Source organism: Dendropsophus ebraccatus, chromosome 3 (assembly GCF_027789765.1).
Source record: "Dendropsophus ebraccatus isolate aDenEbr1 chromosome 3, aDenEbr1.pat, whole genome shotgun sequence".
NCBI lineage: Eukaryota > Metazoa > Chordata > Amphibia > Anura > Hylidae > Dendropsophus > Dendropsophus ebraccatus.
This window is the reverse complement of record NC_091456.1, coordinates 168,970,519-169,114,697: the sequence shown is the minus strand read 5'-3', so window position 1 is coordinate 169,114,697 and position 144,179 is coordinate 168,970,519. Positions and strand designations below refer to the sequence as shown.

The following is a 144,179-nucleotide window of genomic DNA, read 5'->3' as shown; positions in this document are numbered from 1 at the left end:
GTAAAAACAATTTTTATTTTAAATCAACTGATGTTAGAAAGTTATACAGATTTGCAAAATGCTTCTGTTTAAAAATTCAGTCTTCCAGTACGTATCTTCTGAAGTATGTCCTGTGGTGAGCCTTTCCAGTCTGACACAGAGCTCTCTGTCCATGTCAGGAACTGTCCAGAGTAGTAGAGGTTTTCTATGGGGACTTGCTACTGCTCTGGACAGTTCCTTACATGGACAGAGGTGGCAGCAGAGAGCACTATGTCAGACTGGAAAGAATACACCATTTCCTGCAGGACATACAGCAGCTGATAAGTACTGGAAGACTTGAAGATAAGTACTGAACGATTTTTTGTAATAGAAGTAAATTACAAATCTATATAACTTTCTGATACCAGTTGATTTTAAAATTGTCATTAAAAAAAAAAAGCACAAAGAAAAAAAAATTGTGGAATTGCTGCCCTCCCAAAAGAAAAACAGAAAACAAAAGTAAACCAATAAGTAATATCATATGAGCCCAAATAAAAAATAAAAACAATAAATTTGAACAAAGAATGAGCCCTCATACAACTTTTTTAATTGATGGAAAAATATAAAAATAACAATAATGGTTCTTAGTATTAGAATGGGCTGATAAAATGCAAAGAAAAAAAATGGCGGTCCTTTGGGGATCAATAAAAATTGAAATATTCCTATTGTGCTTTGTATTACCAAGTAAAGTAAATAATGAACTGGATGGTCTCCATTCTGGTTGTCATGGCTACACCCGGGCTTCATATAGAAGTGCACAATATACTGTAATGTATATGATGCAGATATATAAAAAGGAACATCATTACAATAGAGTCACAGTATATACATATAAAAGGACGAAAATAGAAGCGAAAAATTACTCCAAACAGAAATAAAAATTTTAATATTTGTAGAAATATGACTTTCCATTATCTGAACCGAGATGCGGAGCGTTACACAGATGACGTCTATTTCTTCCAGAAGATGCTGTGTGTTTTCTTGCAGGATGTTGGATCTATGATCCATGTTTGAGCCAAAATCAACTTTAAAGGGATTGTATCATAAGAAAAAGCCTTATTGTTTACAGTTTTTGGCTATGTTCACACTATGTAAAAATACGGCCGTTGTTGTCATTGGTTCTGGGTCACGAAACGGCCGGTCTCTTTACGTAGTGTGAACATTGCCTTTAGGTGATTTAAAAATTTTTTCCATTTTACTATTTAAAGGGAATCTGTACTAGGTTTATGGTGCCTTAAATGAGGGCAGCATAAACTAGTGACAGAAATGCCGACCAGATTGGTGTACTACTTCCATCATTCTGTTCAGCTGTTCTCTTAATATGCTGGAGAATAGGATTCTTACCGCACCCATCCCCCTGCCCTCCAGCTGCAGATTTACAGATGACTGACTATACACAGCATGGATAGATAACTGCCAATCAGCAGCTGGTGGGCTAAGTTTTCTGCTTCTCATGAATATCGAGGACTACTGAGCTCATGCACATAATGGAGAGGACTACTAATTGTCCATGTTATTCAGGAGGATATCTCTGAATCCGCTGCAGAGAACAATGTAAGTGATACATCATTCTGTTCAGCTTCTCTGTCACTAGTTTATGCTACCCTGAGATAGGACAACATAAACCTGCTGACAGAGTCTCTCTGAACCTTTAAAAAAAATCCTGAAATCTTGCAGTTTTCATTCTGACCATTAGGGGCCCTGTTACTAGGGGTGATTTTTGGTTAGTCTGGGCTGTCAGAAATGGCTGCACTAATGAGCCAGCAATTATTTACTTATATCAGGGATGAGGAACCTTCGGCCCTCCAACCGTTGCAAAACCACAACTGCCATCATGCCTGGACAGCCTTTTGGCTGTCCAGGCATCATGGAAGTTGTAGTTTTACAACAGCTGGAGGGTCCAAGGTTCCTCATCCTTGACTTAAATAGACAAACCAGAAGATGACTGGATGCTCTGTTCTAATAGTGAGGCCACCTGTATGCAGCCAATCACTGCCTCTACTGGAGGAATGTGGTATTGTGGTACTCGGCCAGTGGTGATGATGTTATTTGTTGTGACGCCAGCACTGTAGCAGTGCACAGGTGTGATGTTGATACCTGTTTTTGTATGGCCAGTTTGTTGTCCCGGTAACCTCCAAGCTTGTTTCGGGTCCCTTGGGCACTTGTCACGGCAACCAGGAGTGGTAGTTGACCCACCTGGGATGTCGATACCACCACCCACAGAGAAGGGGAAAAATAACCCCAGGTAGATGGTGGTGTGTGTATGGGTGCAGGTGCAAACAGAGACTAGAGACTAGTTTCGTACAAAAATAGAAAAGTTTACTGTGTATTGTGGTAGATAGACATCACACTTAATAGCAGTAGTGCAAATCTTGAAACAAACTTGGGTGCTGACTTAGTGCTTTTAGAAGTTAGTGCTTGAAGGAAGTAAGCGCTTTGGTAGAAGTAGTAGTGCTTTGTAGAGGTAAAGAGAAGAGGAGTTGCCACAGGAGCCCTTGCCAAGTGTAGATCCTGTGCTCTGCCGGAACTGTAGGGTAGATATAAGTAGATAAATCATACTCATACTCACTTTTAGACAATGTCTGACTGTCTTCTGTCCCCTAGTATTGTAGAACCCATCCTAGGTAGGTAGCACGACCCACAGTCGTCGGTTATCTGGGTGTAGCAGGTACCCGAGTCTTCCAAGGCAACCTTCGCTGTGAAGTAGGATACATAGACCCTTAACTTATGGTAGCTTTGTCCTACTGGAGTCAGGTCCTCTTGGTTCAGGGGTCTGCCCTGCTTGGTTTACAGAGGTTCTTGGCATGGGCTAGGGTGATCCTAAGTGGTTGCTCTCCCCCTACAGTGGCTTAGAACTGCATAGTATAAATAGTGCTTGCTTGTATAGAGTTGCATCTTTCTTTGGTCCCTGCCAGGGATCCAGGCCACAGCCTGGCTTAACTTCTGCAGGAACTTTGTTCTGTTGTTTGTTCTCTCACTAGAAACTAAGTGAAGACTAACCTCATTTCCTCCTCCAGTTTAACTCCTACTACAGGGAGTATTCTGTACCTTCCTGTGAGTGTTGGGGTTGAGAGTGTGTAAGAGAGAGGAAGAAGAGGATAGGATAGCTGGAAGAAGTACCTATGAGTGTTCAGCATAAAAACACATGACATAATACACTTAACCCTTTACCTTTACCTGTGCATAGGAAACACATATAAACAGTGGAGACATCTAGTGGGGAAACTAAAGTACTACATCCACTACTTTACCCTGAGTGAAAACTTTAGGACAGGTGCACAAGAGAAAAACACCAGTGGTGGGACACCACAGTATTACAAGGACCCATGCAACGCACAGCTGCATCATAGTGGGAAAAAGTTTCTTGCATCTATCCTGATAATTTTTCCATCAGAGACTCCCCAGTGTAACAAGGGATCTATGTTTGTGCAGATGTGCAGGAATCCAAAACACATAAACAGATTGGGTATCCCCCAAACACCCAGCAGGTTGTCTCCCCCGCACATGGGCCGCTCGTGTCTGTGGTGAGCAGCAGGGATGCAGAACACTTTGTTATTTCAGTGACAGATGCTGTCAGACATCCACCGAACAACAACATGCACATTCTGTTCTTCAGATCTTAGTTGCTTATTTCCCGAAGGAAATTTGTTCTCAGGTCTCCCTTACTATAAGCAGGTACTGTCTCATTGTTACACATGAATGCTATACGAGCAACTTCTTAGGCCTCAAGTACACTAGTGTCATATGGGCAGACAGAAAATCTGGACCCCCCCCCCCCCCCCTCCATATTTTCCAGGACAACTTTATTCTATTATACAAAGATGGAAACACCCATCATCACCCCATTATGTACTTTCAATATTCTCAATTGATCCTAAATGACTTTAAAGGGGTGCTCCATTTTGAACAATTTTAAACAACCTCCCCCGATGTAATGTGATTCCTAACACTTTTGTAAATCATTTCAATCACTTAAAATTATTGGCCACTAGATGTCTCTCTTCCCTGCAATTTGCTGTCTACTGCCTGTTGTTAGGGGAAATTTGTCTCTAGGAACAGCCTCAGAAAGACTGACTACATGCTTTGGGGGCCACCTTTCTCATGATCGGTGGTGTCCCAACAGTCAGACCCCTACTGATAAGCTAGTTGTTCCCTATGTTTTGAATAGGGGATAACCCCTTTTAAGGGATTGGCCTAGGATCTGTATTAATTTAGGGTCTGGGGCTTGTATTATATTAGAAGGTTTGGTGTAAGGCATTTGACTTTCTGACTATTTATTCAGGGACTCCAGCTCTGCAATAGTTTGGGGAGTCTTATCTGAGGTTTGTACTTCTTTATGGGATATAGTAACGTGATTAAAATATAGTTTAGGGGTATCTATGGGGGGAGGGGCATAAGTTTAACTTAGAAAGCCCATCCTTTCTGATGTTTTTTCCAAAAAGTTGGAAAGTGTGACTAGCTGGTTGTCTCTCGGACACACAGGTCTCAGTCATAACAAATATTTCAGAACATGGTTTCAGCATTACAAGTGTTTTGGCTTCTTCGCCGGTTACTTCAGAATTTCCATAAGCCAGCGTTACTGAGCACAATTCAGTCCCTCAGCCGTGAGATGTCTCAGCCCATAGGATGTATGAAGAGCTGACAGTGTCAGGGCGGCCTGTACAGGTTTAATATAAGGGGCTTTAGCCCAGCTCCGAGCACATGCAGTGACATCATCTGCCAGTAGCCTGACTGATGAAATATCACGAAAAACAGGTATAAAACAGACACCGCTATGGAAAGATTTGTAAAATAAGTGGCCACTGTCAGATCAGTCTCTTACTCCAGACAGTGTCTGTGCAATACATTAAAAAAATTAAAAAATTATATTAAATGTATTGAAAATTGTTAGATATTGCCATTACATACTTCATATGGTGCCCCCTGATGTTAGATACTAGTTATGGTGCCACCTGGTGTTAGATATTAGTAATGGTGCCCTCTGATGTTATATACTAGTTATGGTGCCCCCTGGTGTTAGATATTAGTTATGGTTCCTTCTGGTGTTAGATACTAGTAATGGTGCCCTCTGATGTTAGCTGCTAGTTATGGTGCCCCCTAGTGTTAGATACTAGTTATGGTGTCCCCTGGTGTTAAATACTTGTTATGGTGCCCCCTGGTGTTGAATACTAGTAATGGTGCCCTCTGGTGTTAAAAGACAACTCCGGCATTGATAAAAAAAAAATGAACTGAAGCTCCAGTTGGTGTCTTCATTTTTTTTTACTTCCTGGTTTGGGCTTTCCATGATGCACTTTGTCTCCTGTGATGTCTAACTGACTCTAAAACTGTTAGATGGCTTACATCTTGCTCAGCCAATCAGAGCTGAGCAACCTGCGTCATCTGACAAAGGGAGGCTGGCCTAACAGGGCTTAGACCAATTTCCCTCTTGATGACATCATTGTCACAAAATGGCTGCCACAGAAAAGCCTGGGGTCAACAGTCATCAGGTAAGAATAAGTTTACTTCACTTCCTGGTGGAAGGTTGAGGGAGGGAAAAATAGGGAAAGAGGGCAGATAGGTGATTGAAGCATATTACAGTTCTATTACATTAAGTTCTATAACTTTGTAATGTGTTTCAATTACTGCGGAAAAGATTTTTGTTATGCTGTCCCTGGTGTAACATACTTTTTACAGTGCCCTCTGTTAAAAAGGGTTGCATACTTGTTATACTTGTCAACCGTTACATACAGATGAAGCATACACCATCTTGAGGGTGGGAGTGTTATACCTTGTTAGAACAGTGACCAGAGTGACTCTCTTACCTGTCAGTGGCTGGATACTGAGCATGTGTGACCAGGACAGAGCTACTGGGCATGTGTGACCAGAACTATGCTACTGGGTGCATGTGACCAGTGTCGGACTGGGGTACCTTGGGCCCACTAGGGAATTTTATTCTAGGGGCTTACCCTACATATACTAGATATAACCAGCACCAGACCTTTCACATTACTATAGCGACTTTGCACAGAGCTGTATATGAGAACGGCGATGCTGGCTCACTGCTAGTAACTTGTCAGTCACTCTATGTAAACAGCATAGAGTGCCACTTAAGTTTCTTGAACGCCCATGAAAGCCCAGATTACTATATAGAGGCAATGAATGACCAGGTGACAGGCGTGTGCAGCAGTGCTGGGGGATTATATGTCATCCTGGAGCTGCTAAACAGGGAGGCCCAGCTCCTGATCAGAGGCCCACCTGTGGGCAAGTCCAAGCCTGCATGTGACCAGTGCGATGCCCTGGCCCCTGGGGGCCACTTCCGCAGTGCTGGTGTTATGAGCAGGCAATGATCGGGGCAGCTGCAGGGTGTATACTTGTCACGGTATAGGCCTGAGGGCAGCACAGCTGCAGGGCCGGTCTGAGGAATCTGCGGGTGATGATGGGCATGCGATTCTTCGCTGCACTTAGTCGGGGCACCAGTTAGTGGACACCAATGCCAGGGTTCAGTAACAGCGGTTTTATTATAGATGAGGTAACTAGTAGCAACAGTTCTGTCCGGATGCAACCGGGTATATAGCAGGCTTTGACAAATAAAGCAGGAGTGGTGCTGCATAGGCTGTGCGAATACGTGCCGGATGATGGGAGTAGGAGTATGAGAGAAATAGCGTTGCTGGGTGGATTAGCTTGTGAATAATACTTGCTGTGAATCCTTGCAGCGATGAGGAGAGATAACGGAATGACACCCAGATGAGAGAGAAGACTCCGGACACTTGAGCAGGCAGATACAGCCGAAGACTTGAATACAGCAGCAGACTCAGTCACTCTTCTGTGGGAGAGGATAGAACCACACAACCTCCTTGCTTGGAAGCAGGGGGAAGACTAACTTGTTAGGAGGAAGTGGGAGGTCACATGGTTGCTCCTGGCCAGAGCTAGTCGGCCATTGGAGGAACCATGGTTACAGGTCACGTGATCAACAGCCTTGCATACCACTGTACACTGTAATAATACACAGGAATACATGAGAATACACATGAGAATGCACATTACCAGAGAATACTAGGGGAAAACCAGCAGCAGTTGCAGTGCAAACACTTACCAGAACAGGCATGGACACAGAAATAAAAATGGGCATAATAGGAGTAGTAGTCTGCATGTTCTGGGACACTGCATACCTCCCTAGCAAATTTGAGCCGACCTCGGCGAATCTAGAAGGCAGCAAACATGAATAGACTGGACAATCAAACAGCAGGAATGAATGATGAGAGTGAGTGTGATGAGGTGTGTGTTTCCCACGCCCAAGGCACAGGTGAGAAGAGAGAGAATGAGAAACCCTAGTGGCAGGACTTCACCTAGGGGTGCCTAACGTACTCTGGCGACCAGGTAGCTAGTGCGTGAACCATCTGACGTGTAAGCCAGGACAACTTAACTGCTGGCGGGTGACCCTCAATATTCCAGCCAGTTAGACAGTAGGTTTTCTGTTAAATGTGTTACCCTACTGGAGGAGAACGTGAAGACCTGTGTACTACCTTGGCGTGTCTGAGTAGTGTCTTGGATACCTGGAAGAGAAAAGAACAAAATAATAAAACCAAACATACATGGGGAGCTCCCTTTCATACCACTCAATCACACACACAAGCACTCCACAGGCCAAACACCCGAAAAGATATCCAAGGTGCGATATGTATGGACAAGTGTGAAGGTTAGGTATGACTATGTGTGATAACTACTGTGTTGGGACAAGACAGAGGCGAACAAATACTGGAAACAAAAAGGAAGGGAAACACAAAAGACAACAAATACTGCGAGGTCTTGAGGAGAACTGGCTCACATGAATCTGAATGAAAATCTGAGAAAAATCTGAATGAAAATCTGAGAAAAATCTGAATACGAACTGGTTCAACTAAATCTTTCCAGCTATAGATATGATAATAATACACAATACTGAGACTGGATGAGAAAATACACTCCTACATAAACTGGACTTTCTCTGAGGTATATATATATACTGACTTCTCTTACTCAGAGGAGGAGCTATCTGACTTTGACACTGGAAAAATATACTGTTTTACAAAAGAGGCGCTCTACTCTGAGGCAATCTATGTAACCTTGTGCTTACTCAGAGGAGGAAATACAAAGACTCTGATAACACTGAAATGCAATAGTACAATAAGTGCAATAATGAAATAAGTGCAATAATACCCTGTGTGGAACACACAATCACAGGAAAGTGCATTAGGAAGGAATGGGTTAAGTGTCTCTGTTAGGTAGAGTCTCTTTTAGGCAATTGGAACATCGTCCATGTAAAAGGCTCTGGGACAGGCACTAGAGAACCTTTTGTTATTGTAAGTGTCCATCAGCTCATGGCTGGTTAGTACAGGGAACTTGGTCAGGAGGACCAGGCACGAACCTTAAACGTTGCAGGAACTAAATGGTGAAACAGCACACAAAAAAAACACAGTCATAGAACTCAGCCTTTGAAGAGAACACCTAATAGAGGTGTCCTGGAAGACCCCAAGTGGCACCCCTCTTCTTCTCCCAGGGGTAATACCAGGAGGAAGCCGGAGCAGGAGCCTCATCTGCTGCGGTGGTGACCACGAGGCTAGGGGTCACAGTGGTCACAGGAGAGACAGTAGGGGCCACATGGTAGGTAGTGGTGGTGGTCGCAGCTTTAGCCACGGCAGTGGTAGGGGGAGTCACCGTAGTAGCCATGGTGAGGGGGGCTTTAGCCACCGGAGGTAGCAAGGTTAGGGCCTGCTTGATCTCATCCGCCAACTTCTTGATAACCGGGTCGTCCCCAAACACCCACTGAGGCAGGGATGGTGTCTCGGGCCCGGGGAGCCTCCAGGGACTGGCGTAGCAGGTGGCCTTAGAGTTATCCCCCTGGCTAGAGGCAGGAAGAGGGGCGCCCGGAACCCCGGTACTCACGGATCCATCGTTTTCTGGCGAGGTCGATCCTCCTGTGGAGAAGGCAACCTCGGGAGTGCTGGAGCAACGAGATCCCGGTGAGACGCTGGCGATGGAGACAGGCTCTTCCTCCGGACCGTTGGAGACTGGTGTAGAGCCCCAACTGATATCGCTGTCGGAGGGTAGCGGCATTAGCAGGCACGCAGGATTGAGCAGAGGCAGACTCTCAGGCAGTGTAGGCATCACAAGCGCTGGGGCTGCAGGCAGGTGCTCTTCATAGGCCGCCATCTTGCGTTCCACTGGCCGGAACTTGTAGCAGGAAGGGGAGGAGCGCCAGGCTGGAGGATCAGGCCCCAAAGTCTGCCCAGCAACAATGACGTCAGTGGAAGCGGCCGGCCAATCAGGAGAGACACAGTCATTATCAATGGCGCCAAGCAATTCCCGCTTCTCGGCCGCATGGCAGTTAACCCCCTCGTCACTGGGGGATGGCGCAGGTAGAAATAACAGCAAGAAGCGGCCATTTTGTGTACAGTCCCAGCCGTGCAGCGACTCAGTTATCAGAACTCCCATGGCAATTTTAGCACAGTCTCTGGAGACGATATTAAACTGTTGATCTGGTACACCGCGTGGCGGGTAGATCCTGTTCGTGACGCCAAAAATGCGATGCCCTGGCCCCTGGGGGCCACTTCCGCAGTGCTGGTGTTATGAGCAGGCAATGATCGGGGCAGCTGCAGGGTGTATACTTGTCACGGTATAGGCCTGAGGGCAGCACAGCTGCAGGGCCGGTCTGAGGAATCTGCGGGTGATGATGGACATGCGATTCTTCGCTGCACTTAGTCGGGGCACCAGTTAGTGGACACCAATGCCAGGGTTCAGTAACAGCGGTTTTATTATAGATGAGGTAACTAGTAGCAACAGTTCTGTCCGGATGCAACCGGGTATATAGCAGGCTTTGACAAATAAAGCAGGAGTGGTGCTGCATAGGCTGTGCGAATACGTGCCGGATGATGGGAGTAGGAGTATGAGAGAAATAGCGTTGCTGGGTGGATTAGCTTGTGAATAATACTTGCTGTGAATCCTTGCAGCGATGAGGAGAGATAACGGAATGACACCCAGATGAGAGAGAAGACTCCGGACACTTGAGCAGGCAGATACAGCCGAAGACTTGAATACAGCAGCAGACTCAGTCACTCTTCTGTGGGAGAGGATAGAACCACACAACCTCCTTGCTTGGAAGCAGGGGGAAGACTAACTTGTTAGGAGGAAGTGGGAGGTCACATGGTTGCTCCTGGCCAGAGCTAGTCGGCCATTGGAGGAACCATGGTTACAGGTCACGTGATCAACAGCCTTGCATACCACTGTACACTGTAATAATACACAGGAATACATGAGAATACACATGAGAATGCACATTACCAGAGAATACTAGGGGAAAACCAGCAGCAGTTGCAGTGCAAACACTTACCAGAACAGGCATGGACACAGAAATAAAAATGGGCATAATAGGAGTAGTAGTCTGCATGTTCTGGGACACTGCACCAGGACTAAGCGACTGATGGACTGTGACCAGGACTGAGCTACTGAGCATTTGTGACCAAGAATAAACTATTAAACATGTGTGACCAGGACTGAGCTTCTGAGCATGTGTGACCAGGACTGAGCTACTGAGCATGTGTGACCAGGACTGAGCTACTGAGCAAGTGTGACTAAAACTGAGCTATTGAGCATATGTGGCCAGGACTGAGCTACTGAGCATGTGTGACCAGAACTGAGCTACCGAGCGTATGTGACCAGGACTGAGCTACTGAGCATGTGTGACCAGGACTGAGCTACCGAGCGTATGTGACCAGGACTGAGCTACTGAGCATGTGTGACCAGGACTGAGCTACTGAGAATGTGTGACCAGAACTGAGCTACTGAGCATGTGTGACCAGGACTGAGCTACTGAGCATGTGTGACCAGGACTGAGCTACTGAGAATGTGTGACCAGAACTGAGCTACTGAGCATGTGTGACCAGGACTGAGCTACTGAGCATGTGTGACCAGGACTGAGCTACTGAGCATGTGTGACCAGGACTGAGCTACCTAGCGTATGCGAACAAATTAAACTACTGAACCTGTGTAACCAGGATTGAGCTGCTGAGCATGTGTGACCTCTGGCACTGGACATTGGATTAGGTGGACATTTCAAAAGGGAATCAAAAGAACAACAGGGGGCACCAAATTAATAGCTTAACCTCTGTAAACGTCCAGAACAATACATGGAACATTGTGTAATCTAGTAATGCACAACATTATTGTTTTTGTGGCTGAGCCTGGTACAAGGAACAAAAGGAGGACAAGATTCCCCTCTATGAATAATACATAGACTATTCCCAGGCCTGAATCTCCTAGCCGCCTCTTCCCCTATCAGTGCTTTATTAACAAGCTGAATTTACGGTATATTTATATCTAGGTATTTTTGTTAGAGTTTCTTCTCCTTTTTACTGAGGCTGTGGCTCCAAGCCTCTAATGACTTCCATATGCCTATTTTAAGCAGATGATTTCAAAGCAGCAAAGTCCTTGACGGATTGGCTCAACGAAAGCTCGAATATACTATAGTCACAGATGTCGTCTCACATTTCACAAGACACCCACTGTTTGATTCTGGGCGTATGGCCAAGGTGACCTACCTAATACCTCACTAAAAAGATCCTAAAATAAGTTGAACTTTGCTGCCACGCTAAAGCATAATCACTTTTATTCCTCTTCTATGGCTCCTCAGTGGAAAACTTGTCCAAAAATTAAAATGACAAATCTGAAAGAGGGAAACACATTCAGATGAAATGTGGCTTATTACCAATATCATCACGTAGCCGGTGGCGGCGCATTTTGAAGATTTGTACCGTAGGCGTGAGATGGGGATTTATTCGCTCGGTAGGAGCCATTCCATGCTGTCTTCAATGAGAGGCGGCTCTGTGATGCCTTGTGTATAACATGTAAACTAGCTGTCACTTATACTGTCAGATAAGTGGGACTTCTGCAAAGGCAACAAGCTTTCCAATGTTCCTGAATGGCTTTTTGTAGTAAAGTATGTATGAGGACATGCAAGCGCTGGGCAGGGTCCTCTCTCCCTCTGTAAGTCCTTGCAGGCAGTGTCCTCTCTCCCTATGTAAGCCTTTGCAGGCAGTGTCCTCTCTCCCTATGTAAGCCTTTGCGGGCAGGGTCCTCTCTCCCTATGTAAGCCTTTGCAGGCAGTGTCCTCTCTCCCTATGTAAGCCTTTGCGGGCAGGGTCCTCTCTCCCTATGTAAGCCTTTGCGGGCAGGGTCCTCTCTCCCTATGTAAGCCCTCGCAGCCAGGGTCCTCTCTCCCTATGTAACCCCTCACAGGTAGGGTTCTCTCTTGCGGGCTGGGTTCGCTCTCTCTATGTAAACACTTGCAGGCAGGGTTCTCTCTCCAGATAAAAGCCTTTGCGGGCAGGGTCTTTTCTCCCTATATAATCCATCGCAGGCAGGGTCCTCTCTCCCTATGTAAGCCCTCGAGGGCACGGTCCTCTCTCCCTATGTAAGCCCTCGTGGGCAGGGTCCTCTCTCCCTATATAAGCCCTCATGGACAGGATCCTCTCTCTATGTAAGCCCTCGTGGGCAGGGTCCTCTCTCCCTATATAAGCCCTCATGGACAGGATCCTCTCTCTATGTAAGCCCTCGTGGGCAGGGTCCTCTCTCCCTATATAAGCCCTCATGGACAGGATCCTCTCTCTATGTAAGCCCTCGTGGGCAGGGTCCTCTCTCCCTATGTAAGCCCTCATGGACAGAATCCTCTCTCTAAATAGGTGCTCATGGGCAGGGTCCTCTCTTCATATGTAAGCCCTCATGGGCAGGGTCCTCTCTCTAAGTAAGCCCTCGTGGGCAGGGTCCTCTCTCCCTATGTAAGCCCTCATGGACAGGATTCTCTCTAAATAGGTGCTCATAGGCAGGGTCCTCTCTCCCTACATGAGCCCTTGTGAGCAGGGTCTTTTCCCCCTATAAAAGCCCACGGGGGCAGGGTCCTCTCTCCCTATGTAAGCTCTCGTGGGCAGGGTCTTCTCTCCCTATATAAGCCCTCGCAGGCAGGGTCCTGTCTCTCCCTACATGAGCCCCTTGTGGGCAGGGTCCTTTTCCCCTATAAAAGCCCTCAGGGGCAGGGTCCTCTCTCCTTATGTAAGACCTCGGGGGCAGGGTCCTCTTTTCTTATGTAAGCCCTCGTGGGCAGGGTCTTCTCTCCCTATATAAGCCCTCGCAGGCAGGGACTTTTCCCCCTAAATAAGCCTTCGCAGGCAGGGTCCTTTAACCCTATGTAAATCCTCGCAGGCAGGGTCCTTTAACCCTATGTAAATCCTCGCAGGCAGGGTCCTCTCTTCCTATATAAGCCCTCGCAGGCAGGGACTTTCCCCCCTATGTAAGCCCTCGCAGGCAGGGACTTTTCCCCCTATGTAAGCCCTCGCAGGCAGGGACTTTTCCCCCTATGTAAGCCCTCGCAGGCAAGGTCCTTTAACCCTATGTAAATCCTCGTGGGCAAGGTCCTCCCTCTATGCACCAGTCTGTCACATACTTTATTCATGTTTCATATTACCATCTGTATGTTAACCCCTTATAATATGTATAGCGCTCTGAAATCAAGGGAACTTTAAAAATAAAAATACTGGATAACTAGGCTTATTTCCATTTATGAGAGAATATAATGATCAACAAGGCTCTTCTTGTGCTTCCCGAATTGATTTTATTCCTCCACAAATCAATACAAACTAATCCTGTATACGAATGTACATACATAAATACGTGGTTCACTTTCTTAAACATCAGACTGAGCATTAAATTGTGGGTTGTAGAGGGTCATGCTTCTTTCCAGAACCAGCTGCACCTGGTATTTTAACCTATTTATAGGTGGGTCTGGTGGGTCAATGGAGGGCATTATTAATGTTTAGATGCACAAGTGGGGCCCTTTTAATGTGTGAGGAACGATAAGAAAAGTGCTATGTGCAGGACGCAGTTTACGGCACTTAGGGTGGGAAAAAGATCAGAATGGTGCTGGAAATGCTCATTATTGTTTCAAACCTCCATTTGATAGCAAATCACTTTAACGAAAATGACTCCTTACCCCAGAAAAACATCTCCAAAATCTTGGCCACTAGGTGTCTCCCTTTCCTGTAATCTGCAGTCCAATGCCTGATGTTAGGGAAAGTCTGTCTCTATTAAACGAGACCTGTCACCCCCCGTGCTGGGGTCACAGGCTTCCTACCCCCAGCTAGATCCCCTTATACTGACCTCATCTGGACGAGTCCCGCTCCCGGAGCCGATCCTGGGACAGAGATATCCTGGTCAGAAGCCGGCGCGCGCTGTGGAGATAGATCCAGCGTCCATAGAGAATGAATGGAGCCGTGCGCGCGCTGCAGAGATGAGTCCGGCTCCATTCATTCTCTATGGACGCCACACCTATCTCCACAACGCGCGCGCTGGCTTCTGACCTGGATATCTCCGTCCCGGGACCAGCTCCGGGAGCGGGACTCGGCCAGATGAGGCAAGTATAAGGGGATCTAGCTGGGAGTCGGGAGCCTGTCACCCCGGCACGGGGGGTGACAGGTCCTCTTTAAGGGCTTCAGCAAGACAGAACACAGAAACTATACCGTATATAAGAAGAGCTAACTAGTGCCCAAAGGCCTCTCAGCCCAATGGGAAGGTACCATTAATATAAATTGCACATGGTAGCTGCCAACCTGTTATACCTGTCATATTTGGAGCCAGACAGCTCAAGATACCCATGCAGGTTAGCATTTTAAATTACTACAAGGCAAATGGAGCCGATATCACCCAATGTATTATGGTGCGTTTACACGTAACGATTATCGTACGAATTTGCGCAATAACGATCGAATTCGAACGATAATCGTACGTGTAAACGCAGCGAACAATCATACGACAAACGATATATCGCGCATTTTGATCTTTCAACATGTTATCAAATCGTCGTTCGCAAAAAAATCGCAAATCGTTCCGTGTGAACAGTCGTTCGCCGATTTAACCAATGTGTGAGATAGGCTTAAGCGTTCGCAAAACGATCGCACAACGAATTTTCCGTACGATATATTGTACCGTCTAAACGCTGCTCGTTATGAAAAAAAAATCGTTACTCCGACATCGTTAATCGTACGATCGGGCCAATTATCGTTACGTGTAAACGCACCATTAGGGCTAGCGATTAGCTTATTCATTCCAGCTAGCTGAAAATGTATCTGCCATTGGCTGCACATCTCCTCATCTAATATTTTTTCTTTCATCGAATATGATGCAATCAGCGACAGAGGCTCCAACCAGAGCATCTAGCATAGACGTAAACTTTCTAACCCATAAGCTAGAGAAGAATCCACATATATGTATTCACAGTCAGATCTCCAAAAAGAGAGATGGGGAAAAGATTTACAATAAATGAACAGATTTACACTCTTAGAACCCTTAGATTTAGCAAGGGATGACTTGGTAAGACCACCACGTGCTCGATAACATTGTAAACTTCATCTATATCCACGACGGATAATATCTCATCTCAAGCAATATTTACAGTCCAATTTTATAGACCTTTCTGCCGCCAGATATAACGCTGCTACCAAACACAATAAACATGAAGACATCAAATAAAAAACCTGGACCAAAAAAAATTTAGATGTGAATTTCGATGGTTGTTCCTATGAACATGAGTCACCTACAAATTGCACAAATGTCGGCTTACAAAGAAATGTAGGGAAGGAAACAAGTTGCATCACAAGAGATTCTGCAAATCCATCAACAATCATGGACGAGAATGCAGAATTCTTTTTAACTCTTGAGTAAACCCTGGCCAAAAATATGTGGACCCCTTACACCTATATGAGCTTGATAGACATTGTATTCCCCAACATGGTAATTAAAGGGGCTTTCTGTGCATAACAGGTTGATGGCCTATCCAGGGGGCCTATGCCATCAGCTGGACTCTGTCCTGTTGAGTATTGCAGAACCTTCTTGATGAACCTCCCCGATGAGTCAAGAGCCACTAACAAGTGAAAATTCTCACCCCTTTGGACCACAACGTCTTTGGGTTAGGGACTCGGATGCCAAACCAAAGATTATTGTAATCACTGGAGTTGTGGATCCGCTGTACCACCACTAGTGATGGCGTAAGCCGTACCAGGGAACAGAGTCTATGTGGCCACTGGTCTTCACTATTGCCCACCGCAAGGCGGGAACACAGCAGGACTCACAACTGGAACCACAGGCAGCAGGACTGTTGGCTGGAATCACAGGGGGCAGGAAACACTGAGAGCTGGGACCACACACTATGAGAAACATGCAGAGGCTCCAACAGGGAATGTCAGGACAGGTGCTCATCTACAGGGGAGGTGATTAGGCGATTGGTGCAACAACCAATTAGGGATGTACTGTCCCTTTAAATGTAGAGCAGCCCTAGGAGGCGGGGACGCACGCCGGTGATTTGGAGCCAGAGGAGCGGCAGCAGTGGTGGTCATGGCCAATACAACGATTAGCAAATCTTCATGAGATGCCAGTGTGATCTGTGCCTTTGGTTGAGTGGGTTGTTGCCCATCTCTTTCATTGCCTGTAACTCCCCCCCCCCCCCCCAGCTGTCCATGCCTTATACAGGTCACCTTACTGGTGAAATTTCTCAATAATAACAACAGTGTCATGAAGTTAGCAATTATCAATTTCATAACTATGTGGTTTCATGTCTTCTGTGTATGGAGACGCTCATATGATTACATGACACATAATATAGACTCATTACATAAAAAGTGAAGAAGTGCTAAGGGCTGAAATATCTCCTAGCTTGTCCCCCCATCTGTGTCCATGCATGGGGCTCAGCTATTAGCTGATAGACAGTAAAGCAAAGATGTTTGCACCACCCCTTTCCCCCTCCTCCCCACCCTCTTCATCATTAGGAATGCTCCAGGCAGATTTTCTACTATTCATCACCTGTGTCAGCACGGCACATAGGCTGGATCGTTAAGGCACCTGTGCAATGTTTAGACAAGAGAAAATGTTCTAGGGGCATTCCTAATGATGAAGAGGGTGGGGAGGAAGGAGGAAGGGGCGGTGCAAAGTTAGGGCACAGATATTCTAGGCCACTTTAAAAGTTGTTTTTTAGGACAATAACTGCATCACCTGCCGAACAGACTCCAGGACAGATCTTGGATTAAAAGCAGCTATCCGAAGGTACAAGTGGTTTTGGGGGGACAGATTGTGGGTACAAAATTAAAACTGCTAACTGATGCATAGTGTGAACAAGGAGCAACGCACATCTATGCCATACTGGCGTCTTCCTCAGGTTCTAAAGTCATTAGGGCAAACACATCTCTTATAAACAGTAATCGGGGATTGGGACTATGTTACGCAGTAATGACTTTAGAGCCTGAGGAAGACGCTAGTACGGCATAGAAACAAGTTGGTCCTTGTTCAAACTATGCATCAGTTTGCAGTTTCAATTCCTGCTCCATGGTGAAACAAGTGGTCCTTCTTGGGTGTTTGAATTTTGCTCTATGTTATGGAAGCACAGACAGATATATGAAAGGTACCAGGTGTCTCCTTGCCCTAACAGCAACTAACAGTGTCAGCAGTTTGGAATGTAAATTACAGCTGACAGATTCCATTTAAAAGGGTATTCCCATTTTAACTAATATAGTTATACTTGCAGGACTCATCATGTTAAATATTTCTGTGAATACATTTATTTACCAAACATGTCTCCTTCTCTTGATATTCTGCTTTTTCCGCCCATTATTGATGTCTAGGTTACTGACCACCACTCTGCTCTAAAAGCAGTGGTCTTGCTGGTATATATAGCTATAAATATTACAGTATATATACACATTATGAACAATAACCAAATCAGAGAAATCACTGGCACTACAGGTCCCAGCCTATATACGGACGGCACTCCCTTCTTCTTGGGTGTAGGAGGTGCTCAGCTGTGCAGCAGTCACATTGATCAGTACATGAGGAAGATCGTCTTCACTCACCATAAAATTCACCTTTATTAGAATACAAAAATGCTTTACAGGAAATGAGAGGACGGTCTCTCCCCACCTACGAACGCTTCATGCCTGTCTGGCGCTTTCTCAAGGTATCATCTGCCATGATGCCTTGAGAAAGCGCCAGGCAGATGCGAAACATTCGTAGGTGGGGAAAGAGCATCCTATCGTTTCCTGTAAAGCATGTTTGTATTCTAGAAAAGGTGAATTTTATGGTGAGTGCCGCTGAAGACAATCTTCCTTATGTACAATAATGCATCTACATTATATCGATATATACACCAGCCAGACCACTGCTTTTAGAGCAGGGTGGTGATCAGTAACCTAGACAGTGATCTGTAAACAATAGGAGGGAAAGAGCAGCATATCAGGAGAAGGAGACAAGTTTACTAAATACATTTTCAAAAATTAAAAAATCAAAAATTCTAAAAATCAAGTAAACTCTGTTAGCAGGTTTATGTTGTCCTATCTAATTGTAGCATAAACTAGTGACAGAGAAGCTGAACAGAGAGATGTATCCCTTTGTTCTGTTCATCTGATCCAGAAATATCCTCCTGAATAACATGGACAATAAGTAGTCCTCTCCATTATGTGCATGTGCTCAGTAGTCCTGGATATTCATGAGAAGCCAAAAACTCCGCCCACCAGCTGCTGATTGGCAGATATCTATCCATGCTGTGCATAGGCAGTCAACTGTCAATCAGCAACTGGAGGGCGGGGGGACGGGTGTGGCAAGAATCCTATTCTCCTGCATATTAGGAGAGCAACATAACAGAATGATGTAAGTAATACACCGATCTGGTCAGCATTTCTGTCACTAGTTTATGCTGCCCTCAATTAAGGCAGCATAAACCGAGTGACAGATTCCCTTTAACAAGTACTACTATATTAATTGAGATGAGAATATCCCTTTAAGATAAGATTTCCTATACAATCTAAGAACCGTGACTGGAAGTGGAGCTTTGGTTTCTAGAGTAACTATCATATAAATGAGTACATTGAATATCAAAATTTGATGATCTCCGGCCTCAGATGACCAGCGAGTTGCCGCTGCAGCAGCTGTTGTTGTGCTTGCGCTGTTGCTGTTGGATTGAGGTATTGCTGATCTATGGAGAAATCCAGGATGCCCCTGCTGTTTCCTCTCAGAAAGTGAATGTTATTAACTTTTCCTCATCATGTTCCAACACTTTGTTCCTTAGAGAGAAAAAAAAGAAGAAAAAAAAAGCCTCGCCAATCACCACACATAATAGAGGGGGTCTGTAGAATAAACAAACGCCGCGCGGCGCTGATCACTTGTACGGGGAAGATTGCTGATTGAGGAATAATTATCTCACGGAGAATTGTGTGATGCCGAAGCTCAGAAGGAATACTGATGTAGAACGTGGCGAGACCGCTATGATGTCAGCGCCGCTGCCGCCCACCTCACACTACTGTGCTCGCCATGTTCTGCGAATTTGATCATAAAAAAACATTATTCTAGAAAGATTTGCGGGATGACATCTTATAATATTATCTAATTATGAAGACTGTTTCCTGTATAAGTGAGGCTGGGATCCTGTAATAACTCTGTAGACTCAGAGCTCAATGCCTTGTAGTCAGTAGTAGATGCAGCCAGAGGACCCTGCTGCTATGGTAAGCTATCTTCAGTAGGTGGTGCTGTAGAGTTGTTGGTTTTTTTTTTCTAGAAATAAGCTGCTTTGCATACTATTTTTCCCATGGGGCATTGCACGGCTTTGAAGACTCCATACTCCAGTTTGGTGGCAAATTTTGAATATTTTTTCCAAATCTGGAACAAATCTGACAAGTTTACCAACTTAAACTCAATACAAATCTTGGAAGATTTGTCCATGTGTAGATAAGACCTTTAAGGTGCCTATACACCTTAGACTGAAGTTGTCCAAAGCTGTGCATGATGTCAGTGAAGAGAAGGATCGGGCGTGTTGGATTTAAAGGGGTACTCTGGCAAAAAAAAAATCTTTCAAATCATCATCTAGAGTTATAAAGATTTGTAATTTACTTGTATTTAAAAATCTCACACTTTCCAGTACTTAGCAGCTGCTATATGTCATGCAGGAAGTGGTGTATTCTTTCCAGTCTGACACAGTGCTCTCTGCTGCCACCTCTGTCCATGTCAGGAACTGTCCAGAGCAGTAGCAAAGCTACACCATGTGGTCAGCCCAGTCTATGAAAAAGAGATTGTGTGCCCTAATAAAAGGGTTGCTCACAAAAAAAAATCTTTTAAATCAACTGGTGCCAGAAAGTGCCAGAGATTTGTAATTTACTTCTATTAAAAAATTCCAAGTCTTCCAGTGTTTATCAGCTGCTGTATGTCCTGCAGAAAGTAACATTTTTTCTAGTCTGGACAGCAGGAGAAGTTTTGTATGGGGATTTCCTGCTGCTCTGGACAGTTCCTGACACGGACAGAGGGGGGCAGCAGAGAGCATTGCGTCAGACTGGAAAGAATACACCACTTTCTGCAGGACCTACAGCAGCTGATAAGTACTTGAAAACTGTAGATTTTTTTTTTTAAGTAGAAGTAAATGACAAATCTCTGGCACTTTCTAGTACCAGTTGAATTGAAAGATTTTTTTTTTTTTGTGTGAACTACCCCTTTAAGGTGTATGGATGTCCTAGAGGGGGTCGGCCGCACAGAATCCCCCTCTAAGCAGAGCACAGACAGTGTTGACAAGTAGCTGCTCCTTCTTTATATCAATGGTTGCATCATCTTCCGCACAATCAGCTGTTTGGCGGCAGCTTCTGTAACCGGTTTTGTTCAAAGGGGATTTTGGCTGAAACAATCCCTTTAAATAAATTGTAAGCTGTGAACCCACTTGAAGTGATTTGTGCATTGTGTACGAGGAGGCATACATTCGGTGACTTTCTGTTTGTTGCATCGAGCCAAATTGCAGCAAGTACATAGAGTACATGGCAGGCTGAGCCTTCACACTCACTGCTTCGGGGGTGAGATGGAAAACATTTGTCAGGCGGCGACACGTACAATGCTCGGCTGTGTATAGCAGAGCGAGGAGAAAGCTCCCAAAAATAACATCACCATAATGACAAGTCCTGGAGTCGTCCTCTTCTGGCCAAGCAGCCGTAGTAAAATCTAATTGGAAAGCTGGATGACAACCAATGACATGCCATTATCGTGCTCAATGGGGTTCTCACATAGCTTTCTGAATGGCCAGATTGCCTAATAATGCCGTAATACATTGTAATGGAGCTGGAAGCTTCTCAGCCCCAATGCGAAATCTTTAACAGGCCCCCTACCATGTGCCATACAAAACCATCCACAGGGCATCTTCCTATACAATACCCATGCACAGGGCATGTGCCATACAATACCCATCCACTGGGCATGTTCCTATACAATACCCATCCACAGGGCATGTTCCTATACAATACCCATCCACAGGGCATGTGCCATACAATACCCATCCACTGGGCATGTGCCATACAATACCCATCCACAGGGCATGTTCCTATACAATACCCATCCACAGGGCATGTGCCATACAATACCCATCCACTGGGCATGTGCCATACAATACCCATCCAAAAGGGCATGTGCCATACAATACCCATCCACAGGGCATGTGCCATACAAACCCATCCACAGGGCATGTTCCTATACAATACCCATCCACAGGGCATGTGTCATACAATACCCATCCACAGGGCATGTTCCTATACAATACCCATCCACAGGGCATGTGTCATACAATACCCATCCACAGGGCATGTTCCTATACAATACCCATCCACAGGGCATGTGTCATACAATACCCATCCACAGGGCATGTGCCATACAATACCCATCCACTGGACATGTTCCTATACAATACCCATCCACAGGGCATGTACCATACAATACCCATCCACAGGGCATGTGCCATACAAGCCCATCCACAGGGCATGTTCCTATACAATACCCATCCACAGGGCATGTGCCATACAATACTCATGCACAGGGCATGTGCCATACAATACCCATCCAAAGGGCATGCCATAACTGTCCCCTAGATGAGGGCCTCAGCTCGGGGACCCATACCTATCTTCAGATTGGGGGCTCCCCAGCCCCCTCCGGCCTGTCCGCAACCTCCAAAAACAGGTCAAGAAACAATCGAACTCCCATTAAAGGAGTTATGTAGCCAGGAAGAAGCCAAAAGGGGTCAGGAAGCCTTTAATCTGAAGGTAGGTATGGGTGCGGTGAGGCGCACTTGGGGGTTGTTGGTCTTCCTGTTGGGCCAGCTGGTACGGTGGTGTGGTAACTGAGTGGGTCTAGGGTCACTTGGGCACTTGTCACGGTAGCCTGGAGTGGTGTAGGACCAACCCCGGTGCGCAAGGAAGAATCCAATGCTTGAAGGAATAGAACAGTTTATTGGCAGAAAATGTGGTGAAAACCAGGGGTCCTTGACAACAGTACAGTTCAGTGCAATACAGTTATACCACTTTTGGAAATTACTAGGTGCTTCGCAGTTGAGATACAACACCAGTTGCTTGTTAGAAGAGGTTTTCAGAGAGAGTGAAGAGAAGAGAGGGTGCCTGAAGGGCCTTGTCCAATTTAGTAGTGAACTCTACCTGGAAGAGTGAACACTCATACTCACGTATAGACTTTTTTCTGACCTCCTTCTGCCTTACAGTAGCAGGCCACCCATCCTGCAGGGTAGTACAAGCCACAGGCCACTTTTCTGGGCTTAGCCGACTTCCGAGACTTCCCATCGTCTGGTGTTGCACAGTGAAATACGTAGACCTTTTTCCGGTAGCTTTGTTTCACTGGGGTCAGTACCTGTAACTCTTAGGTATCTGCCCTGTCTTGAGAAGTTCCTGGCATGGACAAGGTGATCCCTCTGTGGCTGCTCTTCTCCTGTGTAGTTCTAGCACTGCATAGTAGCTGTTGCTTTCATAATAATTTAATACATTTCTAAATTTATTTCAATAATTTCATAAAGACTGTAGTTCCTCTGCGCTCTCCTCACCCATCCACTGACTAGTAACCACTTCCTCCTCCCTCCTCCCACTTTAGATCCTCCGGGGAGCTCGTAGGAGAAAGCAGCGGTCTGCTGCCGCCACTCCTATTACACAGATCATTGCTATCTTTGCCTTTCGTCTTTCAACATGTTGCCTTTTATTACACAAAGATATTATCGGCTGTAATGGCCGATAATCAGCCAAATATGGCCTATAATTGCTTTGTGTAATAGGGTCTTTAGCCCCACTTTACGGGAGCGAGGGAAGGCAGGGAACGAGCACTGATCTTATTGATTGGCACTTGTTTACTAGAAAGATCACTGGTTTGCTTGTGCAGACCATTAAGTGACCATAGAAATTGTTGTTTTCCTGATAATCTGCCTGTGTAAAAGAGATTTTAAGCTCTTTACTTTTCTGACATAACCCTCATTGTTTGCCTATCCATAGTGCCCTAATGGTAATAATGCCCCTATTGGTAGGTAGGTCCCCTAAGTAAATAAGTAGGTGCCCCTCAGTAGGTAAATAGTTGCCCCCTGTGTGCTTAGGTGCCCACCAGGAGGAAGATGGTGGCCCCAGTGTAAACATATGTCCCCCCAGTAGGTATATATTTGTCCCCAGTGTAGATAGGAGCCCCTCTAAGGGGGGCCCTATCTACATTGGGTAGATAATCCCAGAGTACCCACTCTTATCCACTGTGTAGGTAATCCCAGAGTAGATAGGTGCCCCCAAGATATCCCACTGCTAGCAATCACCTATAGTTTTGCCACTAACCCCCAGGATACGTAGGCAATGGTGCCCTAGGTGGCTGCCTACCATGGCCCTGGTAGCGTTATTGCAAATCAATGCTCAGACCAGAATAATGGCCTTAGTGGAGTCCTAGAAGTTGTCCCCTATCAATCACAGTTACCCACCTTTGTTAAAAACAGGAATATCCCTTTAAAAATCATCTTAAAGGGGAATTCCAGTAGAAAAAAATGTTTTCAAATCATCTGGTACCAGAGAGTTATACAGGTTTGTAATTTACTTCTATTTCTGACACTGTGCTCTCTGCTGCCATCTCTGTCCATGTCGGGAACTGTCCAGAGCAGAAGAGGTTTTTCAAATCCTATAGGAATTTGCTGCTGCTCTGGGCAGTTCCTCAGGTGGGCAGAGGTGGCAGCAGAGAGCACCATGTCAGACTGGAAAGCATACACCACTTTCTGCAGGACACACAGCAGCTGAAAAGTACTGGAAGACTGGAGATTTTTACAGAAGTAATTTACAAATTTGATTTGAAAACATTTTTTTTCTCGTGTGTACCCCTATAACACAAGCCCTGTCTAGCATGCAAAGTGAGGCGCCCCCTTCAGCACTGGTTGTGTAGCAGCTAAGCTGTAGTTGTATGTCTGACACCTGACTGTCTATGACCAAACTGCTGCATTACTATCAGTCATGTGACGATGAGGACGATGATGGGAGCTGTTCAACCATTTAACCTCAGGGCAGAAGAGGATAATTTGTTGAGTCGGAGTTTTGTTTTTTAGCAGGAAAACCACAAGTAGTCATTTTCTTCCTGTAAATCTGTAACACTTGTAGGGTTTTGTCAGCAGACGTCTCTGGCAGATGCGGCCGGTGTTAATAATACAATGTGGTCATTGCTGGTAACAGTGCGGATCCAGGGACGTCTCTCACTCTCATTAACAGCCAATTCATCATTGCAGATTTACTAAGTTTAAAAATTAAATAATTTGTAACTTATAATAATGGCGCCTCCTGGGGTCATGGTAATGAATAAACAAGACGTCTCCGGCCAGGTGAACGCATTGTTCCAGGCAGATGTTACCGAGACAAAGAATGCTGCCCGTTGTTACTCATTCAACTCCTCAACTTTTTAACTTTTTTTTAGCTAAAGGGGCTCTCTCCAAAAAAACAGCTGAACCCCCATAAATGTAATGTAATCTGGAGAGGAACCTCACATCAAGTGTTTAACTCCCCTATATCATTCCTGGAGGAGGAACAAAGTATAACATGATAACCATTAAAGGGGAAGTCCGGCAGATTATTAAAATCAGGGGGCAGAGGGGAAATTGATTACAAGTTCGAACTTACTTCTCCCTGCGCCCACGGTGAGTGGCAGGATCGGTCTTAAAACCCCTGCCGGGCACTGGGATCTCCGGCACTGACACGTCACAACCCAGCTGATGGACTGGACCCTCAGCCAGTCAGTGACTGGGGCGGGACGCCACTCTAGTCAGTGATTGGCAGAGAGGGCTGTCCATCAGCTGGGACAGGCCTTTTCCCCCTGAGTTGTGACATCATCACAACTCTGGGTGTGGTGTACACTCCTGGTGTGGAGGTACGGCCGGTCACTTGCCAGATGGTTATGTGTGATGCTCGTTCTATGGTGGTTGGCCGAGATATAGCCTTGCCCAGGGATGGTATTTTGTTGTGACGCCAGTGCCTATTGGGCACACAGGTATGGTGGCACACCTGCTTTTATTTTAATGGGCTGGCTATACCTTGTTTCCCTGTGGACAGTGACCTGCCGGTTTGTTGCAGGGTCCCTTGGGTACTTATCACGGTGGTCCGCAGTGGAGTAGTGTCCCACCCGGACTATTGGTACTGCCACCCACAAAAAGCAGAGATGACCCAAGGAGTGTGTGTGTACTGTGTCGGTGCTTGACGAGGAATCACAGAGTCTCTTTAGCATAAATATATTCTTGTTTACTCTGAAGATACTTGAGGTAGGCAGCAGATAATACAGCTTTGCCTTGATACAATACTTTAACTTAATACTTTAGGATCCAGATCTGCCCTGAGAGTAGAAGGAGTGATACAGTCGTGCCGACTGAGTTGCGTGATGAGAAGTAGAAGAGAAGATCAGAAGAGTAGAGAGGAGGATGTCGAGAGAGTCCCAACCCAAGTAGTACTGTGCTCTGCCGGAATTTCAGAGGTAGAAATAGAAGAATACTTGAGCTTGTGTTTTGACTCTTTGGTCTTTGCACCACCTATTGCCCACCAGTGTCGAGCCACTGATCCAAGGGGGTGACACAAGCCCCAGACCTTGTTACCTGCGATGAGCAGAATGCTGAGGGTTATGGGATAAATAGCAGCTTTGAAAAGGGAGAGGAGGCAGTTTGCAATCTGAAAGTCAAGAGGTCACATTACCTGATTACCCATATTAATGAAATTATGGGGGCAGCAGAGTTTAAACGAAACAGATGACACTGCAGGAATAGTGGTGGTGAGTGGTACAATTAATAGACAATTGTGGGAGTGCTTCTTTAAAATGATAGGGCTCTTTAGGATCCCTAGCGGGGTGGGATGTATCATGGGATTAATGGCTAGTTTGAATCAGAGAAGATGCAGTGAAAGCCAAGATAGTGGCTGATTAGAGGTCACATGATCCAGATACAGTGATGAAATGTATGGATGCAGCAGAGCTGGGGTGAAACAAATGACACTGTGATGGTGAATGTGCAATGTATGGGCAAAAAATATTTACAAACTAGTCAGAACTAGTCTGAAACATTAGAAAAAACTATAATATACTTACTGGTAAAAGTCTGCTCTTGTGCTTGGCACAAGGCATCTAGAGACAATAATAATAATAATAGTAATAGTAGTAATAATAATAATAATAATATATGTGCAGTGTTGTAGAGTGATTGTCATAACTCAAATCAATCCCTGTGCCCTCTGTGGCTGACAGTAAATTCCAGACTCACTTATCAGAATGTTTTGGAGGAAACCCATACAAATACAGGGAGACCACTGAGGCAGCATACTGTATCATCATGTACACAGGCCTAGTGTATACAGTCTGTATATATAGGAATGCCTAGGTAGCAGTTTCATCTGGGCCCCAGTGCATGAGGGGGCCCAATGTTCACTCTGCCATGTAAGAAGACAGCAGTATTATCAGTGACACATGCTAAATGGGGGCCCTGGTACATATTCGACGTGGGGGCTCAGCAGCCTTAAATTATAGCTCTGACAGTATACACAAGCCTTACATGAAACAGCAGGAAGCGGGGGCGGGGAACCAGCGGGGAGCTGTGCCAGTGAGTATATGTAAATATCAACTCGCCCACGAGTAGTGGTAATGCCAACTTTATTCCTAGCGCCAGGCTAAACAGAGGCTGATGATACATTGTAACAAGGGGGCTGCGGGGTGGTGGGTGCCTCCCAACTTTGGTCGGTCCATGGACTGTGTCTTTTTTACTGATGGAGCAAAGTCTAGCCACTACTTATGTGTGTTCTTTACCTATTCCCTGGATTAAACTTTAACCCATTCAAGAAAGGCCACAACACCTACAAGTCACTAATACATGGAAGGGTTGCTAAGCTGTAATAGGAATTGGAATGTCCCATGTGAAACAAAAAGTTAAAAAAATAAAATAAATAATAATAATAATAATAATAATAAAAGTGGAATAAAAAGTGATCAAAAAGTCGTATTTTGAAAAGAGCAAGGTTGGCAAAAATGACAGATTATGAAGCTAAAAAATCCCCACACAGCTCTGTAGGTGCAGAAATTAAAAAGTTATAGGGGTCAGAACATGGAGATGCACAGATTTTATTTTTATTTCATTTTTTGTTTTGAAGGCTGTCAGAGCCAGAGTCCTACCCAAGATGCTGACAGTGTGCTGTAGCTGGCAGTCCCCTAGTGAGCATGTGTCAGGTCTCCTACTGTAATGAAGCGTCAAAGAGGAGTAGTGGCTCAGTGTTTGTGCTGCACTCTGGCACGCCTCACCAATCCTTCCTCCTCCCTTTTCATAAAAAAATCACTGCCACTTAATGGTATACTATACCCTCTATCTCAAAATATGTTCACTGCCGAAGGGTAAGTAAAACGTAACGTTTAATAAATATTAGTTAAAATTATTATTACCCGAATGATGCAATTCATGAACACAAACCAACACTGAAAAATCAAAAATTGCAAAAATAAATGTATACAGTTGTGGCCTTACTGTCCAACTGTGATATGTGACATGGTGCCGGTACGGTGACCGGACTTACTTCACCACGACCCTGTATATACAGGAAGAAAAATAGGAACACTATGGATGGCGGTCCCTATTCCTAATGATGACACAGTAACCAGTGGCTCGGGGCTGGCAAGCAGGGGGCGTGTAGGGCATCTAGGTAGGCATGCCTCGTCAGCCCTAGATCTCGTATTCTGCTATAGCCTGCCCTAGGCGGAGTTAACGCCCCCCGAACCCTCTGCCCCTAGATAATGAGGCTAACTGTCTCACTGAGGTTCCCTAAACTATCTAATTTAGCTAGTGACAGGTATGACTCCTAGATGAAAAGTTATGATCCAGTCATAAGTCAAAGATATTTACAATTAGCGGTTCAGGGAAGAAAAAGAGCGCTGCACCTCACACCTATGGCTGATACTAGTGCACCTAGGCTAAATAAAAAACACATCAGAATTTTGTGTATGAATTGATCAAGCCATACTGCCCCATGTACCATCGTGCAAGTATCTGATACACATGGGTCCCTACACTAAGTCCACACCGTGCCAGTCAGTGGCTACCAACCCCGCAGGCGTGCACAGCCAGGGAACGGGGGCCATGGGACGGCCCTGCGACCCCCATGCCACAGGACCAGACCCAAAAACACCACACCAGAACCTGGCCAGCACCACCGGTGGAGAAGGTCGCACAAGTCTGGATGAGGTATTGCGCTCACCATAGCTGCTGCAGACAGAATGGGAAAAGACAGGAGGGATTAAAACCACCCATGACCGCAATTAGCAGGAGACACCTGAGTGCACATGGTTTTAATCCCTCCTGTCTTTTCCCATTCTGTCTGCAGCAGCTATGGTGAGAGCAATACCTCATCCAGACTTTTGCTGTTTGGGGGCGACCTTCTCCGCCGGCGGTGCTGGCCGGGTTCTGATGTGGTGGTTTTGGGTCTGGTCCTGTGGCATGGGGGTCGCAGGGCCGTCCCATGGCCCCCGTTCCCTGACTGTGCACGCCTGCGGGGTTGGTGGCCACTGACTGGCACGGTGTGGACTTAGTGTAGGGACCCATGTGTATCAGATACCTGCACGATGGTACATGGGGCAGTATGGCTTGATCAATTCATACACAAAATTCTGATGTGTTTTTTATTTAGCCTAGGGGCACTAGTATCAGCCATAGGTGTGAGGTGCAGCACTCTTTTTCTTCCCTGAACCGCTATTTACAATTAGCTAACTCAGATACGATGGTCTGGTCCCTCTTGTTCAAGCACTTCATGTCACACTAACTCATGGATAACACAGATGAAAAATGCCATAGCACATATAGTCTGATACATAATGACTCTCAAGATAAATGCAGGCAAAATCATATACTGTCAACCGGACACCATTTGTTAGAGATTGATAATAGAGTTATACTCATCATTGGCCCCTGCTTGCCAGCCCCGAGCCACTGGTTACTGTGTCATCATTAGGAATAGGGATCGCCATTCATAGTGTTCCTACTTTTCTTTCTGTATATACAGGGTCGTGGTGAGGTAAGTCCGGTCACCGTACCGGCACCATGTCACATATCACAGTTGGACAGTGAGGTCACAACTGTATACATTTATTTTTGCAATTTTTGATTTTTCGGTGTTGGTTTGTGTTCATGAATTGCATCATTCGGCTCCTCCCTTTTCATGAATAATCTCTGCTGCCCTGCCTTCTGCTGTCAGCCAGATATAAATTGCCAGAGGATTTATATGCAATCAGATATAGTTGAATCTCAAAGCCTAACTGTGTGGAGCTGTGGTCTAGGGGTAAATCACCTGTCTAGAGACCAGTTTTCTGGGTTTTATTCCCCTGATGGAAATGAAATATAGTAATTTTTTTTTTCATTACTGTTTCATTTTTAAAAGTTCAGAGAATTCCCAATCAGGTCCATATTAGTTTTAAAATTAATTTTTTTATAGAACTATATTTAATATCCATCAGGGGAATCGAACCTAGTGGAAAAAACAGTTGCTGGTTTCCATACAGGTGATTTACCCCTTGACCTAGACTACAGCTCTAACACAGTTAGTCTTGGAGAATCAACCATATCTAATTGCATATCAGTCCTCTATTGGCAGATACTGACTGACAGCTGAGTTAGCAGGAGGCGGGACAGCATTGATTATTCATGAAGAAGAGGGAGGAAGAAGGAGGGGTAAGGTGTGCCAGAGTGCCGCACAAACCCTGAGCCAAAAATCCTCTTTGTCTCTTCCTTACTGTAGGAGACCCAAGATTGTGGGTAATCCACTCCACGAACAAGTTACCAAAAGGCACCATGATCACTAGGGGACTGCAAGCTACAGCACACTGTCAGCATCTTGGGTAGGGAATCTATCAGCCCGAATGCTGACAGATTCCCTTTAACAGTAAAACAACACAAATAGTAGCCAAGTTTGGTATCGTTGGATTTGTCCTGATATCTAGAATATATGTAGCCTATCAGTTTTACCATTTGGTGAACTCAAAAAATATGGGTTTAAAAATGGGAGGTGTTAGAAGAATCTAAATTTGGAAGGCCAGGAAGGAATTAAAGTGAATGTACCGTCAGGTACATCTCTTTAAGTTTTTTACACAAATGGATCGGCGCCAGAACGGGGATGCAGGTGCTGCAGTCCACTTTTTGAACCGCTTACTGATTCCCGCGCACGGCGCCGGTCTATTCCCAAGCAACGGCCTGGCATGAAGTACTGGGGGATGGCCCGCCGGCCAACAGTGTGATGAAACCCCCTCCCCTCTTTGACGTGGCTCCATTGATTCTAATGGAGCGACATCACAGAGGGGAGATCGTCACAATGGGGGCCAGTGGGCCATCCCCAGTACTTCATGCCAGGCCATTGCTCGGGAATAGACCGGTGCCGTGCACGGGAACTGAGCACAGGTTCAAAAAAGGGACCACGCCACCGGCATCCATTCATGTAAAAAACTTAAATCGATGTACCTAATGGTACATTAGCTTTAACAATCCGTATAAACATATATATTAATTAGGGATGGTCCGAACCGAGTTCGATTCGGGTTCGTACGAACCCGAACTCTCGGTAATGATTCCCGCTGTCTGCCCGCTCCGTGCAGCGGGCGGATCCAGCGGGCGGACTGCCTGGAAAACTGGGATACAGCCATAGCCATAGGCTGTATCCCAGTTTTCCAGGCGGTCCTTCCGCTGTATCCACCCGCTCCACGGAGTCTGATGCCGAGCGTTCGGGTTCATACGAACCCAAACCTCGGAGAGTTCGGACCATCCCTAATATTAATCTCTCAAATCCTACTCAGTGAATCTGTGATCCATCAAATCTATGATCAAAATGTTTCATGTGATGTCACGGGACTCCAATGAGATCAAGTGTCACCAAAGCAGCCGTTCAATCATGTGGGACCCCTGAGAAGAAGGATTAAGAATCGGATGCAGTGACTATCACTGCGTCTGCTTCGCGGGTCATTGATATTCATTCTCTACAGGATGTCTCTTACTTTATTTTTAAGGGAAACAGATGATTTATTTTGGCAACATGTTTTATGCTGATGATGAGGGACGACTGGCTGGAATTTCTACATTCTGCATATTTAAGTATATACAGTATTGGGCTGCGTTCACACTACGTATATTTCAGTCAGTATATGTATAGTATATGTAAGTTTCAGGACCTCCAGGTCACATGACTCAGGTCCTTCACCATTCTTCCTCTGTAAAAGACAAATGGCTGAAAGCTGAATTGCCGCCCCCTTTCAGTTGCTGCAGAGGGGCTTCACTCTATCTCATGGACGGAGCAGCCCTAGGTTCATTTACATATGCCCAGGCACTACAGATAGGAACATAGATTCAAGAAGATATACAGTACTTGCCATTTCCTTTAAGAGGTTTTCTGGCATCAGATAAATTGTATTTAAACGAAACTATAACCCCAAGACATATAACTTACTAATATACAGTGTTATCACTAATAACGCTGGCTTTTACTTAGTTTACTTGCGACAGGAAGTTATGTAGTTCTTTGATTTTCAATGTGGTGTTGTCTCCAGCTCCTGGACTCCTCCCTACCCCTGGAGACAACACATCATCCTCTACTGTCTCAGAGGGTCTTGTCTCCGCGCTCTAGCCCAACTCCGGAGCGATGTCATCATCTATGAATTCAGTGAACACAAAAGCTTTTGAAATAGTCTGCAGTGAAATAAGATGTTCTGCAGCAGCTTTGGGTATCAAGAGTGCTGTGTAGGGGGTAGGACTATGTTGAACAATTGAGGGCAAGCAATGCATTGTGAACCAGTGAGTGAAAAGCTTAGCTGAGATCTTCTCCCAACTCTATATAGTGAATGGTGATTGTCTAAATACCCAGATCCTGACCAATCAAAACTTTATCAGTTGTCACCTAGTTTTCCTAGTCACGTCTATAACAATGACAACTTAACGACACAATAACAACTTAGCAGACAGGATTTTTTTAAAGGTATAATTATACGGTATTTACTGGAGCTAACAGAGCAGTAAAGTGAAGTAGCCGTAATTCTGAGCGGTTAATGATGTGCTGGAAAGCCTGAACCCCGTCTGACAACGTTGTGTATGGACTCCTGCCGCTCGCGCCATTGGCTGACTTTTACTTCATTATGTTTAGTGATTATGTCGGTAAATTAATGGCTGACTCCTAATTACACTTTACACGTCTCTTCTCTACGCTGCACATGGGCGGTCACGCTACATGCCGGGTCGTTGCAGAAAATTAACTCCTTACAATATGTTTGTAAAGTTGGGTAACAACCAATATGACTGTCATGGTGGCTTAGCCAATGATTATCACCCAGGGTCTCCAGATATCTCAAAGACCAAATTGCAAGAGTCTGTCTAGTTAAAGGAGGTGTCCTCTAGTATTGCAGGGGTCCTTCTCTTAGACACCTCTAGATCAGTTACCAGAGGAGCCCAGAGGCTGTATACTAACCCTACTGCAGTATTATTAGTGCACAATGAGCTCGTCCCATTCATCTTCTCAGTATAAGGATTGGGCTTCACATTAAAGGGGATCTGTCAGGTGCAATTCATGTTCCAAACTACTAACATTGTTAGATAGCTGTTAGGACAAGGAGACATGTTATGTTTCACATATCTGTCTGTGCTCCCAGAATTTAGAAAAATGCTTTTATTCTATAGAATGAAGAGTCAAAGAGGCTTTCCCGTGCTCCTTAAAGAGGTCGTCCAGGAAAAATTGGTAGTGACTGTCCTGACTGGAGAATCATTCTGCAGCAGAGCGGAGAATGCAGCTAAAAATCACTTGGTATGACACCTGAACTAACTAGTTTTACCTGGAAAAAGGAAAAAAAACACCCATAGTGGGACACTACATATTCCCCCACTTAAAAAGAAACCGTCCACGGTGTAACACTAAGCGAAAAATAGAGAGAGAACGTGACACAGAAAAGGTTAGCAATTTCAAGTTAATAAGGCAATATATCAACTTCAAGTTAATAAGACAATATAAGAGCATATAAAACTTTCAAAGTGCAAAAGGGGAATGCTTAAATCGTCTGTAGTGCAATTTATTTTAGCAAACACAAGGCAATGGTGAAAGCATCCATGGCATAATGAAACACAAACTAAAACAACTGGATGCATCAGTCCCTTTGTACCCTTGATGAATCAGTTTTTTGGTGGCAACAAGTGTGAGGCGTCTCCTTCATTACAAGAAAGAGGGGTACAGAAAGGGGAAAGTTCATGGCTAAGCTGGGTATGGGACAAAAGAACTGGGGTCACAGCACACAAGAAAAAAGATGACCAACAGGGCCCACTTCCATCATAGCTCAGCAGATCATCCTTTTTTTAATCAGCAGCAGTGCTTCTTGGTGGAGCAGGGTGCAGCTTCCCAGCCCATACTTCTGACAGGTCACACAGGTGACCACCTTGGCAGCAGTGGTGGCCACCGGGGCAGATGGGGCTGTGACCGCCAAGTTGTAAGTGACCTGGGGCTAAATCTGGGAAATCATAGAGGCATCCGCAGCTTTCACAAGAGCCCTTGAGCACCGGAGTCCTAGTGCAGCTGCAGCAAAAGGCACCTGCCATCTGGGACTGTTCTGCCACTTTCTGGGCATGGTGGGTCTCCCAAGGCCGTAGCCCACAGGCCTCTCTCGCTCCTCACCGTGGCTACTCAACAGAACTGCCTATGTAAATGAAAAGTATCCATTTATTTTAATTTAGTTATATTACAAAGTAATGTAAGTTTTATTAAAGCAATGTAATACCAAAAATGTTTTTAAAAATAAATTTTTCCCTTTAAGAAGTTATATTTACTTATAAAATTCAAGGACAGATTAAAAAGAGGGTAAAATGTTAATAGTACAAAGTACAATCAGCGATAATTCTTAATATATTACGAATTAAAAACTAGCAGACGCTCCTCTGAGAATATCCAACCGATAATAAGAACTTCTAGACACGGCTGTGATTTTTTTCCTGGTTCTTTGAGGGTCTCTCTATTTGTTTACTGTATTTAGGTCTTGGTTCTCCTTTACGTTTTATAAGGTCCTGAAATAAACCATCCTAAACTAGGTCAGGCACGGATTACATGAACAATGGGCTACACAGAATAAAATTACCATACAGAAGACGCGGTGACACTTATTTTAGCACTTTTCCTGCCTATGAGACCTGATGCATAAAGAAAGTGATATTCAGCCCCAGGCGTCTCAGCTATACTAAGAGATGGGCGCTCAACTATATATATGGCTGAGAAAAAAATATTTGCTCCCCTTTCCATTTTATCCTCTTGTCCTCAGTTGGTATCTGATATTGCAATTTAGCTCTATCGAAGTGAATGGAGCTAAGTTGTAATACCGCACACAACCTGAGGACAGGGGTGGCACTGTTTGTAGAAGAAAACAGCTATGTTTTCCTAATTCTGGATAATCCCTTTAATATAAGAGAAAGACTAACTCATCAAATAGATAGAAAACAGTTCCCTAGTAATTACCCACATCAGATATACAGTATAAGGCTATGTTCACATGCTGTAAGAGACCAGCTGTTCCGTGACCCGGCCGGGTCAAGGAACGGCCGGTCTCTGCAAAGATATACCCGGCTGGTACTGCAGTGTTCTGATGCGGGCGCATCAGCGCGCGCCTGCATTAGAACTCTCATAGCCCACAATGAAGCAAGCGGCCGGAGCGGCTGCAGAAAACTGACATGTCAGTTCTTTGTGGCGCCGCATGGGATCCTGTCCGGAGCGTATACTATGTGTATACGCTCCGGCCGGGATCCCATAGAAGAATAGGCAGTGTTCCACACAGTACAAAGTACAGCCGTTGTTACCGATGGCAAAAACGGCCATACTTCTACATGATGTCAACATAGCCTAAAGGCGCAATAAGCTTCACATCTGACTCAACGTGATTAGAGACGTGAGACCGCTCCTCATGAGCTTCTTAGTTGCTGAAGGTTTTTGGTCTGCTGCTCTGGCGCTGTGACCATTTGTACCACATACACCTTCAATCGCTTCACATTCCCCCAAATACATGAGTGTTCGGCTCGGCTGAATGCTCATGGAAAGGAGGGAGGGGGCAAGGGGTAGGCTAGGCTATCTACCTCTTTGGGCGACTCTATCAACCATTGGAGATGGCTATCTACCTACTGGATGGAACCTGCCTACACTGGGGCAACTATCATGTGTTTTCAATGGAAAGTAGGGAGGGGACATGGGGTAGGCATGGCTATCTGCCTACTGCAGGGGGGGGGGCGGGGGGCACCTGTCTAAACTGGAGACAGCTATCTACCTCCTGGGGTGACTCTATCAACCCTAGAGATGGCTATCTACCTACTATCTGCCTTTCAAGGGCACCTGTCTACCTACAGAGGAGTACCTACATAGGGGGGCATGATGGGTATGGAAGAGGTTGTATTGGGAAAATGAGGAGCCTAAGATGTTTGTCAGGTGCACAGAGGAGTCATGGTTAAGAGAAGTCATCATAGCGAGAGGGAAAAACATGACTGCACCGCTGCACTATTTGTCTTGTTGGGGTGGTGGGGGGCTGAAGCTTATCTCTCTGAGAACATAAGGATCAGGCAGTTAAAGGGAACCATTCACCCCGTGGCCCCCGGCAGAAACTGACATACAGTGACATAAAGGTCAATATACTTACCACATCGCTCCCGGTCCCGTCCCGGATCCCGTTGTTGACACGGAGAAATCGCCGATTCTTCTTCTCCCGCCCATTATGGTAATGAGCTGAGATGAGTCCAACGTATGTCAGTTTCTGCCGGGGGCCACGGGGTGAATGGTTCCCTTTAAAATCCAATATACCTGATCCTTTTCTCCTTCAACATTAAATGTCTGGGAAGAGACAGTCTAAGGCTAGCCAAGATTATCCTCCATCTTCTTTGATGTGCAACATCCTAAATGACGCCTATTCTCCCGCCAGTCAGTGGTTTTTATTGTTCTGATCTCTGCATATGCCGCCATCTTTCTCACCATCTTTCTTTTTTGTCTCCTGAATAAACTGAAGACCGCTGACAGGAAGGAAGAGACGTCAGGAAAGAGGAATTTGCAGAGCGATTCAGCATTTCTGCACACAACTTCCCGATAGTCCTGGACCCTAACTGGAGGCCATTGGATCTTTTTTTTCTTTGATAGCCCTTGACAGCTTTACAGTAAAAGGATTTTTCGGGATTGGTTCTCAATGTTTGATCAGGGGCCTCCAACCTCCCAGAAGCCCACCAATCTGCAGAATGAACAGACAGTGCTCCAACAAGCACCAAGACCAATCATAGTTATCACAGAAACAATGGCACCTGTGCCTGGTATTGCCTTCTATCCTATTCATGTGCATGGAACTGGGCTTCAGTACCAGGCACAGCCACATTTGTTTGTATGGCACTATGTCTACATCAATATTTACTGCTATAAATCAAACATTTTTAAATATATTTGTACGATTTGTATATTTTTGATCTTGCAATTAAGGGGATAACCAGGATCAGAAAAACATGTATTCTTTAAGAAACAACATCACTCCAGTCCTGTGGATTTGCAGGTCATTTCCACTGTGAATTGTGACCAGTTGTAATACCACACACGACCTGAGGACATAGGTGGCGCTGTTTTTGAAAGAAAGCTCATTTTTTTTAAATTAATTCTAGATAATCCCTTTTCTCAGGTAGCTTATCAAAGCTGTGGCCCTCAAAAAACAGCAGAATGAAACGGGGGATTTATGGCACTATATCTGCGTACTCAATTAAATGACCTTAAGTCTGTAAGACAGAACTGAAAGGACTTCAAGGACCCATCCGCCTGAACATTGTTCTCTGTCTTTCAATTTTCAGGGATTGATTGACATTGAAGAGAGCCAGGCAATGCTCCATGGGAGAAAGTATGCAAATGAGCTCTCATTAAGCCAGAAGAACACTGTCTTACACTAGTCAAACTGGAGTCAACATTAAAGGAGTTGTCTGGGGAGCACTGTGTGCGGGGGTGGTTTTGGGTGGACATCATGTGCGGGTAGGGGTATTGCCCACATGTTATCTTAGCGACATTCACCTGCCCCCTCTGTTCCCTGGACAAACCCTTTTAATAGACTGTTCTCACTTTGAAGGAGACCTAATTTGCATATTTTTCCCCTATGAAGCATAGTCTGAAAATAAGTTTCCATACCAGCTTCCAGCTCTGTCCCACAAGGGCTGAGAACCCCTAAAACAACTGTCTACAGATGGAGGTCTCTTTCTTTAGGTTTAGTTTTCTGGAGGAGAACATATCAGCATAATATTCCTTCCCATGGAGCATTGCCTGAGGATGAGCCTCCATACTCCGCTGGGTCTCTTCAATCAGTATCATGGCCCCCCTGAGCAATGTCTTCTCATTAAATTAAACATTATAAAAATTTCATCTGTTTAGTCTAATATTTTCAAACACATTAATAAGATGTTAAAAGTGAATGTGTCGCCAAGATTTAATTTTTTAGTAATTAGAGCCGAATATTGTAACGTTTCTGTTAATACTTTCTGATTGTAATTGTTTTTATTTCATTTTTAATATATTATCATAGAAGTCGTCATCTTGCCTGAACTATATATGTGGTGTTCCACGACAGGTGGTTTTGTATCTCTCCTGTGCACCTCTCAAAAAGTGGTGATGAAGGGTATTTTACAGTTTCACCACTAGATGTCAGTATTTTTGATATGTCTATGTATTCCTATATTGCACAGCTGAGGAAGGTCATGGGTTAATGTTTTATGTGAACCATGTGTTGCTGTGGACCAATGGGGGCACTCTCTACTTCTAACCTATTATCTTTCTTACACACAGACTCCTCCTACAGGGGCCTAAAGAGAACTTCCCTGTGAGTGGTGGGGATGAGTTACGTGGTGGAGGAAGTGCAGCCTCAGTTCTTACCAGATTCTCAGAGAGGGAAGAAGCAAAACCTACTGTTCCTGCTGTAGTTAATCCAGGGCCTGGCTGCTGCCAGGACCCCTGGCAGGGACAAAGGGCACTCTAGTCTAAGACACCAAATTGTACTGATGCAGCTTGAGGCCAACAGTTGTTCCAGTATTTCTACTTTATCTACTATGCAGTGCTAAGCACTTTTGGAGAAAAGTCCAGGAGCACCCCAACCCACGCCGAGAACACGTCTAAAAAGTGCAGGGCAGTATCCTGAAACACAAGAGTAACTAGCCTGGATAGGACAAAGCTACTGAAAGAGTTCTACGTATCCTATCTCGCAACGCAGGTAACTGAGAAGGCCCAGAAGCTTAGCTACACCCAGATAGCCACGACTGGGGCTTGTGTCACCTATGAGGACAGGTAGCTAGACACTGTAGGGCAAGAGGTGGTCAAACATAGTCTAAACACAGGTACAAGTAAAGTATCTCACTATACAGTATATTTCTTCAAGTTCCGGCAGAGTACATTGCTACACTGGGTTGGGGCTCCCTCGACAAACTCTTCTCTACTCGACTCTCCAAGCACCTCTACAACTACCTCTCTTCTATTCTACTTCTTTAAGCACCTCCTCAAGCACAAACAAGTTCAAGCACTAAAATCTGTATCAAAGATTTATCTTTTCTACAAAAGTATTTTACTATTGAAGAATTCTGCAGTAAAGCTGTTCTATTTTTACAACACTGGGGCTCTTACTTTGTACGCACTAGCACCAATACACACACTAACCACACACCTTGAGTTATTTTTTCCCTTTCTGTGGGAGCTGTACCGATTGTCTGGGTGGGTCAGCTGCCACTCAGGACTACCGTGACAAGAGCCCAAGGAACCCCCTACAACCCAGCAGGTCACCAACCATTGTAGAACACAGCCAGCCACATCAACAAAGCAGGTATCAACACCACACCTGTATGCTGGACAACCACTGGTGTCACAACACTAAACCCTTTGGCTGAGCTGACACGACCACTAGTCATAACATCACCCGTGTAACGCCTGGAGTAGTGGATCCACTGGACCGACAGCAGCGATGGCACTAACCTCACCAGGGGGCGGAGTCTAAGGGGCCGCTGGTTTTCACCAGAGCCCGCCGCAAGGCGGGATGGACTTGCTGCGGCAGGCGACCCCCAGGTCGCTACCCCTGGCTTGGTTGCTGGTGTCGGCAGGCGAGGCGTGGCAGGAGATGGCACAGGCAATGGTCTGCAGGTGAGAGCGCACGTGACAGGCTGAACACGGGAACAGATGGAGTGACAGGGGAACAGGAACCAGGAACAGGGACTTGGGACCAGGTAACGGATAGGACTCAGGAACAGGGACTTGGGACCAGGTAGCGGAATAGGACACAGGAACAACAGGGGGCTGGGCCAACGCTATGGGAAGCATGTAGAGGCTCCAACACTAAGGACAGGGCATGCTGGGATTTATAGGGGAGTGATTGGTGCCACTAACCAATTAGGAGCGCACTGCCCCTTTAAATCTGAGACAGCCGGCGCGCGCGCGCCCTAGGAGGCGGGGTCGCGCGCGCCGGCCGGCACAGACCGCGACATGCACGGAGGAGAGGTGAGGCGCCCCAGGGGCCGAAGCAGCAGCAGCGCCGGGTCCCTACACAAGGACCCCGGCGGCTGCACGGGACAGGAGGCCACCCGGGACGCGGGAAGCCGCCGCGGCCGTGACAGTACCCCCCCCTTTGGCCTCCCCCTCTTTCTTGCCTGCAAATGGCACAGGAAGCCACAAAGTCTTTGACATCTTGGGATAGACTGGGCCACCAGTAGTGGCGAGCGATCCGTTGGCCGGTCTTACGGACTCCAGGGTGCCCGGCCTCCAACGAGGAATGTCCCCACTTCAAAATACCTCTTCGAAGCGCAGGGTGAACATGAGTCTTTCCGGGGGGTACTCTCCGAAGAGTGGAGGTGACGACTGGTACTAGGCGATCAGGCGGTAAAACGTGGCAAGGGAATGTGGGTCTGTGGACGAGGTCCTTCTGTAAGTTCTCCCGGTGGTGAGAGGACATGACCTCAGTCTTGGGTACGGAGAGAAGGTACACCTCGGCAGAGAAGGCATCCGCCGAGTCTTGGTCTTCTGCCAGTAGGCCGGATAGAGGCTTGTCAGGGACAGAAAACGACATAGTACACTTGGTCTGAGGTGACTTGAGACACTGGTTGGAACAGTCCTGACCCCAACTGAGAATCTCCCCGGTTCTCCAGTCCAGCTGAGGGGCATGTTCTTGCAGCCACGGGAGTCCCAGGAGGACCGCGGGGGAAGAATGGGGCAGGACGTAGAAGGATATCTCTTCTTGATGTAAAGGACCCACCTGGAGGACTAAAGGTGCGGTCTGGTAGTACACACGGTCGGTAAGAATTTCGCCCGTGACCGAGGAGATAGTCAGGGGCCTGGCTAGTCGGGTCACGGGTAGCCGCCATCTTTGGACCAATGTTGCCGCAATAAAACTGCCTGCTGACCCAGAATCGAGGAGGGCAGTAGTCTGATGATTTTGTCCTGAGGGAGTCCGGATGGAAACTGGCATAGACAGACTTGGAAAGGTGGCATTCACACCTAGGGACACCTGTCCCACCGGACCTAGGTGCGAGCATTTTCCGGATGTTTGGGGACGTAGGGGACATCCCAGCCGGAAGTGATCGGAACCACCGCAATAGAGACAGAGATTCCGCTCCAGGCGCCGGATTCTTTCATCAGGCGTCAGGTGAGCCCGTTCCACCTGCATAGGAATCTCAGGAGAGGGCTGGGACATCGAAAGGTCAGGATTCTGGAAAACCGGCGCCAGCTGGGGATGGCGACGGGAACGGCTTAGTAAATGTTCATGCCGAACCTCCTCCTCCCTCTCCGAAAAACGAGTATCAACTCGGGTGGCCAGTAGAATGAGTTCGTTCAGGGAGGTAGGCAGGTCTCGGGCAGCGAGCACGTCTCTCACTCGACTAGACAGACCCTTCTTGAAGGTGGCCAATAGGGCGGCCTCGTTCCAGTCCAATTCAGCTGCCAGGGTGCGGAACTGGATGGCATAGTCACCAACAGAGGAGCTGCCTTGAGAGAGGTTGAGGAGAGCAGTCTCGGCTGAAGAAGCACGGGCAGGTTCCTCAAAGACGGAGCGAAACTCGAATAGGAAGGCCCGGAGATTGGCAGCAACAGGATCATCACGGTCCCACAGTGGCGTGGCCCAGGCCAGGGCTCTACCTTCCAATAGGCTGATGATGAAAGCCACTTTAGAGCGCTCGGTGGAAAACTGACTACTCAAAAGTTCAATGTGCATGGTGCACTGAGTCAAGAATCCTCTGCACAACTTAGAGTCCCCAGAGTACTTGCTTGGGAGAGCCAGTCGGAGTGAAGAAGAAGCGTCAGGAGGTGGTGTGCGCTGGGCAGTAGTCTGCTGCTGTAAGGCGGTAGTGAGTTGCTGGATCTGCTGCGACTGTTTCTGGATTTGTTGCGCCTGCTGAGTGACCACTCTGGCGACGTCACGGAGATCAGGCACCTCGCCGGGATCCATGGTTGGAGCCTACTGTAACGCCTGGAGTAGTGGATCCACTGGACCGACAGCAGCGATGGCACTAACCTCACCAGGGGGCGGAGTCTAAGGGGCCGCTGGTTTTCACCAGAGCCCGCCGCAAGGCGGGATGGACTTGCTGCGGCAGGCGACCCCCAGGTCGCTACCCCTGGCTTGGTTGCTGGTGTCGGCAGGCGAGGCGTGGCAGGAGATGGCACAGGCAATGGTCTGCAGGTGAGAGCGCACGTGACAGGCTGAACACGGGAACAGATGGAGTGACAGGGGAACAGGAACCAGGAACAGGGACTTGGGACCAGGTAACGGATAGGACTCAGGAACAGGGACTTGGGACCAGGTAGCGGAATAGGACACAGGAACAACAGGGGGCTGGGCCAACGCTATGGGAAGCATGTAGAGGCTCCAACACTAAGGACAGGGCATGCTGGGATTTATAGGGGAGTGAATGGTGCCACTAACCAATTAGGAGCGCACTGCCCCTTTAAATCTGAGACAGCCGACGCGCGCGCGCCCTAGGAGGCGGGGACGCGCGCGCCGGCCGGCACAGACCGCGACATGCACGGAGGAGAGGTGAGGCGCCCCAGGGGCCGAAGCAGCAGCAGCGCCGGGTCCCTACACAAGGACCCCGGCGGCTGCACGGGACAGGAGGCGGTCGCGGCGGCCACCCGGGACGCGGGAAGCCGCCGCGGCCGTGACAACCCGGTGGATCACCACATATATACTTTACAGCAAGGCTCATGGACATAGGCACAGTGAACTAGAACTTATTCTTTGTATGGGACACATTTGTGAGCATGCTCTGTGACCTGTGCAGAGGTCGTTGAGGGAAGGGTGGCTGAGCTGCTATAATCATCTTTATCTCAAGGTGTCACCTGTCACTGTAAGGCCATGTTCACATGGCGTAAGACACTGGCCATTCTGTGCCGTGACTGCAGTACCGGCCAGGATGACCTTTATTGCTGCTGAATTGGGATGCGAGCGCATCAGTGTGCGCCCGCATCCCAGTTAATCGCAGCACACAATGGAGCGTGCGGCCGGAGCCCATTGTGTGCATCAACATGTTTTCTGTGGCCGCTATTCAGTGAATAGCGTTTGCAGAAAACAGACATGTCAGTTTTTTGCGGAGCCGCTAAGGATCCCGGCTGGAGTGTTTACTATATGTATACACTCCGGCCGGGATTCCGTAGAGGGCAGCACAATGCGTAAGTTCTGTAGTGATCACTGCCGTTGTTGCAAATCGGCAACAACGGCCGTGATTATTACATAACTTACATAGGGTAAACATAGCCTAATGCTGTACAGATCATTTTCTAGCAGCTTCCTCCTGATCATCACAGACAGAACAGGAAGGCGTATGCCAGCCATATCCCCCACTCACCTGGTGGGTGGAGATGGCAAGGCAGGAAGGAGGCGTCGCCTGTAGGCTTAAATCATTATACAAATCTACACCTGCTCCCAAACAGATATAGGTTTGTTGAGCAATGCCTGCACCAGTGGCGGGAACAACTGGATTTACTAAGAGGCATGCACCACTTAGTAAATCCAGACGGGAAAAAGGGGACGGGGCTTTAGTTAAGACTGGCGTACTCGCCCCCCGAAGTTTAATTTTATGTAGAGAAAAGCCCGGAACTCACCAATAAGTTTTGTTCATTTATTCAGTGCAAATGCATCAATGTTACAATATGTTATTGGGTTTTGGTGAGTGCCGGGCTATTCTCTACTCAGCTTGGTTTTAGGCCTAGTCGTGATATTGAGAACTACAAGATTTCAGGATTATTTTATAATATAGATAGTAAAATTAAAAATAAATTTAAAAAATCATCAAAAATCTTATGTTTAATATGTTTTAATGTGAACCCATCATGGCCAGAGGGCCGCTGCCTGGGGGTCCAGCTGCACCATTTACTTTATTGTTCAATTTTAATTGCACCTTATAAATCATTCTGACAGTGATAAACAAGCTATACCGAGTTGTATATCAGCAATGTATGATGTACAGGGATCCACCCATAGAACCATCTTGCTCTTCCACATATTTATTCATACATATTTACATACAAGGAGTTTCCCTAACTTTTGTAAAGCATAGATAGGCAAGCATTAGCATAGAATTCCATTATGATGTTCCTGTACTATTCAGTATTTCCATTATAAGGATCATTTACATCTAAGCTTAGTGATATGAATGTCATTGGGGCGTAGCTAGGATTCACGGGGCCCCATAGCAAAAAGTTTTAAGGGCCCCCCTCCCCTACGCACAACACAAAGCACTGCGCATATAAATGCTCTGTGATGTGGCCAAAATATAAAATCTCTTGTGACCAGAGGCAGAATTCCGCCTGCAGCCACAAGAGTGACTGGCAGAGCAGAGAGCCAATGGCTACTTGCTATAGCAGTCCACTATTTTTACCTATAAGGGCCTATTAGGAGCCCTTATGTTTAAATACATAGGTGCAGGAGCAGACTACCTTCTGCTCAACCCCTTATGTACCGCAGTGTGAAAGTGACCCAATGTTCAGAAGACAATGATATATCTGCTTTACTGCTCATCAGGGGCGTAACTAGACATGGCTGGGCCCCATAGCAAACTTTTGATTGGGCCCCCCCCCCCCCCCGACTGACCACTAAACGGTTAAGTGAAGTCATAACTACATAACTGCTAGCTCTGGTCAGGAGTGCTTGCAGTTAAAGGGACATTTGCAAAACCCAGGAGACCAGCAGGGCCACCCTGTGCTGCAAATGATGACGGCTCAGGGGGCCCAGTGTATTGCAGGAGCAGGCCATGGGGCCCCCTGATGCGGCGGGCCCCATAGCAGCCGCTATGGCTGCTATAGTGGTAGTTACGCCCCTGCTGCTCGTGCCCTGATAACCCCTGACCTCTGCAAGAAGCTCTGCAAATTTTCCTACTTGATGGCACAGCTGGAGAACAGAGGTCAGAGGTTATCAGAGGAGATCTCTTTGTCTTCTCTTTGTTAACCCTTTTTTTGTGTTGCAGCATGTAAGTAAACACTGGGTCACTTACACACTGCAGTACATAAGGGGTTAAGCAGAAGGAAACACGCTCTTACCTTCTCCCCCGGGCCCCCCTCCTGCATGGGCCCCATAGCAACTGCCTACCCCTGCCACTGAATGTCATGTATAACTGGGGTCCTTTGTCTATTTTTTAGTAAATTAGACTTAGTAGATCAGACAGGTTTCAATTTCTTTTTTTTTTTTTTAAAGTGATGTCAGAAATTACATAGAAAAAATTATAAGAGGGCCCTTCCGGCGCTTTTTGCTGCACAGCCAGGAGAGGTGACAGGAATGGTAGTGCACCATCCCCTCCTCCTGAGCTGCCCAATTGCACCTGAACCACCAGCCCCGTCCAGCGGGGTGAAAGCTCCTTAGCTACCATCCCTTTATAGCAGTCCCTGCCGCCTTTCTCCGGCTGCAGTAATTGATCAGTCACCCCCTAAATGGGTGTTTCTGAAAAGTCTTTTTTGGGATGGGCCTAAAGGAGTTGTTTAGGATCAGAAAAGCATCCACTGCTGTCCACAGGCTACAGGCAGAATTGCAGTTCATTCACTTCAGTGGAGCGGAACTGAAATACCAGGGGACAGGGACCGAAGCATTACACAGTGTCCATTCATATCAATGGGTCCTCCAGAGTGTGAACATTCTTTGTAGCCACTGATGGGCCAAGAGGAAAGAGAGGGTCCTGAAGAGAGGGTCCCTCCTCTATTAACTCAGAATTCTCTTATACAGTTTATAGAAATATCCTTTGCCAACTGGACAACACCTTTAAATAAATACAGTCACTGAATTATCTTCGATTATTAATTTGTTAAAAGGTTTGGTTTGTCCACTTACGGGACCCAAAGAGTATGTCACTGTGTCAGGGAAGTGCAGATCCCCTTTAAGACTTTAGCTAATACAGAGGCATTCAGAGCTGTGAACAGTGGCGTGGCTATAGGGGTCGCAGCGGTCGCCATGGCGACCGGGCCCCTACGCTAGGGGGGCCTGCACGGCCCCCCTTGCCACTTGTCTCTGAGCATCCCGAGAAGCTGTGGCCGCGCAGCTTCTCGGAATGCACTGATAGCTTCGATGTTCCGCCCGCACAGTGAGCGGGCGGAACATTAAAGCAATCAGCGTCCTCCTCCTGTATTCCCTCCCATAGGCTGCCGGCACTTCATACCAGCAGCCTATGGGACGCCGGGACGTGACCTCTCCGGCAGGCGTGATCATGTGACGTCATCACGCCTGCCGGAAGTCCCGTCCCTGCGGCTCGCAAGATGGAGCCCGAAGAGGAGGAGAGCTGCTTCCTGCAGCCACAGCGCGGATGAGGTGAGTATGATGTTTGTTTTTTAGGGGCACCTCTGGGGGCATTTTTAGTATACGGGGGGCACCTCTGGGGGCATTATTAGTATATGGGGGCACCTCTGGGGGCATTATTAGTATATAGGGGCACCTATGGGGGCCTTATTAGTATATGGGGGCACCTCTGGGGGCATTATTAGTATATGGGGGCACCTCTGGGGGCATTATTAGTATATGGGGGCACCTCTGGGGGCATTATTAGTTCATGGGGGCACCTCTGGGGGCATTATTAGTTCATGGGGGCACCTCTGGGGGTATTATTAGTATATGGGGGCACCTCTGGGGGAATTATTGGTTCATGGGGGCACCTCTGGGGGCATTATTAGTGTATGGGGGCACCTCTGGGGGCATTATTAGTTCATGGGGGCACCTCTGGGGGCATTATTAGTTCATGGGGGCCACCTCTGGGGGCATTATTAGTATATGGGGGCACCTCTAGGGGCATTATAAGTATATGGGGGCCCCTCTGGGGGCATTATTAGTTCATGGGGGCACCTCTGGGGGCATTATTAGCTCATGGGGGCACCTCTGGGGGCATTATTAGTATATGGGGCACCTCTGGGGGCATTATTAGTATATGGGGGCACCTCTGGGGGCATTATTAGTTCATGGAGGGCACCCCTGTCGGCATTATTAGTATATGGGGGCACCTCTGGTGGCATTACTAGCTCATGGGGGCATCTCTGGGGGCATTATTAGTATATGAGGGCACCTCTGGGGGCATTATTAGGTTATGGGGGCACCTCTGGGGGCATTATTAGTATATGGGGGCACCTCTGGGGGCATTATTAGTATATGGGGGCACCTCTGGGGGCATTATTAGTTCATGGGGGCACAGCAGGGGGCATTATTAGTATATGGGGGCACCTCTGGGGGCATTATTAGTTCATGGTGGCACCTCTGGGGGCATTATTAGCTCATGGGGGCATCTCTGGGGGCATTATTAGCTCATGGGGGCACCTCTGGGGGCATTATTAGCTCATGGGGGCACAGCAGGGAATCCTACATACAGGGGGCACCCCACACAGCGCAGTTACTTTGGGAGCCTACAGGAGGGAGAAAGGAAAGGAAGTTGCTAGAAATGTGCGGAGCCTAAATTGTTTGTCTCGCAGGTTCTGAAAAGATGAAACGTATCTGGAAGAAATCATCATGGAGGTCTGGACTGGATGGAGAGGAAAAGGAAAAGTGACGCCTCAGATCAAAGAAGACGTCACCTGTGAGTCCCTGTATGACACTTTTCTTATTTTGTAGAACATCATTTAGTAGGGGTGCCCCGAGGTGACAGCTACTACATCATCTGTACTCAGAGATATCACTATGTTATCTGTGGTGTTACATAGGACTGCAGGTGACATCTACTACATGATCTGTACTCAGAGATATCACTGTGTTATCTGTGGTGTTACATAGGACTGCAGGTGACATCTATATTATCTGTACTTAGAGATATCACTGTGTTATCTGTGCTGTTACATAGGACTGCAGGTGACATCTACATTATCTGTACTCAGAGATATCACTGTGTCATCTGTGCTGTTACATAGGACTGCAGGTGACTACTACATTATCTGTACTCAGAGGGATATCACTGTGTTATCTGTGGTGTTACATAGGACTGCAGGGGACATCTACTACATGATCTGTACTCAGAGATATCACTGTGTTATCTGTGCTGTTACATAGAACTGCAGGTGAAATCTACTACATGATCTGTACTCAGAGATATCACTGTGATATCTGTGGTGTTACATAGGACTGCAAGTGACTACTACATTATCTGTACTCAGAGGCATATCACTGTTATCTGTGGTGTTACATAGGACTGCAGGTGATATCAGGTGACTTCTCCAGGTTGCAGAAGTTCAAACTTCATCGTGCCCTGCTGACAGTTTATTATGGGAGTTGTAGTTTTGCAGCATGTGGCTCTTCAGGTTGCAGCACTACAACCCCCATCGTTTCCAACTGGCAGTTCATGATGAGAGTTGTAGTTTTTCAGCTGGAGAGTCAAAGATTGGAATACAATGATTAGACAATGACACAGTAGAGCCCATTAATTATAGGGGGCAGTAGTGCAGTACATGAGGTGGAGGCAGTGGCAGTGCATTAGAACATGGTGGCACATTAGAGTAATTGGATATAACTTTAGATATGACTTTGCCTAATCGGGTAAGATGGGGGGCCCCAAGCTAACATTTTGCACCAGGGCCCATCAGCCTTTAGCTACGCCCCTGGCTGTGAACCTCCATTTATAACATCCATAAACCCCAATTACACTGAAAAGTTCAGTCTGACACTGTAAGATTTCCTGGGTTTCAGATTTCCAATATTTATCCTGTGCAAATTAAGTTCTCAGTAGTAGTAGTAGTAGTAATAGGAGTGGTAGTACTAGTAGTACAGTATAAAACATGATGGACCAGGCAGGAGATATGTTACTGTGTAGGGCTAGTAGTAGTGGTGGAAGTGTGGTGTCCCACCACTGGTGCTGTCTATGTCTCCTTAGTAAGTCATTCCCTCTGGTTCGCAAGAGTGGGAGAAGTAGCATTGTGTTTTCCCCACTAGGTGTCACTACTGTTTTGTCTAACCTGTTGCACAGCTGAGGTTACCAAGGGTAAATCGCTTTGTACCATGTGTTGCAATGCTGACAAATCGGAGGTGCTTGTTCTCTCTTGTCCTATCCCCTTTCTTCTCTCACTCACACACACAGCCCCACCACTCAGAGGAGAGTTTAGTTTCAGCCCCTGTAGGAGGACTTAGTTCCTGGTGGAAGGGAGTTAGTAGTTGGAGTTCCAAGCGGATATATGTGTGAGACACTACTTTCTTATGAGGTTTTCCTACTAGATCCTAAGATCCATATGCAGTGCTATGCTCTACCTAGAGAAGAGAAGCCACCTAGGAATAACCCTTGCCCATGCCAGGAACCTCTCCAAAAAGTGTAGGGCAGTCTCCTGAAGCAAGAGGAACTGACCCCAGTAGAACAAAGCTACCGTGCAAGGTCTACGTTTACTACTGCGCAGCGCAGTATGACTGAGAATCTTCCGAAGTCTGCTACAGCCGGATAACCGACGACTGGGGCTCTTATTACCTACCTAGGACGGGTACCTAAACTAGGGGGTATAAGGTGGTTCAGAGCCACTATTGGCATCCATGAGAACAAGTGTCTTCATATTTCCTCTACCTACACACCTGTTTGGGCAAAGCACATTCATTACTTTGGGCAGGGCTCCACTGGCAACTCCTCTCCTCTTTTCTCTATTACAAAGCACCTTCTAAAAGAACTGGTTTCCTCAGAGTCAGCACCAACATTGTGTGTCAAGATTTGCACTACTGTTATTACTGCTCAACTTAAATCACACTGCAGTAAGGTATTATATTTTTTACTAAACGCACAGAATTCTGGTCTATTCTGTCAGCACCTGCAACTACACACCACCGTATACTTGGGTTATTTCCCCTTTGAGTGAGTGGCGGTACCAACTACCACTGTGGGTCTGCCCAAGTGACCCTAAACACTCCCGGAGGTTACCAACCATTGGGGGCAGCCAGCCGGACGAAGCAGGGCAGGCATCACAGTAGTATTAGTAATAGTTGTAGTAGTAGTACAACCAGGGCCGTTTTCAGGCTTTCCGCTGCCTGAAGCAAACCTGTAGTAGTAGTAGTAGTAGTAGTAGTAGTAGTAGTAGAAGAGTATGAACGGATAGTAGTAGCAGTGGAGTATGTAGGAATAATAGTAGTAGTAGTAGAGTATGAACGGATAGTAGTAGTGGTAGTAGAGTATATAGGAATAATAGTAGTAGGGTAGGAAGGGATAGTGGTAGTAGTAGAGTATGTAGAAATAATAATAGTAGTACTAGTACGAGTATGAAGTAGTAGTAGTAGTAGTAGTAGTAGTAGTAGTAGAAGAGTATGTAGGAATAATAGTAGTAGAGTATGAATGGATAGTAGTAGAGGTAGTGCAGCAGTAGTTGAAGGGCAACCTGCTTGGCCTTATAATAAAGCCCATTGGGACGCTGTCCATGTGATTCTTCTTTCAATATTGGCCACCATTTTCAGCAACTCATCCTATAAGTCACAGTCTCATACTTCAGTGACAATCTCCTAGTGAGGATCTCCTAGTATTCTCCCATTCTACCTGCAGAGGAATGGAGAGAGGTAAGAGCTTGTTTACACTTGTGTTGCTTGGCGTCCACTTTTTCCGCCGATGGTGCCTGCGGGGTTCGGGGGGGCCCTTTTGGGTCTGGTCCTGTGACAATGGGGTTGCAGGGCCATTCCGTGGCCCCCCTTCTCTGCTTGCGCACGTTTTGCGTGGATTGTGGTCGCTGACCGGCACAGTGATGTTTTTTGGTTAGGGACTCATGTGTATCAGAAGACCTGCACGTGGTACATGAGGCAATATGGTTTGGCCAAATTATATACTAACTTCTGATGTTGGTTTTTAATGTAGCTGAATAAGCTTTCGTGTCAGCCATGGGGGCGATGTGCAGCCATTTCTGTCTTTTTGGCTCGTTCATATTTCAGTGACGTTGACACTTTGGGGAAAGAGTAAATCTGATCTGTGCGACGACATCTTTTCGCTCTTCTCTAGTCGTCATCCTTCTCATAAACCAGTGATCCTAAGAAATGACCCTATGAACTCTTATGCCGAGTCACGACATTCACACTTATCGACATTTTTAGGAACAGCTGTTTCCTTTCCCGTTAAATCTCCTTGCTTTATATTTCACAATGTTACTAATGGACGATAGTGCTGACAAGGCAAGACAAGAGAAACATGGTGGGGGAAAAAAATTGTGATACATAGTGAGACATGTGAATGCAGAAACAGCACCTCCTTGAACCCTATCCCTGCATGGGGGCTCATACTATGGGATGTGTGCACTTTCTATAGGCTGCAGCCTATTAATAGTTAAAAGTGGAGGAGTAGCCGGGCTGAGCAGCAGTAACATCATAGCACATTCCTGGGCTTAGTGGGCTGCCAGCATCTGATTAGAAGCATACAGTATCCAAGGGGCTGTGAGTGGCTGAGCTGGTCTAAGCAGGAGGAGGAGGAGGAGGAGGACTGAGTGAGTGTGAGCTGGGCACAGAAGAGGCTGCAAGGCTTCTGACAGCCACCGACCTCAGCAAAGGACAAGGCTTCCAGAGCTCCCAGTGGCCGCATTTACTGGTGAGTACATTACTACACGTCTATTAATAGGCGCCGGGCTGCAAACATGGCTGGAGGACATCAACGCACACAGTGGGATCTCCAGGATTCTAGATATATACATGTATATAAATGGCGCTATATAAGCAATGCACATTACTATTGACAAGGATGAGGATGAAGGGTTAAACGTAGCATTGATCTCCAGCTATCCTCCTATTCCAATGATAAATTCCAAATTGCGTCTAAATATTCGCCCCCCCCCCCTTAGGGTCCGCACAAAGCACCTTCTTTTCCTTCTCCGTGCTAATCCAGCCGTCCCCAGGCATTCCTCAATAGTTCAAGGTCTAGGAGGTAAAATCAGAAGGATTATGTTCTGCCGAATGGCGTGTGAACGCCAGACTTGAGCGTATCATTCATTTACGCAGAGCATTGCAGGCACAGATCTGCACCGTCACTACATCAGCTGGGCTAGGCAAGGCTGCCTTTGTTTCAGCTCTGCAAAAAAAAAAATTTGTTGCAATTATTTTTTTTTTCCCCCGAAGCACAGATGTTGTAGCAGAGGGTAGTTTGGCAATGCAGCGGAGATGTGTTTGTCATTTGATAGTATTACTAAGTTAGCTGAAGGACCAGCTCGGCTCTGCTACATGTGTGCGTCTGTTGTAGGGTAAATATGCGTAATCTTCATTTGCATTTGTTACGGTTATAGCCATATAAATTATAACGGGCTCAGTGCAGTGTAGTGTGACAATGGCTATACGCTGTCCTCTCCCCGGCGGTGGCCATGATGAGCAGAATATTAATTCTAGACAGGTTCACCATATTTCTTAGCCGTAGGGGTAGGGGAGGATTGGAGGGAGGCATTTTAAGGAATTGCTTTATGAGCGTTCTCCGATCTTTATGTGAAGTGACCAATAGAGCCGGGCAGCTGCCAGTCTGATGATACCAGAAGATGGCACCTATAGTCTATCACAGTGGTGGCAAACCTGCTGTCACTGCCGTCCTCCAGCTGTTACTAAACTACAATTCCCATCATGCCCGGACAGCCAAAGCAAAGCTTTGGCTGTCCGGGCATGATGGGAATTGTAGTTTCGCAACAGCTGGAGGATGGCAGATTTTACTCGCTGCTCCATTCAAAACAAAAGGGAGACTTACCTTGGATTCTTATACTATGGCCATTCTTTGTTGCCCATAGCAACCAATCACAGCTCAGCTTTCATTTTACCTTATATATCTGAAAGCTAACCTGACTGGTTGCTATGGGCAACGGAAGGCCCCTTGATAAATCTCCCCAAATTCTGAAGACCATAACCAATCACAGCTCAGATTTCATTTTACCTTATACATCTCTGAAAGCTAAGCTGTGACTGGTTGCTATGGGCAACGGAAGGCCCCTTGATAAATCTCCCCAAATTCTGAAGATCATAGGGGGGTCCCAGTGATCTTACACATTCCCTATCCTGGAATACCCCTTTAATGGTGTTTTTTAATTTAAGACTGTATACATAGGATAGGCCATCAGTGTTTGGTTGGTGGGGGGAGTCTGACCTCCGGGACCCCTACCGATCAGCACAATAAAGCATCCTCTTCACTATTTACACAGGTTGTATGGGGATCTGTGCCTCACAGCTGAGATCAGAGGTCGGACCCCCACCAGTCAAATATTTATTCATGACCAAAGATTAAGTCCCTTTAAGGCGAAATACTTCATACAACCTCTGAGATATATGGAGTTGTAATATGGCAACCATGTTAGTGTATAGGTGTCCGACTGACTCTGTATACCTTTGTTTTTTATTGGATTTATATGGTATATAGGTGGTGTAGTCCATGGTATGCCGTATTATGGAGCAATGTTTTTAGAGGAGAACATATGTATATTGTAATGTAATATGGAGGCACCACCAGTGGTCCACAAAGTGCCTATAGCTTTATAGCAGGGATGGGGAACCTTTGGCCCTCCAGCTGTTGCAAAACTACAATTTCCAGTATGCCTGGACAGTCTTTGGCTGGGAGTTGTAGTTTTAAAGCAGCTGGAGGGTAAGAGGTTCCCCCATCCCTGTTTTATGCTGTTTGCCCCCCATCCAAGCTCCATGTCTTTTAAGGCCTTGTGCCAATGCTGGATATCTGCAGTCAAGGAGTCTACAACATCTGTATTCTCTGGACCAATGTCTGCTTCGTCTATGTTATCTCTTATGGTCATACAAGGACTGCACTATTATATATTATATATCCCTTGTCGGCCAATTACAGGCACCATATACCTCTGGCTACATGGCGGGAATGGTGTCCTCATAGTCATCCCATGCAAGAAGGCTCACAATTAGATCTGACTAATCCATTCTCACTTATGGCTACATCTGTAAAAAATAGGTGATTTTTCTAGTGTTTTATATGATGATCAGGTGATTACTACCAACTCGTTATGAACGTATGCAATGGTCGCAGAAAAGGACAGGAGAGGAGCCAGTTATGTGCCACCATGACCTTCATGACTGAATGCATTAAGGGGTTATCCAGCGCTACAAAAACATGGCCACTTTCCGCCTACTGTTGTCTCCAGATTGGATGGGGTTTTGAAACTCGGTTCCATTGAAGTAAATGGAGCTTAATTGCAAACTGCACCTGAACTGGAGGCAACAGTAGAGGGTGGCCATGTTTTTGTAGCGCTGGATAACCCCTTTAATAAATAGGATAAACTTTATAAAAGCTAAACCATGATGAATATGGCTGACTGTATCATAAAGGGGTTATCCAGCGCTACAAAAACATGGCCACTTTTCCCTCTACTGTTGTCTCCAGTTCAGGTGCAGTTTGCAATTAAGCTCCATTTACTTCAGTGCAACTGAGTTTCAAAACCCCGCCCAAACTGGAGACAACAGTAGGGGGAAAGTGGCCATGTTTTTGTAGCGCTGGATAACTCCTTTAAGGTCAATGCCTTGTAAAACTCTCCGTTAGAAGAAAGAGACAGCTCCCTAGTGCCACCTATTGGTAGTAACTTCTCTGTCAAGTCATTGCGGTACTCCTTAAAGGGGTTATCTGGTGTTAGAATTTGTTTAATATATTACTGCCCTGTTGGAAAACATACTGAACCTGTTATGCTTACCTCTCCGCGCTCCCCCCGGTGTCTTGTTGCAGCTTCTCTGGTGTCTCCGCTTACTGTAGCGTCCACCACTTCTGAGACAAACTCATCTTGGGAGTGACAGCCCACTCTGCCAATCATTGACTGAGACAAGACAGCACCACGGCCAATGATTGGCTGAGCAGGTTGGTACTCCAGGTTTCCAGGTTGCCAGTGGTGACTGCAGTCAGCGAAAGACACTGAAGACGCCACAACAAGACACCAGGGGAGCGTGGAGAGGTAAGCATAACAGGTTTATTATGTTTTCCAACAGGGCAGCATTACTGTATATAAAAATAAATTTCTGGCACTGCATAACCCCTTTAAGGAGCCTTGAAATGTAACTACAGATGAGCACAACTCGATTTCGATTGTTTGACATTTGATTACCAGTGGCTGAAGAAATCGGATGCAGCCCTTGGGAGTCTTGGAAAACTTCCCAGGACTCCCTAGGGCTGCACCCAACTTCTTCAGCCACTCGTATTCAAATGCTGGATGATTGGACTCGAGTTTCGCTCATCTCTAGTCACGTTTCAAGGCTTCTTAAAGGGGTTATGCAGAGTCAGAATTTTTTTTGTATAATGCTGAACTGTTAGAAATACAGATGAGCGAACCTGGAGCATGCTCGAGTCCATCCGAACCCGAACTTTCGGCATTTGATAAGCGGTGGCTGCTGAAGTTGGATAAATCCCTAAGGCTATGTGAAAAACATGGATATAGTCATTGGCTGTATCCATGTTTTCCAGACAACCTTAGAGCTTTATCCAAGTTCAGTAGCCCCCGCTGATCAAATGCCGATCGTTCGGATGGACTCGAACCCGAACCTGGTTCGCTCATCTCTAGTTAGAAAACATAATAAACCCTGTATGCTTAGTGGAGGATGCTACAGTAAGTAGGAGACACCAGAGACACTGCAACAAGACCTCAGGGCAGCACGGGGAAGCACTCATTTTTAAACGTGACTAGGAATTATCAGCCAAACGAGAATCTCCTCAAAAGAGAAGAGACCCCCAACAATCACACATGTGCATGTCTGGGAAACTGCATTGCAATATTGCACTTAAAGGGATATTCCAAGTTAGAATAAGTGTCAAATTGTGGGTGGAGCAAACACTAGGTCTCTAGAATAGGGTCCGTCCATTCAATGTCTATAGAGCTGCCTAAGGTAGCTAAGTATTGTGCTCACCTACCACTGACAGCTCCATAGATGAGTGGACGAGCAACCGGATACTCCATTCATAACAAACACTTGGGGTAACTTGAAATTCTATGTCTTCTGGGATGACACACATGACATGAAAATGTAATGTTGTATGTCCAATAGTTGTGCAATAGTTATATACAACCAAAACAAGAAATCGGCCAGCACTAACCCTTATTAAGTCCACTTGATGTCGGGCCCCGTGTGGAGAGAAAAAAGATGGGGTGCCAAACCACTATTAAAAAAGAGACAGTCTTTGCATCTAAATATTCATCAAGAAATGAAAGGAGGTGGCACTCACCATCTTGCTGTAATCCAAACTTTTATTAGGACATTTCAGATGCAGACATCAACGGTGTGCAGACGCCAGCAGGTAGGTGGTAACAGTCTGTTTCGCGGGTTACCGCTTCTACGGACCGGAGGCGGTCCGTAGAAGCGGTAACCCGCGAAACAGACTGTTACCACCTACCTGCTGGCGTCTGCACACCGTTGATGTCTGCATCTGAAATGTCCTAATAAAAGTTTGGATTACAGCAAGATGGTGAGTGCCACCTCCTTTCATTTCTTGATGAATATTTAGTTGTGCAATAGTTGTTACCAGTTTCTCCCCCCCTCCCCCAATTTACTGCATACAGCTTGGCATTGCAGTCGCAAATTATGTCGTAACCAAATACTTGAGATACTGACTTTACGGAAGGAAATTCTAGATGACATGAAGAATACCCTACATGCATGAGCCAAGATGGTGACCTACCAGCACTTGGCCAGTAGGATCTAAGATGCCCATGTAGGAGATTTCTATATGATTCCTTGGATTCTGAAGGACCTGCCTCACCAGTGGGGTGGAGTGGGGTATTACTACACACAGTGGTAGACTCCCTTTCCATTGCGCTGTCTGCCTTGCCTCCATAGTTAGGATTAGAGATGAGCGAACAGGGTTCGGATTCGAGACGATCCGAACCCGAACGTTCGGTATTTGATTAGCGGTGGCTGCTGAACTTGGATAAAGCTCTAAGGTTGTCTGGAAAACATGGATACAGCCAATGACTATATCCATGTTTTCCACATAGCCTTAGGGCTTTATCCAAGTTCAGCAGCCACCGCTAATCAAATGACGAAAGTTCGGGTTCGGATCGACTCGAGCATGCTCTAGGTTCGCTCATCTCTAGTTAGGATGGATTGGATAAGGTTCCCGTACAAGTTACTCCTTCATTCATTACCTCCTGAATGACATAGTTCAGGATCTGGCCGGGCCAAGAGTCTCAGCAATAGGAGCTCTCTTCTCCAGCCGCCTGCAAACAGCAGGAAGCCATGCCCACCCGGATAATGGAGAACAGAGGAAGCCACAGAAATAGGAACCTCATTGATTCCTGGTGGCAATCACTTAGGAAGAGAGACGTTTACCATGTAACACATAAGCCAAGGAGGCGATGGAGACCGTGCGGACGTATCCTGTAAACCAGCTCCGACACAATGGCTTTATGGGTTTATATCTGTGACACTGCACCACTATATAGGGAACGGCAAACATAGCGATTGTGCTCCTTATCTGAATTACTTCCCTTATGGTCGGCATTGTTCCAGTGTTGGTGCATCTGGCATGGTCACACAGGGCATGGAGCTGTTCTTGCTCTAGGGGGCATCACAGTTGGTCTGGTATCTTGTGTCCACCATAATTTTACAGCATGAACCATCATTACATATATATATGGCCCTGTGCAGGTAATCTATAGTTTGAAAAAGTTATACAGATTTGTAATTTACTTCTATTTAAAAATCTCAAGTCTTATCAGCTGCTGTATGTCCTGCAGGAAGTGGTGTATTCTTTTTGGTCTAACACAGTTCTCTCTGCTGCCACCTCTGTCCATGTTAGGAACTGTCCAGAGCAGGAAAAGGTTTTCGGTAGGAATTTGCTACTGCTCTGTGCAGTTCCTGTCTGGGACAGAGGTGGCAGCAGAGAGCACTGTGTCAGACTAAAAAGAATACGCCACTTCCTGCAGGACATACAGCAGCATTTAAAAGGATTTGTAATACTAGACTTTTCCCCCCCAAAACACTGCCACCCTCATTAGTGGCCATAGCTGGTACTGCAGTCTGGCTCCATTCACTTGAATACTAAGACCCTCCCCCTATGATCATCAGAATGAATGAGTCGGAAGCCCACTTGCAGACTGCACACAGACTATAAACATCTGAGTTTCCTATCATTATTAGTATTGACTGTATAGCAGCATTATTTAGATATTATATAGCACTATATGTGTTGTTGTTATTGTATGTATGTACTGTATGTTGTATTATGTGAGCTCTGAACAGTGATATTTACGCAGGCATGTTAGCACTGCTATTTGGTTTGCGTGGTATGGCGGTGGTGACACTATATGGATGTTTTACTTATTTACCATACTGTATGTAATAGTTTTCTGTACACTGTAAAGCACCGCACAGGCCACCATCCACAGTAATGTTGAAAATGGCTCACTTTAACCCCTTTTTTCCTCTATTGATTTATGTGCAGATGGAACATAAATCTACAGACTAGACAAGATTTTCAGTTATGTTTCTTTAAATTAAAAAGAGTGCCCCTCTCATTAGTGGTTATATCTGGTATTGCAGTCTAGCTCCATTCTCTTAAAGGGGAACTCCAGAGAAAATGTTTTTCTTTCAAATAAACAGGTTTCAGAAAGTTATATAGATTTGTAATTTACTTTTATTTTAAAATTCTCCAGTCTTCCAGTACTTATCATCTGTTGTATGTCCTGCAGGAAGTGGTGTATTCTTTCCAGTCTGAAACAGCTGCCACCTCTGTCCACGTCAGGAAATGTCCAGAGCAGCAGCAACTCCCCATAGTAAACCTCCCCTGCTCTAGACAATTCCTGACATGGACAGAGGTGGCAGCAGAGAGAACTGTGTCAGACTGGAAAAAATACACCACTTCCTGCAGGACAAAAAGCAGCTGATAAGTACTGGAATACTTGAGATTTTTAACTAGAAGTAAATTACAAAAATATATGACTTTCTTACACCAGTTGATTTGAAAGAAATAAATTTTTACAAGTGAACAAAGCTTCTCCCCTTTTACAGTCCCAAACCATCCCTTTACAGGTCACAATTTATATATATATATCTGTAACGTTATAGAGAGTGGGCTGACATGGAACGCTAGGACCTAATTGCAGGAAATTTCCTGTCTGCTGCAAGTGCTGACCTCTGACTGTCACATGGGAAAGAGGAGGGGGTCTGTGTCCTCCCAGCATTCCTCTACACGCACATCACTGCTAGTAGTCATATTGTGGTCATTCAACCATGTCAGGGGTATACTGTACTGTATTATATACTGTACTATACTGTACTGTAGCTATAGCGGGTGTGCAGAACTAACAGTGGAATCTGGGTCCTGGTACAAGAGGGCACCCAAAGGCCTGTCACAGATTTTGCATTATGGTCCAGGAGGTTTAAAGGGAATCTGTCAGCTGCAATTTACATTCCAAACTGCTGACACTGCTAGATGCTGTTAGGACAAGGAGACACATGGTACCTTTCATATATCCATCTGTGCCTCCAGGACATAGAATAATGCTCCTATTCTCCAGTGCAAAGAGTCAAAGAGGCGTTACCAAGCTACTGAAATTTTGAGAGCTTTAACGCCTCCTTGCTACCCCTCCCATCCATCCCTGATGGACTGATAGCTGAGCCCTGCTTCCAAGTCTTATGCTAAGTTTACACGAGGCGATTATTGTGCCGATCGCACGATTAACGATTTCGAAGTAACGTTTTTTTTTTTATAATGATCAGCGTTTAGATGGTACGATATATCGTACGGAAAAATCGTTTTGCGTTCACGCGCCCGCAGCCCGGCCCCCCGCTCAACCGCAGCCCCCTGCGCCACCCCCGCCGCTCCGATCACCACCCCCACCGCTCCGATCGCCACCCCCGCCGCTCTGATCGCCATCCCCGCCGCAACACCGCTCCGATCGTCACCCCCTGCCGCCACCGCTCTGATCGCCACCCCCGCTCCGATCGCCCCCCCCCCCACTGCCGCTCCAATCAGATTATCTGACAGATTATCTGCCAAAGATTTGAAGCCAAAGCCAGGAATGGATTTGAAAAGTGGATAAACCTCAGGCTTTCCTTTATGACCTAAACTCTGTTTATAGTCTGTTTTAGGCTTTGGCTTCAAATCTTTGGCAGATAATCTGTCAGATAATCTTTCTGTAAATGGACCCTTACACCTGAGTACAATCTATGCACAGCACAAGAGCGAGATCTGGAAGCAGGGTTTAACAGGATCATGGATGGGATGGGGGAGAGAGGAGGCGTTACAGACCACCAGAGAACAAAAACATTTTTCTACAGTATGGAAGCACAGACAGATATCTGAAAAGTACCATGTGTCTCCTTGACCTTACAGTGATCTAACAGTGTATGCTGTTTGAAATGTGAATTGCAGCTGATAGACTGACCTTAAAGGGTTTTTGTGATGGAAAAAAATATATATTTCAGATCAACTGGTGTCAGAAAGTTATACAGATTAGTAAATTGCTTCTATTTAAAAATCTCCAGTCTTCCAGTACTTATCAGCTGCTGTATGTCCAGCAGGAAGTCCTGTACTCTTTCTAGTCTGACACAGTGCTCTCTGCTGCCACCTCTGTCCATGTCTGTCCACTGGATATATAATGTCTTCATGTAACAGTCACTCCATTCTCAGTATTGTGATATCGCCATATGACTGACCCTCCATCTTCTGTGATTGGATGCTTCTCTTTCCTTGATGGAGCGGAATAGAGGATACCTTAGGAGGGAGTCCTGTGAGGGAGTCCTTAACATTCTCCTCCCTTGTCAGTGGAGGAATAAAGACCTTGTATAGTTCAATAAGTCATGTGTAGTTGGTTACCAGTCTCAGTTATACAGGTGCCCATGTATCTTAGATGGCACATACTTTTTCACATCTGCTCCGCACATAGTCCCTCTCAGCTCTGCTATTCCCAATGGGAGGAGGGTACTAAGTCACTGCCAAACATTTCTGGCAGGTTTATATCTCCCAGAAGAGCAAAGGATAGGGTTAATTTAAACCCAACAAGACTGATGTTTTTTCTACCCAATATGTTCCACAAGTCGATGGGTGCTTATACACATTCCATTAACCGGTGTTCCTTTGGATACTGTCACAATCTGTAAGTTGTATAGATATTATATGCTGTGTGTTAACTCTATGGGGTGTATCGCCATATGTCTCTAATTTTATACACAGGTATACAGAGGGTTAGCCATGCTCTGTTGGATGATGTTCTATAGAGATGAACTAAATGAATTTAACCACAAAGTTTCACTGTGGCGGCCACTACAGGTGAAATGCAGTATTACATGTTGGCCATCATGTCCACCAGAGTGGGAGAAGATGAAACAAACCTCTCCCTCTAACAAGATTCGGCTTTATGGGACATCCCCTTTAAGAAATTTGGAGGGTACCTAACTACTAACTGTGTGTAACATTCGTTCTTTTCTGTAAGATGTTTTGGACGATATTTCTTATCTCTCGGGATTCCAGAGATCCTGAACACGCCTGTGCCTGGAAATTAGAAGGAATCATTTCTCAGCTATGCAAAACATTTGCAAAATCACCCTCGCATTAGGACATAATAAAAGCGGGCGGCTGCCAGGCGGTGAGCGATAAACAAATCCTATTTGGCTGTGGATAGTAACCTGGTGCATCGGGCATCATACCCCCCCAGCCCCCTATCCCTAGGATGACTCGGAGGTGGGGGAGGAACGGCTTTGTTTGGCCAAACCATTTGTTACCACTGGAGCCAAATAAACATTCGTTCCAAAGCCCCTGTGGGCGTCTGCAGTACAGTTAATGTGTCAGTGATGGAAATGGGCACGAGACTGCGGCAATTAGACAATTACCGAGACAGCGAAACCCTTGTCACATCCGCTTGTTTTCATCCAAGTTCCTTTAATTACAGATAAAATAGGATTCGGAGATCTCGCAGCGATGTATCCGTCATCCTCCGCAGTGTTATTTGCATTATTAGGAAATCTGCACGTTCATTGCTTGTTAAAGGGCCGGCTCACCAACATTAACCTATGGACGGGATAACGGGGGGCTCCCCTGCCCGGGATCCCCTTCTATTAGTCAGAACAAAGAGGAATTACCACCACTTTCTCATACTCTGCACATCCATGAGCTGAGGGTTTGTTACAATCTCATGTGAGCTGACTAGTTTGAATTCTAGACTGATAGATTGTAACAAATTATAAGGTTAGATGTGAGAATTGTGTTGCGTGTTTAGCTCACAGAGCATTGTCTAGACTGGATACAATTGTATCACTTCTCAGCTGAGAGCAGGACTAGCTATGAACAATGTATCAGTCTGGAGTCCAGGCTGTAGAGCTCACAGAGCATTGTCTAGACTGGATACAATTGTATCACGTCTCAGCTGAGAGCAGGACTAGCTATATACAATGTATCAGTCTGGAGTCCAGGATGTAGAGCTCACAGAGCATTGTCTAGACTGGATACAACTTTATCACTTCTCAGCTGAGAGCAGGACTAGCTATGTACAATGTATCAAAAGTATGTGATCCATCTGGGTTTTCAGCCTGTAGATAAGCAAGTGGTCCCATTCACTAACAAGAAGCAGAAATCTTGAAAGCTATATAAATTTTTATTGTAAATTACTTAAAGGGATGTTCTCTTTATAAAGTGACGGCATATGGCTTGGATATGTTTTCACGTCATGAGGGTCTGACATCTGGACTCCCACCAATCCTGAGAATGAAGGGGGTGTAGCACTAGTGTAGCAGTGTCCCCTTGACTGTTGAAGGTGATGCAGTGATACCCCAGTGCTACATCCTCCTCATTCTCAGGATAGAGAAGGTCCCAGATGTCAAATCTCCCACCAGTCATAAAGTGATGGCATTTAAAGATAGGTATAACTATTAAAACTGGAACTCTGTTTATATACAGTACTAGAGATCTTCACAGCTGAGCTCTTCTCTCCCTTTAGCTCTATATCAGGTCAACTGGTGTCAGAAAGTTATATAGATTTGTAAATTAAATCTATCTAAAAAATCTTCAGTCTTCTAGTACTTATTAGCTGCTTTATGTCCTGCAGGAAGTGGTTTATTCTTTCCAGTCTGACACAGAGCTCTCTGCTGCCACCTCTGTCCATGTCAGGAACTGTCCAAAGCAGGAGAGGTTTTCTATGGGGATTTGCTACTGCTCTGGACAGTTCCTGACATGGACAGAGGTGGCAGCAGAGAGCACTGTGTCAGTGGAAATAATACGCCACATCCTGCAGGGCATACAGCAGATGATGAGTACTGGAATACTTGAGATTTTTAAACAGAAGCAAATCACAAATCTACTGTATATAACTCTCTGACAGCAGTCGATCTGAGGGAAAATAAAATTGCTGGGGTACCCCTTTAAGTAGGACTCAGTTTATGGGTTCTGCATGACCCTACAGTATGGGAGCGCACAATAAATAAAGTAACAGACATCTTGTGTATATTATAAGCAAGACACTGTACAAGTAAGAAAGTTCACACACATTCAGGAAGGAATCCAGGATCTGAGGTTCCTTCCGCACTTGGCACCAATTTCTTACTCATTTGCTGCTACAGCGACTTGAAGAAGTTCTCCACCTTAGTTTATTTTTAGGTTTTTATTTTTGTTTGACTACTGCTCGGCCTTCGTGCCTTTTATTTGTCCTCATCTGGGGCCCATGTGACCTTTTCTGATTGTAAACATTTGAAAATATTTTCTAGAGACACTTCAGGGGGTGGAGCTTTATATGGGTGGGGTTTATCAAAATAACAATTCTGAAACTTTTTACAGCCTTTGTTTGATTTCTGAATATTCCTGAGGACCCTAAGGAAAAGAGAATATAGAGAGCGGACTGCGTCCATCAACTATTTTTATAAAGCCTGGATAACACTTTAAATCAAACCCAAAAGTACAGATCAAAGGATTCCGAACCTGCACTAGACCCCATAATCCCCCCCCCCCCCCCAGACTGGACCCCATAACCCCAGACCAGATCTCATAGTTCAAGCCCCATAATTCAGACCCCATACTAGATACAGTACCATAATTCATACTCCAAATTGCTTAATTCAGATCTCAGACCAGACCCCATTCAGACTCCAGATCAGATCTAATAATCCAGACTCCAGACCAAATGTCTTTATTCAGGTTTTAGAATAGACATCATAATCCACACTCCAGACCAAATCTCTTAAATCAGCCCCAAGACTAGACCCCATAATTCAGACCCTAGACTAGACCCCATAATACAGACTCTGGACTAGACTCATAATTCAGACTCATAATACCAGACCCCATAATTCAGATCCCAGACCAAATCTCATCATTTAGACCTCAGATCAGACCACATCTCTTATTTCAGACTCCAGACTAGACCCCATAATTTAGACACTAGACCCCATAATTTCCGGCCCCAGACCAGATCTCATAGTTCAGGCCCATAATTCAGACTCTATACTAGACCCCCATAATTCAGACTCCAGATCAGATCTCATAATCCCGTCTCCATAGTAATTTTCTTTATTCAGATTTTAGACTAGACATCACAATCCAGACTCCAGACAAAATCTCTTAATTCAGCCACAAAACTAGACCCCATAATTCAGACCCTATACCAGAACCCATAATTCAGACTAAACTCCATAATTCAGAACCCAGACCAAATCTCATAATTCAGACCTCAGACCAGACCTCATAATCTAGACTCCAGACCAAATCTCTTAATTCAGACCCTAGACTAGACCCCATAATTCAGACACTGGACCCTATAATTCAGGCTCCAGACCAGATCTCGTAGTTAAGGCCCCATAATTCACACCCTATACTAGACCCTCATAATTCAGACTTTAAATCAGATCTTATAACTTAGACCTCAGACAAGACCCCATAAACTAGATTCTAGACCAGGCTCCCTAACTCAGACCCCAGACCTGAACCCATATTTCAGACACCAGACTCCCTAAATTTGGGGCCCAGACCAGACAATATAAGGCAACATACCTGCTCATTGTTACTGTGGCCAGCAGCGGGCTATTGTCATAGCAGATCCTGTTAATATACTGATCCTAATACTGTACTGATCCTGATAATATACTGATTGTGACACAATACTGATCCTCATGACATACTGATCAGGATAATATAGCGCTGCTGATAATATACTCCTATTACTATACTGCTGGTTACACATTGCTCCATATAATAGTGGAATTGTATGTACATGCCCCCTGTAATGACTCTGGAATTGCTGGGTGTGATACTGTACAGAGACGGGACAGTTCTCCATACAATGATCCATTTAAGCAGAAACATAACATTGTAATAATCCAGTCTGACCACTTGTTATATAATAATGAATGACGTGAATAAACGCCACTATTCCCTATGTCGGTGCAGGTCAGGCTGGGCATAGTGATGCATTTATGCGGCTCTGCACATTCCCCTTGCCCGGCTCATGGACAGAGGGTCAGTGTATGCCCGAGCGCAGAAGAAATAACACCACATTGTATTTCACTATAACGCATAGTAGTAGCTGAAAAATGTTCTCCCCAAAGAAGACGGATAAGGGTCATTACCATCCGCTGCTTATGACCCATTATAGAAAATGATTCATGAGCAGGCTGGTAATGGGGCTTACAGATGGAGCAGAGCTGAGCTTGTCATTGCTGCCATGTTGTTTGTGTGCTGGGAGGGATTGCCAGCCGTCCTATGTATAGGAGAAGCCAAATTCTTATTATGGCGAGATGTTTTCATTGTCAGTACTTTGCTTTCCTATGTTACATGATGTCTTCTTCTCCAATAACACCCAAAGCTCCAGTCACAGTCTCCGGGGATTTTTTGTACTTAGTAAATGTGTTCCTATGACTGGGGATTTGCTTGTTATTCTAGACTGACATAAGGCTGCTCGGTGTTTAACTGAACTTAGTTCTAATGAACCAAAGTTAGATCAGTATAGAGTTCTAATGAACAAATCTAGATCACTATCAGGGGCGTAACTAGGATTCATGGGGCCCCATAGCAAAAAAACTGTATGCCCCCCCCCCCCTCTCCTTCCAGACACACACTCACCTGGCATGGCGCAGTTCCCCGGCGTGCCACTCATGCACCATGGAGCTGGGAGAATAAAGGAATGCGGCTGGAGGTGCACAGCTGCCTCTGGCCACAAAAGAAACCCTCTCTGCCACGCAACGTGTTGTGAGCCGCCATGAAGGCAGAGCACGCTCCGGAGTTGTGACACTGGGGAGCTGGCTCTCCATCGTGTACTGTGCCACCATCTCCTCCTTGTGTACTGTGTCATCATCTTCTCTGTTAAAGAACTACAACTCCTATTATGTGATGTAGACCTGCATATTACCACACACACCATGCTGGGAGATGTAGTCCTGTATATTACCACACACCATGCTGGGAGATGTAGTCCTGTAAATTACCACACACCATTCTGGGAGATGTAGTCCTGTATACTATCACACACCATGCTGGGAGATATAGTCCTGTGTATTACCACACACCATGCTGGGAGATATAGTCCTGACTCCTGTATATTACCACACACCATGCTGGGAGATATAGTCCTGTATATTACCACACACCATGCTGGGAGATGTAGTACTGTATATTACCACACACCATTCTGGGAGATGTAGTCCTGTATATTATCACACACCATGCTGGGAGATGAAGTCCTGTATATTACCACACACCATGCTGGGAGATGTAGTCCTGTATATTACCACACACCATGCTGGGAGATGTAGACCTGTATATTACCACACACCATGCTGGGAGATGTAGTCCTGTAAATTACCACACACCATTCTGGGAGATGTAGTCCTGTATATTACCACACACCATGCTGGGAGATGTAGTCCTGTATATTACCACACACCATGCTGGGAGATGTAGTCCTGTATATTATCACACACCATGCTGGGAGATATAGTCCTGTATATTACCACACACCATGCTGGGAGATATAGTCCTGTATATTACCACACACCATGCTGGGAGATATAGTCCTGTATATTACCACACACCATGCTGGGAGATGTAGTACTGTATATTACCACACACCATGCTGGGAGATGTAGACCTGTATATTACCACACACCATGCTGGGAGATGTAGACCTGTATATTACCACACACCATGCTGGGAGATGTAGTCCTGTATATTACCACACACAAAGCTGGGAGATATAGTCCAGTATATTACCACATACCATGCTGGGAGATGAAGTCCTGTATATTACCACACATCATGCTGGGAGATATAGTCCTGTATATTACCACACACCATGCTGGGAGATATAGTCCTGTATATTACCACACACCATGCTGGGAGATGAAGTCCTGTATATTACCACACACCATGCTGGGAGATATAGTCCTGTATATTACCACATACCATGCTGGGAGATGTAGACCTGCATATTACCACACACCATGCTGGGAGATGTAGACCTGTATATTACCACATACCATGCTGGGAGATATAGGCCTGTATATTACCACATACCATGCTGGGAGATGTAGACCTCTATATTACCACACATATTACCACACACCTAAATCACTATAGGGTTCAAATGAACTGAACCTAGGCCACTATAGGGTTCTACTGAACCCAACCTAGATCTCTATAGGGTTCTACTAAGCCAAACCTACAAAACTATAAGGTTCTACTAAATTGAACCTTGATCTCAGGCTACCTGAGCTGTATTTAGATCACTGTGGGGTTTTATCATAATGAACTCTGATCACCATATGGTTCCAGTGAACAGAATCTTAATCACCATACACTTCTGAGTGACCTAAGATCAGCATAGAGTTCTACTGTGCTGGACTTAGACTGCTGTGAGTTTTACTGAACTAAACTTAGAACACCACAGGTTCTACTGAGCCACACTTTAACCACTATAGAACCCTACTATACTGAACTTCTATCTACATGATTCACCTGAACTGGACATTAATCGCCATTGGGTAATACAGAGGGTGATTATCGGCCAAAAAGGGCCAGGGATCAGGTGACAAATGAGAAAATCCTCATTCTTCAGCTGATCGATTCGTTTGGCCTTGCTAAATGGATCCTTCTTCGCTTGGTGTGTGGTTGATGAATGATGAAAGCAAAGGGCCGCACCAATGACTCATTGACCCCTATATGATGGTTTACTAGGTAATAGGCTCTGTAAATAGGGTGGATGGGTGCTACTTTTCATATTTTTTTCCACTGGAGCATTACATGACCTCTAAGGCACTATACTCCAGTTTAAAAACCATAGTCCCCCAGTGCTCTAGGCGGACCGCGAAGTAAACGATGAAGGTCATGGGAATGCTGCAGAGAAGGAAGGTAAGAGACATACCTTCATCCTCTGCACCTCCTGCGCAATAGGGGGCTATGAACAGGTTTGATTAATCTAGCCTGCTGATAGTTCCCCTTTAAGGGTTAGAAAAAAATCACAGCTACATTCCTGCATAAACAGCACCAACCCTGTCTTCAGTTTGTGCGTAGTATTATAATTAATCTCAATAGAACTGAACTGCAAAAGCACACCCAAGCTAAGGACAGGGGTGGTGATGTTTCTGGAAGAAAGCAGCCATGTTTTTCTAACCCCTTTAAGGCACCTATACTGTGAAAGCTCTGCTACATGTATAGGCCTCGACTTTTAGTTGCGGTAACTTTGGGGGACTACAGTGATCACCATTGTGAGTGACCTTGTGATAGCCGAGGAAAAGTCAACTCTAATGGAGATGTTTGAGGCTTGATCGTGGCCATTGATTCACTTATGAAGTTAATACATGACATTTCTGCTGGACTTTTGCTGACAGCAGGAAGATCGGGGACATGGTAGGCTGACCGTGACACAACACCGCAGTTTCCTGGCTATAGGATGCATTTTAACACAGGACAGTCAGCACAATGTCAGGGGGGTGGGGGTGTTATAGATCTTGGCATGTTTGGAGAAGGAAGTCACAATGTGCTGGAGCTTCTATCACTGATAATGTGGAGAAATGACAGATATTATATGGAAATGTGGGAAGTGCTGAGCCGAGATGTTATCCGCTAACATGGAGGTAGGGCTGGAAACTGTAGCAGTCAGCACTGCCGCCTCGCAGATCCGGGACGGGAACCTGACAGATGTATGAAAGATAATATCACATGTCATCTGACCCCCCAGTGCCATGCTTGTTTTGCTGGGCATGGTAATCACTATTAGGAACACTATTAAGATCTATGGATCCCATTGGATCTACCTAATGTACTGTACACAGCTAGCTCTAACTTTCTCCTTTATGTTTAACTTTTTGAGCAGTAAGATTGATCTGAGCCCTTTGCCATGAGGTAGCGGCCGTCAATCACGGCTAAACTCCCCCCTGACATGGAGGTTACTGAACAAGCTTGACCCATAATGTCCTTTTGATCACAGTACCATGAATGTATGTGGCATGAGAGACATTAAAGGGTTATCCAGTGCTACAAAAACATGGCCACTTTTGCCCCACTCTTGTCTCCAGATTGGGTGGGGTTCGAAACTCAGTTTCATTGAAGTAAATGAAACTTAAAGGGAACCTGTTACCCCCCGTTCCGGGGCAGAGCCCGGCCGACCCCCCGGTGGAGACCCTTATACTTACCCCGTGCACGAAGTCCCGCTCCTGGACCCGCTCCCGTTGCCAAGATATTGCTGACGCAAGCCCAGCGTGCGCTTATCAGAGATGAGTCCGACGCTCATAGAGAATGACGGCTCCATTCATTCTCTATGAGCGTCACACTCACCTCTGATGAGCGTGCGCTGGGCTTCTGACGGTGATGTCTCGGCAATGGGAGCGGGTCCAGGAGCGGGACTTTATGCACAGCGCAAGTATAAAGGTCTCCACCGCGGGGTCGGCCGGGCTCTGCCCCGGCACGGGGGGTGACAAGAGTGGGGCAAAAGTGGCCATGTTTTTGTAGCGCTGGATAACCCCTTTAAGGGGGTTATTAGGATAATAACCTGTAAGACCTGTAAGACCTCACCCTTAGTTTGTGTGAGGTCTTACTGCTCAGTTCCATTGAAGTGAATGAAGCCGAGTTGTAATACACACTACCCACACACAACAGGGGTGGCACAGTTTTTCAAGAAAGTAACTGTGCTTTTTCTAATCCTGCATAATCCCTTTAAGAGAAACTATCAGCAGTTTGGACTAATCTAAGCTGCTGATATCTCCCTTTTGTGCCTGGGACTCTGAGGATGAAGGTATGCATCTTACCTTCATCCTCTGTTTCCATGTATTTAGTAGTTATATGCACAGGCTAATATGGCGCTTTAGAGCACTGGGGGTGGGACTACTGCCCCCAGGGCACCAATCCACCCCAACCAGCCTGCCTCTCCTAATGAACATTATCGGAGTAGGCCGGCTGGGGATGGGCCACATCGGTGCTCTGGGGGCAGTAGTCCCACCCCAGTGCTCCAAAGCTCCCAATTGGCATATGCATATAACTACTAAATACATGGAAACAATACAGAGGATGAAGGTAACAGACAAAAATTCATCCCAGGCACAAAAGGGCGATATCAGCAGGTTAGATTAGCCTTACCTGCTGACAGTTTCTCTAAAGGGTGTATCAGGGTAAGAAAAACATAACTTAAAAAAAAAACAAAAAAAAAACAGTGCCACTTCTGTCTTTACAGTGTGTGTGTTATTACAACTCGGCTCCATTTAGTTAATTGAAACTGAGCTGCAATACCACACCCAACCTGAAGACAAGAGTGGTGATGTTTCTATATGCAGCTATACTTTTGTAATACTGCATCACCCCTTTAAGGTTTTGACATAACAGTGGGAAACTTAGGGGCACATTTATCATTCTCTTTTCGCCATTATTTTGGCTAATTTAGTAGTTTTGTGCACAGCCTAAAATTTTAAGCTACCTTTATCAAGGCATTTGCGCTATTTTTGACCAGTTTACCCCGGCTAGCCCATCTGTAGTTTTTTAGCCAAATTTTGTTAGCCAGAAATTGCGCAAACACACAAAAAATGAGCTAGATTCATCAATGAGCAAAGTCTGTGAGTTTTTGTGCAGCACAGAGAATTATGCAGATGCTAAAGGTGACCTTTAACAATGCCAATGTGTGTGACATAGAAAGATTAGGAAAATTAGATTGTAAGCATCTCTGTGGCAGATCTGTAAGTATATAGAGCTAAAGGGAGTGCAATGCAAAAGTCATACCCAAACCCAAAGGCACCGGTATTATAAATGGCACATTGTATTGCAGGTGGGGCCCCTGATATATATTTACGGGGCTGGCTCCAGGTTTTTGCGGGCCCTTGGGCGGTAGAGCCTCAGCAGGCCTCTCATTCATCCATCCACTATGCACAATCCTTTATGACACCACTAACATACACAAACACACATTACTGACACACACATACTGACTGACTGACACACACATTACTGACTGACACACATCACTCACTTACACACATATTACTGACTGGCACACTGACTGACACACAACACTTACAGCTCAGTGTTTTTCCTCTTCCTCTCCAGGCTGATCTCCACACTGTAGTATTGAGGACCTGTGGGTCATGTGATCAGGTCCTTTTCTCTGCAGGACAGTCACATCTATCTATCTCCTATTCACACACTATTCCTGGTAGTCTATGGAGGGGGCAAATGGAAACACATGACATTATTGGATTTTTTGGTTAAACTGATAAACTTGGTTAAAATTTATATCGAAAAGATTTGACGGTAACTGATGCAATGTATCACCGAGGACCGCAGCATCTGTTCGGGAGAGAATGGTGTGAATGGTAATCTGAGGGGAAATGGCTGTTCCTGCTGTCAGGTCAGGTTCTGCTCGCTGCAGTCACAGCTGCTCTATTGGATAGAAGCAAAGAAATGCTGAGAACATTGACAATTCACTGAGCGGAGGATGAACGGCTCACACCAGGGACAGACATAGAATTATTGCATATAGTTACAAATGCATAGGGTTCCATATACAGTATACATGCAGTCCATATAGTATATAGCAGGGATAGGGAACCTTGTCTCTCCAGCTGTTGCAAAACTACAACTCCCATCATGCCTGGACAGCCAAAGCTAAAGCTTTGGCTGTCCAGGCATGATGGGAGTTGTAGTTTTGCAACAGCTGGAGAGACAAGGTTCCCTACCCCTGGTGTATAGGTACAAAAGACATTCAGGGAATGTTGGGTGACAAAGCTTATATGCATTTAGAACATGCAATAGGATCCCACACTAATAATACCGCCATGTTGTGCCCCAATGCTGTTCCCAGCTTTGAATATCTCGTGTTTTATACTAGTACCATCCAGTGCATGACACCCATGGCCGCCGCCATCACTGCCCTGAGGCTTCGCAGTCATTTTCCATTCACAAAGGAAACACGTCTTCCTCCAACGCTGAGCTCTCTTCCTTTCTCGTACAAACACGAGAGGAAACGGTCGCAGGAAATGGGTGTCCAGGATGGAGCTGACATGGACGTTGGCCTGACCCCTGTAAATTTATCAAGGCCTGTTATCAGGGCTGGCGTCAGCACAAGGCTTACCTGGGCAAGTGCCGGGGCCCACAGCATCTCTAGGGGCCCAGAGAGTGAGAGGGGCCTAGTTTTCTGATGTTCAGCCTGCTCACTGTAGTGCAAGGTGAGAACTGAACATCAGAAAACACAGGAGACGGAGCAGGATCTGCACAGAGAGAGAAAAGGGATAAGGACCTGATCACATGACCTAAAGGTCCTCAACCTTACAGTGTGGAGAGCACTGGACAGAAAGGAAGAGGGAGAAGACTGAGCTGTAACTGCTGTGTGTCAGTGTCTGAGTGTGTAAGTGTCAGTTAGTCAGTGTCAATGTCAATAATGTATGTTTGTACATGTTAGTGGTGTCTCACGTTATTGTGCATAGTGTGTAAATGAGTGGCCCGCTAAGGCTCTGTTGCCCAAGGGCCTGCAAAAACCAGGAGCCAGCCCTGCCTGTTATAGAGTAACACGCCATTTGGACTTACAATAAATTCCCATTGACGTTAGCTGAGTGCAAAGTATTTTCTAGATGTAGCAAGGTTCAGTTTGTCAGATTAGTACATTTGGTCATTATACAATGGAGTAGATTTATAGGCTTGTCAAAGGGACAAGTTTAGGAGGGAAAAAATGTCCAGTAGGTGGCACCAGAGAGCAAGCACCCTCCCCTTTACTTTACATATATGTTTTTCCCTGTAGAGCTTGCCTGGCCTATAAGACTTCATTGCCTTTTTGTTCTTTACTCACCTCTGCCTGTTTCCCCATCCCTTGATAGGTGTCTGTAGAGAGATAGGAGCCTGTGTATATGTGACTTTTTGCTTCTCACATCAATAGTTTTTTTTTTGTTTTTTTTTTCATTTCTAAATGGAAGAAACTTTACTAAATTTTAGTTGTTGATTGTACGGGTCTCGCCATCCTCAGGCAGTGTCAAGTGTCAGATGATAAGAATTTTTACCATAAACCTGATCTTTAGTTCTTACTGGAGCCAAACATTCATCTTTAAAGGGGTAGTTTACTAAAATAAATTTTTTAAATTAACTGGTGCCAGAAAGTGCCAGAGACTTGTAATTTACTATTAAAAAATCTCCAGTCTTCCAGGACTTATCAGCTGCTATATGGCCTGCAGGAAGTGGTGTATTCTCTCCAGTCTGACACAGAGCTCTCTGCTGCCCCCTCTGTCCATGTCAGGAACCTCTCTGGATCTTCAGAGTGAAAAGAATACACCACTTCCTGCAGGACATACAGCAGCTGATTAGTACTGGAAGACTTGAATTTTTTTAAATAGTGAATTACGTAAATTACAAATCTCTGGCACTTTCTGGCACTAGTTGATTTGAAAGAAAGTTGTTGTTTTTTATTTAACTACCGCTTTAAGGGGGAGTTTAATTTATAGCCCTATGCAGTAAGCTCTTGTGCACCCCCTAGTGGTGTCCACAGGAAGCTAGAATTGTATAATTTGACTTTCTATGAATACGTAGGATTGGGAGCTCTGTATTACAAAACTGAGCTCTTTAAAGGTATAGCAAGAAATGTATCCATGCACAAAAAAAAAAACTGCATAAAAAGTGGTAAAAAAAGTTGGAAATTCACTTTTAGTCTTTATGGATTTTGGCAGCAAAATACTTTATAAAAAGCTGTAATGAAAACTTGCCTCACAGCCAACATAAAGCATGATGTAAGCAAAAATCATACATGCAAAAAAACTGAAGATGAGAGGTTTCAGGATTTACAGCCAATGGAAACTTCTTAATAGTTTTCCTTAAACTAATGTAAACTAAAAATAATTCAGGGTTTTGTCCTTTTAACACTAATTACTTGTTCGCCGTCTTTTCGAGATTCGGCTTTTTTCTCTATAGAAATTTCTAAAACAAGCAGTGTGGCAAAAAGCTAATTGTACCGTTCTGCCGAATGCAGCTGCCTTTAAGACTCGCGGAAAAGCTGTCATGCTGGGACACCATTAGGGTGATCCTACATACTGTAGGTATTGGTGTTACTGGTAGCCATAATAGTGTGGCGATTGGCAGGAATGGTAAGATTTTGCACTGGGGCTCACAGGGCGTTGCTCACTCCAGACATCTGGGGTGCAAGCCCCTGGATGGATTTAGACCTGCAGTCTGTGAGCCGCCAGGATGTGAACCCAACGGGATCGATAATCTGACATTATTGCCTCTGCCAGGGTATCCTGTCCTTATACTGCAACAATATCCCATGGTCACTGTATAGAACTGCAGCTTTTAGATTTGTAACCCTAGCAATTAGGCCACAACTATTTGGAAACCCTAGCAACTAGGCTGTAGCTATTAGACAGGAAACCCTTTTAACCAGGCTGTGGCTGTAGCTATTAGACATGTAACCCTAGCAACCAGGCTGTAGCTGTAGCTATTAGAAAGGTAACCTTAGCAACCAGGCTGGAGCTATTAGGCAGGTAACCCTAGCAACCAGGCCATACCTATTCAATAGCCCTAGAGACCAGGCTGTATCGATTAGACATGTAATCATAGAAACAAGGCTGTAGCTATTAGACAGGTAACTCTAGCAACCAGGCTGTAGCTATAGCTATTAGACAGGTAACCCTAGCAACCAGGCTGAAGCTATAGCTATTAGACAGATACCCCTAGCAACCAGGTGTAGCTATAGCTATTAGACAGGTACCCCTACCAACCAGGCCAGAACTATTAGGTAACCCTAGCTACCAGGCTACAGCTATAGCTATGACACAAGTAACCCAAGCAACAAGGCTGTTACTATTAGACAGGTGTCCCTAGCAACCAGTACACCTCAGCTAAGGTGTCAGTAAACCACTGGCCCAGATTTGTAAAACAGAAATTGGTGTAAAGTGTCCATAGCAACCAATCACAGCTCAGCTATCAGCTAGTTGCTATTGTCAGTTTACACCAATTTCTATCTTACACACTTTGATAAATCTGGGTGTGGCTATTTCTGTAACTGGGGGGCACAGGACCAATTTCCCCCGCCTCCTATCCCTATTTGACCCCACCATTATCAATGATGGCTGTTCTCCTGGGACCCCCACTGCATACCGTGCACATAGGCCATGAATATTTTTGCATGGACTATCCCTTTAAGTAGTGGGGGGTTAATACCATCACAGCCACTTCCTGGCCCCCCTGAGTCATCCTCGTCTTCACTTTCTGCTTATTTACGCTGACAAACTTTTCCTGAAGGTTGATTGGAGTTTCGGATCCAATTTGCCGGGGAACTTGTGGCGCTTCACAGAAGGAGCTTATTTTGTATTGCTGGAGGGTACAGAACGTTTCAGAGCAGAAGATGTTACGTAAGGCTGACAGCTGTTCTGAAGTCTCCGTCTCTGGGGTTTATCTTCCTGTAATTCACTTTGGGCTGAGAATTGTTTACAGCCCCGATGCTGAGCGCTGGGTAATATGGTTTTCTTGTCATGCATGCTGTCAGATTAAACCTTTAACTCCAGGAATTTTCTAGTTTATTTCCTGAAATTGAAGCATAGCGGCGAGAAAATAAAGGTATTTGTCATCTCCTCATTTTTCATGGCACGAGTCTCGCAAAGCTGCCGTGTGCCGGTCACGAATAGCCTACAAAATTGCATTAAAATCTGAACTGTTTGGTGAGTTTTTTTCTGCTAGGGTTTAGAATAGTCTCATAGGGAAGAACAGAACCAACCCTTTTCATTGATCAAGGCTGTTTGGAGTCTCTTTGACTCTCTTTGGAGTCAAATTTTACATCTATGCATTAATTTCTTTTGGTTCCCTGATGAACCCATTAAGCAGGGGAAACACGTCGGAACCTGTAAATTCTGGAACCCAGTAATATCAGCGTGGCACCACCATCATACAACATCAAGAACTTTACACTTACGGTAGTCCTGGTATCACATCCCATCCCGTGTTTTTTTTTTTTAATTCTTCACTACAATCTAGGGTGGTTGGGGCCATGCTATTAAAGGGGTACTCCAGAGCTAATTGTTTTCTTTCAAATCAACTGGTGTCAGAAAGTTAAACAGTTTTGTAATTTACTTCTATTTAGAAATCTCAAATCGTCCAGTACTTATCAGCTGCTGTATGTCCTGCAGGAAGTGGTGTATTCTTTCCAGTCAGACACAGTGCTCTCTACTTTCACCTCTGTCCATGTCAGGAACTGTCCAGAGCAGGAGAAATTTTCTATGGGGAATTGCTACTGCTTTAGACAGTTCCTGACATTGACAGAGGTGGCAGCAGAGAGCACTGCGTAAGACTTGAAACAGTACCCCACTTCCTGCAGGGCATATAGCAGTTGATAGGTACTGGAAAACTTGACATATCTAAATACAATTGTAAATTACAAATTTATAAAACTTTTTTGACACCAGTTCATTTGAAAGAAAAAACATTTTGGCGGAGTACCCCTTTAATTTCATGTAAGTAGACATTCTCTCCTGTCCCTAAGATATTAGGATGCCCCACAAAGAACGAAGAAAAACCAGACATTCCATAAAGGAACATAAATTTGTCTCATTACCAGGACACTGTCATCGTAAAGCCGAGAGTTTGGTCTGTGTCAGGCTGAGAGTAGACTCAAAACAATTTTATTAGATGATGTCACTCCCCATAACACAGTATATTGTTATATTGGCTGTCATAAATCTGTATGTAAGTATACAGGGGTTATATTAAGACATCACCACTATGTGCTGCTTTGTCTGTCTGCTGGTTACATAGAAAGATATTAGACTGACGACTGTGTTGATTGTTTTTACTATACAAAAGGTGGGAAAACCTATTGCTCCACTGCATCTAATAGAAAAAATAAAGCAACTTTATATATACTCCTCATAACCCATCATTTACTGTTCTGTGCATAAAGCTGTAATGCAGTCTCCATGGTAACAGACTACAGGTGTAGTCTGAAGCTGTATTCCTGTGTTACTCTTGTCCATCCTTTTCCATAGGTGATAACTTATTAGGGACCCCCATCGATTATGAAAACCAGGGTCAAATGTTCTCCAAGTGAATTGTATACTTTCATGGGCTATGAAGCTTATGAACAATTATCAGAGTACGGAAGCCCCATTGTTAATGAATGGAGCGGTGGCCAAACATGCACACTGCTACTCCATCCACATGGGGGGGGGGGGCTTGGGGGGCAGTTGATTTCTGATCTTTCTGAGCTGGGGGATCCCTCACGATCATATAATTATGTGGTATACCTTAATCTTGAATTTAATAATAATAATAATTTAATAATAATAATAATAATAATAATAATTTAATTTTAGGGTCCATTTACACAGAAAGATTATCTGCTATAGATTTGAAGCCAAAGCCAGAAACAGACTATAAACAGAGAACAGGTCATAAGGGAAAGACTGAGATTTCTCCTCTTTTTAAATCCATTCCTGGCTTTGGCTTCAAATCTTTGGCAGATAATCTGTCAGATAATCTTTCTGTGTAAATGGACCCTTAGGACAACCCATTTAAGAAAAGAGGACAACCCCGAAAGGCATTAAAGGGGTTATTAAGGATTAGACAAAACACAGATACATTCTTGCAAATACAGTGCTCCCTTCAGGTTGTTTGTGGTATTACAATTAAGCTCCTTTCTTAAATGAAATGAGCTACAAAACCCACACAGGACAGGAGTGGTGCTGTTTCTGGAAGAAAGCGGCCATGTTTTTATAAGCCTGGATAACCCCTTTAAGATTGGTGTTTAGACTGGGTCAATGGATGTCAGTTATAAAACTGTTTTTTATTTTTGTCTTTTAGGTGTAAATATGGCCTTCCTTTAAACGTTGAATTTGGGGAGCTCCTCTGTAATCGTCCATTGTAGTTTTTATGATCCTGACATTGTGAGGCAGGCCTCCAAACATGTCTACCGATGTAGAATCCTGCACCAGCACTTCAACCGATGTGGCCCCTGCCGCTAAACCAACGACAAAGAAGGAAAAGAAAAAAGGTAACTAAAAGAAGTGCATGCAGTATTCCACTGTCCACCCTTAAGGCTGGGTTCACACTACATATATTTCAGGCAGTATTTGGTCCTCATGTAAGGTCCTCATAGCAACCAAAACCAGGAGTGGATTGAAAACACAGAAAGGCTATGTCCACACAATGTTGAAATTTCGTGGATGGCCGCCATATAACGGTAAATAACTTCCATTATTTCAATACAACAGCCGTTGTTTTAAAATAACAGCAAATATTTGCCATTAAATGGCGGCCATCCACTCAATTTCACCATTGTGTGAACAGATCTTTTCTGTGTTTTCAATCCACTCCTTGTTTTGGTTGCTATACAGCCTCAAACATACAGCCTCAAATATACGTAGTGTGAGGCCTAATTATACTGGGTTCACACTACGTATATGTCAGTCAGTATTGTGGTCCTCATATTGCAACCAAAACCAGGAGTGGATTAAAAACACAGAAAGGATCTGTTCACACAATGTTGAAATTGAGTGGATGGCCGCCATTTAATGGCAAATATTTTCTGTTATTTTAAAACAACGGCTGTTATATTGAAATAATGGCCGTTATTTACTGTTATATGGCGGCCATCCACTCAATTTCAACATTGTGTGGACAGATCCTTTCTGTGTTTTTAATCCACTCCTAGTTTTGGTTGCAATATAAGAACAACAATACTGACTGAAATATACGTAGTGTGAACATATCACTCCGTGCCTGATACATATAGTACCACTAGAGCTCAATCACTTGGTATTGATTGCTATACTTAAAGGGGAACTTCGGAGAATTAATCATTTATTTATTTATTCATTCATTCAAATAAACAGGTTTCAGAAACTTTTACAGGTTTATTTAAAACTTTCAGGCCTTCCAGTACTTATCAGTTGCTATATACCCTGCAGTAAGCGGTGTATTTTTTCCAGTCTGACACAGTGCTCTCTGCTGCCACCTCTGTCCATGTCAGGAACTGAAGTAACAAATCACCATACAAAACCTCTCCTGCTCTGGACAGTTCCTGTCATGGAGAGCAGTGTGTCAGACTGAAAATGAAAGGGGTACTCCGTGCTGGGGGGCTTTTTTGCCTATGGCCGGGGAGGAGGTGGATGAGGGCAATGATGTCCCCTTACCTCCCCGATTCCAGTGCCATGCCCCGGATTGCGCCACTCCAGTCCACGCTGCTCGGCCGCTTTCTGGTCTCTGCAGAGGCTTGAGAAGTGACGTTTCAAGTCCGCCTCCACCACTGATGTCTCAAGCCTGCGTCAGAGACCAGGAAGCCGCCGAGCAGCGCGGACTGGAGCGGCGCGATCCGAGACACGGCACTGGAACCTGGGAGGTAAGGGGACGTCATTGCCCTCATCCACCTCCTCTCTGGCCATAGGTAAAAAAAAGCCCCCCAGCCCGGAGTACCCCTTTAACCACTTCCTGCAGGACATACAGCAGCTGATATGTACTGGAACACTGGAGATTTTTAAATAAAAGTAATTTACAGATCTGTATAACTTCCTGACACCATTTTTATTCTCCGAAGTTCCCCTTTAAGAGCTTCCTCCCCCCCCCCCAGAATCCATCCCTATTTCTATGTTGTTAATTCATATGCAAAGTTTAAAAACCTTTTTTTTATAGACTACAAGGGAAAGCTGTATGTCCTAAGCCCCTACACATTGCCATATTGTATGTATGGCTCATCCTATCAGGGCTACTAAAGTAAAATTGAAGGACACATAGTTATTTCCGCTTGTGAATGTGATGCAGCTATGGAAGCTGATGTTTTGACAGGTGAAGATCCTAACAACCTTCAAGCTTCTTCATCATGTAAAAGAGCAAACGTAGCGGAGAGCGTAGACGGTTAATCCAAGCCATGTGTCCTCAAGCCCACAAACATCTGGCTTTCATGTAAAGTGCTGAATGAAGGACCCACTGTGACCACTGAAACATGATAGCAATGCTGTTCTGGGCAGATTTACAGCCCCGGAGCCCTTACTGTAGGTTTATTACACAATGCTGCATCAACAGAATATAGTGTTACCTTCCCATGCATGGCCGCCAGAGGCTCCAACCCTAAAGATTGCAGAGTTCCCAATTAGAGATGCAGTTATTGGAGAAGCTGATAATTGTAGTCATGGGAAATCCCTGGCCAGACATGCTGGGGGTACTAGTTCTTCAGGCAGATGTTGATTGTGTCCTCTGATGTTCCCGCAGGTCCAGAGAAAACAGATGAATTTCTTTTGGCCAGATTTAAAGGGGATGGGGTACGATATAAAGCCAAATTAATAGGAATCGATGATGTGCCGGAGGCGCGAGGAGATAAAATGAGTCAGGACTCCATGATGAAGCTGAAGGTGAGGGTCCTATCCTCTTCCAGTTAAGAAGTGATACAATTGTATCAAGTCTAGACAATGCTCTGTGAGCTCTACAGCCTGGACTCCAGACTGATACATTGTACATAGCTAGTCCTGCTCTCAGCTAAGAAGTTATACAATTGTATCAAGTCTAGACAATGCTCTGTGAGCTCTACAGCCTGGTCTCCTGACTGATACATTGTACATAGCTAGTCCTGCTCTCAGCTGAGAAATGATATGATTGTATTCAGTTTAGACAATGCTCTGTGAGCTCTACAGCCTTGTCTCCGACTGATACAGTGCCGGACTGGCCCACCAGAGTACCAGGGAATCCTCCGGTGGGCCCCAAGCTTTATAACCTGCACAAACACTGACTGTTGTTTCTTACTGGTTTGTCATTGGTGGGCCCCCAGGATCATTTCCTCTGGTGGGCCCCAGATACCCCAGTCCGACACTGGACTGATACATTGTACATAGCTAGTCCTGCTCTTAGCTGAGAAGTGATACAATTGTATCCTGTCTAGACAATGCTCTGTGAGCTCTACAGCCTGGACTCCAGACTGATACATTGTACATAGCTAGTCCTGCTCTCAGCTGAGAAGTGATACAATTGTATCCAGTGTAGACAATGCTCTGTGAGCTCTACAGCCTGGACCCCAGACTGATACATTGTACATAGCTAGTCCTGCTCTCAGCTGAGAAGTAATACAATTGTATCCAGTCTAGACAATGCTCTGTGAGCTCTACAGCCTGGACTCCAGACTGATACATTGTACATAGCTAGTCCTGCTCTCAGCTGAGAAGTGATACAATTGTATCCAGTCTAGACAATGCTCTGTGAGCTCTACAGCCTGGACTCCAGACTGATACATTGTACATAGCTAGTCCTGCTCTCAGCTGAGAAGTGACACAATGATATCCAGTCTAGACAATGCTCTGTGTGCTATACAGCGCCCATTCCTGCACTCAGAAGTAATGATATATTATATTACATCTTTTGCAGGGTATGGCGGTTGCAGCTCGTTCTCAGGGACAACACAAACAGCGAATCTGGGTGAACATTTCCCTCTCTGGTATAAAAATAATCGACGAAAAAACCGGTGTAAGTTTATGTCTGTAGGTATATTCATACATAAAATGCAAATGAGTGACTTTTTTTTTTCTATTGTGCTTGTCTATATTTGTGACTTGCAGAAAAATAAGCAAAAATTTTATTAGGAATCAATCCAGAAATCCAGGCAATTCTAAAGGGTTAACTTACTTTTACTCCCTGCACTGTAGATGTTTACTCAGTGTACTCAATAACAGACATGAACTTTTCTACTGTCTGCGTATTAGTTTAAATGTACTATAGTCTATTATACAAAATATTTTATCAGTTATTAGTGCAAAAATCCTGAAGATTTTAAAGGGTTCACTTACTTTTACCCTGCACTGTGGGTGTTTACTTACTGTGTTACTTTATACTGTCTTGTCTAGAATTGTTACTTGATAAGATAATATTTTATTAGCAATTAATGAAGCAATCCATAAAACTCCAAAGGGTTCACTTACTTTCACTTGCACCTGTATGTTGTGCTTATCTCAGAGACTATTGGATATAATCATGCCCATGTATATATATATATATATATATATATATATATATATATATATATATATCTATCCATGAAACACAGATGTAACTTGTGGGTGTCTTAAGGACATTCATAGCCGCACAGATTCCTTTGAGGCGACATCCAAAATATTCCACCCTGTGTATTTTTTCACAGATATTTGAAGGGGGGGGGGGGGGGGGGAATGAAGTGAGAATTAAACACAAAATATTCTAACACTTGCGCAACCACAACCTTAGTCATCTGGAACACGACGTTCCGGTAAATGTGGCTTTCACTGAGGTTTTACGGCCCCCAGCTGTTAAAATATTACATAGAGCAATGGTGTGAGGTGGGAGTCTCAAGACATTGGAGATTTCACTTCAGTAACAGCCATATTCAGTAACAGCCATATATTCTTCCCGGGTCACAGAAATAACATCACTTCCCTCAGTATCGCTGGGGTCATAATACCCCCCACCCCCCCTGCCCTTCATGTCTTGCCTGTCCTGTAATTGGGAATTCCAAGGGAGGGGGTACAGGATGAGGAGGAGGAGATGTCTTTACTTTTTATAGTGCATTTGAGTGAGCAAATAAAATCATCCTAATGCTCTAGGCAGATCTATGTGTCGCCATGGTTACAGACTACAAATAGATCTTGTGTAGTCTGATACCAGAACCAAATTCAGACAGAACAGACAGTAGGGCTATTAGGGCTGTAAACAGGAAGCAGAGTCAGGGGCCCGCAGAAGAGTCATATAGGGGCCACCATAGGCTGTCAGTTCTCTTGTTTAAAATGAGGAATAATAAAGAAAATATTGTTCTAGACACACACACACACACACACACTATATATATTAATGTTTCATATATACTTACATAATTATATAGACCAACAAAGATACCAATATATACCTATATTGTCACATATATACCCACATATGGGTATTTACCTATATTATATATACACCCTATAGACTCATATATACACCTGTCTATACCACACTCTATATCCAAATCTATGCTCACATACTAAGACCTACAGTGATCCTCATATATAACTATATACTCACATATATACCACATACATTCTTAAATACTCACACATATACTTTACATATATTCCTATATATATATATCACCTATATACCTATATACTCATTTATCAACAGAGATATCCATACAGTATATACTATACTCTATATCCACAAATATACTATATACTTGCATTTATACCATCCTACTGTATATATCCACATATATACGGTACATTTATTTTCACATATATACCACTCTCTATATCCACATGTATACCTATAGAGTACACTAAAATAAATACCCACATGTATACCACTCTGTATACCCACATATATACTACTCTGTATACCCAAATATATACCCACATGTATACCATTATGTATTGCAAAATATGCTGGCATATTTTCAATACTTACATACATACCCTCAAATTAACCATACTATACCTGCATACCGACATAAATACACACATACAGTATATATCATCCTTTATACCTCCATGTATAGTATCCATAAATAGACATACAATATATAGCCACCTAAATATACCTACGTATCCACATACATACATGAAGTTCTTGTCTACTGTTCTTTGCAAGTTCCCTGGGTCCACCATCTATAAGATGAAGCAGAACCCTTCCCTGACTGCAGGGGGCAGCACTGACAGTGATTCAGCAGTTCTACATGTTCCTGATGATATACGTCATACACTGATGGACCATCTGACGATCATGGCGGAGCTGGGGGCACCTCTTTCTGTGCCCCCCACCTACTCATGTCTTGGAGGAAGAACCTATTGACCCTATCAGATCCCAGATGCAACTGCTACCTCTCTACCCCCTATATAGGATGACTGCTGATAGCATGGCACCCCACCAGGGGAACAGACATCATGGCGGTGCTATCTGTTACTGTAGCTGCCGCCATGGTTCACATGTTCGCACCGTATCAATCACTGCCGAATGAATGATCAGGACGTCTTCTCTTTAATCTCTTTCTAGGTAATCGAGCATGAACATCCTGTTAATAAGATTTCTTTCATTGCCCGGGATGTGACTGACAACCGGGCGTTCGGCTACGTCTGCGGAGCTGAAGGACAACATCAATTCTTTGCCATAAAGACATCGCAGCAGGTACGGTGTGACAGGATTATTAAGAGCCGGCGCTAGGAGGTCACCTTGGGGGAAGTTAACAAAGTTGGAAAAACTGAAGTTTTTGCTATTATGGATGAGCCCTTTAAGTGTGGGTGCAGGTGTGAAGGAAGGAATCACATGGGCAAATCACATTGCATGCCAAACTCTCCATGTCCATTTCTTCTCCATTCTCAGGCTGAACCTCTAGTTGTGGACCTGAAGGATCTATTCCAAGTCATCTATAACACAAAGAAGAAGGAGGATGAAGACAAGAAGAAGGTATACCCCTGCTCTCCCCCTACCAGGACTGTATATGATGCATAGCCTACGTGACTTCACCTATCTATGGGGCACACTACAGCCCCATTTATACAGATGGACAATTGCTGGCCACTGTTCCCTCTAAACCTCTATAGGTAGTAAGAGGGATGATAGGGACATGGGCACAGTGCCCATACAGCAGCCAGACATGCAGGGCCGTTAGGGCACTTATAGGGCTGATGTATGTATTCCTGGTGGTCTAGGGCAATAAAGGGGTTGATTCCACAATACATAGTTACATAGTTAATACGGTTGAAAAAAGACACATGTCCATCAAGTTCAACCAAGGAGGGGATGGATACAGGGAAGGGGGAGGGGTGATAGGTTCTATACATATGCATTTATATTATTTTGGTCTAAGAACCTGTCTAGCCCTGTTTTGAAGCCCTCTACTGTTGTTGCTGTGACCAGATCCTGTGGTAGTCTGTTCCACAGATTCAATATTGCTGGTGGTCCAGGGCAATAAAGAGGTTAATGCCAAGAGCAGTCTAATGTCTAGAGCAGTTGTAGGGTTAATGTCAGTATTCATGGTGGTCTTTGGCAATAAATAGATTAATGACACAAAACCTGGTGGTCTAGGGCAGTGATGGAATTAATGTCAAGTGTCTTGAAAATTTCGGAACGTGGATGTGGGTGATAGATTTAGGTAGACTAGACCAGCAAAATGGTTATTTTCACAATTCCTGGTAGCCTAGAGCAGCGAACAGGTTCATGTTATGATCCCTGGTGAGCTAGAGCAGTGAAAGGGTTACTTCTACAATTTCTGGTGGGCTAGATGAGTGAAAGGGTGAATTTTGTATGATCCCGGGTGATCTAGAGTGGGGGTGGGGTTGAATTTAGGGTCCCTGGTGGCCTTGGAGAGTGAAATTGTTCATTTTAGGGTTCTTAATTGGCTACAGCAGTAAAAATGGTTAATACTACATTCTCTGGTGGTGAGTGGTGAAAGGGTTACCTTTAGGGTCCATGGTGGGCTAGGGCAGTTCAAGTCTTACTTTTAGGGTCCCTGGTTGAAAGCAGTGAAGGGGTTAATCATTCATACCTGGGGTTCAGTATTTTCTCCCCCCTGTAGGTACTAACATTGTCCTGGATGTAGCTGCAGGCTGAACACTGATCGTCCTGCTTCCTGCTCTCACTCATCTCTACGCACCCAGCATAGAGATAGGTGAAGCGAGGGGATAGGGAGGATGAAGCAGCTATAATACAAATAAAGCAGAAACAGCGCCACATGTGTCTACAGGTAGTGTTTAGTATTGCAGCTCATCCTCATTTTCCAACTGCTTTCACTTTTATGAAACCTAGCTGCAATACCACATACAAACTGAGGACAAGAGTGACGCTGTTTCTGGAAGAAAGCAGACTTTTCTAATCCTGGATAAGACCTTTAAACAACTTGTTACCTAGGATGTTTGGGGCTCTCCTGTAGTTCCCAGACTTTACAAATAACTGCTTTGTATAGAAGACATCCTGTGCTATTATATAAATGGTCTTGTTTTTATTTGATCGTATAATTATATATATAATTATATGGTTTGTAATGCATCTCCTGATTAGACTGTGTGCTACATGCTCCTTTTTTATTAAAGAATATCTCCCTCTAATGGTCACAGTTGGAACAGCACCCACTCATTTCTATTATTTTTCTCTTATATATTGTCATGTTGTATTGCAATCATAGTAACAGTAATAACATGGTCAGTGTGAGAACGTTCATAATGGAATTTGTGCCGATGGGGGTGGGGGAGTATGGTGATTGAAGGGAGATACCAACTTTAAAGGAGGGAAGGGTGATTTTGTGAAGTATCTGAATGATAAAAAAATTTTATTACATTATGTTATATCCTTTTTTTTTTTTTTATAGAATGAAGAAGGTAACCAGCCAGTTGAGGTAAGGTTCCCAATATAAAGCTTTTTTGAACTCAAAAGTCTTTAACTTCTATTAGTCAAAAAAACAACTCTGTGACAATAGGAAAGGCTAGCTCTACTAGCAGTTTATCAGGTCAATTATGTCAAGGTCAGTATGCTGAACTGTGACCTGTTATTGTATGTTAAAGAAAAGGGAGAAAGTAGGAGGAGCCTTATATGAACATAGCCATGTACTTTCTCCCTGCTGTTATCACCTGCAGAAGAGAAAGGAGATAAGTGATGAGAAATGTAAACGATAGCGGTCAAATTAGATGGATCTTCAATATTAATCAATTTCAAACAATGTCTATGGCTGTAGAGAGAACTTGCCTGGTGATCCCAGCAGCCTCTGCACTGATTTAAGCAGGTTATCTTTCTGCAGTGTCAGAAGCAGTTGTGATAACAGATGTAGTAACAGAAAAAAGATGGAGAAATGAGGTTGACATAGTAGGGGGAGTCTTGAACTAACATAGCCATGTACTTCCTCCCTGCTGATGTTCTCTGCAAGAGCAAAGGAAGAAAGAAATAGATGGTAAGAAATTGAGAAATATTACCTTATTATAAGCATTGGTCCTGTAGAGAAAACTTGCTAGCTAATAGAGCTCTGTGATTCCAGCAGCCTCTGCACCGATTCAAGCAGATTATCTCTCTACAGTGCCAGAAGTTGATGTCACGTGCAGGAACAAAAAAAAAAAAAAATAGATAGATGGTTGGAAATATAATGAAGACATCTTAAATAGATGTCTCCTTAATTTATTATGCAATTACAAGCAGCATATGTGTCTATAGAGGGAACTTGCTAGCTAATAAAGCACTTTGATTACAGCAGTCTCTGCACTGATTCAAGCAGGGTATCTATATGTATTGTCAGAGGCAACTGTAGCCACAGATGTAGTAACAGAGGAAAAGGGAGGAATAAAGAGGTAGAGAAAGTAGGAAGAGCCTTAACATAAACCATTAGATAGATAGATAGATAGATAGATAGATAGATAGATAGATAGATAGATAGATATGTGGCTAGAAATTTCATGCATATATTTAAATAGATGTATCTTTAGTATATTCCCTAAATAAAAGCTATGTCAGTGTCTATAAAAGGAACTTTCCAGTTAATAAAGCACTGTGATTACAGCAGCCTCTGCACTAATTCAGGCAGGTTAGGAGCAAGTGTGACCATAGATGTAGCAACAAATGAAAAGGGAAAGGTAGACTTTTAACGGTCATGTTGCCATATCATAGACAAATGTTGCAGCTAGCTACAGTATCTGTGTTTTTTGCTCTATAGAATGGAAGTGACGCTTTGGTCAGCCTTAACAATGACATCGACCAAATCAAATTAGTAAGTACACCCCGGTAATGGTTTCCTCCGTCTTATGTCGTACAGTAAATGCGTAGTAAAACCTTGCTGTCTGTTGATATATACATGCGTTTACAGCAGCTTGCTTTATGATTGTGGATGATCTGATATGTGAGAAGGACCAAAATAGGCAACGATGTGGATAGAGCATATCCCCTCCGTAGCTGAATACAGGTCTCTATTACAGTGCCTGTACTCTGTCTATGGGGGCTGAAGAGACTGCCAGGGTTATGGCTGCCCTGCTCTAATATAAGAGCCCCTCCTCTCATAATCAGACTGTGTTATATGAAGATGCTGCTGTAAGTACATGACTGGTGTGTCTAATACATATCAACACGTCCGTCTCCCCCGTCTCTTCACTAAATCTCAATCTCTCCTTCCCTTGTCAGACCAAAAACAAAGCTTGTTAAGGCTGAATATGTGTCGGTAAGTGTGATAGTACACAGTGCAATAGTGACATGATTGGGAAAAATACACCTTTTCTTTTTACATAATTGACCTTTTTATTTATTTTTTTTACTTGACTGCACCTAAAATGCAACCAGACAACCATTTTGTATTTTTTTTTTTTTAAAGGAGAGGTTTCTTTCTCTAATATTGGCCATTGAAAATGAACCTCAGACAATCAGCTCTCCCAAACCATATACAGTATTTCGCTGCAGCAGCCACTAGAGGAGAAATATAGTATTACATTCATGCCATAAAATATGGTGACAGACCGCCCCACATCCTTCACGGTGCAGTTACTACTCTTACTCTCACACTCTATACCAGGGATGTCAAACTCAGGCCCTCCAGCTGTTGCGGATCTACAAGTCCCATCATGCCTGGACAGCCAAAGCTTGAGCTTTGGCTGTCCAGGTGTGATGGGAATTGTAGTTTTAAAACAGCTGGAGGGCCTGAGTTTGACACATCTGCTCTATACTCTTAGGGGATATATGGCTTGTATTGATGAAGTGTACACTTTCAATTCAATGAGGCCACTATGAAACACTATCATTTACTACTTAATGCCATGCTATAATTTTATAGATTTGAAGGGGCACTCTGGTAAAAAAATTTTCAAAAAAACAACTGGTGCCATTAAGTTATACAGATTTGTAAATTACTTCTATTAAAAAACACTCTAATCTTCCAGTACTTATCAGTTGCTGTATGTCTTGCAGGAAGTGGTGTATTCTTTTGAATCCGAAACAATGCTCTCTGCTGCCACCTCTGTCCATGTAAGGAACTGTCCAGAGCAGAAGCAAATCCCCATAGAAAACCTCTCCTGCTCTGGCCAGGTTCTACTTGTCTGGTTCTACTTGTGTGGTCAATGGCGCCTATATATAAATCCTCCTCTATATTATGTCACTATTGCACTAAGCACTGTTGTGTGTCATTGGTCTGATCACAGTTATAACTTTATTTCCCATCTTTTAGTTACGATTTAATTCCTTTTTTTTAGGACGGTATTTTTATGTTTTGTTTATATATTTGGCGCTTTACATCACAGACTTCATATAGAGTCTCTTATGGGTACCTGTGATTAGGTTTACTCACTGTCACACCTAAGTTTGCGTAACTATAGATATGACCACACCAGGTCAGTTCCATGTACTGTATAAGCCCTATTGAATCGGAATAAGGAAATGACCCTGCCATATTTATACTTACCTGAGCTCCTGGCGGCAGGGGTGACTGCAGGGTGATCAGTGAGGAAACCTAATCCCAGGTGCCCTTTAAGAAGAGTAGGTTTAGCTTTAAGGAAACCCTAAGCCTTAACACAAGGGATGGACCCATTTCATAAGCCGGTATTATTGAGAACGCTTGGCATTTGATTGCCCGCAGCTGCAGACGTTGGATGCCACCCTAGGACTTCCAGGAAAACATGGATATGACCTATAGCTGTGTTCATGTTTTCCAGGACTCCCTAGGATGGCATCCAAATTCTGCAGCCGTGGGGAATCAAGTGATGATTGTTCAGGATCAGACAACATTGCTGAACATGATAAACTACTTTAATGGTCATGAAACATGTCATTGTGGGGTTAATGTGCACCTAAAAGACCAAAATTGTCTATAAAAAGTGACACCTATAAGACAAGTTCTTTCAATTTCATGTAGCTGTAGGGGGGAGTCGATAGGCTTGGTTCTCATGAATACCAAACATGGCCGCCCCCATGTGTGCCGGCTGGGGGTGTCCAGCTTCATACTGTAGTACTTAGCCATCAGAAACCTCACTTTGCAGTTTGACGACTTCTGAAACTCATTAATCTTCACCGATATTGGTAGATTTTTTGTGGTTCACATCCCTTTTGTTTTATTTACTCAGTGCATGCTTATATGTGTCCACCGATGGTTCTCGACTATAACTGTTCCTATACAACTCACTATCCTTCTACAGGACAGCAGGGTTCTGTATTAAATGACACCGGTTCCGACACTTGACTACAAATTTTACCAAATTTTGGCAACATCCAATGAAACTCTTACATGTTCAAGTACTATATATGTCTACAGAGGGAACTATTCTTAAAGGAGTTGGTCAGGATGAGGCCAGGTGCACATTATGATTGTGCCCCCCATGGCATATATATGGCAAGCTACCAATAGGAGACCAATCAAACAGTCAGCGGCTCCATGAACCTCAACATAAGCAGCTAGTAACTATGCTCAGCTCATGTACTGTATATTGATCAGTCCAAAGTTGAAAAACACATATATGTTTAGCATAGTCATGGGCCTTCTTTGTTGCATCCATTGAAGTCAATAGGACCCCTACCTGTCTATCCACATATACGTCGGCATCCTATTTTTCTGACATATAGGTGCCAGGAGGGGTATGATGTAAATATGCTCTCTAAAAAATTCAACACCAGTGCCACACCCCTCCAGAGGTGGTGTCTGGTATTGCAGCTCAGCTCCGTTGAAGTGAATAGAGTTAAGCGGCAGTACTATGCAAAACCTATAGGCAGATGTGGTGCTGTTTTAGACAAGAGCACTCCTGCCATAGGCTTAAAAGTCCTTTCGACAAGATGTACTGAGGCCCATGAGGTCATTGAGTAGATGACTTTTACGTGATATGATGTCTACAGCTACAGTACCTAATGCCCTGCAGCAGATATCACGCAGTATGTCCATGAATGGCGGCTGTTTTTTTGGTGGAGGGTTAGTGTCCACTGGGCAACCTAACGTACCTCTTTGAGATGCTCAGCCAAAACTTCAGTGATCTTCTATGGGTGGTCTTCTAAAAAAAATGAGGCCGATTTCCATAGGACATACGAAACGTCAAGCCCAGTATAGTCACTTATTATACAATCTGTCTGCTCTATTCTGGTAAACCATTTAATATCTTGATTTTTTTAAGGGTGTTGACCAGATGAATTTATTTGGTGATATGTCCACACCGCCAGATCTCAACAGTCCAACAGTAAGTACCTAACGCCAACAGCTGAACCACAAGATTATGCTTTGAATTATTTTGTGTCCTTTCAGTCTGCCACCTAGTGGTCAAGAAATCTGTGAAAAACCAAATGGCCTAAAATATGTATGGAAGGGATGGGGAACCTTTGGCCCTCCGGCTGTTTCAAAACTACAATTCCCATCAAGCTAAAGCTTTGGCTGTCCAGGCATGATGGGAATTATAGTTTTGAATCAGCTGGAGGGCCAAAGGTTCTCCACCCCTGGTGTAAGGTGGACAGCCAGTGTTTTGGCCCTAAATGTCCAGGTACGATTGGAATTGTAGGCACTTTGGGCTGTATAAAATGGCCCCTACTTTAGTTACCTATTGATCATTCCTATGGAAGTAAGATGGTGATGTAAACTGTGACTATTAGAGATGAGCGCAACTGGAGCATGCTCAAATCTGATGGCCTATGGCCTATGGTTGTATCCATGTTTTCCCAGATTCCCTAGGGCTTCATTCAACTTCTTCAGCCACCAGCATTCAAATGCCAAACTATGGGACTCCCATGCTCTAGTTGTGCTCATCTCTAGTGACTCTATCGTGTAAAACTTCGTCATGTCTGGTTAGAGAACAATGAGGCTTCTTCTTACTCCAAAATGTTGACAGATTATATTTGGACTCATCTCGGCTGGTACATAGTCACTCTGTAACCAGGAGCCGTATTGATTAACCCCCAAGCCCCGGGATTTATGGAAAAGTCAGATGTTTGTTTATGAGCAATAACTAACAAAGTTCACTTATTGCATAAGAGAGTGAGAAGTGTGGTCAGTTTCCTAGGGCTTAAAGTGGTTTTTAGAGTTTTTATATCAATAAAGGTTAATCACCAAGTAAAAGTTTTACTTTGTTATACATTCATTTTCCGATTACTCAACAGATTCGGGGAAAGAGTTGTTTGCTGTTAGTGAATGAGATCACAGAGGCAATAAACCTGTGCTAGTCCTGCTATTGTATACAATTGTATCCAGTCTAGACAATGCTCTGTGAGCTCTACAGCCTGGACTCCAGACTGATACATTGTACATAGCTAGTCCTGCTCTCAGCTGAGAAGTGATACAGTTGTATCTAGTCTAGACAATGCTCTGTGAGCACTACAGCCTGGACCCCAGACTGATACATTGTACATAGCTAGTTCTGCTCTCAGCTGAGCTATAGATACAATTGTATCCAGTCTAGACAATGCTCTGTGAGCTCTACAGCCTGGACTCCAGACTGATACATTGTACATAGCTAGTCCTGCTCTCAGCTGAGCTATAGATACAATTGTATCCAGTCTAGACAATGCTCTGTGAGCTCTACAGCCTGGACCCCAGACTGATACATTGTACATAGCTAGTCCTGCTCTCAGCTGAGAAGTGATACAATTGTATCCAGTCTAGACAATGCTCTGTGAGCTCTACAGCCTGGACTCCAGACTGATACATTGTACATAACTAGTCCTGCCCTCAGCTGAGAAGTGATACAATTGTATCCAGTCTAGACAATGCTCTGTGAGCTCTACAGCCTGGACTCCAGACTGATACATTGTACATAGCTAGTCCTGCTCTTAGCTGAGAAGTGATACAGTTGTATCCAGTCTAGACAATGCTCTGTGAGCTCTACAGCCTGGACTCCAGGCTGATCCATGGGAAAAACAAGGACCTGACTCTTCAGCTTGGATCGAATGTGGTTAAATAAACAGCCAGAAGGAGAGGAACCTCTTTTAGGAAATATTTTGGACCATGGGTGACATGCACAAATGACCCGGTCACAGCTGCGACCCCTGTGACCCCTATAGCTGGGCCACTGCCAGTATATCTATCCCTACAGAATACCTTTTCCCGTATACCTGTGTTTATGAGATGTGGTACTCGCATCCTTTTCGCCTTCATGTTGTGATTTCTATGATTTGCATGGTTGATTTTCTAACGTCTCATTTCATTTCTCTCCACACCGCCAGGAAAGTAATGATATCCTGTTAGTGGATTTACACACTGAAATCGACACCAATCAGAACTGTGTAAAAGGAAATCCTTTCACCTCCAATGGCATCCTCCACACCTCCTCCTCCTCTTCCTCTTCTCTTCCTCATCCCAAAGCGCAATCACCTTTCTCGTCTGAAAACCCATTTACTACCAATCTCAGCTTCTTCCCTGCACCTAATCCAGATCCATTCTGCGACGACCCATTCACCTCTAAAGATCAATCAGTCTCTGTCTCTTCTTCAGTTGATTCTTCCAAATCTATCAATCATAAGGCGGAAAATTTAAAAAGTGTCATGAACGGCCCCGGCAGTAACGGCACCCTCGCTGATGACATTGAGTTTGGACAGCAGTTTGACCAAATTTCGGGCCAATCGGGTAAGCAAGAAACCAAGTCAGACCAGTGGCCCTTTAAAGCTAGCCAGTCAGGGCCCATGACAAGGACTCACAATGGTGTGGTAGGACACAGTCAATGTAGTTCTGTGAGCAGACCGCAGCCTGGTCCGTTCACCGAACCCTCATCCCACGGAGGGGATGTGCAAAATGGATTACGAAGGAACTCGGAGGGAAATTCCAATCACAAGAAGGACAATAGCAGTCCCCATCCTGCGGATCCTATAACTATTAGCCCCCCGCCGCAAAGTGCCAAGCCGGGACGAGGAAGGAGAAGCGTCAAGGTGACTATGGTTTACATTGACTATTTTCAACCAGGAAAATGAGAGCTTACTCAAACATCATAGTATAGAGATAAATGTTGAGTGAGCTCTAAAATGCTCAAGTGCTTGTTACTCGAACTAAGTAAGTGCTTGATTCGAGTAACAAATCCCATTGAAATCAATGGGAGACTCGAGCATTTAACCAGGAGCCTTGTGCTCACCAGAGAGAAGGGTGTCTGGTTCACCTTCAAGGGATGGATGTGTAAACGCAATGTCCAAAAATTAGAATGAAAAAAATGCAGTAGGTTACTGCAAGACACATTAGAACTCCAGAGGTATGTCGTCAATTGGCGGCATACTGTTAAAGTTCCAATGTGTCCACAAGATGCTCGGTTGAGTATAGTGCTCGATTGATCAATAACGCATGCTCGCTTAACACTAATAGAGATGTAAAAGAGCTCTACAAAAAGCTCTACAGTGTTCTAATATATCTTTTGCGTTAAACTTCCACTAATCTCCATCGGTGAATGAGACCAATCCTTTTTTTCAAGAGTAAACAACGGCTGAAATGCCGTTTTTAAGGATAAATTTGTATGCCGACTACCCTGAATAAATTTGCATGTACAAAATGTCTGTGAAGTTCTGAGCTCATATTGGCAGCATCTAAGAAAAGCCAACCATTTGTCCTTGATACCTTGTTGAGAAGGTCATCGATTTAGACTTGATTTTTTGTTACGTATATTTACCTTACATCTCATGCACACTGGTCCTCTACTTTGAGAAGACCAGCCCGCTAGAAGACCCCTGCCGTTTTGGGTGGTCATGGTTGTTCTAAAGAGGCATTCAAAGGCCTATCCAATAAAACAGGTTTCTGAGACTAAACCATTAATAAAGTGAAAGCAAATTGATTAGGAACAAATCAAATTTATCCTGAATCCCACTACCACTAAATGGGGATCACACAATGTATTTGAAGGCAGGAGTACCTGCTTCTGTACACTGACTCAGAGGTAAGCTGTGACACTGTAATCATCACTCTCTGCACTCACCAAATTCACTGAGCTGGTGGCTTTGCACCTTGTCCAGTCAAAGTCACATCTACTTGGTGTGCTTTACAGGAGCAGGGACTCCTGTTTTTGACAGGAGTACCTGCTCCCGTACACCCAGCATCATGGAGATGAGCAGCTCTGCGTGTATCACAGTTTACACTCACCACATTTGCTGGGTTGGTAACTTTGCACCTAGGCCAGTCAATGTGCATAGCCAGTTGGTGTACTGTACAGGAGCAGGGACTCCTGCCTGTGACAGAAGTCCCTGCACCACTGCTAAGCCAATTCGACTGAATCGGACATAAAACAAATTTCAGGGAATTTGCAAGCCATATATGACCATGGTGCTTCAGTCAAAAATAATAGACTCTCTATATTGTAATCACCTTTTGTCCAGGACCCTAATGGTTATTTTTAACATGTCCTCCTCAGGAATCTAGTTCTTCTAACAATATGAGGATAGGCAGGTCCCTAGACCTACGCCTAGACCTCCTATGGGTGTAATGTCTTTTCAGAGACAGTCTGGGGCACTGTTGGGTTGGTGGTCAGAGTCTCCAGACAGTCTAGGGCACTGTTGGGTTGGTGGTCGGAGTCTCCAGACCGTCTGAGGCACTTTTGGGTTGGTGGTCGAAGTCTCCAGATAGTCTGGGGCACTGTTGGTTTGGTGGTCGGAGTCTCCAGACAGTCTGAGGCCCTTTTGTGTTGCTGGTCAGTCTCCAGATTTACAATTTAATGGAATAACTTTTTCCCTACAACATTTATACGTTAGGGGAAATTCTCTTCATCCGATTGATTTCTCAAAAACCTTTGCAACCTGTTTTTTGGACTTTAAATGTAATATTTAGATTCTCCAGTGATAATCTAATACTAATTTATGTTCCATCTGTTGCTTTATGCTGCCGTATCCATGTAGTATGGGTAAGTACAGGATTTCTCTCCTTGTATGACTCGTTACGGCATGTTTTTAAGAGTCATTATGGTTGGCGAATGGTTCCGTACAGCTATGTTAAAATGTCTACTATATTTTTGCAACTGAAACTCTAATGGGGGTCCATGATTGACTTCCTGGACTCCTCTGCTTCAGTTGGGTCATATGATTTCATGATGACCCCCCTGGAAATTACATGTGTTTCTGTGTTCTCAATGGGGTCACCATCTCAGCCAGCAGAACCTCCTGTATGATGAAGCTGCATGGACTGCTCTCACAGGGGGGAGGGAAATCCAGGAGTGCTTCTTTAATTTTTATATTGGCTAAATCACAATATTTCCAGAGATTGTGACTCATCTAATAATATTTTTTTTCTCCTACAGCCTTCTGATGACATATTTGGGTCAGACATTTTTTCTTCAAATTCTGGGACAAATCCTGAGCCAACCTCATCGGTAGCTATTCCATCCCCACCGAGCTCAGTACAACCTAATCCTCTGGATCATTTCAGTAAAACCAGTCTGGCCACTGTCCCAGGCATTGGAGGTCCTGGTAAGTAGGTGATTAGTTATCATCTGTAATGGATCTGGTTATTGTGGCACAACCTGGGCCTCTGTGGGGTCTTCTTGTGGGCCAGGTTGACCCTCATCTCTCTGCAGGGTAGTATTAAGTACTGGAAAACTATTTAGTATAACAATGAAAATCTTAACTCTTTGTGGACTTAGGAGTCCAGTGGGAGATTCTACTAGTGACTGACAGCTAATCTGTGTGCACATTTATACACCGCATAAGGCAGCCCACTGGACTCCTAAACTGGTAATCTCCTTAACTACCATACTGGAATTGCCTACTAAGATCAATGAGTAAAGTAAATGCTTAGAGAGGATGTGCTAATTATAGAAGAAGAGAAGTAAAAAAACTTTCCAGAAGTTTCTGCTTTATTCCAAACAAATTCTTTTAAAGGGGTTGGAAAGTCAATATCAAAGTAAGTGATCGTCTGCAATCTGTGAGCAAATCCAGTAGCAGGAGTCCAGTCTCTCTCTCTACAGCACTCCCAGAGGAGAGATTTAGTATTACATGATTTTCCTTCAGATCAATGTGTTGTTTCAGCAATACATGGACATGCTGGATCCTCCAGAGGAAGAGACTGTCTTCATATGGGATGATCCTGAATGGGGGACTGAGAACAATCACCCAGTAATTAAAAACAAGTTTTATAAACCTGACAATTTATTCTTTTCTTTCTTTGACAGGTTCTTTGGCATTGAATTCACCTCAAACTCAGCAGTGGAATCCACAGCCTTTACTCTACAACCAACCTCCAGCTACAATCCCCAACCCAGCTCTGGCTACCCAAAATAGTTTCCACCAACCAAGTGTTTTTTCGGCTCCACCAGCGTTGGCGTCCTGGAATCAGCCAACACAGTTTGTAGTTTCTCCACCCGTACCAAATCACCAAATGTGGAATCAGCCAGCACCAGCATGGAACCAACAACCAACCAACCCATTCCAAATGAACATGTTTCCAGCTAGGCCACCAGCTTTACTCAACTCGGCCCCAGGATTAATGCAGACAGGTCCCACTTTACCAAGTCCTCCACAGCTACCACCAAGACCGGCACCGCTAAAGGAATCGCCAAAGAAGGAAAGTGATGCCTTTACTGCTCTGGATCCACTGGGAGAGAAGGAAAGGAAGAATGTAAAGGATATGTTTAAAGACTATCAGTTGGCTAAGCCACCTGCCGTGCCAGCAAGGCGTGGGGAGCAGAATAACTCTATAAGCACCTCTGGAGCCTTTTCCAATTATTTTAACAGTAAGGTTGGAATTCCCCAAGAAAGTGCGGACCACGATGATTTTGACATTAGTCAGCTATCTTCAAAGATGAATGGTAATGTGTCATTTTGTTTTTAGTCCCTATAAACCCTAACACTTACCTCTAGCGATCCTCTTTGAGTATGGACTTTAGTTTGCCATTTGCTGTTGTCACTTGATATGCTCTTTGCTACCAAAAAGCTTTTTTTCATTTGCAGGATATTCTTGCCATTAATTTTAATATGGGGCTGAGCAGGAATAGATTTTAATTATTGCAGCCCTTTACTTCCTCCCTGCCCTTTTTGCAAGGTTCGTAAAGATGGCAGCCACACAATCAAATACACGTAGAAAACAAACAAAAAACAAAAAAAAGAGTATGGTCACTTGTCTGTGCTTTCCAGGTGTCCTCCTACTGGTCTACAGTGTCTCCAGCCGCCTCTAGCCAATCAATGGCTGAGACAGGACTCAGGAGTTACAGCCCACTCAGCCAATCACTGGGCACGGTACTGTATTGTCTCAGTCAGCGATTGGCTGCAACCACAGAACATCTCTTTTTCCTTTGTCTGTTTGACGGATGTTTTGGGTTTTTTTGGACGGACATCATTTGGAGCATAAATAACTCCCGTTATTTAAAGAAAACGATATTTTGAAATAATGTATGTTATTTGGGCTCGAAATGCTGGCCGTCCAAAAACATCAGCCATCAAAAAGCCAAGAAGAACGTTCTGTGGTCGTGGCCATTGGCTGAGCAGGTTGGAGGCAGCTGCAGAGGACACCGGGGGAGCGCAGACAGGTAAGTATTGAAAAGCAAATTTGCTGAACTGCACTACAACATCGTCTGCAATCATTTAGCTGGTTCAGTGCAGTTCATTTAAGACAAACCCAAACTTTACATCAAATTTTGGCGAACCTGCTAAACCAAACTTTTGAAAAGTTTGCTCATCTCTAGGCGCAACAGGTGTTCCACCGGTTTTGGAAAAAAAAAGCATTTAAACATTTAAAGGGGATATTGCTCTCACAAAAAAAAAAAATAGAAATATACCATTATCTGTATAAATGCTCACTAGATGATGATACTACAGCTCAGAATTAATTTTATTTATTTTTTTAGAATTTTGTACAGCTCCATATAGTAACTTTATTTTTATGCCACCAGAATTGTTGGTGGTATTACTGATGTAAAGTACTGCTATAGTTCCTCTGCATGATTAGCTATTAACACATTACTATGCTGTATACAAGTATACAACTATACAAGTAGGAGACAAACTCCAGCAGCCCGGTCACTGTAAACACTGCAGCTGATCGTGTCATTGTCAAAGTCAAAAAATGATCAGCCATCAGTCACACATCTCTCCATGTAATAGGGCATGTCCAGCTAATGGAAAATAATATTAATAACATTTTTCTATTGTGATTTTACTGATTAATCTTCTTGCTTCTTAGAGCCACCAATTCCAGCACCGCGAGCGAACGCACCGCCAGTATCCCAAACTACAGAAAGGCTGTTTGAAACCCCATTTGGGTCGGGGTTATTTGGAGCTTCACTGCAAAACTCAGTAAGTAACACTCTTCCTGTATGCTACAGACAGTGTCTATTCTGTGTGAATACACCTCTATCCCCCTTCACTAGCCTTTTTCACTACCCTAGACCTGCAGGCATATCACCATTTCCTTCACTCTCCTAGACAACCAGGTGTGTCACCATTCAAGAGGTAGGAACTCTGCAGTAGTTTTCAAAACAGAAAGATATCCCATTCACAGAGAATTACATGTGAACTGCCCTAGACCACCATGGATAATATTAACACCATCACCATTTTAGACCATCTGGGATGTTACCATTAACCCTATTCAATACCCTAGGAATGTTACAATTAATACTCTAGACCGCCTGGGATGTAATCCTTGCACCACCTTAGACCTCAGGGATCTCTTTACTCTCCTTAACTATAAATAATCAACCTCTTCACTGCTGTAGGCCACCCCAGATGTTACCATCAACCCATTCACTACCCTAGATTACCTGGGGTGTTAGCATTAACCTTGTTCAGGACCCTAGATCATGACAATTGTTACTATTAACCTGCTTCACTCCCTTAGACCACCACAAATATTACCATTAACCCATTTCACTACCCTAGACCACCAGGGATGTTACCATTTACCCCTTCACTACTATAGACCACTAGGGATGTTACCATTAACCCTCTTTACTACCCTAGACCACAAGGGATGTTACCATTAACCTTCTTTACTACCCTAGGCCATCAATAACCTTATTTACTACCCTAGACCATCAGGGATGTTACCATTTACTACCCTAGACCACCATTAAAGGGGTACTCCAGCATGAGCCTGAATAATACCCCTTCCCTTCATCGTCTACATGGATACCCTGTTTTCCCAAAAATAAGACATCCCCTGAAAATAAAAGCTAGTAAAGGTTTCGCTGAATTGCTAAATATAAGGCCTCCCTCGAAAGTAAGAGATACAGCTGTGATTCTTTTTAGCCCATTGTTGTCCCCCACCTTCAGCTGCATGCAGGACATGAAGACCGTCACCTGCCGCCATACCATATGCTGTCCCTGCTGTGCTTACAAGTGTGCTGTGGTGAGCTCCACCTGGTGGCCGGAAGCTGCCATACTGTACACTCTGTCCCTGCTGTACATGTGACATGTGAATTCTTCTTAATAGAAAAAGAAGACATCCCCTAAAAATAAGACCAAGCGCATCTTTTGGAGCAAAAATTAGTATAAGACACTGTCTTATTTTCGAGAAACACAGGGGGAGATTTATCAAATATGGTGTAAAGTGAAACTGGCTCAGTTGCCCCTAGCAACCAATCAGATCCCACTTTTCATTCCTCACAGACTCTTTGGAAAATGTAAGGTGGAATCTGATTGGTTGCTAGGAGCAACTGAGCCAGTTTCACTTTACACCATGTTTTCACTTTACACCATGATTTGTTTTATCTAGATAACGCTTGTTTGTAGCCTGCCAAAGGTTAAAGTTCATATTCTGTAGACACAGAGTGTAATAGTATCACGGTGTACTGTATGTGCCCTGTCCTGTCTCCGCCTGTGCTTGCCTCTCTGACATTCATTTTAAGCTTTCCTGGTAATACACTTTCAAAACTTAAAAACAATAACTATTGACAGATGTAGCAGAGCCAAATTTGTCACCTGTTTTACCGGATTGGTTGCATGATTGGTCTTTTTGTATATATGTAGCTCTGTAGAAGAGAATAAATATCTTTTCTTCAGGGTTTTTTTAAGCTACTTTTTTTTTTTTTTTAAAGTTCCCTTAAAGCGGCCATGGTATACACACTTCCTCCCTGTATTCTTGGTGTAGGGGCGGCCATATTGTAAACACACTTCCTCCCTGTATTGTTTGTATAAGGGTAGGCATATTGGAGACACACATTTCCCTCCTGTATTGTCTATATAGCGGCGGCCATATTAGAGACACACCTTTCTTCCTGTATTGTCTGTATAGGGACGGCCATATTGTACGCACACTTCCCTCCTGTATTCTTTGTATAGAGGCGGCCATATTGGAGAAACACACTTCCCTCCTGTATTGTCTGTATAGTGGTGGCCATATTGTATACACACTCCCTTCCTGTATTATCTTTATAGGAGCAGCCATATTGGAGATACACACTTCCTTCCTGTATTCTCTGTATAAGGGCAGCCATATTGAGGACACACACTTCCTGTATTGTCTGTTCGGGGCAGCCATATTGAGGACACACACTTCCTTCCTGTATTATCTGTATAGCAGCAGCCATATTGAGGACATGCACTTCCTTCCTGTATTGTCTGTATAAGGGCAGCCATACTGAGAACACACACTTGTCTCCTGTATTGTCTGTATAGACAGTGCAGCAGAATGTGTGCCTTTTATTGCAGCTGCATTGAATGTCAGTCAATCAGCAGGAATAAGGCTTTCCTTCCTATTTAGAGCCAGATCATAGTCCTCACCAGTGTGAACCTCTCACATGTATGTATAACATTAGAGGACACCATTCTAAATGTGAATCTGGTATACATCTCTCATGGTATTTTTTTCCCCCCACAGAACTCTACAGCGCATGCAATAAAAGCTTCCGATCCATTTGGGGACCCATTTGGTAATCCATTTGCTTAGGAAGACATCTTTTATGTTTGTTGTAAGTCATTTTTCATTTTATATTAATAAGAATATATATATAAGGTAGCTAAATCATTCTGTTCTCCTGTTTAATAGAGAGGTCACAGCACTTTGCAGAGCACTGGAGCCCTAGGGTACTGCACAGAGATTACTGCCATACAGTACAAATAAATAACACTGCCAAACAGTACAGATAAATAACACAGCCATACAGTACAAATAAATAACAGTGCCAAACAGTACAAATAAATAACACCGCCATATAGTACAAATAAATAACACCACCATATAGTACATATAAATAACACTGCCAAACAGTACAAATAAATAACATTGCCAAACAGTACAAATAAATAACACCGCCATATAGTACATATAAATAACACTGCCAAACAGTACAAATAAATAACATTGCCATACAGTACAAAAAAATAACATTGCCATACAGTACAAATAAATGACACCACCATATAGTACAAATAAATGACACTGCCATAGGTTGAAAGCTATCAGCTGAATGGGCTAATCATTGCCCAATGTAAAAGATCCTGCATGTATTCAGTGCAGTTCATTGTCTGGCGGCAGCACATTTTTCTGTGTAAATGGCAAAAGTGCTGTTAACTAAGTATGTATCCAGTGAATATCCCTGCAGTTCTTCTCTCACCATAATTGAGCTGTGTAAAGGTTCCTTACATTAAACAGCAATCTCCCCATAAAACGAGCCAAACACTGTTTTATAGTATTAATAAATAACAGTGTCATACAGTACAAGGCTGTGTTCACAGAACGTAAAACTAAGGGCTCGTTCACACAGAGCAAAAGCAGCTGAATTTCTGTGCTGAATCAGCGCTGAAATTTCAGCCGTTAAAATAGGTGCAGAGCTAATTTCCATTGTGTTGAATGGAAATTCTGCTCTGCAGTTCACACGGTGGAATTTCCGCACTGAACTAATCCGCTTTCTGCCAGAAGAATGAACGAGTATGTGCACACTGAGGAAAAGGCGAGGAATTCAGCTTGAAATTAAGCTCCAAATTCAGCTTGAAATTCCTCCCGTAAAATATGTACAGAGCAAAGTCCCATTGTGTTCAATGGGTTTTCTGCTCTGTTGTTCACACTGCAGAATTTCCGAGCAGAATTTTCTGCTGTAGATCTGCTAGAGGAATCCTATAGAAGTCAATGGGGCGCTTAAATTCTGCTTGAATTCTGCCTGAAAACTTTCAGCTACAATTCCTCGAGAATTCCTCAGTGTGCACATAGCCAACAACATGTTCATTCTTCCGCTAGCGGAAGCCTATACAAATCAATGGGGCTCTGATTTTCTGTTTCAGCGCGGAATACGCGTGTATTCAGCGCGGAATACAAGTGGAAATTACGCGCTGAATCAGCGCGGAAATGGGGAAAAAAAGGGGGGAGGAGGATTCTAGTATATATTCTGGTATAGTCTAGTTTACTCGCCAAATACTCGCTGAATTTCAGCGTTGAATGCATGCGGATTCAGCGCGGATTCCTCGAGTATTCCGCGCTGAATTTGTCAAGAGCTGATTACGAGCTGAACACTTTCCTAGCGGAATATGCAGGGATTCTGCTTACATTCTGCTTATATTCTGCTCGGAATTCAGAGTCAGTTGATTTCAGGCGGAAATATTTCCTCGCGTAATCCCGTAATCCGCCCCTTTTGCTCTGTGTGAACGTAGCCCAAGGGCCCTTGCACACTGAGCAATTCTCGAGGAATTGTAGCTGAAAGTTTTCAGGCAGAATTCAAGCAGAATTTAAGCCCCCCATTGACTTCTATAGGATTCCTCTAGCAGATCTACAGCAGAAAATTCTGCTCGGAAATTCTGCAGTGTGAACAACAGAGCAGAAAACCCATTGAACACAATGGGACTTTGCTCTGCACATTTTTTACGGGAGGAATTTGAAGCTGAATTTCGAGCTGAATTTCAAGCTGAATTCCTCGCCTTTTCCTCAGTGTGCACATAGCCTAAGGGTATGTGCACACTGAGGAAAAGGCGAGCAATTCAGCTTGAAATTCAGCTCGAAATTCAGCTTGAAATTCCTCCCGTAAAATATGTACAGAGCAAAGTCCCATTGTGTTCAATGGGTTTTCTGCTCTGTTGTTCACACTGTAGAATTTCCGAGCAGAATTTTCTGCTGTAGATCTGCTAGAGGAATCCTATAGAAGTCAATGGGGGGCTTAAATTCTGCTTGAATTCTGCCTGAAAACTTTCAGCTACAATTCCTCGAGAATTGCTCAGTGTGCACATACCCTAAGGCTATGTGCACACTGAGGAATTCTCGAGGAATTGAAGCAGAAAGTTTTCAGGCAGAATTCAAGCAGAATTTAAGCCCCCCATTGACTTCTATAGGATTCCTCTAGCAGATCTACAGCAGAAAATTCTGCTCGGAAATTCTGCAGTGTGAACAACAGAGCAGAAAACCCATTGAACACAATGGGACTTTGCTCTGTACATTTTTTACGAGAGGAATTTCAAGCTGAATTTCAAGCTGAATTCCTCGTCTTTTCCTCAGTGTGCACATAGTCTAAGGGTATGTGCACACTGAGGAAAAGGCGAGGAATTCAGCTTGAAATTCAGCTCAAAATTCAGCTTGAAATTCCTCCCGTAAAAAATGTACAGAGCAAAGTCCCATTGTGTTCAATGGGTTTTCTGCTCTGTTGTTCACACTGCAGAATTTCCGAGCAGAAATTTCTGCTGTAGATCTGCTAGAGGAATCCTATAGAAGTCAATGGGGGGCTTTAATTCTGCTTGAATTCTGCCTGAAAACTTTCAGCTACAATTCCTCGAGAATTGCTCAGTGTGCACATACCCTAAGGCTGTAGTTCTCGCCGCAGAACTACGGCTGTAGTTTTGCGGTGCGTAAGGGCCCTTGCACACTGAGCAATTCTCGAGGAATTGTAGCTGAAAGACTTCTGCTTGAAATTCCTCGTCTATTCTGCTCTGGCAGAATTTGAGCGGAATTCGGGTGGAAATCAAGCGGAATGCAAGCGGAATTACCAGCAGAATTCAAACCCCATTGACTTCTATAGGATTCCTCTAGCGGAATCAGCCCAAAGAATTGACATGTACATTCTTTGGGCGGAATGCGGATTCTGCGCGGAATCCGCGCGGAATTCCGGACGGAAATTTACTCTGTGTGCACGGGCAGTCGGAAATCCCATTGTTCTCTATGGAAGGAGCAATGTTGCATTTACACGGGCGGAATTCCACGCGGATTCCGCCCGCTTTTTATGGCGGAATTCGGGCGGAATTCCGCGAGAATTGCTCAGTGTGCACGCACCCTAACAAAGCCTTATGTGCAATGGCATCCCGGCCGGAGCGTACACACATCGTATACGCTCTGGCCGGGATCCCGCACGGCGCCGGAAAAAACTGACAGGTCAGTTCACACTGTGGGCTATGGTAACCTCTGATGCGGGCACGCGCTGATGCACCCGCATCAGAGCTCTGCGGCCGGAAAGATCAACCGGCCCACTCACCCCGAGATGATCCGGCCAGAGACCGGCCGTTCCGTGACCCCGGCCGGGTCACGGAACGGCCGGTCTCATACGTTGTGTGAACATAGCCCAAATAGATAACACTGCTATATAGTAAAATCAAATAAATAAAACTGTCATACAGTACAAATAGATAACACTGATATATAGTATGAATAAATAACACTGCCATACAGTACAAATAGATAACACGGCTATATAGTATAAATAAATAACACTGACATACAGTACAAATAGATAACACTGCTATATCGTATAAATAAATAAATAACACTGTGATGTAGTACAAATAGATAATATTGCTATATAGGATAAATAAATAACACTGCCATACAGTACAAATAGATAACACGGCTATATCGTATAAATAAATAACACTGACATACAGTACAAATAGATAACACTGCTATATCGTATAAATAAATAAATAAATAAATAACACTGTGATGTAGTACAAATAGATAATACTGCTATATAGGATAAATAAATAACACTGTCATACAGTACAAATAGATAACACTGCTATATCATATAAATTAATAACACTGTCATACAGTACAAATAGATAACACTTCTATATCGTATAAATTAATAACACTGTCATACAGTACAAATAGATAACACTGCTATATCGTATAAATTAATAACACTGTCATACAGTACAAATAGATAAAACTGCTATATAGGATAAATAAATAACACTGTCATATAGTAAAAATAGATAACAATGCAATATAGTATGAATAAATAACACTGTCATACATGGCGGTATACTTAACAGCGGACAGTAAAGTTGTTACTGGATGCCAATAATGGATTTGATGGTGGCAAAGTGCTTTGTGGTTTGATTTTGATTTTTGCTCCATTGAGGACATTCTACTTTTTGCTTCACATGGAATAAAATGATATCTGCAGACACCACTAGAGGGAGCTGTGTAATGACATGAGAGTTCAGCTACCATGGGGGCTGCTGTCAGATAATGTTGATGATATGATAACCTGTTATCTCTCTCTTCATATTGCAGCCATGGAAGGAGCAGGGGATCATCTCATCATCTACGTCTATGGCACTAGCTATCTTTTTTTTTTTTTTTGCTATCATTTTGTTTTTATGCATCATTTTTTGGGGGGGTCAAAATGAATCAGGAAAACTGGAAACCAAAATGATATCTGCGGTGCTACCGACTTGAATCTTCTGCCTCAATACAAGCAGCAATCTGATTGGCCTCTATGGGCGTCACCCCCAGTTCTGCACTGGCGTCCATTGTAGATCAGTATCAACTTCTTCAGAATCCATCTTTGTTTCTCTACAGCCGCCTCCTTCCTTCGTGTAACATTGTGAACCATTTTCATAGAGATGGGCTTTGGTTTGGCTTCTGTTCTTTGACGTTGTGACGATACCAGAGATGCCCATGGACCCCCTGACCAATGACGTCCATTATTTTGTAGGCAAGAATACTGCGGGCAAAGAACTGCCAACAGTCATCAGAAATGGGATCCATTGGGCATCACTGGGATCCAGCTGCATAACTACAATTCAAAGGGCTCTATAGCAAAATTAAACAGCAGCATAAATAGCAATTATTATAGCTTTGGAGTAGGTGTGGGTATGGTGTGGGTATGGATAATACCGCCATACCCACATAGATGGCCAAAAAAACACTTACAAAAAAAGTACAAAACCCTGCCCCCCCATAGCTATTGTTACAGCTATGCTGGGATTTATTGTTAATACCACACATACATGCTATACTGGTGTAATGCACCATGTTACAAACTCAGCTCTGCTATATCTGTCTCAACATGTACTGAAAAGGACACAAAAAATTCTATATGCTGCATAAGGGACAAAAAGAACATGTAACCACAGGGCACAAGGGGAAAAGGTGAAAGAGCAAATAAGGTTATGTGTAATGTAGAGATTGAGCGATTGCACCAGCACATATTGTACTGTGACGATATCGGGAGGCTGTTGCAGGGAATAAACACTCCCCACAGCTTAACTACTCAATTAGGCCTCATGCATATGGTCTGTATGTGCGCAAAGCCATGTGTATAAGACCTTAGTAATTTTAGTATTAAAATCCTATTATATATGGGTTAAAGTTCCTCTAGGGCGGGGCTTCTCTCTAGCATCCGCCCCCTAGTATCAGCAGCCAGTGTTATGTACACAAACTCAATAAAGCAAGCTAGAATCTGATTGGTTATGATTCAGTATATTACTTGCAGTTATATTCTCATCATTGGTCTCAATGCAAATGTTTCTTTCCTCGCTATGAGCAAGTAAAAAGAAAAAAAAATATATATATATATATTGTTGGTTTAGACACCCTGATTACCCTATTACAGGCAGGGTCCCTTGTTTAGAACCCTCCAGAGTTAAGGGAGACTACAAAGGGTGTCACTCCATATGGAGGACCCCCATCCAAACACTACACAGACAGCTTGTTGATTTTTAAAGGAACGGTGTAATACTTTATTTCTCCTGTGGTGGCGCTGCAGGGAAACTGAACACAGCCGATCGCTGGAGGTTCATCTTCTTTTTAAAAGAATAATTTAAGGTGGACTTTGCGATCTCATAGCAATTTTCTTTTTTACTTGTTTATCCAACACCATCACCAATAAGTCATTGGTTCACCACCCGACAACAAGTCTGGATTTTTGGACTCTTCTGAAATACCTCTAGAACTGTGGCAGCCATTTTGAAACGCGGAAAAATAAAAATAAAAAAAGAATGAAACAGACCTTATAAGCTGGATCCTCGGTTTAGCTGTAAGGGCATCCGTGGGCACGGAACATTCCGGATTTCCTCCATATTGACTTCTATTTCTACCGCAACAAAACTTCACACAGGGAATATTTTTGGAATATTCTGTTCTTTTTTCTTTTTTTTTTGTTCTTTGTCTTGTAGTTGATCTGGTATCAGCTCGCAGATACGGCTGAGGACGTCTTTCGATAAACTGCAAAACTGAACTCTTCCCGATGAACTGGAAATAGTAAATCACCAATAAATCATATATATATATATGTATCAATGGTAAACTGGAATCGTCCGAGTTGATTTGTCGAGTGGGGTCATGTGACCCGCCGCGTATACTCCTCCTATCGATGCACTTTTTCTTTTTTCTTTTTTTTGTAAAAGAAGCCAATGATTTCTGGATATGTAATAGACTCTACAGAACCTTTCATAATTCTTTGAATTCTTCTGTCTGTATAAACTCAAATTGTGCGCATTATATAATGTATTAAAAGAGAGATATATATTTATTGGTTTGTGCATCGTGATCGTTGTGAAAAATATGCAGTCCTATGTAAAATGGTCATTGATAGGTCATGTAATGCTCTATTGGGAAAAAATATCAAAAGCAGCTCTTCTCCAGAAGGAACAGCCCTTGTTCTATGTTGTCACCTTTTGGTGGTAGCATCCTTGTAAACAAAAGCTTGGCCCCTTTAATTTATTTCTATTAAAAAATGTCACATTTTCCAGTACTTATCAGCTGCTGTATGTCCTACAGGAAGGGGTGTATTCTTTTCAGTCTGACACAGTGCTCTCTGCTGCCACTTCTGTCCATGTCAGGCACTGTCCAGAGCAGTAGCAAATCTCCATAGAAAAACTCTCCTGTTCTAAACAGGATGTTTTTATGTAATTTTTTTTCTCTAATTCTTCAGACTATATTATAATATAATCCTGAGATCTTGTAGTTTCCATTCTCACTACTAGGGCTAAGATTAAGCATAGACTTCCTGTTCTGTTTGTGATGATAAGGAGGAGATTGCAGTAAAATGATCTGTACAACATTAGAACGGATAGAGAAGACAATTGAAGCTCACAGCTCAGCCCCCCCTTCCTGTCAAATGACCTCACAGTATGTAAAGGTCACAAAGCATTCTCACATACCTTTCCCAGTCATGTCAAAAGCTCCTATTCGTCGTTGCCTATGCCCATATGTTTAAAGTATATCTCTAAATGTTGTTAAAAACAGTTGAGACAAGATGGTTGACCTACCCCACTCTATACCAGCAACAATGCCCTCTATGCAAGCCTTAAAGGGGTACACCGAAAAAAAAAATAGTTTTCAAATCAACTGGTGTCATAAAGTTATACAGATTTGTAAATTACTTCTATTTAAATATCTCCAGTCTTCCTGTACTTGTTAACTGCTGTATGTCCTGTAGGAAGTGGTTTATTCTTTCCAGTCTTACACAGTGCTCTCTGCTGCCACCTCTGTCCATGTCAGGAACTGTCCAGAGCAGTAGCAAATCCCCATAGAAAACCTCTCCTGCTCTGGACAGTTCCTGACATCGACAGAGGTGGCAGCAGAGAGCACTGTGTCAGACTGGAAAGAATACACCACTTCCTGCAGGACATACAGCAGCTGCTAAGTACTGTAAGACTGGAGATTTTTAAATACGAAAATCTTTCATAAAAGTATAATACCAATTTAATTATACAGCTCCCCCTCTGTTCTATGTGTCTCCATGGTAACAGACAACAAACCAATCTTGTGCAGTTTGATCCTTCAGACTACAATAGAAATGTCTATATAAAATTTTGTATATACGCCATCTTACTCAACCCTGTACAGCACTCATGTTAGTCCATATCCTCATTGAGGCTCACAATCTAAATTCAATCTAACTTCATATATCTGTCAGTTTTTGAAGTGAAACTGAAGTACCTGGGAAACCCACACAAACATGGGAAGAACAAACTCCTTGCAGATGATGTATTAGCTCTTGAAGGCAACAGTGTTAACCACTGAGCCACTATGCTGCCTCCAATGTCATAAAATTATAGGTGCCTGCTGCCACAACTAGGGGGAGCTCTAGAGTTTACTGCATACAGAATTATTATAGAGTTCAATGACGGATCAGTATGCAGTAAGCTCCTGCCCTCCCCCTAGTGGTGACAGTAGGCAGCTAGCATGAGATTGTGTAACTTTATCTGACTATGCAGAGGATTTAGGACTTTATATGAAAAACTGAGGACTGATAGTACATGTTGTATACAAAAGCAACATGATGACACACGGCAGAGTTTACTTACGTCTTAACGGTGCGGGAAGTGATCCACAACGATTGTCAGTGTAGAAACATCTGGCAATGATTGAGAATTGGAGCAGAATCAGAAAGTTCTGTATCGGACCTTCTGTTTATACTGCGGTTAATGAATTACAGTGTGCCTATTAAAGGGATTACAGAAAAAGCCCCTCTAAGTATTTTCCCCCCCCCAAGGTGTCTGCCAGCCGCCATGGGTACAGGACTATATCTGCTGGGGTTGGCACTTATTTCATGTATATTGTATACATCTGGCAATATAAGGTAAGTTCTGATGGGTTTTTTTCTGAAATGTTAACTTCAAGCAGATGGTATATGGAGTTTTATAGAGTTGCACATAGTGTATGGAGATGTATGTGTATATGCCACTGTAGATGGTAGATAGAGCTGTATATAGGTTTATATCGAAAGTTGTACATGTGTTAGTGAATAGAGTTTACCATAGCACAGCGTATGGTGTTTTAGAATTTATGTATATCGTATAGTATATGGGTATGTGTGAAAAGTTGTATATAGTATGTACAGTGATACTGTATATGGTATATTGATTTGCATGCAGAATTGTATCTTAGTATATATAGTTGTACTTGTACTGTATATAAAGTTGTTATATGGTATATGAATTTGCATGTGGAGTTACACTTTACTTAAAGGGGTAGTGCGGCGCTCAGAAATTATTCACAGAATAACACACATTACAAAGTTATACAACTTTGTAATGTATGTTATGTCTGTGAATGGCCCCCTTCCCCGTGTCCCACCACCCCCACCCGTGTACCCGGAAGTGTGGTGCATTATACATTACCTGATCCGTGTCGAGGGCCGTCCGCCATCTTGTGCCAAACTTCATCTTCGGACGGACGGCCGAGTCGCCGCCGCCTGTCCCCCCTCCGCCGCGTCATAACTTTGGAATGTGTGTTAGTCTGTGAATAATTCTTTACCGCTGCACTACCCCTTTAAAGAGTTGTGGCATTTGGTTTATATGCAATTGTATCTAGCAGTCAGTTGTAGATGGGTTTGTATGCGGTGTTGTACACAGTATATGAAGTTGCATATAGTATATGGAGTTGTGAGTAAATATGTATATACAGTAGTATGTAGAGTTGTACATAGCCTGGTATATGGTGCTGTATATATTATGTATGTGAATTTGTAAGTGGAATTGTTTATAGTGGACAGTATGTGGTGTATGCCGGGGAAAATATGCAGTGTTGTGGCTGCTTCATGGGTGTAGGGTCACTTGGGCATTTGTCACGGTGGCCAGGAGTGGGGCTGTAACCCACCCCCGGACAAACGGGCACTGTTCCTGAGGTTTGGTTATCCCAAGTGTGAACAGGTGTACAGGTGCAGGTGCGAGAAATAATTGACCAGAGTCCAGTGGCTTAACCATAGGAACTTGGTTTACTTGTAGAAACTTCAGTGCAATACAGGATAATACACTTATGGTGACTGCAGGCGAAGGGAGGAGGTAGCAGTAATAAGAGTTGTAGGAACAGGGTAAAGTAGAAGAACATCTTGAGAGCCCTGTCCAATGTAGCAGTGTACTCTGCCAGGATAGCATAATTGAGAAGAGAAGAAGAAGATACTCATACTCACATATAGATATTGTGGATCTGACTGCCTTATGTCCTATAGTGTCAGGATACCCGTCCTGCTAGGGTAGTACGAGGTCGCTGGGTTGAGCAGACTTTCTAAAACATCCCAGAATAGCCATGAGATACAGTAGAATACGGAGGCTTATATGCTGCTTTGTCCTACTGGGGTCAGTACCTAACTCCAGGTGACTGCTCTGTGTGTTGCCTCAGGATTTCCTCAGAGGATGTCCTCCCTCCTAAGGATCAACACTGCATGCTGGCAATAGTTCACAATATAGAAGGAGAATGAGTCTCTTTGTCCCTGACAAGGGTCCTGGCCTGAGCCAGGCCCTGGCTTCACTGCAGCAGCAGCACTGCAGCTCTGTGTGTCTGTCTCCACCTCAACTAACAAAAGACCCTCTTACCAGGAACTAGCTCCTTTTTATAGGGTTACCTTAGCTAGTGAGTGATTGTTGGGGCTGTGTGTGTAGAAGACAGAAGAAAGAGGATAGGCAGAAAAGTGAGGGAAAAAAAGGCCCGCATCTGTGATAGGAGGAAAACGTGACATACGTTAAGACAGTTAACCCATTGCTTCCTTCAGCTGTGCTCAGTAGAGTACACCCCGTAAATACAGTAGTGACAACTAGTGGCAGAAACACATGGTAGACTTTTTCTTCATCCCCTTTGTGGGAACCTGAGTGAGTTACTTTGCCCAGGTGCATAAGAAACTTAGTGGCACACATGTTCTGGGACACTACAAATGTAGTTGTAATATATACTATATATATCTTATATAGTTCATGAGTCTGTATCTGGAGTTGCACATTAAATATAGCATTCTATACTAAGTTGTAAATGGTTTTTAGAGTTGAATCTGGTTTATCTGCTTGTTACATGGGTTTATATAGAGAGTTTTGCAGGCACTTGGGATCCTATTAAAAAATAAGATAATTTTTCCTGTACAGTGTTTTGTCCTAAAACAAAAGGCGCTGTAGAGTTAAAGGGGTGATGAAAAAAAAAAGTTTTTAAACCAACTAGTGTCAGAAAGTTATACAGATTTGTAAATTACTTCTATTTAAAGATCTTCCAGTACCTATCAGCTGCTGTATGTCCTGCAGAAAGTGGTGAATTCTTTCCACTCTAACACAGTGCTCTCTGCTGCCACCTCTGTCCAGGAACTTTCCAGAGCAGGAGAGGTTTTCTATAGGGATTTGCTACTGCTCTGGACAGTTCCTGACATGGACAGAGGTGGCAGCAGAGAGCACTGTGTCAGACTGGAAGAATACACCACTTCCTGCAGGGCATACAGCAGCTGAACAAAATCACTGCCACAAAAGATAATTTCAATAATTTCCAACTAATCCTGTCACTGAAAAAGAACGCTAAAACATAACTTTTAATTTTTACCTATAAAAACCCTCAAAGGGTAAATGCATAAAAGATACACCAATGATAAAATACACCATATGCCACAAATAACAACCTCTATGGGGTACAACAAACAATATACAACTATACTTGAGCAGCCCTGTAGTTGGTGTCATGCAGTTATATGTGGGCTCAGGGCAGGATACAGAGAAAGCTGATGGTAAATCGTAGTCCTGAATACCCTGGTATAGATTCTATTTAAAGCCTGCCCTAGGCGGAGTGTACGCCCTGAGAAGGGTGCCCCGCTCTGGAACCTGCCCGAACTCCTAATGCTGCCTTTACGCGAAGCGATAATTTGCCCAATCGATCGTTTAACGATTTTGAAGCAACGATTTGGGTTTTATAACGATCAGCATTTAGACGAATAAATCGTTAGAAAATCGCTTGAAAATTCGTAAAAAAAATCTTTATTGCGATCGTTTTTAAGATCACTTAAGCCCATCTTTTACATAGGGTAAATCGGTGAAAGACTGTTTACACAAAGTGATCTGCGAATTTTCAGCGAACGTCAAACGACGATTTAAGAACATGTTGAAAGATCAAAATGAACGGTTTCTCGCTCGTCGCTTGATCGTTTGCTGTGTTTACACGGAACGATTATCGCTCAAATGCGATCGTTATTGCGAAAATTCGAACGATAATCGTTCCGTGTAAACGCAGCATCACTGAAAATAAGGGCACTATAAAGACCAGAGGGGCACTACATCATATGTAAGGAACAGCTGGTAATAGAAATAGACTGCCTATCAGCATAATCAGGATAGTGATTCATATATATATAATTGAGACAGAGTAGCAAATAAACATGTAATTATAGAATCCATAATAAATGCGAGTATGCAAAAACACGAGCTAAACAAAAAGGCAAACTGCCTGTGTCGCAAGCCACATGTATAGTAAGTGCTGATCGCCTGCACACTTTCAATATTAGGCTATGTTCACACTCTGTATTACACCGTGACCGGCCGGGTCACGGAATGGCCGGTCTCTGCCCGGACCATCCTGGTCGGTACTGCAGTACCGGGCCGGATAATCTTTCCGGCCGTAGTGTTCTGATGCAGGCACATCAGCACGCGCCCGCATCAGAACTTGCCACTGCCCGAGCCGCTTGTTTCATTGTGTGAACTGACATGTCAGTTATTTGCGGGTCCACATGGGATCCCAGCCGGAGCGGTTACAATGTGTATACGCTTCGGCCGGGATCCCATTAAAGTAGAGGCAGTGTTCACAGGCGCATAAAGTACGGCCGTTGTTGCTGATGGCAACAACAGCCCTATTTTTACGTAGTGTGAACATAGCCCTAGGCTGGAAAAACGCATCAGAATCGCAATAAAGCAAATCTAATGCAAATCTAACCTTGTGCAGTAGTAATCACTAACACAAGATATAACACAGAACCCCAATTAGTTTGTGTGGCATAACAGTTAGGGATGCAAAGATAGGGGCAAATTCAGATGTATGGATAAACTATACTCATTCGAATCCCCCTGACTGCGGTCTCAACGCGTTTCAATATTGGGAGTGAACCAAAGTGTTTATTTGAGATACAGCCAATGTGTATCTGCAGTAAGGGCCCTATTCCACGGGAAGATTATCGTTCAGATTATCGTTAAATCGTTCGAATCTAAACGATAATCGTTTGTTTGAATAGTAGTTAAAGATTAACAACTGAATGAGAAATCGTTGATTGTTCAATAAGACCTGCACCTATTTTTATCGTTGCTCGTTCGCAAATCGTTTGCATTGAATAAGATGTCGTTCGGTCATTCGCAGTAGTGAGGAACGCAATAGCAACAACAAGACGACCGCAAGAACGATCATAAGTAACCATTATCGTTCCATGTAAATGGGTGAACGATTTCAGGTCTTTCGCAATAGCGGTCGTTTGGATCGTTTATCGTTAACGATTATGCGAACGATAATCGTCAGGTGGAATAGGGCCCTAAGTGTTCCTTGCCTCCCGACCTTCACAGCCCCTAAACCTTAATCCTATGTATCATCTTTGGGATCAGGTAGAACGGGCTGCTCTGAGCTGGTCATGCAGTAAGTGACACAGTTCAGGTACACATAGGACTGAACCCGTGCACAGAGGTGTGGGATTCTGTGATGAAGATGTTATATGCAGCTATGTCTATTCTTTACCAGGACTAGAGAAGTGAATGATCCAGCTCCAGTGGACTGTCAGTTGAGCGAATGGGGCGCATGGACTGAATGTGATCCCTGCACAGGAAAGAAGGTAAAGTCCTGTGTAACATATAATAAGATAAGACACACACACACATAAGTGGTCAGAACATTGTCCTAATACAATAATCCTAATTCCTGGAATGTAATAAAATACTGTCTGCAGCCTGCAGCCACCACTAGGGGGAGTTTAGGAGCTTACTGAATACTGATTATAACATAAAATCAGCAATAACACAGTATGCAAAAGGCTCTAAAGCTCCCCCTAGTGGTGGCTGCAGGCAGACAGAATGTTATGTCCATGTAGGAGATTTAAAGCTCTGTATCAAAAACAGAAAGAATCGCTGCTATAAGGATACATTATAATATTATTCAGCACTGGATTTTGATCCTAAATAGATTATAAAATCACGGCATCTAATTTCTAGTCAATGAAAACGCAATGCAGAGGAAGATCAGTCTAGAAGAGTCTATGATGTTTAGCTCACAGAGCATTGTCTAGACTGGATACAATTGTATCACTTCTCAGCTGAGAGCAGGACTAGCTATGTACAATCAGCAGAAGGAAGCGGCAACACGCACAAGAAAGAACAAAAATGGGGAGCGATCAACTTCAGAACCAGCTCTACTATATAATCAAAGGAAAGGTAAAGATAAACCAATATTCACTCACTTCTCGGAGGGGAGATCGACCTACTCCCCTCCGTTGCCCGGATAGCTTGTATTGGGAAAGGTGATATTCTGCTGCTTGAAGTCCTCCCAGAGTCTTCGGTTGCGGCCTGTGTGTAACGGATACCTGTAGTGATCCTCCCGGGTGAGTTCTCCCTACACCCGGATTGGTACACACCGTACTTGGAAATGAACTGTGAGTATTACTATAACAAATATAAAACTTTATTCTGTCCAGAACAGGACAGAATAAAGTTTTATATTTGTTATAGTAATACGGGTGTAGGGAGAACTCACCCGGGAGGATCACTACAGGTATCCGTTACACACAGGCCGCAACCGAAGACTCTGGGAGGACTTCAAGCAGCAGAATATCACCTTTCCCAATACAAGCTATCCGGGCAACGGAGGGGAGTAGGTCGATCTCCCCTCCGAGAAGTGAGTGAATATTGGTTTATCTTTACCTTTCCTTTGATTATATAGTAGAGCTGGTTCTGAAGTTGATCGCTCCCCATTTTTGTTCTTTCTTGTGCGTGTTGCCGCTTCCTTCTGCTTATACGAGCCGGAGCTCTTATCAGCGTCCGGAGGGTGCAGCGATCCCGGCGGAAATCATCAGATCCATGTATGTGGCCGTTGTATCTTTGTGAGTGGTGTTTGCACCACTCACCAAGTGTAAGTGTGTTTCTTTTTTCCTTTTTTTTTTTTTTTCCTTTTTGGAGTTTTCATTGTTAAGGACCTAGCCGCTCCCGCAGTATTTTTTCTTCTTTCTATCTAGCTATGTACAATGTATCAGTCTGGAGTCCAGGCTGTAGAGCTCACAGAGCATTGTCTAGACTGCATACAATTGTATCACTTCTCAGCTGAGAGCAGGACTAGCTATGTACAATCTATCAGTCTGGAGTCCAGGCTGTAGAGCTCACAGAGCATTGTCTAGACTGGATATAATTGTACAATTGGCTGCATCATGGGAAAGCAGCGGGTATTGAGAAATGTTAACTTCTTGCACATACACTGAATCTTTCATAGGCGACACAGGGACTTCCCCAAATGCAGACTTGCAGATAACCTGTACTCTGTTATCTTCAGTATCGCTCTAGGAGCATTGTGAGGTTTGGCCAGTTTGGTGGCGCTCGCTGTCTCAGCAACTTAGGAGAAGCTCAACGCTGCAAAGCAGACAAACCTTGTGAGGAGGAAAGGACTGACTGCGGGAATGACTTTGAGTGTGAAACAGGTAACACTGGTGGTACACCACAGCTCCCAGCGTACCCAGACCACCACAGGAAGTAGGCCACCACCCCAATACATCTCAGTAATAGATTCAAATAATTGATTGATTAAAAAAAAAAAAAAGAAAATTGAATAGAAACCCAAAGTGAAATATATATATATATATATATATATATATATATATATATATACAGTATATGTATATACAGTGTGTATGTATATATATATATATATATATATATATATATATATGTGTGTGTATATATACACAGTATAACATATATATAAAGAAGAAACCAATACAGAACGAGGGGTTTTCCCGTCTGGACATATATTACACATGCGCAGGACACCCCGTCTAAAGTCCGCAGGTCTGTCTCTACAGGTAGATGTATAAAGCAGCGGCTGGTGTGTAATGGAGACAATGACTGCGGAGATTATTCCGATGAAGTCTGTGACGACAAGGATCCGAAGCCAAAGTGTGGTAATATGGATATTGAGCTGTCGGAGATAGGAAGAACAGCCGGAGACGGGTATGTAATCAAGATATCGTCACCATCTATGATTTCAGACTCCAACATTACTCTTAAAGGGAATCTGTCAGCACCCAGGCCCTACCTCATGTGCTGACAGTGTGCTGTAGCTGGCAGTGCCCTAGTGAGCATGTTACCTTTTGATAATTTGGCCGTGCAGTGGATTATGTGCAGTCTCGGGTCTCCTACTGTAATGAAGAGTCAAAGAGGAGTTGTGGCTTAGTGTTTGTGCCGCACTCTGGCACGCCTCACCACTCCTTCCTCCTCCCTCCTCTTCATGAATAATCAATGAAGACCAGCCTTTTGCTCACTCAGCTCTCAGTCAGTATCTGATATATAGATAACATGACAGATATAGATAACATATATAGATATATATATCTGATATATAGGTAACATGACAGATATAGATAACATATATATATATATATATATATATATATATATATATATATATATATATATATTTCAAAGGAGATATAGTTTAAATTCTCAACCTGTATATGAGCTGTGGTCTAGGGGTAAATGATCAGTCTAGAGACCAGCAACAGTAAGTTTTCTTTGGCTCGAATCCTCTGATGGAAATAAAAAGTAGTTATAGTTTCTCATCATTGTATTGAAAAACTAAACTAATTTAAACCTAACTGGGAATTCTTTGCATTTTTAAAAGAATACACTAATGAGAAAAAAAGTCATTATATTTCATTTCCATCATCAATTTTCTGTCTTACTTCCTCGCAGTATTAATATTCTTGGAATGGAAACAAGGGGAAATCCTTTTGACAATGAATATTTTAATGGAGTATGTAACAAAGTCCGAGATGGGAATACAAAGACACATTACCGTGTCCCATGGAACGCAGCCGCTCTGGTCTATCAGGTAACATATCCATCCCCAAGTGAGCCATAGCACAATAAGAAAGCTATATAAGATATATAAGAAAGCTATATATATATTTGTAATTTACTTCTATTTTAAACACTCAAGTCTTCCAGTACTTATAAGCTGCTGTATGTAGTGCAGTAAGTGGTATACTCTTCCCACTCTGACACAGTGCTCTCTGCTGCCACCTCTGTCCATGTCAGGAACTGTCCAGAGCAGGAGAGGTTTTCTATTAGGATTTGCCACTGATCTGGACAGTTCCTGACAGAGGTAGGAGCAGAGAGCACTGTGTCAGACTGGAAAAAACACACCACTTCCTGCAGGACATACAGCAGCTGATAAGTACTCGAAGACTTGAGATTTTTAAATAGAAGTCAATTACAAATTTATATAACTTTCTGACACCAGTTGATTTAAAAGTAAAAAAAAGCAAAACTGGACAGATAACCCCTTTAAGTAGGACAGCACGCCATTCATACAGATGGTGTATACTACATCCGTACATTATCCAGAACAATCCCTGTATTGTGAGGACCAGGACCTTGTATTATTGGACAGTCATAGTAAAGTATTGGAAAAAGACATGAAATTGTGAATGGAAAGAATTTTACTTTATGGTATTATACCATCAGATATTCTGGTGTTCTTTTCTGGATTTTTATTTTTCCTTTTTCTGTTCTTAGACAAAAGCCGATAAATCCTTCTCTACAGAGACCTTTAAAAACTCAATGGAAGTGATGTCCAAAGTTATCAGAGAGAAAACAGAACAGTTTGAATCTTCGTTTTCATTGAAACTGACGCCGACGGAATTGAACAAAGAGGATGTGAATGTGTCTATAGGATTGAACCAAATAAAAAATGCATCACTTAATAAGCTGAAGGAGCTATCAAATATACAGGTAAGACATCAACCAAGGTCATGTGTGACCCTATAAGTAGTCAGCCTCAAAATGTACAACAAAACATTGTGACAACTAGTGCCCCCTGCAGATTGCCCTCCTCCTTCCTAGTATTTCTCTTCTCTCTCCCTGATTTTTTTAGTGTTTTCTCTCCTTTAAAGCCTGCCTACCATTCTGCAGCCCTCCTCTTTTCTATCTCTTGGTTTCCCCCTCCTCTGGTGTTCTCTTGTTCCTCCTCAGGTGTCCTCCTCCTCTGTAGTCTTTCACTTGCCCCTCCCTTGCTGTTTTCCTCCTCTGCTGCCTTCCCCTTGTTCCTCCATTGTTGTCCTCCTCTGCAGCCTTCCCCTTGTCCCTCCATTGTTGTCCTCCCCTGCAGTCTTCCTCTTGTCCCTCCATTGTTGTCCTCCTCTGCAGTCTTCCTCTTGTCCCTCCATTGTTGTCCTCCTCTGCAGCCTTCCCCTTGTTCCTCCATTGTTGTCCTCCTTCTCTGCAGCCTTCCCCTTGTCCCTCCATTGTTGTCCTCTTCTGAAGTCTTCCCCTTGTTCCTCAATTGTTGTCCTCCTCTGCAGTCTACCTCTTGTCCCTCCATTTTTGTCCTCCTTCTCTGCAGCCTTCCCCTTGTCCCTCCATTGTTGTCCTCCTCTAAAGTCTTCCCCTTGTCCCTCCATTGTTGTCCTCCTACTCTGCAGCCTTCCTTTGTCCCTCCATTGTTGTCCTCCTTTGCAGCCTTCCCCTTGTCCCTCCATTGTTGTCCTCCTTCTTTGCAGCCTTCCCCTTGTCCCTCCATTGTTGTCCTCCTCTGCAGTCTTCCTCTTGTCCCTCCATTGTTGTCCTTCTCTGCAACCTTCCCCTTGTTCCTCCATTGTTGTCCTCCTTCTCTGCAGCCTTCCCCTTGTCCCTCCATTGTTGTCCTCTTCTGAAGTCTTCCCCTTGTTCCTCAATTGTTGTCCTCCTCTGCAGTCTTCCTCTTGTCCCTCCATTGTTGTTCTCCTACTCTGCAGCCTTCCTTTGTCCCTCCATTGTTGTCCTCCTTTGCAGCCTTCCCCTTGTCCCTCCATTGTTGTCCTCCTTCTTTGCAGCCTTCCCCTTGTCCCTCCATTGTTGTCCTCCTCTGAAGTCTTCCCCTTGTTCCTCAATTGTTGTCCTCCTCTGCAGTCTTCCTCTTGTCCCTCCATTTTTGTCCTCCTTCTCTGCAGCCTTCCCATTGTCCCTCCATTGTTGTCCTCCTCTAAAGTCTTCCCCTTGTTCCTCCATTGTTGTCCTCCTACTCTGCAGCCTTCCTTTGTCCCTCCATTGTTGTCCTCCTCTGCAGCCTTCTTTTGTCCCTCCATTGTTGTCCTCCTTCTTTGCAGCCTTCCCCTTGTCCCTCCATTGTTGTCCTCCTCTAAAGTCTTCCCCTTGTTCCTCCATTGTTGTCCCCCTCTGCAGCCTTCCTTTGTCTCTTTATTGTTGTCCTCCTCTGCAGCCTTCCTTTGTCCCTCTATTGTTGTCCTCCTCTGCAGCCTTCCTTTGTCCCTCTATTGCTGTCCTCCTCTGCAGCCTTCCCCTCGTCCCTTTCTGTTTTTTCTCCTCCTCTTCAGCCTTCCCTTCATCCCTTCCTGTTTTTTCTCCTCCTCGTCCGCCTTCCCCTCATCCCTTCCTGTTTTTTCTCCTCCTCGTCAGCCTTCCCCTCATCCCTTCCTGTTTTTTCTCCTCCTCGTCAGCCTTCCCTTTATCCCTTCCTGTTTTTTCTCCTCCTCGTCAGCCTTCCCTTTATCCCTTCCTGTTTTTTCTCCTCCTCGTCAGCCTTCCCTTCATCCCTTCCTGTTTTTTCTCCTCCTCGTCAGCCTTCCCTTTATCCCTTCCTGTTTTTTCTCCTCCTCGTCAGCCTTCCCCTCATCCCTTCCTGTTTTTTCTCCTCCTCGTCAGACTTCCCTTCATCTCTTCCTGTTTTTTCTCCTCCTTGTCAGCCTTCCCTTCATCCCTTCCTGTTTTTTCTCCTCCTCGTCAGCCTTCCCTTCATCCCTTCCTGTTTTTTCTCCTCCTCGTCAGCCTTCCCCTCATCCCTTCCTGGATGTTCTCCTCTTCCTCTCCTTGTCCCCACCTGGGTGTCCTGCTCTTTAGTCAATGCATATGTACAATGATGTCTCTCTATTTAAATGGATGGCTCTTGATATACAGTCACATGTGGCTGGAGAATATGAATCCATGTCAATCATCTCCTCCCCATACTATATGTTTAATCCATATGATTTAACCCATTTACTCACAAAGTATTTTCTTCTACAGAATAAAGAATTCATGAGGATCACAGGAACCGTCCAGTTAGCAACTTTCCAGATGAGAACACGGAGTTACATGTTATCCAACTCCTTTATTGAAGACATTAAAAGTCTCCCATCATTCTATGACAAAGGAGAATATTTCTCTCTGCTGGAGATGTACGGCACTCATTACACCGGATCTGGCAGCGTTGGTGGTAAATATGACCTGGTCTACATACTGGACACGGCTGCATTAAACAGTAATGGTGAGTCAGTCGATGCAGATTCTAGAAACTACTGAGTAACGTAAAGGGGATCTCTCCTCAACTTTAGATAATCCCCTTCTTGTGATAAATAAATAGCTATTTTTCACTTCTCTGCTTTGTTGGATAGTCTGGGTAGGTAGCAGAGTCATCTTTTTAGTATTAGAGGCGGGGGAGTTAAGGGCCTTTTACACAGGCTGATTATTGGCCCAGAGGGTTGCAAGAAACGTTCCTTTTACTGATTATTGGCCTGTGTAAAAGTGACGTCAATATGCAGAGGGGGAAAACACCCGATCCTCGTCCAATTGTCTTTTGAAAGCAGCCTCTAAAATTTCGGACACATATCTCCCTATGTAAACAGGGGATGTTAAGGGGAAACTGACAGCGCGCCTATACATATATCCATGCTGTCACTTTTCAGATCACAAGCAGGCTATACTTACCATGCTGCTGGGGATTCGGCATCTGGTTCTCCAGTCCTTCGGCCACCGCCTCCTCCGGAATAACTGACAGCCAAAGGAGGCAGGGCCTGAAGATCCATCTGGATGCCGGATCACAGGAAGCGCTGATAGTTAGTATACATTGTTGCTTGTGATATGGAAACTGACAGCACAGTTTCCAGGGCTGCACAAAAGATCGTTCGTGCAGCCCAGGCGCTCAATATCTCTTGCTGTGTGGCACTGCAAACGATCACTGATTTTGCAGCTCTCGCAGGTGAGAGATCGTCAGGTCTAAAAGGACCTTAAAGCCCCTATTACACAGGCCGATCAGCAGCAGTAAGCAAGCGATGACCTGTCAGGCAGTGGCGTAGCCACCGTGGTCGCGGGGGTCGCCGCCGCGACCGGGCCCGCCACAAGGGGGGCCCGCGGGGCCCCCCGATCAATCACTCTTGTGACCGCAAGCATTGTTTTGCTTGCGGTCACAAGAGACTGGCTCCGTCTTTCCCACGGCTTCTGCGCGGCTGCCGGGGGTGTCGCATCTTACCCCCGGCAGCGCGCGCATCCCAGAACTCCCTGCGCGCCTTGGGCCCTGACTTCCGGTTTCCGGCGCGCAGGGAGTTCTGGGATGCGCGCGCTGCCGGGGATAAGACGCGACACCCCCGGCAGCCGCGCAGCAGCCGGGGACAGACCGAAGGCGAAGGAGTGAGGATCAACGTGGGAGCGCGATGTCAGGTGAGTTAAGTTTTGTTTTTTTATCAGCCTGTACGGGTGGGGGGAAAGGAGGGGGGCATCTATGAGGGTGGGGGGAAAGGAGGGGGCCATCTATGAGGGTGGGGGGAAAGAGGGGGCCATCTATGAGGGTGGGGGGAAAGGAGGGGGCCATCTATGAGGGTGGGGGGAAAGGAGGGGGCCATCTATGAGGGTGGGGGGAAAGGAGGGGGGCATCTATGAGGGTGGGGGGAAAGGAGGGGGGCATCTATGAGGGTGGGGGGGAAGGAGGGGGGCATCTATGAGGGTGGGGGGGAAGGAGGGGGGCATCTATGAGGGTGGGGGGGGAAGGAGGGGGGCATCTATGAGGGTGGGGGGGGAGAGAGGGGGGCATTTATGAGGGTGGGGGGGAAGAGGGGGGCATTTATGAGGGTGGGGGGGAAAGAGGGGCCATCTATGAGGGTGGGGGGAAAGGAGGGGGGCATCTATGAGGGTGGGGGGGGGGGAAAGGGGACCATCTATAAGGGAGGGAGGAAGGGGACCATCTATAAAGGGAGGGAGGAAGGGGACCATCTATAAAGGGAGGGAGGAAGGGGACCATCTATAAAGGGAGGGAGGAAGGGGACCATCTATAAAGGGGGGGAAAGGGGACCATCTATAAGGGAGGGGGGGAAAGGGGACCATCTATAAGGGAGGGGGGGAAAGGGGACCATTTATAAGGGAGGGGGGGAAAGGGGACCATCTATAAGGGAGGGGGGGGGAAGGGGACCATCTATAAGGGAGGGGGGGGGGAAGGGGACCATCTATAAGGGAGGGGGGGGGGAAGGGGACCATCTATAAGGGAGGGTGGGGGGAGAGGGGGCCATTCATAAGGGAGGGTGAGGAGAGAGGGGGCCATCTATAAGGGAGGGGGTAGAGGGGGCCATCTATAAGGGAGGGGGTAGAGGGGGCCATCTATAAGGGAGGGGGTAGAGGGGGCCATCTATAAGGGAGGGGGTAGAGGGGGCCATCTATTTGGGGGGGCAACATAGGGGGAGAGGGAATACACAGAGGGGGGCATATATTAGGAGGTCACATAGAGTCAGGGCTACCCACTAAATGAGGGTGTAAAGGGGACAGTACAGATGTGCAGTGTGTAGAGAGATGGAGATGGTGTCAGAGTGTGGAGCCTAATATATCTGTCTGGCAGATTCTGTGGATTCGTGGCTCGGAGAAGTTCTCATAACGGCCCAGGGCAGATGGAGAAGATAATGAAAAGGAAAGAACTCCGATCAGAAAAGACGTCTCCTGTGAGTCACCTGATATAACTGCACTGTAATGTATATGGTGTATAGAACCTGTGTAGAGCTGGGGCCACCTCTATATGACTGGATGAGGTGATTTAGTATACTGGATTTGGTCAGTAACAATATGGTGGTGATGGTAGTGGTTGTGGTGTGGCGGTAATGTTTCCTCCCTATATACTGGTATTACTGGTAATATTGGTCTCAGTATACAGGATTTGGTCGGTAACAGTATGGCGGTAATAGGTAATATCTGTCTTTGTGTGTGTGTGTGTGTGTGTGTGTGTATATATATATATATATACATATATATATATATATATATATATATATATATATATATATATATATATAGTGGTACCTTGGTTTAAGAGTAACTTTGTTTAAGAGCGTTTTGGTTTAAGAGCTCACAGTTTTTCAAAATTGTGACTTGGTTTAAGAGCATTGCTTTGGTTTAAGAACTTCCTGTATTGGGTGGGAGCGCGAGTGGAGAAGGGGCATGGCCTGCATAGCGGGGTCTACAGCACTGTACTCTAAACACCTTCCAAATCATATCAGATCCCCTTCAGGCTGGGGCTTACATCAGGGGACAGGACTGTGGGGGGGGGGTAATCTCTCCATAGCTGTAACCCCTCTCTCCCCGGACAGAGAGTGCTGCATGTATGTGCCCACATCTGCCCTGCTCATTCCTTCCTGCTCCCTGCAGTCTCTGTCAGCCCTTGTGTTTCCCATCCTCTCCATTACTGTACAGTACAGAATAATAAATATATTTGGGGTGTGGAACCAATTGTCTGTATTTACATGATTTCTTATAGGAAAATTTGCTTTGGTTTAAGAGTGGATTTGGATTACAAGCACGGTCCTGGAACGAATTATGCTCATAATCCAAGGCACCACTGTGTATGTATATATATATATATATATATATATATATATATATACACACACACACAACAATAGCATCACTTGGTCGTGAAAGGAGGGGGGGGGGGCCCAAGTTGGCCTCTCGCACCAGGGCCCAGGAGACATTAGCTACGCCCCTGCTGTCAGGTCAGCGCTTGCTTCTCCCCTTGTTCCCCATTCGCTGCTTGGGCTATTATATACACAGATAGCAAGCAGAGAGCGAAGGTGGGGGGGTGGATGAGGGACGCGGGGAGCAGTAATAGGGGCTGCCCATTAAAGTCAGCCGTCATCTGCTGTCGCCACTCCTGTTACATTGAGTGACAAGGAGCAGACTGTTACTTTCATGATCGGGCTGTTTCAACATGTACTATTTTTTTTTATTATTATTTGTATAGCACACACAGATTCCGCAGCACTTTACATAGTTATGCCAATTATTGCTCCCTGTCCCCATTAGGGCTCACAATCTAAATTATGACACCAAACGATTATCGACTAGAATGGCCGGTAATCGGCCAAGTATGGATGATAATAGTTTGGTGTAATAGGGCCTGGTCTCCCTGTATCACATAATATTTTCCTGACCACTAACAGATGCAGCGGCCTTCTTCCTCCTTGTCTTTTGTTACCAGTATTACAGTAGGTGGCCTTTTTAGTAACTAAGTAAGTTGCAATTACTGACAGTAGAAAATATTAGCAGTCCTGTTAGGGTATATCTATGGGGTACAGAGGTAGCAGTCATACCTGGACCCTGATGCCACTGAGCTCCATCTTCCACATAAAACACCAGTATTATATATGGAAGGTGGTGGATTGGGATGTTAACAGATCTGAACTATGCCATACAGTATAAATTTACAGTAGCTTTTCTAGATATCTGGATTCTGACTCTATAAATGACATTGCAGAATTAACAACAGCGGATGTGAAATCCTGTCTAGGCTATAATATTGGGGTAAATCTGGCGGCTGAAGGACTGAAAGGAGACCTGAATGTCGAAGGTTCACAATGTGAGAAGGTCTTGTCAAACAATGAGGGTAAGTGGAGAACTTTACAGCACCAGGAGAGGTCCTTAAAGTTGTCCTAATGTGTATTTATTTTAATAGAGTGAGAAGAATAAGCCTCTCAGCCCTCTACAGACTCTTCTGTCTCCTTCAGACTTCTCTGTCCCCTTCCGAACTTTCTGTCCCATCCAGACTCATCTGTCTCCCCCTTTGCAACATTCCTCTATCCTTTCAGGCTCCTCTGTCCCCTTTCTCCCCCTTTGCAACATTCCTCTATCCTTTCAGGCTCCTCTGTCCCCTGCCTCCTGATGCACCTGTCACCTCCAGTTGTGGTGCCCTATGGTCGATTGCCAGATGGTGTTGTGTGGCGCCACTACTGTGGTGGTTGGTCGGAGTATAGCTCAGCCGGATGGTAGGGTGTCGTGATGCCAGTGCCCAGGGCCGCCATCAGAAATTTCGGGGCCCCATACAGCCGGAGTGTCTGGGCCCCCCATTAACAAAAAAACATGGGACATATTTTTGACTGATGTCTTTGAAGTAACTGGGTGGCTTTGGGATAATTCTGGAAAGCTGGGTCTCTTTGGATACATCCCACGCCAGCCAACTTCTGTACACTATTAATTAAAATAAAAACTATGGAACCCAAGGGCCAGGGCCGGTTTTAGGTCAAATGTGGCCCTGGGCATAATTTAAAAGTGGGGCCCCAAGTGCTTAGACATTAAACCACTACACAGTCATAGTTAAATAAAGAAGGTGGTCTGAGAGGAGTGTTGCTGGGGTCTTAAAAGATCAGGAGCACAAGCCCCCTACACATGGCCACAAAATATTTCTACGCATTGGTACCAAATAATACTGCTGGGATGTGGGGGCAGACAGGGTGCAGGGATGTGGGGGCAGACAGGGTGCAGGGATCAGGGATGTGGGGGCAAACAGAGCGCTGACAGAGTGCAAGGAGGTTGGGGCTGACAGGGTGCAGGGATGTGGGGGCAGACAGGGTGCAGGGATGTGGGGGCAGACAGGGTGCAGGGATGTGGGGGCAGACAGGGTGCAGGGATGTGGGGGCAGACAGGGTGCAGGGATGTGGGGGCAGACAGGGTGCAGGGATCAGGGATGTGGGGGCAGACAGGGTGCAGGGATTAAACCCCCCCCCAGCACACATCATCCCCCCCAGCACACATCACCCCCCCAGCACACATCATCCCCCCCAGCACACATCATCCCCCCCAGCACACATCATCCCTCCAGCACACATCATCCCCCCCAGCACACATCATCCCCCCCAGCACACATCATCCCTCCAGCACACATCATCCCCCCCAGCACACATCATCCCCCCAGCACACATCATCCCCCCAGCACACATGCACACATCATCCCCGCAGCACACATCATCCTTCCAGCACACATCATCCTTCCAGCACACATCATCCTTCCAGCACACATCATCCCCCCAGCACACATCATCCCCCCCAGCACACATCATCCCCCCAGCACACATCCCCCCCAGCACACATCATCCCCCCCAGCACACATCCCCCCAGCACACATCATCCCCCCAGCACACCTGCACACATCATCCCCCAGCACACATCATCCCCCCAGCACACATCATCCCCCCAGCACACATCCCCCCCAGCACACATCATCCCCCCAGCACACATCCCCCCCAGCACACATCATCCCCCCCCAGCACACATCCCCCCAGCACACATCATCCCCCCAGCACACCTGCACACATCATCCCCCAGCACACATCATCCCCCCAGCACACATCATCCCCCCAGCACACATCCCCCCCAGCACACATCATCCCCCCCAGCACATATCATCCCCCCAGCACACATCATCCCCCCAGCACACCTGCACACATCACCCCCCAGCACACATCACCCCCCAGCACACATCATCCCCCCCAGCACACATCACCCCCCAGCACACATCCCCCCCAGCACACATCATCCCCCCCAGCACACATCATCCCCCCAGCACACATGCACACATCATCCCCCCCAGCACATATCATCCCCCCAGCACACATCATCCCCCCAGCACACATGCACACATCATCCCCCCAGCACACATCCCCCCCAGCACACATCACCCCCCCCCCCCAGCACACATTATCCCCCCCAGCACACATCATCCCCCCCAGCACACATCATCCCCCCCAGCACACATGATTACACACACATCTACACTTACTTGCTGGGAAGCTCCAGGACCCATGTGCTTCCTGTTTTCCTACTGGTCCTCACACAGCGGCTTGGGGCCCCTCCCCCATCTCCTCCGACATCGCAGCACAGGAGAAAGCTGACAGAGAAGGTTGTGTGGGGCGGGGGAGGGGCCCGGGGGAGTGAGGAAGAGGAGGGGGCCCAGGGAGAGTGAGGAAGAGGAGGGGGCCCTGTGTCTTCCTGCCTGTGCGGTACAGCTAACAGGAGCTTACACACAGGTATGCTGGACTGCCGGGCCCCCCTGGATGCTAGTTTTAGCCCGGGCCCCTGACAGCTGTACCGCCAATACTGCCCTGCCAGTGGCGGTTGGGCACACAGGTATGGTGGCACACCTGTTTTTATTTTAGGAAGGCTGGCTATACCTTGTCCACTGTGGTTGGTTACCTGCTGGGCTGTGAGGGGGTCCCTTGGGTACTTATCACGGTGGTCCAGAGTGGAGTTATGAGTAGAGTGAGTTTAGAGCAGTAGAGAGAGTTTGTGCTGAGGGTCCCAACCCAGGGTAGAAGTGTGCTCTGCCAGAACTTGAATACTGAAGAATTCTTGAAAATAGAAGACTACTTGTGCCCGTGTTTCGACCTTTGTTGTTGTTGTACCACCTGTTGCCCTACAGTGTCGGGTGACCCGTCCTCATAGGGAGACACAAGTCCCAGACCTTGTTACCTGAGTTGAGCAAGGTGGCCAAGATTACCTGGTTACACCTGCGCTGCAACATAGAGTGCGTAGGCTTTTAGCAACTTTGCTCTATCCGGATCAGTTCCTCTTGTTTCAGGATACTGTCCTGCACTGTTAGAGATGTTCACGGCGTGGGTTGGGGTGATCTCTGACTTGTCCTCTCCTGAGTGGTGTAGCACTGCATGATAAGAATAAGTGTTGCTTTGAAGAAGAAAAAGGTCTCTGCAGTTCTTGTACGTCTGTCCACTACCACATTCCCAACTAGACTACTCTGGACTGACCTCCCCTCCCCATGTGACAACCTTCCTCCCACAGGGTGTGCAATACCTCCTGTGAGTGGTGGAGAAGAAAGTGCAGAGAGAAGAAAAGAGGATAGAGATAGATGGAGAAGAGAATGAGCTCTTTCATGGTGCACACATTACCAACAAACAATTACCCCTTGTTCACTACAGCTGTGCAATATACAAGTGCATAGACAAATAATAGCGACATCTAATGGCAAAACTTATGCATAACTTCATTACCACTTTACTTAGAGTACAGGCTTTTGCAAGGGGTGTATAGGCCTGTAACATACGTGGTGGGACACCACACAGTCACCTCTTGAGTTTTCTGTCACCTCTACATCTCACTATCCCCAGCAGACTTCTCTATCTCCTTAAGACATCTCTGTCCCCTTCAGACTTCTCTGCCTCATCCCGACTCCTCTGTTCCCTCTTCATCCCACTGCCCTCTCACCATTTTTCTGTCCCTCAAGGCTCCACTCCCTAAATAGACCTTTCTTTCCAACAGACCCTTCTGTCTCATCCATAGAACTTTGTCCCCCTCCTTCAGACTTCTCTGTCCTTTCCACACACCTCTGTTCTCTTCAGACCACTCTGCCCCTATCCAGACCCATCTGGCCACCTCCAGACTTAACTGTCCCCTCCAGACATCTCTGTCACCCCCAGACACCTCTGCTCCCTCCGCACGCCTCTGTGGCCTCCATACTAGCAGTGAATTAACTACTATTTGAAAAAATAATCTGCATGCTTCAATCCAATATGTTGAATGTTTCTTTTCACCTTGTAGGTCCGCCCTATAATATGGTGTTTATCCAGAAGATGGCAATTATCCTTCCTGTCTTAAAATATGGCAGTGGATTAAAAACGTCCTCTTCCCTTATGTCCTACTAGGACCTATGAATATTATGTACCCCCGTTACTCCATCTATTAGTCATACACACAAGCAGAGTGGCGGTCTCTCTGCCGTTCCTGACTGATATATGTATCACTGGCTGCATCTTCCTCTTCCCCACTCTTCCATCATATTAATAATCTGCCTCTGAATGGATCTACAATTGAATGTCGTTATTATGTAATCTTGGTTCTAGCAGCTATGGCTTGTCCCATAATAAAGTATAGATATATGCCCTTCTATAAATCCCTTTAAATGACATGTTTCTCTCTATTCGCAGAGAAGCTGGTGCAGTCCGGTGTCATTGACAACGTGGTGTCTCTCATTGAGGGGGGCACGGTCGCATTTGCCTCCAAACTGGATTTAAAACTTCTTCAGAACAAACAAATCGACATTGATGACTTTGTGGAGTGGTCATCCTCCTTAGTAGACGCCCCAGTACTTATAAAGCAGAAGGTAAATCAGGGCGCTCACCTGATCCCTCTTTAGAATTACCACAAGACTTCTCCATTTGTCAAGGATCCAGCCCAGATGACCCAATCTCCATGACCACAATTTATGGTTCTTGCCACCTTTTTCCACTTCCTTTTGTTGAATGTGAAGAAGCTATCCCCAATCCTCAGGACGGACAGGAGATAACATGATGATCAGTAGAGGTCCAACTGCTGGCACCTCCACCCATCCTAGGACAGGACGACATTGTCTCCAGAATGAATATAACACACCATTATCTAAGGGGCGTATTACATGGGACAATTATCTTTCGAAAAATCGTTAGATAGTTCGGATTTGAACAATAATTGTTTCGTGTAATAGGAGGCAACGAATAAACGATCAAGGAGAAATCGTTGATAGTTTGATAGAATCTGGACTTATTTCATTGTTCACAAATCATCTGAACAACGTTCAGAATAATAACACATCGTTCAGTCGTTCCCTGGTCTATCAGCCAGGAATGGACGAGCACAAGAACGACCGTAAGTAACGATCCAAAACATAAAAGAGTAGGTTCACCACTCAACCGTAATAATGCTTAGTAATGATTCTGGTTCATACCTTATGAAGGAAAAGTGTCCCATAGGATCTAGAGCGGTGCAGACGAAGTCCAGGAGCTTGCTGGACATTAAGTATATGAGTCCAATGTAACAAATCTCGTAGCACTCCAGCTCATAAAATCATGATCCTTTATTAATTCACGAATACGAATACATCCAAAGAACACACAAGATGTGTACAGCAACGCGTTTCAATGTGACCGTCTTTTTCACAGCTTATACAAGCTTGTATAAGCTGTGAAAAAGACGGTCACATTGAAACGCGTTGCTGTACACATCTTGTGTGTTCTTTGGATGTATTCGTATTCGTGAATTAATAAAGGATCATGATTTTATGAGCTGGAGTGCTACGAGATTTGTTACATTGGACTCATGTAAGTAACGATCATCGTCCTGTGTAATAGGGTCAACGATTTGAGATCGTTCATCATAGTGGTCGTTTGAGATCGTTTATCGTTAATCGACGAAAAATCGTCCAGTGTAATACCACCCTAAGTGACCACCAAACATTGGGAATCATTGAACACTTCTGTCACCATTTTTTTGTTCAATTGGGGTCTTACCAGTTGGACTATAAACAATCAGCATACCATCCTTTATATTGTGGGTAGGGGATAACTTCTTCACATGGGAATACCCCTTTAAGGTAGATACACTTTACATAGGTGTTGGCTTGTCTGGGTAGTCTGTAGATGTGGGCACATACCAGCATAGCAGAAACCTCCTCGAGACCTCATCTTGGGGGAATGGGGGGGTCTATGGCTACGTTCAGGGAATGTGTTGGCAGCTTTCTTGGTACATGTTTGTTTGTTGGTCCTCCCTTACTTCTTACACCTGCAGAACTCCGATGCACCCAACCTATTGAACTCAATGCCTCTTACCTTGATGTAGTAAAAAAACACCATGTCTTTCCTTTTCTGATTGCTTTGCCTGTATTTCTGACTCCACAGCCATCTCCTATTCATACTCTGGTCCCGATCAATCTAAAAGACGCCTATATAAAGTCACGTCACCTGGAACGAGCCATTGAAGAATACATAAGTGAATACAGCACGTGTAAATGTCAGCCTTGTAAGAACGGTGGGACTGTCATGGTGGTAGATGGGGAATGCTTGTGCAAGTGCCCGGAACGGTTTAAAGGTTTGGCGTGCCAGACACCAAAGAGTGGAATATATGATAGTAAGTATGTGATGATAATATGCAGTGTATACTGGATTAGGATTGTGAAATAAGTCATCATGTGGTGTCCCACTACTAGCGTTCTCTTATGCACCTGTCCTAAAGTTCTCACTCAGGTTAAATAAGTGGTGGATGATGTATGTAGTTGTCACTAGTTGTCAGTATTTCTTATATGTATATGTATTACTACCATTGCACAGCTGAAGGAAGGTTATGGGTTATGTTTTCTATGCCATGTGTTTTATGCTGAGCTATCACAGGTGCTCTTTCTCTCTATCCTATCCTCTCTAGCTTTTATCTTGCACACACTCACCCCCACCACTCACAGGAGGGTACACAAACACCCCTGTAGGAGGAGTAACACTGGTGGAGGAAGTGAGTTTAGTCTTAGTCCAGTTTTCAGTGAGAGAGGACACACCACAAGGCAGTTCCTACAGAAGGTAAGCCAGGGCCTGGCTTTGGCCAGGACCCCTGACAGGGACAGAGACAGATGTGGAAAAGACTTTCTTCTATGCAAGCAAATATTTTCACTATGCAGTGCTAAGCTAAAGTAGGGAACAGCAACCACCAAGGAACACCCTAGCCCTAGAATGCGTATTGGGGGCCTTTTAGGCCCCCATGCTTACTTTTTTGCTATTATCTGCAAAATTACTTAAGTTAGAATTTTGAAACTCCAGGTAATCCTCAAGTATGTCGTTTTTGGTAATATCCAGTTGTTCATATAATTTTTTTCATAGGCATTTCGGTGTAACAATGCTTTTTTTGTGAAAACCACATCTGTACGTGTTGGGGGCATTTTCTCAGTAGTGTTTGTGTCTCAAGTTACTTTATTTGTACTCAGTAATGCTGGTGGGGGGGCCAGGGTGTGGATAATGCCATATGAGGATGTCATGTGATTTTGTGAGGGAGTGGTAAGGCCATGACATCATCTCAGGTCCTTCGGAATACAGTAATGAGCTGTGTATAGAGTAATGACGACAGTATACACTGTGAGCTAATTGTGAAGGACCTGAGATAAGATAAGATGTTGAGAGGAAGACTGATTCAGTTTCAGTTTCTCTGATTCTAAGAAGCCTGCAAATGGTAAAGCTATTGAGCTAAAGACATCCAGAGAATTGTACACCACCTAAAATAAAGTATAAAAGGTAAGAGCTGCTGAGGGTGAGAGGAGGGAGGGGGCACATTACCCTTACAGTGTGTCACACACAAGCAAAGAGTGGACAATCTTGATTGTGTTCATTGTTTTTTTCATAGTTTGCTAACATCTAGTCAGCAATGGCGCAGTCTTCCACCAAGCATCTGACTGACCAAGAGATTGAAGCAATTATGTTTCAAAGTGATGATGAAAGTGAACTATCTTTGTCCGATGACGAGTACCTGCCACCAGAGAATCAAACATCCTCAAGTGATTCTTCTTCTTCTGATGATGAAGAAGTGAATACAGTGGATCCTCAAGAAGTGATAAGTAGAACATCCAAAACGAATATTTTTTGGGACAGTAAACCTACATTAGTCGGACGTACTGCAATCCATAATATTGTGAGACAGGCTCAAGGAGCCGTGGGAAGTCCCAGGTACTTTTCCCCTAAAGACGTATTCTGTACTTTTTTTTCTGACAATATGGCAGAAGAGGTCCTTTTATGTTCAAACCTAGAAGGAAGACGTATTGCTTCTGCAAAAAATAAGTCCTGGAAAAATATCTCAAAAGAGGAACTTTATGCATACATTGGACTTTTACTGCTGGCAGGAAGTCAAAAATCGTATGATGTTCCTATACGAGAATTATTTCTGGACCCACTTTCTGATCCACACTATAAGGCGACAATGTCAGTGGACAGATATGAGGAAATTAGAAGACATATTCGATTTGATGATAAGCGAACACGTGCATTGAGGTTTGAAACAGACAAATTAGCCCCTATCAGTTATATTTGGAACATATTTATCAAAAATTGCACCAAACTTTACAATCCTAGTGCTAATGTTACAGTAGATGAGCAACTTGTACCGTTCAGAGGACGCTGCAAGTTCATACAATACATGCCCAGCAAGCCAGCCAAATATGCAATCAAAATCTTCTGGATGTGTGATTCGGCATGTTATTATGGCATAAATGGCGTAATCTACTGTGGCAAAGAGGTTGGTGCACCAGCACAGAAGGATCTGGGGTCTGAAATTGTCAAAACTCTTGCTGTTCCAATATTCAGTTCAGGTAGAAACATTACCATGGTCAATTATTTCACCAATGTTGAACTAGGCAATTTTCTGCTTCAAAAACATATTACACTTGTTGGTACTATCAAGGCAAACCGCCGAGAAATTCCAGAAGCACTGAAACACAATCGTCAGCGAGCACTTTATGAGAGTGTCTTTGGATTCAATAACAAAGCGACTTTGGTATCTTACAAAGCAAAGAAGGAGAAATCAGTGATTTTACTCAGTACCATGCATCACAATTGCAGTATTGACAGCAATGACAGAAAATTAAAGCCAGAAATCATCCTGTATTACAATAAAACTAAAGGAGGTGTAGACAAAATGGATGAGATGGTGGGAGAATATTCATGCAAGAGGCAAACAAAACGATGGCCTGTAGTACCTTTTTCAAATATGCTTGATGTAGCAGCCCTGAATTCATTCATCATTTATACAGAAAATCATCCAGAATTCCATGCACGGAGGAAGGACAGGAGACGCCTATTTTTGAAGGACCTTTGTCATGAGCTTGTAATGCCTCACATGATACAGCGAAGTGACGTGAAAGGCTTGATAAAGCAAACTAAAGAAGCAATGAAACGGTGTGGCGTACAGTTTCAGATGATTCCAGGGCCAGGAGAAAGAAAAAGAAAGCGCTGTTTCATGTGTCCAAGAAACGTAGAAAGGAAAACTGAGAGATTTTGTTCAATTTGTAAGGAAAATGTCTGCAAAGAACATTCTTCCGAAAAAATAACTTGTCAAAATTGTTTGGAAGACTAATAGAATAGAAAAGAAACATAATAGAAATGTAGCTGCAGCTAGTTTGGTATAGAATTCTATGCGTTTTTTCATATGTTTGTGAGAAATTTGGAAAAAAATAATTTTTTTGGTTTTATTTGTGAAAAATTAGTAAAATTTTGTTTACTAGTCATATTTTATTTAGCAGTTTTAAAATAAACTTGTAGAAGTTTTATATAAGTGTGTTTTTCCATGTGATTCGCATGGGGGCCTAAAAGGCCCCCAACACGTTAATATGAAGATTTCTGATGTCACGCATTCTAGGGCTAGCCCATGCAAGGAAATTATCTAAAAAGTGCAGGACAGTCTCCTAGGGAAATAGGAGCTGATTCCAGTAGGACAAAGCTACCGTAAAGAAAAGGTCTACATATCCTACTGCAGGTGACTGGGAAATCTCGGACACCTAGCTACAACCAGATAACCACAACTGGGGCTCGTGCTACCCACCTAGGACAGGTTCTACAACACTAGGGGGCAGAAGGCGGTCAGACATTGTCTAAACGTGAGTATGAGTATCACTTCACTGCTAAGATATCTCCACTATAGTTCCAGCAGAGTAAAAGGGCTACAAAGGGCTCCTCTACTCTTCTCTCTACCTGTCAGGACAGGGGAGGTAGGGACAAGACACAACAGTGAACCCTACAGCTGAGCCCACCCACTGTCCCTACCTATGAAGGTGGTCCCTGCTCTAGTATAGGTGTTACACAGAACAAGACAGACGAACAAACACAAAGGGAAAGTCGACAAGTCAAAGTCCAAACCAAACGGGCAACGCAGTACAGAATCAGTAAACAATAGTAAACCTAGCACTGGCGTCACAACACTAACATCTCTGGCCGTGCAAGTTAATCTCTCCCTGAACTAACACTTCAGGCTGTACCCAATCACCACAACCACACACACTAAGGGCCGTATTTCATTGCCAGATGACTTCATGTAAGCGAAGACCTGCTAGACCTAAAGACCCGGTCAGCCAATGATTGTTGTCATTGGCTGATTGCTGTTTTTACTACACGGAACAATGATCGCTCCATGCAATAGGACCCTTATTAACTGAGTGATGGGGAAGCAGGATTCACAGGCTTTCTCTACGGGTGGTGGGGGAGGCAGAACTCACAGGCTTTCTCTATGAGTGGTGGGGAGCAGGACTCACAGGCTTTCTCTATGAGTGGTGGGGGAAGCAGGACTCACAGGCTTTCTCTATGAGTGGTGGGGGAAGCAGGACTCACAGGCTTTCTGTATGAGTGGTGGGAGAAGCAGGACTCACAGGCTCACTCTATGAGTGGTGGGGGAAGCAGGACTCACAGGCTTTCTCTATGAGTGGTGGGGGAAGCAGGACCCACAGGCTTTCTCTATAAAGGGTATATAATAGTGAAAACCTTATTTTCACAGAACCCTCCGATGCTATTAATGGAAATTGGGGTTGCTGGAAAGACTCATCCTCTTGTAAAGATGGAGAAAAATCTCAGACTCGTCAATGTGACAACCCGGCTCCAGCCTCTGGGGGGGAACCCTGCCGGGGGGACAATGCCCGCAAGGTTATCTGCTGATCAGAGGAAACTTCCTGGGAGAACAAAAGGGTTTCTGTCAACAAGCCACGAGGAGGACATAAGGCCTTCACCTGCAGCTACCTGACCAGCCAGGCACCACAGGACTCAGCTGACCCACTTGTGATTTGTAAAGAGTTTTCTGAAGTGGAGAAATAAAAGTTGATGAGATTTATTGTTGTGACTAATATATTTATACAAATATAAATTTTACTAGAATCTTGTATACTTGGTGTATTTAAGCAATCAGTATGATTTAAAGAGAGACCTGACAGTAAGTGTTATTTTTCCAGGCAGTGCACCAAAGGAGATTATACAGTGTCTATTAACATCAATGGGTTGATATCACCATCTATATAACCACATATATCACCATTTATATCACAACGTATATATTTCCATATATCACCACATATATCACCATACATATCACCTTATATATGACCATACATATCACCACATATATCACCATGCATATCACTATATATCACCATACATATCCCCACATATATAACCACATATCACCACATATAACACCATACATATCACCACATATATCACTATATATATATATATATATATACACACCACCACCACATATATCACCACATATATCTCCACATATATCCCCACATGTATTACCATAGATATCACCATACAAATCACCATATATATCACCATAAATATCACAACATATATCACCATACATGTCACCATATATATCACCACTTATATCACCATAAATATCACCACTTATATAACCACATACATCACCATTTATATCACCATACATATCACCACTTATGTTGCCACATATATCACCATACATTTCACCATCCATATCACCACATATATCAACATATATATCACCACATATCACATTATATATCACCATACATATCACTACATATATCACCATAAATATCACCACATATAGCACCACATAAATCACCATACATATCACCACATATATCACATCATATATCACCACATATATCACATCATATCTCACCATACATATCACCACATATATCACCATACATATCACCTTATACATCACCAAATATATCACCATTCATAAGACTACATGTCTCAGTTTACATATCACAACATATATCACCTTATATATCACTATACATATCACCATAAATATCACCATATATATCACCATACATATCACCATATATAACCACATTTCACCACATATATCACTATATATATCACCAAACATATAACCACATATATCACCATACATATCAACTTATATATAACCATACATATCTCCACATATATCACGAAACATATCAAGATATATATCACCACATATATCACCATGTATATCACCACTAATATCACTATACATGTCACCACTTATAGCGCTGTACACTATACATATTAATACATATTTCACCCCATATATAAGCATACATATCACCACATATTTTCATACATATAAACACATATATTACTATACATATATACACCTATATCACCATACATATCATCACTTATATCATTATACATATCACCACATATATCACAATACATATCACTTTATATATCACCATATATATGATCACTTATATTACCACACATATCACCACATATATCACCATACATATCACCATAAATATTATCAGTTATATCACCATACATATTACCACATATATTACCATACATATAGCCATTTATATCACCATATATATCACCATATATATCACCACATATCAGCATAGATATCACTACAAATATCACTATACGTATCACCACATATATAACCATATATCACCACATTTATCACCATACATATCACCACATATATAACCACATATCACCACATATAAGACCATACATATCACATACATATCCCCACAAATATCACTACATTTATCACCACACACATCACCATATATATACCACCACATATATCACCATACATATCACCACATATATCTCCACATATATCACCATAGATATCACCACATATATCACCATACATATCACCACATATATCTCCACATATATCACCATATATATATATATATATATATATATATATATATATATACCACCACATATATCACCTCATATATCCCCACATGTATCACCATAGATATCACCACATATATCACCATACAAATCCCCATACATATCACCACATATATCACCATACATATCACCACATATATCACCATAAATATCACCACATATATCACCATATATATCACCACATATATCAGCATGCATATCACTATATCACCCTACATATCCCCACATATATAACCACATATAACGACATATAACACCATACATATTACATACATATTACCACATATATCACTACATTTATCACCACACACATCACCATATACATACCACGACATATATCACCATACATATCACCATATATATCTCCACATATATCACCATACATATCTCCACATATATCACCATATGTATATATATATATATATATATATATATATATATATCACCACATATATCTCCATATATATCACCATAAATATCACTACTTACATATCACCACATATATCACTATAAATATCACTATATATATCACTATACATATATATACAAATATCACCGCATATATCACCATATATATCACCACGAATATCACCATATATATCACCAAACATATCACCATACATATAACTATATAACACCACATATATCACCATATATATCACTAAATATATCACCATATATATAACCACATATGTCAGCACGTATATATTTCCTTATATCACCACATATATCACCATTCATATCACTATATGTCACCATAAATATCCCCATATATAAATAACTACATATCACCAATTATAACCCCATACATATCACATACATATCACCACATATATCACTACATATATCACCACACACATAACCACATATATCACCATATATATACCACCACATATATTACCATACATATCATCACATATATCTTCACATATATCACCATACATATCATCACATATATCACATATATATATCACCACATATATCACCACATATATCTCCACATTTATCCCCACATATATCACCATAGATATCACCACATATATCACCATACAAATCACCATACATATCACCACATATATCACTATAAATATCACCACATATATGACCATTCATATCACCACACATATCACAACATATATCACCATACATATAACAACATACACTCACCGGCCACTTTATAAGGTACACCATGCTAGTAGCGGGTGGTCTTCTGCTGCTGTAGGCCATCTGCCTCAAAGTTCGACGTTCAGAAATGCTCTTCTGCCTACATTGGTTGTAACGGTTGGCTATTTGAGTCACTGTTGCCTTTCTATCAGCTCGAACCAGTCTGCCCATTCTCCTCTGACCTCTGGCATCAACAAGGCATTTCCGCCCACAGAACTGCCGCTCACTGGATGTTTTTTCTTTTTCGGACCATTCTCTGTAAACCCTAGAGATGGTTGTGCGTGAAAATTCCAGTAGATCAGCAGTTTCTGAAATACTCAGACCAGCCCTTCTGGCACCAACAAACATGCCACGTTCAAAGGCACTCAAATCACCTTTCTTCCCCATACTGATGCTCGGTTTGAACTGCAGGAGATTGTCTTGACCATGGCTACATGCCTAAATGCCGCCATGTGATTGGCTGATTAGAAATTAAGTGGTAACGTGCAGTTGGACAGGTGTACCTAATAAAGTGGCCGGTGAGTGTATATCACCATACATATCATCACATATATCACATATATATATATCACCACATATATCACCACATATATCTCCACATTTATCCCCACATATATCACCATAGATATCACCACATATATCACCATACATATCACCACATATATCACTATAAATATCACCACATATATGACCATTCATATCACCACACATATCACAACATATATCACCATACATATAACAACATACACTCACTGGCCACTTTATTAGGTACACCATGCTAGTAACGGGTGGTCTTCTGCTGCTGTAGGCCATCTGCCTCAAAGTTCGACGTTCAGAGATGCTCTTCTGCCTACCTTGGTTGTAACGGTTGGCTATTTGAGTCACTGTTGCCTTTCTATCAGCTCGAACCAGTCTGCCCATTCTCCTCTGACCTCTGGCATCAACAAGGCATTTCCGCCCACAGAACTGCCGCTCACTGGATGTTTTTTCTTTTTCGGACCATTCTCTGTAAACCCTAGAGATGGTTGTGCGTGAAAATCCCAGTAGATCAGCAGTTTCTGAAATACTCAGACCAGCCCTTCTGGCACCAACAAACATGCCATGTTCAAAGGCACTCAAATCACCTTTCTTCCCCATACTGATGCTTGGTTTGAACTGCAGGAAATTATCTTGACCATGTCTACATGCCTTAATGCCGCCATGTGATTGGCTGATTAAAAATTAAGTGGTAACGTGCAGTTGGACAGGTGTACCTAATAAAGTGGCCGGTGAGTGTATATCACCATACATATCAGCATATATATCACCACATATATCAGCATTTATATCACTACATTTATCACTATACATATCACCACATATATCACCATACATATCACCAAATATCACCGCATATATCACCATACATATCACCACAAATATCACCATATATATATCTGCAAACATATCACCATACATATAACTATATAGCACCACATATATCACCATACATATTACCACTTATATCACCACATATATAACCACATATATCACCATTTATATCACCACGTATATATTTCCATATATTACCACATATATCACCATACATATCACCTTACATATGACCATACATATCACCACATATATCACCATGCATATCACTATATATCACCATACAAATCCCCACATATATAGCCACATATAACCACATATAACACCATACATATCACATACATATCAAAACGTATATCACTACATATATCACCACACACATCACCATATATATACCACCACATGTATCACCATACATATCACGACATATATCTCCACATATATCACCATACATATCAACACATATATCACCATATATATACCACCACATATATCACCACATATATCTCCACATATATCCCCACATATATCACCTTAGATATCACCACATATATCACCATACATATCACCATACATATCACCACATATATCTCCACATATATCACCATAGATATCACCACATATATCACCATACAAATCACCATACATATCACCACATATATCACCATAAATATCACCATATATATCACCATATATATCACCACATATATCAGCATGCATATCACTATATCACCATACATATCCCCACATATATAACCACATATAACACCATACATATTACCACATATATTACTACATTTATCACCACACACATCACCATATATATACCACGACATATATCACCATACATATCACCACATATATCTCCACATATATCACCATATATATCTCCACATATATCTCGATATATACATATATATATATATATATATATATATATATATCACCACATATATCTCCATATATATCACCACATATATCACCATATATATCACCACTTATATCACCATACAAATCACCATACAAATCACCATACATATCACCACATGTATCACCATAAATATCACTACATATATCACTATACATATATATAAATATCACCGCATATATCACCATATATATCACCACGAATATCACCACGAATATCACCATATATATCACCAAACATATCACCATACATATAACTATATAACACCACATACTGTATATCACCATGTATATCACCAAATATATCACCATATATATAACCACATATGTCAGCACGTATATATTTCCTTATATCACCACATATATCACCATTCATATCACTATATGTCACCATACATATCCCCATATATAAATAAGCACATATCACCAATTATAACACCATACACATACATATCACCACATATATCACTACATATATCACCACACACATAACCACATATCACCATATATATACCACCACATATCTCCCCATACATACCACCACATATATCCCCACATATATCTCCACATTTATCCCCACATATATCACCATAGATATCACCACATATATCACCATACAAATCACCATACATATCACCACATATATCACTATAAATATCACCACATATATCTCCACATTTATCCCCACATATATCACCATAGATATCACCACATATATCACCATACAAATCACCATACATATCACCACATATATCACTATAAATATCACCACATATATGACCATTCATATCACCACACATATCACAACATATATCACCATACATATCACAACATATATCACACATCATACATATCAGCATATATATCACCACATATATCAGCATTTATATCACTACATTTATACATACATACATATCACATAAATATCACCACATATATCACTACATATATCACCACACACATAACCACATATATCACCATATATATACCACCACATATATCACCATACATATCACCACATATATCTCCACATATATCACCACACATATCATCACATATATCACATATATATACCACCACATATATCACCACATATATCTCCACATATATCTCCACATATATCCCCACATATATCACCATAGATATCACCACATATATCACCATAC

General features: G+C 44.1%; 2 protein-coding genes and 2 long non-coding RNA genes across 9 annotated transcripts; 2 read left to right on the top strand and 2 right to left on the bottom strand.

The window, feature by feature from the left end:
* Window positions 1–33,408: 33,408 nt before the first annotated feature.
* Window positions 33,409–71,226, bottom strand: LOC138786252 (uncharacterized). 2 transcript variants are annotated; one of them, XR_011362206.1, is made up of 3 exons: window positions 71,187–71,226; window positions 51,598–51,808; window positions 33,409–34,035 (listed from the first exon to the last, which is right to left on the bottom strand). It is a non-coding gene; the product is annotated as an uncharacterized lncRNA (long non-coding RNA). The 2 variants fall into 2 exon arrangements; XR_011362205.1 differs by lacking the exon at window positions 71,187–71,226 and adding an exon at window positions 52,466–52,545.
* DAB2 (DAB adaptor protein 2) lies at window positions 51,039–108,615 on the top strand. 2 transcript variants are annotated; one of them, XM_069963098.1, is made up of 15 exons: window positions 51,039–51,331; window positions 77,939–78,128; window positions 80,342–80,481; window positions 81,485–81,583; window positions 84,116–84,247; window positions 84,443–84,526; window positions 86,427–86,453; window positions 87,756–87,809; window positions 91,177–91,239; window positions 93,212–93,910; window positions 96,250–96,418; window positions 97,120–97,755; window positions 99,126–99,238; window positions 101,763–101,853; window positions 106,374–108,615. In XM_069963098.1, exons 2-14 carry the CDS (start codon window positions 78,041–78,043, stop codon window positions 101,829–101,831), a joined length of 2,373 nt encoding a protein of 790 aa, XP_069819199.1. In that variant the 5' UTR covers window positions 51,039–51,331; window positions 77,939–78,040; the 3' UTR covers window positions 101,832–101,853; window positions 106,374–108,615. The 2 variants fall into 2 exon arrangements, with proteins under 2 accessions (XP_069819199.1, XP_069819200.1); XM_069963099.1 differs by lacking the exon at window positions 93,212–93,910 and having other exon boundaries at window positions 51,045–51,331.
* On the bottom strand, window positions 77,936–112,375 carry LOC138786251 (uncharacterized). Of its 3 annotated transcripts, none has more exons than XR_011362204.1 (3): window positions 112,003–112,375; window positions 84,386–84,486; window positions 77,936–78,095 (listed from the first exon to the last, which is right to left on the bottom strand). It is a non-coding gene; the product is annotated as an uncharacterized lncRNA (long non-coding RNA). The 3 variants fall into 3 exon arrangements; XR_011362203.1 differs by lacking the exon at window positions 112,003–112,375 and adding an exon at window positions 110,396–110,444; XR_011362202.1 differs by lacking the exon at window positions 112,003–112,375 and adding an exon at window positions 87,025–87,138.
* On the top strand, window positions 110,562–137,677 carry LOC138786249 (complement component C9-like). Of its 2 annotated transcripts, XM_069963100.1 has the most exons (11): window positions 110,562–110,670; window positions 115,554–115,644; window positions 117,348–117,492; window positions 117,874–118,021; window positions 118,763–118,901; window positions 119,588–119,803; window positions 122,072–122,312; window positions 126,552–126,680; window positions 131,008–131,183; window positions 132,733–132,961; window positions 137,348–137,677. In XM_069963100.1, the coding sequence occupies exons 1-11, from the start codon at window positions 110,600–110,602 to the stop codon at window positions 137,503–137,505; spliced, it is 1,743 nt and encodes a 580-aa protein (XP_069819201.1). In that variant the 5' UTR covers window positions 110,562–110,599; the 3' UTR covers window positions 137,506–137,677. The 2 variants fall into 2 exon arrangements, with proteins under 2 accessions (XP_069819201.1, XP_069819204.1); XM_069963103.1 differs by lacking the exon at window positions 115,554–115,644.
* The last annotated feature ends 6,502 nt before the right edge of the window (window positions 137,678–144,179 follow it).

What these genes read in the sequence shown, in the direction of transcription:
- DAB2 (XM_069963098.1), top strand. Translation starts at nt 78,041, where the DNA reads ATGTCTACCGATGTAGAATCCTGCACCAGCACTTCAACCGATGTGGCC. An exon ending in AGGATGAAGACAAGAAGAAG is followed by an intron (nt 84,527 to 86,426) that starts GTATACCCCTGC and finishes TTTTTTTTATAG; the next exon opens with AATGAAGAAGGTAACCAGCC. An exon ending in GAGGAAGGAGAAGCGTCAAG is followed by an intron (nt 93,911 to 96,249) that starts GTGACTATGGTT and finishes TTTCTCCTACAG; the next exon opens with CCTTCTGATGACATATTTGG.
- LOC138786249 (XM_069963100.1), top strand. Translation starts at nt 110,600, where the DNA reads ATGGGTACAGGACTATATCTGCTGGGGTTGGCACTTATTTCATGTATA. An exon ending in GGAAGAACAGCCGGAGACGG is followed by an intron (nt 118,022 to 118,762) that starts GTATGTAATCAA and finishes ACTTCCTCGCAG; the next exon opens with TATTAATATTCTTGGAATGG. An exon ending in AGGAGCTATCAAATATACAG is followed by an intron (nt 119,804 to 122,071) that starts GTAAGACATCAA and finishes TTTCTTCTACAG; the next exon opens with AATAAAGAATTCATGAGGAT.